Source organism: Manis pentadactyla, chromosome 15 (genome assembly GCF_030020395.1).
Source record: "Manis pentadactyla isolate mManPen7 chromosome 15, mManPen7.hap1, whole genome shotgun sequence".
In the NCBI taxonomy this organism is placed as follows: Eukaryota; Metazoa; Chordata; class Mammalia; order Pholidota; family Manidae; genus Manis; species Manis pentadactyla.
Window position 1 is genome coordinate 11,943,374 of NC_080033.1, and position 141,109 is coordinate 12,084,482.

The window sequence follows — 141,109 nt, forward strand, 5'->3', positions numbered from 1 at the left end:
CTCTTTTTAGTTTTTTGAGGAACCTCCATATTGCTTTCCACAATGGTTGAAATAACTTACATTCCCACCAGCAGTGTAGGAGGGTTCCCCTTTGTCCTCATCCTTGCCAGCATTTGTTGTTCCTTGTCTTTTGGATGTTGGCCATCCTAACTGGTATGAGGTGAGATCTTGTGGTTTTCATTTGTATTTCCCTGATGATCAGTGAGTGATGTGGAGCATCTTTTCATGTGCCTGTTGGCCATCTGAATTTCTTCTTTGGAGAAGTGTCTGTTCATATCCTCCACCCACCTTTTAATTGTTATTTGCTTTTTGGTTGTTGAGGCATGAGTTCTTTATGTATTTTGGATGTTAACCCTTTATCGGATCTGTCATTTATGAATATATTCTCCCATACTGTAGGATGCCTTTTTGTTCTGATGGTGTCCTTTGCTGTACAGAAGCTTTTTAGTTCGATGTAGTCCCATTTGCTCATTTTTGCTTTTGTTTCCCTTGCCTGAGGAAATATGTTCAGGAAAAAGTTGCTCGTGTTTGTGTTCAAGAGATTTTTGGCCATGTTTCCTTCTACAAATTTTATGGTTTCATGACTTACATAACTTTTGTGTATGGGGTTAGACAATAATCCAGTTTCATTCTCTTACATGTAGCTGTCTAGTTTTGCCAACACCAGCTGTTGAAGAGGCTGTCATTTCCCCACTGTATGTCCATGGTTCCTTTATCATATATTAATTGACCATATATGTTTGGGTTAATGTCTGGAGTCTCTATTCTGTTCCACTGGTCTGTGGGTCTCTTCTTGTGCCAGTACCAAATTGTCTTGATTACTGTGGCTTTGTAGTAGAGCTTGAAGTTGGGGAGTGAGATCCCCCCCCACTTTATTCTTCCTTCTCAGGATTGCTTTGGCTATTTGGGGTCTTTGGTGGTTCCATATGAATTTTTAAACTATTTGTTCCAGTTCATTGAAGAATGCTGTTGGGTAATTTGATAGGGATTGCATTGAATCTGTATATTGCTTTGGGCAGGATGGCCATTTTGACGATACTAATTCTTCCTAGCCAAGAGCATGGGATGAGTTTCCATTTGCTAGTGTCCTCTTTAATTTCTCTTAAGAGTGTCTTGTAGTTTTCAGGGTATAGGTCTTTCACTACCTTGGTTAAGTTTATTCCTAGGTATTTTATTCTTTTTGATGCAGTTGTGAATAGAATTGTTTTCCTGATTTCTCTTTCTGTTAGTTCATTGTTAGTGTATAGGAAAGCCACAGATTTCTGTGTATTAATTTTGTATCCTGCAACTTTGCTGAATTCCAATATTAGTTCTAGTAGTTTTGCATTGGAGTCTTTAGGGTTTTTTATGTACAATATCATGTCATCTGCAAATAGTGACAGTTTGACTTCTTCTTTACCAATCTGGATTCCTTGTATTTCTTTGTTTTGTCTAATTGCCATGGCTAGGACCTCCAGTACTATGTTGAATAACAGTGGGGAGAGTGGGCATTCCTGTCTTGTTCCTGATCTCAGAGGAAAAGCTTTCAGCTTCTCGCTGTTAAGTATGATGTTTGCTGTGGGTTTATCATATATGGCCTTTATTATGCTGAGGTTCTTACCCTCTGTACCCATTTTGTTGAGAGTTTTTATCATGAATGGATGTTGAATTTTGTCGAATGTTTTGGTGTCTATGGAGATGATATAATTTTTGTCCTTTTTGTTGATGTGGTGAATGATGTTGATGGATTTTCTAATGTTGTACCATCCTTTGCATTCCTGAGATGAATTCCACTTGGTCACGGTGTATGATCCTCTTGATGTATTTTTTAATTCGGTTTGTTAATATTTTGTTGACTATTTTTGCATCTATGTTCATCAGGGATATTGGTCTGTAATTTTATTTTTTGGTGGGGTCTTTGCCTGGTTTTGGTATTAGGTGTCTTAATTTTAAGATAAGATTAATCACATTGCTTGATGGAAAAGAAAAATGGGCACTTTCCCAAAGGTCAGGGCAAAGGGCACTGTTTGTGGAGAGTCCCAGGGAGGAGATTATGTCCAGAGAATTATCACACCCTCTCTACCTGCCCTCTGACTTTCTCGTATGTTTTCCTTTGGCAGTTTGCAGCCTCTCAGCTAAAGCAGGGAAGGCGGACTTGGAGTGGGAGACCTTCACAGTGAGGAGGAGCGAGGCTTGGGGTCTGGTCCTCTTTGCTCTGCACTTGAGACATCAGGAGGTGCTGGGGTAAATGAGCCACCCTGTGCTACCAGTTCCCAGCCCATCCAGTCCTCTCTCTGCTTCATCCGAGATGACATAGGCGTGGTGAAGGGTGAGGGCCATGGAGCCAGAGAGCCTGGATGTGAGTCCCACCTCTGAAACTTCTAGCAGGGCGACCTTGAGCAAGTGGTTCACCTCTCTGGGCCTCATTTTTCTCATCTGTGAAAGGGAAATAATAATAGTTAACATCTAGGATTAAATGAATTAAAATATATAAGTTCTTAGAAAAGGGCTGGGCACGTATCAGGCACTGTATAAATCTTTTTATAAATATTATTTCTAGAGTTACACAGTGTTCTGTGTGTTGATTTTTTCCTCAGAGAGGACAGACTGAGATTAAGTTTAAAAAAATGTTGTTTTTCAGTTTATTTCCTTTAGTACTTTAAAATGTTTTGTCATTTTAATGTTTTACTTTACTGAAAAAAATGTAAATCCTGGCTCTTTCTGTTTCTGCACAGTGGAAATACCTCGCCCTCTTGGAACAGACCCCCTGTCTTCTGGAAAAGTCACTAGAATGACTTGTTAGTCATGCAAATGTCGAGCAAGTATTTACCCCGATTGCTAAAGAAAGGAAAGGAAAATCTGTGTTAAGGGACAGAGGACTTCTGGGAGAAAAAGGATTAGCCCTCAGATTTTTAAATTACCCAAGGCAAAAGTTCCGAGACCGCTTTGCCAGGATAAAATGTGAATACTGAATTTTCTTCCCTTTTACTGGAATTGACACTCCTATATTTTGTACACAACTCACCCAAGGAGAAATGATTGCATTATTTACTCCAGTGAGTTCCCATCATTTTGGATTTTCCAAAATAGCACAAAGCATATAACCAGTGAATGTATGACAGTGATAATCAAAGTGAATACATGGGAGGCCTAACAAAAAAAGATTGCTCTGGTCATTCTGGGTCCCCTGCAGTTCCATGTGAATTTTAGATTCAGGTTGCCAATTTCTACAAGGAAGTCCACTAATACTCTTCCAGGGATTGCATTCAGGAAGTATAACAATTTTAATAATATTAAGTCTTCCAGTCTATATGTATAGATGTTTTTCCATTTATTTAGATAATCTTTAATTTCTTTCAACAATGTCTTGTAGTTTTCAGAGCTTAAGTTTTGTACTTCTTTTGATAAATTTATTCCTAAAGTTTTGGGTTTTGTGCTATTGTAAATAGAATTGTCTTTTTCACTGTCAATTACTCATTGCAAATGTAGAAAAATACAATTGATTTTTTTCTGTATATTGAGTGGTAGACTACAACCTTGCTGAACTCATTCATTAGTTCTCATAGTTATTTACTGGATTCCTTAGACGTTCTGTATATTGATGATGTCATCTGCAAATAGTTTACTTCCTTTTAGTCTTATTGCCATTTCCCACCCCCTACTAATTGTCCTGACTAGAACTTGCAGTGCAATATTGAATAGAAATGGTGAAAGCAGCCATCCTTGTCTTGTTCCTGATCTTTGGGGGGAAATATTCACTCTTTCCCCATTAAGTATGTTAGCTCTAAGTGTTTCATAAATGCTGTTTGCAGGTTAAGAAAACCTCTTTCTATTCCTAACTTGCTGAGAGGGTTTATCATGAATGGGATTTTGCCAGGTATTTCCTCTGTATCTGTTAAGGTGATCTTGTGGGTTTTGTTTCTTATTCTATTAGTATGGTATACTGCATTCATTGATTTGGGGATTCAAAACCATAGTTGTTTTCCTGGAATAAATCTTACTTATTCTTGGTATATATTTGCTTTTATATGTTGCTGAATTCAGTTTGTATTTATTTGAGGATTTTTGCATCTGTATCTGATTCATAAGAGATACTGGTCTGTAGTTTTCTTTTCCTGTGATATCTTTGTCTTATTTGGGTAGCAGCATAATTCTGGCCTCATAGAATGAGTTGGGAAATGTTCCCCCTATTCAATTTATTGGAAACATTTGTGAAGAATAGGTACTAATTCTTCTTTAAATGTTTGGTAGAATTCATTGGTGGTAGATCAGTCTCTTTACTTGCTTAACGTATGAGGTGTTCAGACATCCTATTCTTGACTGAGTTTTAGTAGTTTGTGTCTTCCTAGGAATTTGTTTTTCATCTACATTTTCTAATATATTGGAATTCACTTGTTCATAATATCCCTTTTAATTTCTGTAAATTTGGTAGTAATGGTCCCTCCTTCATTTCTGTTTCAACTTGCTTTTTTTCTTGGTATTTCTAACTGTGTTAGGTCAATCTTTTGATTTTTAAAAGAACCAACTTTGCTTTTGCTGTTTTTCGCCGTTGTTTTTCTATTCTCAGTTTCACTTATTTCTGCCTGATCTTTATTTTTTTTCTTCTCTCTGCTTGCTTTAAGTGCAGTTTGCCCTTCTTTTTCATTGTCATAAGGTGAAATCTTAGGTTATTTGTAATAATTCTTCTTTCTTAAAACAGGCATTTACAGCTATAAAGTTCCCATTAAGTACTGCTTTGGCCACATCCCCATAAGTTCTGGTATATTACATATTCATTTTCATTTATTTCACAGCATTTCCTAGTTTCTCTTTTAATTTTGTCTTTGATTCATTGGTTGTTGAAGTATTGTTTAATTTCCACATACTTGTGAGTTTTCCAAATTTCTTGCTGTTATTGATATATAATTTCATTCCATTGTCATCAGAGAACATACATTGTTCTTTATCCCTTTGAATTTACCAAGGTTATTTCGGGAATAGTTTTTTGCTCCTTTTCCTCCCTCCTCTCCTTCTGGTGCTCCCATTATGTGTATGTTGTTTTGCTTAATGGTGTCCTGCATTTCTCTGACTCTCTGTTCATTTTCTTCATTCTTATTTCTCTTTGCTCTTTGGATTGCATACAGTCTACTTTCGAATTTTCTAACTCTTTCTTCTGTTAGTTCAAATCTGTTAAGCCACTCTAGTGAATTTTTCATTTCATTTATTGTATTCTTCAGCTCCAGATTTCCATTTGGTTCTATTTTTAAATGTCTCTTTATCAATATTTTCAATTTGATTAAGTTGTTATAATCATACTTCCCTTTTACTTTTAAAATAATGACTCCTTTTACTTATTTGAGCATATTTATAATGGCTACTTTGAAGATTATGTCTGTTAAATCCAACATTTGGTCATTCTCACAGGCAGTTTCTGTTGCCTGCTGTTTTCTGATTGGGGGTCTCATACGTCCTGTCTTACGGGACCCACACCACTCCTCCTTCCTAAGCAGCCTGTCCAGCAGGACCTTCTGCAATGACAGACGAGTTCTGTATCTGCACTGCCCAATATGATAGACACTATCCAAATGCGGCTACTGAGCACTTAAAATGTAACTAGTGTTACTGAGGAACTGAATTTTAAATTTTATTTCATTTTTATTAATTTACATTTAAACAGCCATATATGACTAGTGGCTACCTTTTTGGACAATGTAGTTCTATACCACGCTCAGAGCGCCCAGTTCTGCAGAGTTCCCTACCCAAGTCTTCCTGAACCTGCTTACAGCATCCATGTGATCCCCTTCCAGGTCCACCTCACACCGTACATACATCCAGGGCAGGTCATGCAGGTGTGCACACCTCTAGATCCAAGGCGGTAGACAAGAGGTGATTTTGGGAGATGGACCAACTCCAACATGCAGATTAGGGTCCACATACATACATGGACAGCCCCTCAAGGGTTCAGGGTATAGATAGGAATGGGAAGAGAAGGGTGTGAACTATAGGTAGGGAGCCTCCATTTGTACCATTGCTCCAGGATCCACAAATGATAGGGATGGTTTTGACTGGCAGTGTCCCATTTCTTACCTATGTGGTGGCTACATGTGTGTTCATTGTATAATTTTTTCAACTATATGTATAAATGTGTGTGTTTACATACATAAAGATATACTTTATTTCACAAGTCAAAATTTTTGCCACCTTTAGGATAGAGTCCAAGCTCTTCTCATGACATATAAAGTCTTATACCATCTATCTTCTGCCTACCCCTTGACCTAATCTCCTGCCATCCTCACCCTCACTCTCAGCTCCAGCCACACTGACCTTCTTGCTCCAGCTAGCGGGTCAAGTCACAGAGGGGGCTTCACTGGCCCCGCGTGTCACAACATTTGCGTTAGTAAAGCAGAGACAGGACTGTGGCGGGTGGTATGAGTGAGTGCGATGGGAGTTGGCGTGGACAGCCAGTGTCAGGAGTAACGTGGCAATTGCAGCCTCTCAGAGGTTAGGGGAAAGGTGTCTGCTTATGTAAGAAAGCTGGAGGCAGTTCTGAAGGCTGCCCAAAAAGGAACAGTTGTGGCTGAAGGAACCATCAATCAGGTGCCCTGAACAGGTGGAAGCTGGGGCTACTCTCAGTGGAAAGCTGGGCTCGGAGCTCCAATTACCAGCCCAGAGAATCCAGCTATGGAAATGGATGCCAGAGCGGGGCAGAGGAGGAGACAGAGGCCTGAGTCAGCAGAAAAAGCAGTTGCAGAGCACCTAAGGTGACTGCGGAACCACCGGAAAGGGAGCTGGAGACCAGTAACAGTAACTCAGTGGTTCTCAAAGCAGGGTTCCCTGGACCAACAGCATCAGCTTGACCTGGGAACTTTTTAGAAATGCACATCTCCAGGCTCCTCTTAATGAGAATCAGAAACTCTGAGGGAAGGGGAAGGCCCAGAAACCTGTTTTCACATGCCCTCCAAGCTCTCCTATCACCGTGACCCCTAGGAGCTCTGGCCTTAGAGTCCACCAGAATCACATCACAGAAGGAATTCTCCTTTGCTACCTCCTCAGCAGAAGCCCACCCTGGCTCCCATTGTGCAGGCTTGGGTCACAGGCACATTTCTGAACAACTGTTGTGGTCAGGGAGATGGAAGATTCTCATTAACCAGGCCTGGGTTAAGGGCTCACCCCTAGAGAGCCAGCAGGGGAATTCAGCTTCACCCAAACATACAGACCAAGAGTGCGGGAGATTTGGGGTGCTGTAATCAGAAAAGGGAATGGATGTTGGACAGGCCAATAGAACCAATGTCCACTACACCACCCTCAAAGGACAGGGCACACCAGGAAACCAAAACATGTACCCACTCATTACACTCTGTAAGATGGGCCCAAGCACAGAGATCATGGTTAAGAGAGGAAACCCAGAGGTTGATGTATTTTATTATTTCATTTGAATAAAATAAAGAATCAGGCAAAAATCTATGCTGTTAGAAGTCAGCATGATGGCGCCCCTTGGGGAGAAGGGGTGTATCATTTATCTACTGCATAACAAAATCTCCCTAAACGTAGCAACATAGAACAAAGATAATTGATTACTATTATCACTCATGTTTCTGCAGGTTGGTTGAGCCCAGCCAGATGGTCTCTCGTGGTTATAGTCAAATGGTGGCTGGAGCTGGGGTCATCCTGAAGGCTTCCTCATTCACATGTCTGGTGACTGGGACTGGCCAGAATGCTCCACACATGCACTCTGCATGTGACTTGGGCTTCTGCACAGCATGCCAGCTGGGAGGCTGCACAGGTGGGCACACAAAGGGAGAACCAGGGAGGAGCTGCATTGTTTTTTTACAACTTAGCCTCAGATGTCACATAGTGTCACTTCCACCGCACCCCTAGTCATCTTGGTCATATCTGTTGCATCAAGAAGAGTGATGTGGGAGTAAGAGCATGTGGAATAGGAGACATCAGTACAGTCGTTTAGGGAAAATATAATGTGCCATAGGGAGGTAATGACTGGGAGGAGGTGTAAGGTGACTTTAGGGGGACTATTAATGCTTCTGGATGCTGCTTACAACCAGTTACATAATATTTTCACTACACCACAGTGTTATTTCTGGGGTCTCTCTGCACATGCAGTTCCAGACTTTTACTTACTTCCTCATACCTTAGCCCTGCTGTCCTCTCCTCAGAAAGCCAGTAATGACATCCCACACCCCCTCCCTGACCCTCATCCTCAGGGCCACAGGGCCTAGCAATGCCTCAGTTATAGTACAATCACCTTACTTTAAATTTCCCTACTTATGAGTCTTCCCCCAACTCAAAACCTTTTTGGCCACGTGTCCCATAAAACTTTTTAAGTACATCTTCAGTATATGTATGTGTGTGTTTATAATTTACATGTTGTCCTATATAAACAGTTACAATATAAAACACACACTAAAACAGAAATGCTTAAAGAATGAGATAAAAGTGGTTATAAACAGACTTTCTACTATTTTCCTACACCTTAAAGCTTTGTCCTGAAAGCCCGGGAACCAGAACCCTCTTCGGAGACCTTAACTGTTACTGCGAGTTCTGCATGAACAAGGGGCAATCTGTCTTCCTTCCCTCAGTGTTCCCAGCCACTGAATTGGATGTAGAAACTTATTCCCCTGCACTAAACCTAAGATATGTTCACTTTACAGTATGTATTGTTATACTCCCGTGAAAAAGATTAGTTAACAACTACAAAAAGGTAAAATTTTCAAAGCTGAAGGACATCAGAGAAAAGTTTGGATAGAGTGAAGGGGCATGAAACTTAAGCGACATCTGCGCCTCCCAACAGAAGGCCTGATGCCAGATGGAGGCTGCAGTGAAGAGCCCTGGAGGCATCATGGAGAGGAGGGAAGAAAAGGCAGGCTTGGTGCTAGGTAGTAAGTGCTGGTGCGTCATAACTAACTGAAAAAATGTGCATGAAATCAACGTAAGTAGGCCTGTGGAGCGTTACACATGTTGGTCGCCCCACCAAGAGATGAGGGGCCTGCCCTCCTTGAGCCAGGTTGCCCTTAGGGATTCACCCGACCAGGAGGATGAAGAGGAAGTAGAGTTCTGGATTTCTAAGACTGGATCCTAAGAAGGCTTACAGCTTCTGACTGGGTCTTTGGGAAAGCTCACCCTTGGAATGCCCCGTCTTAGAACCAGCTGTGCTGTGAGAAGCCCAGGGCACATGGAGAGGCGAGGAACGGGCACCCAGGCCCCAGCCCACAGCCCCAGCCTGCACCAATGGCCAGCCTGTGGGCACGCTGTTTCCACATCCAGCCAGTGGGGCCTCCGGACGACTGCAGACCCAGCTGACATCCAACTGCCATGGCCTGAGTGCCCCTAAGCAAAAACTCCCAGCTGAGCCCAGTCAACCCTCAAAACCATGAAGATGATGATTTGCTATTTTAAGCCACTAAGACTGGGGTGGTTTATCTGTCTGGCAGTAGGTAACTGGAACTGTGAGATGCCTCTAGGGGTTTTTATATGGTGAGGACCAATCGAAAACTTTCCCCTTGATTTTTAATATGTGACCTCAATTGCAGTGTTGCAATTCCTTGAAGGTGAAGGGTGGACAGAGCAGTGTCCAGACCAGGAAGCACCCAAGAGAAGGCAACACCGAGCACAACAATCTGTACTCCCTCTTGGGGCTCACTCAGTTAAGGGGAGGACCTGAAACTGACTTCACAGGGCTGTTGTGAAGACTTCAAGAAATCATGCAGGTAAAGCCCTTAATACAGCCTGACACATGGTAGGCGCCCCTAAAATGCTGACAGTAACTCACTTCCCATGCGGGTCACTACTTATGATGGGTTTGGCTGCAGATAAGAAAACCCAAATCAAAAGGGCTTGACCCAGAAGGAGATGCATTATTTCACAGAAGAAAAAAATCCAGAGGTAGGGTGTCCCAGGGTTGTTAAATTCAAACCCTTAAAATGTTTAGTTAAATTACACTTCAATAAAAAATATAAAATACATATATTTATGAGTGCCACCTAATTGCCAGGCCCAGTTCTAGCAGCTGTACCTAGGAGATAACAGCAAAGAAAGCAAAGTCCCTTATGCTCCTCAGTGACATTACCAAGAACTCGGGTCCTTTTTCTATTTGGCCCTGCCATCCTCAGCATGACAGCTGGCCACCAGAGGGCGGCACCTGCTCCTAGTTACAGAACAAGGAGCGTGTTCTGGCCCATGTCTCTTTGTTCAGCTTTGTTGAGGCATAATTTACATGCAAATACATTTACCCATTTTAAGTGTACAATGCAGTGAATCCCAAAAGTTTCCCTTGCCCCTTGCTATTATAAGGTATGGTTTTATCACATATTTTTGTATGCCTCAACAATGTTTCCTTGTGCTTGGTTTTGATCTTTATAAAAATAATACCATTCCTATATGGAGTCTTCTGAATTTTGCTCTGTTCACTCAGCACTATTTTTTTTCTTCATCTGTAGTTCTTTCCTTTCCGTGGCTGTATAATCTACCATGTGGCTATACCACAACTTTATGCGTCTGTTTTCCTTTTAATGGACGTCAGGTTTGTTTCCATTGTTCCACTGTCAAACAGTGTTACTGCAAACTTAGCTGGACATGTCACCTGGTGAACATGCTCAAGTTTCCTCTTGGGGAAGTACCTAGGAATGGAGATGCTGAGTATAAGGGCCTCAAATCTTCAATTTAGTTGAATTTTTCAAGATAATATCAAATTCTCCAGAAGGTTGGACTAATCTGCAGTCCCTCCAGCAGTGCATGAGATGACCTGCTAATCCCCATCCTTGTCTATAGTCATGTTCTGTTAATAAGGATGTAAAATAGGATGTCAGTATGGCCTTTTTTCACCCCTAGATGTTTATACAAGGGCTAAATTTTAGTCAGATGGGAGGGTCAAAAGATAAAAGGAGAAAGGGAACATAGAGAGTGGTTGTAATTATGAATCTATGATGGGTAAGGACAGTGGGCAGGGTGGTGATGAAGAAAGGCGGGATGTGATGGACAGGGAGCGAGCATGGCAGCATGGCCACGGTCATGCTGGGTTGCAGAGAGACTGCAGTGGGGGCACTTGCACAAGCAAGCTGGAGTGAGAGTTCTTAATTTGTCCCTGATTATGGAGGTTGTGCATCTGTTCATATCAAATTCATTACAAAACTATTGAAGCTACAGAAAAAACTCAAAGGAAAAGACTACTGGACTAATTCTTAATGATGTTTTTTAAAGCAATGTTTCTATGCAATTAAAAAGAAAGAAAAGAATAAGGGAAATCTCAGACTGGGAAAAATCTTTATCAAAATCTGTGTTGTGACAACAACAGCTGATAGAAACTAACAAAGAAGAGATAAGCTGCCGTTCAGAAATGTGCCATCAGCAAAGGACAAATCCCAAGAGAGGGGCTCCAGGGTAGCTCAGGGGCAGAGGCAGAAGAGCAGAAGGCAACGAGGCTGATGAGAACCACATCGACCATATACCCAGCAAACAGAGCAGTTCTAAATGCTGAGCTGGTGGCAAGGCACGTCCAAACAGGACCTCTAAAGCTGGCTTCACAGTCCAGTTCAAGAGTCGTAAAATGTGCACAACCCACACCTTACTTGTTCTTCTTAATTCAATTAATATTTATTGACTCTGTGTTAGGTTCTGGAGATAAGTGGTGACCAGAAGAGGCTTGTCCCCATCCGCATGAATTTATCCGTCTAAAAAGGGAGACAGACGTTAAAATATTAACAGCACAAATGGTCATGGGGTGGGGAAAACCCAAAGAGCTGTGGAAGCCCAGAACTGGCACCTGACCCACCCTTGAGGATCAAGGAGGGCTTCCTGGAGGAGAAGACATCTTAATTGAGACCTGAGAGATGTATGAAATTGGTTGTGAGGAAGAGCTCAGGAGAAAGAAGGGTGCTCCAAAAAGAGGAGAAGCGTGTACAAATGCTTAAAGGTGAGGAGTCTGAAGTGTTCTAGACCAGCATGATCCAATAGAAACACAATGAGAACCACAAATATAATTTAAAATTTCCCAGTAGCCACATGAATAAAAAAGAAACAGGTGAAATTAATTTTAATAATAAATTTTATTTAACCAGATATATTCAAAATATTACCATAATAACATGGGATCAATATAAAAATTACTAATGAGATATTTTACATTCTTTTTTACTGAGTCTTTGAAACCTGGTGGTTATTTTTTAATGTACATCTCAATTCACACCAGTCACATTTCAAGTGCTCAACAGCCACATGTGGCTGGTGGCCAATATGTGGGACAGCACAGCAAGACCCTTGCTACTCAGAAGCATTGGTATCACTTGGGAGCTTAGAAATGCAGAATCTCAGGCCCCTCCCCAGACCCACTGACTCAGAATCTGCATTTTAACAAGATCCCAGGGGATTATAAGCACATTCGTTTAATAAAAAAATGGGTTCTGACTAAAAGACTTCTGTGGCTTCCCACTGCCCTCATGCTATGGATCTTGGCAATCATTCATTCATTCATCACCGTTAACTGAGTGTCCAGCAGGTGCCAGGTCCTGTGCTGGAAGGCACTGGGGACATGGCAAGGATAAAGACAGACCTGATTCCTGCCCTCAGGGAGCCCCCCAGGCAGTTAAGAGGGAAGAACTCCAATCCTGCTGCATTCTGACTATGGTGAAGGAAATGTGCTGGAGGGAGCTGACAGTGTGCAAGGAGTGTTCTGGGAGGCCTGGCCTGGTTTGAGTGGAGGGGGCATCCAGAAAATAATCCGAATAAGGGAACAGATCACAATCATGGCAAATGGCCACAAGCAGATTAAATGTCCTGCTGCAGGGGATGGGCCTGCCAAGCAACACCAGCCCATCCATGGTCACTAAGAGGGATCATGTTCGGGCTTCGCAACAACGTGGAAAAATGCCTGGAGGACAGGGTTACAGAAGATGAGCTGGGGACAGAGCCCAGGTGACAGTCTCATACCAAGCACAGATCTGCCAGTGTTGAGAAAATAAGGGGAGAGAGCACAGCATCCTGAAGGTGGTCAGTTTGCCAGCAGGGGGAGGACTTGGGGCAAGGAATTGCAGGCTACTTTTCCTTTGAAAAAAAAAAAAAAAGCTTTAAAAAACATACCTGAATGTGCTGTCAAATAACTGAGCAGGGAAGAAAAATGTACAGGCTATGGAGGGAACAAGAATGGCCATGCTGGCAACTGTTCAAGCGGGAGATGGGGACACGGAGAAGAAAGTAATTTAAGCTCTTCCACGAATTAAATTCAAAATGCCTCCCTGAAAAGCTGGAACATTCACAGTAGTGCACCCAAAGGGCTAGGCCTGGTGCCTGGCATGAGGAAGGTGCCTTGGGAATACTGGCAGTTATTATTAAACTGCTTGCCAGCCATATTTAAAACCACAAAATGCCTCAAAGTGGATGCATTCCTAGTTCCTTCACACCGAATTTACTGTCCCAATAATCATTGATACCAGAGCAGAAGACAAGAATTCTCCCAATGCTGAGATATTTTAGTAACCTTCCTTCACACATACCAAATCCTTTTACAGAAGTCAGTTCCAAACGCTGCTAAGACACTTTAGATAAATCACATAAGTCATGTTCACAGTGATAACTGAAAGTTAATGATACAAAATTCCCTCAGTTGATGCGATTCAAAAGGGAGCTTACAAGCACTCCTTTAAAGTTAATTCTGGCATGACTGTTATGCATACAGAGAAATGTACCTCGGTTCTCTTCTTGCTGCTGCAGAATTTTTAAAGTCATAAAATGATTCCTGAAAATATTTTCCCCCTTAAACACAATGTGATTTATTTTTCTTGTTAACCTTTTTCTTTCACAACTGCTACTGGTGTTTAGTATTCAATGAAACCATGTTCACCACAACTATTCTTAGAAAGTAAAGTTCCCCCACCTACTTCCGATGCTTAGAAATAACCACTGGTTACATTGTATTGACCATCAGGACCACGATGATGTCTGGGATTGTTTTAAAATAACAGGAATGGTAAGAAAGTGGGTGGGGTGTGGCCTGGGGGCAGATGGGCTGGGCTGGAAGTTGCTGAGCCTGGGTGAGGGTCCACGCAGGGGCCCAGTTTAGAGCACTGGTCACGTTCAAGGAAACACGTTCAGTGTGTCGAGCTCAGGCGGCTGGGGAGACAGGCTGGGGTGACGGTCAGAGGTCAGATCACACCAAGCCTTCAGTGTCAGGCTAAAAAGTTAGGATCTTGTCCTAAGGACACTGGAGAAACATGGAAAAGGCTTCAAGCTAGAGAACACAATCTGATTTGTGTTTCAAAAAAATCCCTCTGACTCCCAAGTGGAGATGCATTAGAGGGAGAGAGGGGAGGCCAGTGGCCCAGGGAGGAGGCCAGGCAGACAAGGCAGGACAGGTCAGCGATGGAGCAAGGCAGGGCCGTGACAGGTGAGAGGGCGGTAGGTGGGAGAGACATCCAAGTCCTAGTGGACAAGCTATGCAGGGTGATGATTGGACTAGGGGTGCAAATGGGGAGGGAGGCACCAAAGATGCTCCCCAGGTGCTCTCTGGGAGCTTGGGATATGAAGAGGCCACCCTGAGACAGGGACAGAGAGAAGGAGCAGGTTTGCAGTTTGGGGCACAGTGTTTGGATCACTTGGGTCTGAGTGCAGGATTGTAGAGGGGGGTGGCGCTTCATAAGGCCTCTGGACCCCCAGGTCTGGGACGCAGAACAGAGAGTAGGTGTCATCAGCACAGAGACAGGAAACAGACCATAAAAGAGGGTAAGATGGCCCAGTGGGTTGGGGAGAGAACAGCCACCCACATTTAATGGATCACTGAAAACACACTTTTTGCAAAGACAACACAGGAGAAAAATTAGGGGACAGCATTGTCACAGAAACCAAGGGGAGTGTGGCCTTATAGAGAAAGGTCAACACTTCCAATTTTTGCCAAGATGGCCAATAAGATGCGCGCTAAAAAGAGCCCACCAAGCCAGGTTCCTCACTGTCCAAGAAAGACGTCACAGATAAAGTAGGGGAATGACAAGAGTGAAGCCTCTAGGGCTGGAGTAGAGTCAGAGATACCAGTATGGACTCATTTATTTTTATACACTTATCTATCTAGATACACACACAGAAACAGAGACGTGTGTCTGTGTACATGGGTTTGAATGCATACACAGATTTCCCAGCTCTGCCAGCTGAGGGACTAGCAGCAGTGACACCCAGTAGCAATGAGCACACTCAGTGCCCAGACTTTGGTGTCTGATACCACTCTCCAGTAAGAGGAACCAGGGCTCCTTGGAGAAGTGGCTGAGTCTAGGCCTGGGGCAGGGAAATGCAAGATAAGCCTGGAGCATCTTACAGTGCCAGTTAAGTAAGGAGGGGAAAATAAGGAGTGTAGGGCATGAGAGCCAACCTGAAAGAGCCCCAGTGGCCAAAACTGGACCAACTGGAGTGAAAAAACTGCAGCAGTAATGGGTTATACCCAACGAAGAGAATAAATAGCCATGAGTCCCTACTTGTATAAATTAACGATTGGACAAATAGGATAAATAGGGTGGAAGGGACAAATATTCCTACAGAAGAATCCAAAAGAATAAATGTGGGAGAAATGATGGAAATAGAAAATCAAGGTTAGACTACCACAGTAGTAACTGTCGCAGGCATGGTGGATGCACTGATGAGTGGCTTAAGTTAGCATGCAGAACTTTGAGAAGAAACAGGACATTTGCACAGCCTCAAAGTATTTTCCCACATTTGTTAATTACTGTGGTGGTTTTAACACAGGAAGACCAAAACTTACTAGTAACTTTCCTTTTAGGAATCAGAGCTCAGTTCCCCTCCCTTGGAGCGTGGGCTGGATGGTGTGACTTGCTCCTGACAGAGTAAGGTGAGAGCAAGACAGAAAGACACTGCGGCTGAGAACCCTGCGACACCACCTGAACAGAGTGACCCAGGAGAGCGTGCTGAGTGGCGCTCTTCCCGGACCTAGAGCCCCCGCCTGGCCAGGAGAAGACTGTGTGACAAACCCAGCCTCGGGACATTCTACAACATACCTGACTGGTCCCCCTCAGAACTGTCAAGGTCATGAAAAACAAGGGAAGACTAGGACACTGTCACAGATGGGAGGAGACCAGAGAGGTGCGGTGAAGGAATGCAACATGGTGTCCTGGACCTTGTAACAGAAAAAGAACATCAGCGGGAAAAATGGGTAGACTATGAATAAAAGTCTGGAGTTCCATTAATAGAACACTACTAATCAACAATTCTGGTTTTGACAAATGTGTTATAGTTACGTAAGATGTTAACATTTGGGGAAGCTGCATATAGGGCATATAAGTCTCTTCTATTATTGTAAAAGTTGCAACTTTTCTATAAATCTAAAATTAAGTAAAAATTTTTGAAAAATATATAAACTGACTTGGCTGCAAGGAGTCACCGGCTGAGTCCCTACCTCCCTTCATCTGACTCTTCAGAACTCATCTCATGTATTCTCCACCCAAGGGAGTCCCTCCTGACGCCTGAGACTATGTCAGGTGCTTCCTCTGAGCTCCCACAGCCCCCCGGCGCCTCGGGGTCCTGCCCGGAGCCCCGTCTGCTGAGGGGCTGTCTCAGCCGCCTCTGTGTCTCCCTCCAGTGAGTGAGTGAGTGCCTTCCTGACTCCTGGGAACCCGGAAGGCAGGCAGAAGCTGATCCTTAACCCTTCTGGGCCCAGACCCCGCCAGACACCACCTTCCTGGTCTCCCCTACCCACTTCACCCAATCCGGGATGTGTCGGCGGTCACACAAATGGTCTGTCTGTGCCACCACCTACCTAAATAGGGTCAAAGCACTCTCCCCTAACCCACCACACCAACTGTCAAACTGAATATTTGGGGTGCCACATCCACAGCCCTTCCAGCAGACACCTCACTGCAGGAACCCTCCAGCTACAGCAGGGCAACAGGGTTCAACACCGACCCCAGCAAACCAATTCTTGTCTGCGGGATTTGGAATGGGGGCAGAGGGGCTATGGAGCACTGCACTGGAAGGTCACACAGAGTCGGGCAAGACCCACCAGGGTGGCCCAACTTCCTGGGAGACAGAAAACAGGGCATCAGAGAGGAAGGGGTGGTAGGGCCCAGGGGAAGGAGGGAAGCAGAGTCACTGCCCTTGTGACACTCTCCTGTTCTGTAAGGCCCTTGTCTGTCTTTCTGTCACCACTCACAACCAATCCATCATAGGTTCTGCCTTCAAAATTCAGTCTCCAGATGACAGCTCCTGCCTGCCCCTGCTCGGCTCCGCCACCATCTTCTCTCACCTGGATTACTGCAGCAACGCCTCAGAGGCCTCCGTGCTCTCCCTGCCAGACCTTGTTTCCACCTACACTCCTGCCCTCGGCAATCCCATCCTCAGCCTTACTACCACGAAAATGCCAACGACTCCCAGATTTCTATCTGCAGCTCAGATCTCACCCCTAAAAGCCTGACTTCCATATTTTACTGCTTGCTCATCGTGTCCCCTGGGATGCTTAACACACCCACAGCCCCCAGTAGCTCAGGCTGAAAACCTTAGAATTGTTGACCACTCTTTCTCCCCCACTCCTATACCCAAATTCCCACTCTTCCTTCAAATGATATTCCAAATCCGACATCTCCCTGCCTCCACTGGTGCCACCCTGGCCCAGCCTTCACCCTCTCTCAGGTGCACTAGTGTGGGAGCTTCCAGACCAAGAGTCCTGCTTCCATCTTAGGGCCCACATGACAGCCAGAGGAATCCTAGCCCGGTGTTAGATCGCATCACTCTTGAGCTCAGAATGCTTTACTGCTTGCCATGTCACCGAGAATCAAATTCAAGTCCTTACCATGGCCCATGAAGCCCTGCATGCTCTAGGCCTGGTCTCCTGCCCACCCAACTGGTTGACTCTTGTCCCATTCAGTCCTCGGCTCCACCAACACACCAAGCATGCCTCAGGGCCTTTGAATGGGCTACTTTTTCTATTTGTCACGCCCTTCTTCCCAAAGTGTACCCGCAGCTGGTTTCCTCGCTTTTGGCTAGGTCCCTCCTCCATTAGCATTTCCTCAAAGATACCTTACTCAGCCCCTTCACCTCAAACAGCAGCTCCTGTCCCTATCTCTCCTACCCTCAACCTTCACAGTTCTTACTGCCAATATTTATTTTTGAGTCACCCGCCTTCCCCACTAGAAGGTAAGTTCCACAAGGTTGGGGCTTTCGACAGTCTTGTTTACCATCATTACACCAGTTCCTAAAACAATGTTTGGCGTATACTAAGTATTCAATATCTAATGAACCAACAAATAAGTGAATAGAACCCTAGGATGTTTGTTTCAAGTAACAGAATTCCCAATTCTACTTGGTGTATCTGATAAAGATTTAAAGGAGTCCTTCATGAGAAAGTACAGAAGTACTCTTCAGGTGCGGCTGTATCCAGCATTTCAGCAATACCATGAAGGACCTGTCTGTCCACTAGACCTCCCGAGAGAATGGCTAATGGCTTCATCCTCATGGTCTTAAGATTGCTGTCTACAACAATTTTGGCTACATACTTCACACAAGTGATGACCCAGGCCTGCCATGTATTAGGCATTTGCTCTGCCAGACCCTGGGCTCCTCACAATAATCCTGTGAGCCAAGTATTATTATAATCTCCACTTTACTGGTGAGAAATTGAGCCTCAGAGAGGTGGTTACTTACCTAAAATCACACCACTAGCAAATGGGTTAATAACAATGCTTTTATTCATCTTCCTACCACTTCTTCAAAAATCATGCTGAGTTTATTGCTGATGAACATGATGCTGACAGTAACAGCCATAACATACTCAGCACTTCCTATGTGCCAGGTATCTTGCTGTATTTCCTTAACTTCTCTGTATAAGTTATATTGCCCTTTCCACATCTGTATGATGGAAATAATTGTACTACCACATAGGGTGGCTGTGAGGATTAAATGAGCTTATCCATAAAATGGAAAGATCTCAGAAAGTTGTTTTCAGTTAGCTACTGCTGGGTAACAAATCATCCCCAAACACAGTGACTTAAAATAGTGATCATTTATTTGCTCATGATTTTGTGAGCTGACAAGGCTGAGAGAGTGAGGTGAGTCAGGATAGTTCAGTTCTACTCCACATGGTGTTGGCCGAGAGCCAGGCTAGAACATCCAGGGTGGCATCACTCATGTCTGGCACATCAGCTAAAATAGAGGAACAGCTAGGGGGTGGCTGGGCCTCTCTCTTTCCACATCTCTCTCCGGCAACGTAGCTAGACTTCTTTATGCAGCAGCCCAGGGTTCCAAGAAAATGAAAGCTACCAGGCTGCTGAGGACCCAGGCTCACAACTGGCACACTGTCACCCACTCTACTCTTATCTGTCAATACAAATCACAGGCCAGACCAGATTAAAGGAGATGAGAAGACTCCACCTTCTGATGGGAGAAACAGCAAAGACTGTATGGCCCTCTTCAGTAGCAGCTATTTAATCTCATGATAACAGCCTGTCACTGGTCTCTGTACTTCAGCCCCAAGTTCCCTGTAATCAGTTCCCCACACAAGAGCCAGAGCGATCTTCTAAGAGACATAACTGACTGTGCCTCCTTCGGCTGCTTAGAATTCTTCTACAACTTCCCACTACACATGGGGTAAGGACGCAAACTCCTTACTGGATTTCCATGGTCTGGCTTCTTGTTCCCCCTCAGCCTCTAGGTTCCAACCACTACACACACACATGCACACACACTCTTACCTCTTAATGATATGCCCTGACGCCTTCCTCTTTCATTACCTCAACTCCCCTTCCTAGGTCCAGATTCAATTTCCTGTCAGGTGCTCTTACAGCACTCTCTAGCTTCCTTTGCAATTTCATATTTGTGTGATTTGCTGATGACCTGAACCCCAGTGCCTGAGACTGTGAGCTCTTTGGAGGTAGGGGAACTGTTTTGTTCTCTGCTGTGTTCCCAATGTTAAGCACAAAGCAGAGGCAAGAATACTTGTTGAATGTCTGAGACATACCGCAGAAAACTTGCCAGTGTCCTCTTAAAGTTCTTAAAAGAAGATTGATAGAGTTCCCCAGATGCTAGGATCAGGACCCTTGCTAAGAAATCGTCTATCCATCTACTCAATAAATAGTTACTGAGCCCTACGATGTGCTAAGCCACTCTTCTAGGTGTTGGAGATAAAGCGTGAAGAAGACAAAGCCCCTGCTTTCATGAAGCTGATGGTCCACTGGGTGGGGGATGGAGAGACAGTAAGCAAGATAAGTAAACAAATTGTATAGTGTGTTAATTAGTGATAGGGTTAATGCTAAGAAAAGTTAAAACTGGTGGTGCAATTCTAGAAGGATGGTCGGGGGAGATTTCAAGAGGGTGACATCTGAGTAAAGACCCAAAGGAGGGGAAGGTGACTATCTAGAGAAGAGGGAACAGCAAGTGCAAAGGCCCTGAGGCCACTGTGGCTGGAGCAGAGTGAGCAAGGAGAGAGGAGAGGATGTCAGAGAGGTGACAAGGAAAGATCATGCAGGGCCTTCCAGGTCATAAAGAAGACTTTGGTATTTATTCTCTGGGAGGAGCTGCAGAAGGGTACTAAGCAGGAGAGGAATGTGACCTCTGCCAGTGTTCACAGCATCCTTCTGGCTGCATGAAAGGAACAGACTATAGGGAGCAGTGCCATTGGGGTCTGGAGGCAGGAGATGAGAGAGGACAGGACCAGGGTGCCAGGAGTCAGGGTGGGAAGAAATGGTCAGGTTCTGAATATACTCTGAAGGAATTTGCTGATGGACCAGACATGGGTATGAGACAAAAAAGGGAGTCAAGCACAAAATCCAAAGTGTTTGGTTTGAGAACTACAGGGATGGAGAAATAGAGAGTTGGGATATATGTTATATGTATGCAAGCCATGCTTATCCCAAAGTCCTTATAGGATTACACGATTTGGCTCCAATGTCTGGGAGACAATGTTTGGAGGTTCATCTTGCACCTTGCTAATAGTTCACACACACACACACATATCCTGGGGCCTCCACTTCCTAGCCACGTGATCTTGGACAAATTACTTAGCTTTCTCTGCTCTCAGTACCTTCATTTGCAGTACCTGCCTAGGACTGTTAATTTAAAAAAAATTTTTTTAATTAAGCATCTACAGTACGCCAGGTATTGTTTTATGTGCTTTCCTGCTTTTGTTGCCTCCTCCTCCCACACACCCTGTAAGCCATACAGTCAACCCGGCCACACCCTCCCTCCCCTCCCAACCAAGACCCCTACTCTTGTTCATCCTCAACATCTCTCACCTAGGATTGTGCCACAGCCACCAACCTGGTTCCCAGGCCTCGTCCCATCAATCTGTTCCCAGATAACAGCAAATCGGGCCACGCCCCTTTCCTTCTAGAAATCCTCCTGGGGCTCCTCATTGCTCTCAGGACAAAGTCCAAGCTCCCTAAACGGCCAACAAAATCTTCCACGATCCAATTCATAGAGAACTTCCAATTATATCTCCGCCAACATCAGATCACCTGCAGTTCACATTCACACGTCAGGCTGTTTCGCTTGTGCAGGCCAGTCCATGGCACCACTGCCACGCCCAAACATCCCTCTCTTCAGGACTCTGCTTAGCCAGCTCCTCGTCCTCAGGAGGTTTTACCCGTGCCTCGTCAGGGTTCCCTCCACGTTCCAAGCCGCCGCGGTTAGCGAACATACGCAGGTCCGTAGCAGGGTCATTGCCTGTCTCTCCTACCGACCGGGGCTTCCTGCGAGCAGGGCCAGACACAGCCGGAGCTAGCGTGAAGAGGCCTTTACCTCCTGCTCTGTAACCACGAACGCCGAACCTGCACGGCCTCTTGTCACAGTCAAGCCACCCACCTTCCAAAGGCCTCGGAGGACCTGGCTCCCGCGTACAGCCTGGCCAAAACTACCCAATCACGGCCGCCTCCTCCCCTACAACCCGCCTCAAGCTTCCGTTCCCCGGGCCACCCCTGACTGCCGATTGGCTATCTGAGAGCACGCCTCTAAACGCGTGAGCGAAGAGATTTCTGGTCTTTGTAGTGCCCCAACGAAAGACGGGTGAAGAGCCGGCTGAATAAAACCCGGTTTCCCAAGAAGCGCCGCGCCCCAGTGGTGACCAAACCCTTTTAATAAGGCGGCTCTTCATTGGCCGGTTTGGGAGACATAAATTTCCAAAAGCACTTGGAATCAGGTCTACTTACCTGGAACCCTGGGAGTATCTTTTTCATGTGAGTCAAAAGCTTTGCTCCACAGTGGCTCCAAGGAGTGAGTCCAGACGTAGTAGGGGTAAATGTACCCATTGCCTGTCACTCCCCAGATGACACCAGTAAGGACTGCTACATGCATTCAGCCGCTAAGGGATGCTTGTTTAGTAAAATGAGCCACTCCTGTACAGATGTGTGGATTCCATGGCTTATTAGGACAGAACCTGGCATTTCCCAGAGACGGACTATCTATAGCTAGGTCTTTATCCTTTCAAGGTCTCCATTCACCCTGGAAAGGCAAACGTGGTCTAGGATCCTATCAAGGATCTTGGTCTAAAATTTGACAGCCCCAGACCTCCTGCAGCCCCATGTCTACATCAATAGCTGTAACTTCTCCAGGGACGAATATCACACGACAAACCTCTTCCAGCACCACCTCCCCAAGCACCATTCCCCACCATGCCTCTGGGGCCAGGTAAGGGGGGCCGAGGCCCTGCAAACGCTCAGGCAGGCATGTGAGAAAGCTCTTTACTAGGGGGTACAGCAAGGAGGAGCAAGGCCATCTCCCCCTACCGGCCCCCACCCCCTCCTAGGCCCTAGGGTGAGAGGGGCTCCCCCTACCGGACCACGACTGTCTTTGGTACAATAAATAGAAAACAAGGGGGTAGAGGGGGCCAAGGGTCCAGTCCTCAGCAGGGAGGGTGCACCTAAACCCCTCTCCTTGACCCCCTGCCCCAGGCCCCAGTCAGTGCAGGCCTCACCCACCCCAGCTGGGTAGCAGCAATTCCCGTCAAGGGGAGAGATGAGAATGGGAGCCCAGAGCCCCGAGATGAGGGGGGTATGGCTTCAGGAGGGGCCCCAGGGAGGGGGCAGGGTCATGAGCTGGCTGCCGTGCTCTGGGGTACACCACGGAGGCCCAAGCGAGACCCCAGAGTGGCAGGGTCATCAGGGGGTGGAAGGGTTGGACGACCTCCTGTCATCCGAGTCCGGAGAGCTGAGGCAGCCGGGTGCTGGGGAGCAGGTGCTGGGTGAGGTGGGGAGCAGTCTGAAGGGCTGCCCACCAGGCTCACATCCATCAGCTCCGGGGGTGGTGGTGAGGTTGGTGATGGGGGGCGGCCAAGGCATCGGGGTTGCGGGGGTAACTGGGCCCCAGCCCCCGGCAGTGATGAGGCAGAGGCAGGGGCTTGATGTGTCTTGTGGGGTATGTCGCCCCCTGCCCAGGGGCGCAGTGGCTGGGAGGGTGGAACCTAAAGGAGAAAAAGAAGAGTGGGTGATGGACACCCAGGTCTGGAAGCCCCAGCTACCCGACCTCCCGCTCCAAAGTCCCCTAAGCCCCAGTACCTGGGGGCTGTTCATCTCACAGTCAGTGATAGGGGGCCCAGGGCCCCCACAGTATCGGTTGCTGTAGCGGTAGGTCCGGTTGTCACTGGAGGAACCACTGGAGCCTCCTGGAAGTGCCAGGGGAGGGGAGGGGAGGAGAGGAGAGGCGGCCATAGGTAAGAGGCAGTGGCTGGGTTTTGGGGAGGATGATTCTGGTTCACGGCCCAGGTCCCGGTCTGGGCTTTGGGACCAGTGTCCACTTGAAGGATAGAGCCCAGTTTTGAGATTAGGGATCAGACCTCAGGTTTGGCCGTCAAGAGGCAGAACCAGTTTTAGAGGCCTGAGCCCTAGCTCAATTTCAGAGGTCAGGGCCAGTCAGAGCTCTCTTGCCCCACCCACTCTGGAGTTCAGGCTCATGCTTTCAAAGTCTAGGTGGAGGCCCAGTGGCAAGGTCACCCAGGTCAGGCCAACCAGAGCTGCCCCCACTCTTGTTCTCCCCCACCTGGCACTAGGCACCCACCAGAGCTGGAGATGGAGCTGGCTGTGCTGGAGGAGGGACAGGTGTCGAGGGGCGCGGGCGAGGTGGAGGCACTGCTGCCTGCCGGGCCCGTGTTGGTGGCCTCATCAGCAGTGCGGCGGAAGAAGCCGTGCTGCAGAGCCCCCAGTGGGCTGATGCGGGCGGCGGGCTCATACTCCAGCATGCGCAGCACCAGGTCCTGGAAGCGGAGGTAGTCGGCGGGGCTGTGGCCCGGCTCCCCCGCCCGCCGGCCCCCGGGCCCGCCCGTCTGCACGCCCAGCACCTCCTGCAGCCGCCGTGTCCCGGGGCCCTGGTAATCCTGGCAGGGAGGGGGTGGGGGGGGGGCAAGAGAGTGGCCGTCAGTGGGCAGGAGGGGCAGGGAGACACACACGGGGAAACAGAGGCACAAGAGAGAAGGTAGAGAGAGAAGCTAAGAAGAGTTGTGGGGTGGGTAGGAGAGATGGGGTGGGGTGGGCTGGGGAGGAAGGAAAGGACAGACTACCGGGAGAGGAAGGAAGGAAAAGACACAAGGGAGAGGAAGCAGGGAGAGAAGGGAGCCCCAAGTGTGAGAGAGTGAGGGGCCACCAGGGTGGGGGGAGTGGTGTGGGGCAGGGGCCGCACCTTCCTGAGTTCCTTTGTCCTTCGTAGGGTCCAGCCACCCCCAGGCAGCCGTTCAAAGTACTTGCGAGCCTTGGGTGCCTGGTCCAGCATGGGGGCTGGTGGGATGCCAAGCACCTCCACAATCCGGTTCATCTGGTCCACCTGCGAGCAGGCGGGCAGTCAGGGTCATCAGGTCAGCCAGACCTCTACCCCTCTAGCACACTCCCTCCTTGGAAGCACACCTCATTGGAGCCACTGAAGAGGGGCTCCCCGGTGTGCATCTCCACCAGAATGCAGCCCAGGGACCACATGTCAATGGCCAAGTCGTAGGGCGTGCCCAGGAGCACCTCAGGTGATCTGTAGAAGCGGCTCTGGATGTACTGGTAGATCTGGGGGAGGAGAGAGGGCAAGAGTCAGAGGTCCCAGCCTCCTCAACTGGTGCTGCTGACACCCCCAAGGCTAGGACAAGCCTCCTGCCCTCAAAACTGGGGATGAGTGCTCCAAATCTTGATGTCATCAGGACCAACTTTGCAGGAGCCACTACCACCATCTTATTCATCAGCTTCAGGAGTCTTGCTGGCCTAATCTGACCCTGATCTCCATCCCAGGCCTGACCTTGAGGCCCTGGTCACCAGTCAAAGGTTGGCAGTCAGCAAGCGCAGGCCCTTCTCACCCTCCCAGTCCAGACCCTTTTCAAGTCCCCACCATTGTCATCTCAATGCCTGCTCACACGGAGCTGCAAGGCTGAAGCACCCTCCCATTCCCATCCCCCAATTCTATCCCCCGATTTAAGGATAAAAAAGACTTAGCAAAGTGCCACTTCAGGCTCAAGCCTGCCCACCTGCACCTGCCTACATCTGGCAGCCTGAAGTCTGCCCGGTCCCTTCACCCTTCCCTTTCCTACTCGGCAGCAGGCTTGAGGGCCCTCTCCTTTACGCCCTTCGCCCGCCGGCCCCATCCTCCGTACCCACCGACACCCCATCCCAAGCACTACCCCTCAGCCACCAGCCCTTCGGGATGCACCCGACAATCCCATCCCCGCCAAGCCCCGCCCCTCGGGCTAAAATCACTAGTTGGCCCCGCCCACCCTGGCCTCATCCCGCCCCCAGGGCCAGCTCGAGCCGCACCCTCTGGCCAAGCTGGCAGGAGCTGCCGAAGTCCACGATCTTGATGGCACTGCGCTTGGGGTTGCAGAGTAGGATGTTCTCGGGCTTGAGGTCGCAGTGGATGATGCTGAGCTCGGGCGTGGCCAGGAAAAGCAGCGCCGTGCAGAGCTGCTGCGCCAGCTTCCGCGTCAGGTTCAGAGAGACACCGCGGAAGTGCGTGTTGCGCAGGAGGTCGTACAGGTTGTAGGAAAGCAGCTCGAACACCAGGCACAGGTGGTTCCGGAACATGAAGTGCCGCTTCAGGTGCACTGTGGGAAGGGGACGGAAATGGGCCAACAGAGAAGAAACAAGCTCAGAGAGGCCCAGTGGCGCCTGGGGGTACAAGTAATAAGGTCAGCGGCTGGAAGCAGATCTGGTCTGCTTCTTGAGTATTGGCCAAACAGTGGTGTGCACACAGGAACCAGCTTCTAATCAGGATGTGTTTATATACCCGATTGACAACAAGAAAATGACTGATTTTGATTAATAAAAGTTAATTCTTTTCAAGCCTCTGTCAAACTTTCTGATTAAACCAGAGACAGTTTCCATTTGGTGCTGATAGATCTTTAACACTATTCTACACTTACCTTATTTAACATTGTAACATTGTTTCTCAGTTCTGTTTATTTTTGTGGCAAAGGACACTTGTCTTGCACTTATTGTAAGACTGTGTATTTAAAGAAACATACTCCTTAAACCCACTTGCCTTTTCTAAGAGCAATCAGTACAGGAAAGTGGAAAAAGACTAGTATGGATGTCATGAGTAAAGGCTCTAGAGTCCACTGCCTGGTCAGATTAGAGCTCTGCTGTGTGCAGACTCTGACCTTATGCAAGTAATAGCAACTGAATGCCTATTTCATCTTCAAGCTATGGTCAAGTGTCCCTTCCCCCATGGGACTGTGGGGAGGCTTACACAGAGTTAATCTGTGTTAAGTGCTTACCACAAAGAAAGCAAAGTCCCTTTGAAAGCACCCAAAAAACTCTGACCAAGATTATCATGTGAATAGGGCAAAAATTATGAAAATGGTAGGAAATGCACTCTTCTGGGAATTGCAGAGCCAACCCTGCCCTGGAGACACCAGCCCCTGGGCCAGGGGTGACCGACCCCCGCCCTCAAGGGGCTCCTGCCACCCTGCTGCTGCCCCAGGCCTCACCTATGTAGTACTTCATCTCCGTGTCGTGCTGGTTCATCAGCTCCAGCAGCCGCAACTCAATCTGAGCCTGGTTCAGGAAGGCCTTTTTGTTCTTGATGATTTTGATGGCCACTAGCTCCTGGGTCTGATGATCATAGGCTTTCACCACCTGCCAGGGCAGGGCATGTCATAAAGCTAGGGAACGGGGGAGGTGGGGATGGGATGGGGCCAGGCTCAGCAACAATCAGATACTGATGTAAACCCTGGGCATGAAATAACACAACTTTATAGAGAGAGCCCCACTATTTGCAGTATTTTTCAGAAAAGGAAGCTGAGGCACAGGAAAGCCACAGGACTGGGCCAGGGTGAGTAGCCCAGCATGCACCTTGAAGCCACTGAACTGGCTGTGTGGTATCAGTGGGTGCCCATGTCCCCTAATCCCTGGATTGGGGTGGGGGTAGGGCATCCCAAACCTGGCCAAAGGAGCCTTTGCCAATGAGCGAGTCAATCTCATAGCGCTCCAGCCAGCGCTCGCCACTGCGTACGATGTAGTCATGGTTGTCGTCATCATAACCATGGTTCAAGACCTTCTTCTCCTTCTTGGTGCTCGAGTCCTGAGGTGGCGCCTGCTGGGCTCGCCGCTTCTTCTTCGCATAGTATACCTGCCCAGCCAGCCAGCCAGGAGATGAGGGCTGGTGAGTTACCTGTGCCAGAAGCCAGGATCCCTCAGCACCCAGCCTGGGTCCCCACCTGCTGCCCACCTCATTGATGTATTTGTAGGTCTTGATGAGGTCCACAGAGAGCTTGCGCAGTGGGGCCGAGGTCGCATCCCGGAAGGCCAGGGGCAGCCTCCGTGGCAACAGCCGCACATCAGGCAATACCTGTGAGATAGGTTGAGGGGTGGGCACTGAGGACGGGCCTTCACCTCTGACCTCCAGGGGGAAAACTATATGTGGTGCTGGCACATCATTACCATACTCATACTTATTTGGTAATTGTCTGACAACCCCACTAGGACAGAAAGTCCTAATAGCAGAGACTTTGTCTTGTTACCATTTTATCTCCAGTGCCTGGCACACACTTCAGATTTGCTAAGTGAATGAATGGTGAACTGCTTACCCTTGACCTTTCAGCCCACCCCTTTACTCCTCTCTGAACCTCCATGGGAGAGCTCGGACAGAATACCTGGGTTGTGCCCCTCTGGATTCCTTGCCTGGGGCCACACATTCTGGGTGGTTTTGGGGCTGCCCCATCCCATCCTGCTTTACCCTGGCCCCCACTCTGTACCTCTTGCCAGTGTTGTTTAGATCTAGATCCAGCACCCTGGATCTCCCGCTCCACTCTGCTTAAAGCACTGCATTTCAGAGCCTTAACAATCTCCCCACTCGAAGATCTTTATCCCACACCCTGGGGCCCTGCTGGCTCCCTGACTCTTTAGGCTCCACCTTCCCCCCTCTTCCTGGCCCCAGATCTTCACTCTGGACTGTTTTTCCTAGTGAACACTTATTGTTTACTAAGTGCCAGGCAGTTTTCTCAGCACTTTACATGCATTTCATTAACTCATTTAACCCTCACAACAGCCCTGTGACATAGGCATCATTACTGGCCCTGTTTTACAGAAAAGAAAACAGAAACATGGAGAGCCAAAGTAATTTGAACACCAAGTCATGATTTGAACCAAGGTTCTCCAACCCTGGCTCTGCCAGCAACAACTGTCTTTCACTCCCATGGGCCCTGCATGCCCCCAGGAGACTATCCTGGGCACACTATTTTCTGACCACAAGACCCATTTATCCCCAGCCTCCCCTTACCCAAGGCAGGTGAGGAGCCAGCTGTACGCATACCTGCGTGTGCTCCTGGGGCCCTGGGAAGCCAGAGAAGGGACCATGGCCCGGTGGGACGGCCATGGTGGGCTCAGAGGGCCGCAGGGGAGTGAGGCCTGGAGCGGGAGCCCGGCCCGGGGGCGCCTTCTCGCATCCTGCACCTCGGCTGCCACCGCCGCTGAGACCTGAGAGCAGGCGGGAGGTGGGGAACAACATGGAACAAGGGGATGTGTGGGACAGTGCCAGGAGGGAAAGACAGGTGGACATCAGCAAGAGAGCAGGGCACAGAGGGAGGAGAAAAAGGGTGCAACAGAGCAACAGGTGGCAATGAAGAGAGGGAACAGAGAGAAGTGGTGGCAATGGGGAAGGGGTGAGGAGGGGCGGTGGAACAGCAGAGGCCCTCACAAATGATTATTAAATAAATGAAGTAGGCAGCACAAAAGGGGGAATGTGAAAAGGGATGATTGGGAGCCAGACAGCGATATGGACATGAGAGGAAAGGACAGACACACCAATAATTGGGGGGAAAAGAGAAGAAAAAGATAGAACCACAGACAGTAGAGGGAGTAGGGTTTAGTCCTTCCTTCCTGTGTCTATTCGTGGCCTTCCCCAGGGCCCCTCTTCCTGTAGTATCCCTGAACAGTGAGGATCTCATCTCTTATCCCAGCAAGGTCCCTCTGCTTCAAGATCTACCCTTCCCAGTAGATACCCCAATCCAAACAGCTCTAGGATCCCTCTAAACTACATGAGAGTCCCCTGCAGGCCACTAAAACCACATCAGGGTCCTCAGGGACCAGATAACCTGGTGTACAAAGAAACATCAAGGTTATCTGAGGACCTCTAAACAACAGAGTCCTACCCCATAGCACTCTCATCCATCAGGGCACACCACTCCCACGGGACCCTCCCCAAATCATGCCAAGATCTCTTCCCTGTATCATTTCCTCCGCATCAGGGACCACCCCTCCAGGTAGTTTCCCCATGCCACATCAAGGCTCTTCCTCGTATTAGTCCTAGGTTCATCCCCACCCCCCAATCAAGGCCCACTCTTCCTAAACGGGAGCAAAGAGACGTCTCTTCCATGATTGAGAGTGACACTGGGTGTCCTCTCCCCTACAGTGGGTCCTACCCAACTCCCCCAATCCAATATTCCTACCAGGGTCCTTTCTCCAATCCCCCCTCCCTACACCATGGTCAATCCACAACTGTGCCCATTCCTAGAAGGCCCCCCTAGCCAAACTCCCCAAGGACCACATACAGTTCTCCCCTCCCAGAGTATCAGCCACACCAAAATCCTCTCCCCGAGGGCCTTCCCCCAGGTAAAACCCTTGCTCCCATGCCAAACCTTGCCAGCTCCTTCTCTCTCTCTCGGAGCTCTCCCCACCCCAAAAAACCTCTCCCCCGGGGCCCTCCCACACCAGGACCGTCTCTCCCAGCCCCCACCCCCTACCCAGGTCAGGGCTGGCGCGGGGCCCACGGGGGGCTGGGGCGCGTTGGGGCCCCCAGTGGGGTGGGCGAACGGCCAGCATGGCGGTGGCGGTGAAGAGACGGCCGCCTGTCCCGGCCCGGCCGGCCCGGCAAGCCCCGCGGCTGGGAGGGCAAGCGGGACAGGCGGCCCGGTGGGTGACAACAGCAGCCGCCGCCGGGGGCGGGGAGAGGAGGGAACGAGGGTCAGCCCGGGGCACGCGGGGGAAGGGGAAAGCAGGTGGACGGGGGAGGGGCGGGTTAACCCGCGCCCCGCCGGCCCCGCCCCCCAACCCTGGAGGCCCGCCCAGGGCCGAGGAGCAACCCCCCCCGCGGGCGGGACCTGATTTGGCAGTCCGGGCCTACCATGGCAACAACCGTACCATTGGTCGTTGATGCCAAGAGCCCAACCAATCACAGAGCAGGGCAGCTGTTGCTAGGCGACGACGATGCGGCTGGCGGAGCTGAGCACAAACAAAGGGCGGGAGCGGGTCCCCGCTACCCCCTCCCCGCCTCGCTCATAAGACTGCTACCTCCGTCTCGACCCCTTCCAGGGATCCGCCTATGAATAGCCAGGCATGACCTGCACCTGCCCGCCACCCTCCTCCCCTCATCCCTCGGCCTCGTGCTAAGTCTCGCGGAGAAGCGGGCAGGGCGGGTCCCGCACTGCCCCCCCACCCCACGAGGGCGTACAGCCCCACCCGTAGTTGCGTTGTTACCTGAGGGCGCAGGCAAGGGGACTCAAATTGCTCGGGAAGCCCGAGCTCAGAGCTGCCCACTGGCTGAAAGTATACGGCGGATGCGGCAAGCCAGGGCCCCGATTACCCAGTAGTGAAACCAGCAAAATGGCGACCACAACAAACCGGCCCCCCCAACTCCGCCAGTCCGTGGCTCCGCCCCTACTCCCCCCATCGGTTCCCTCCCACGTGATTCACGGTAACTGCGCGCCTGCGCTCAGCGGAGTTTATCGGCAGACAAGCGCAAGGAACCAACAGTCCCGCCCAGGCACCGAAATCCAGGTTAGGGCTGTGCAGGAGGTAGATAAGGGGCATGCGCCGTGTGACCACAAAAAATATCCACTCCCCGAACAAGTACGCTGACCTAGGGCGCATGCGCCCTGTTGTCACTACAGGTCGCACAGCAGAATAGACGGGAGAGACTGAAGAGTCTTTTAATAGAAAAACACAAGTGTAATAGTAGCAACACAATCTCTCGCAATCTAGATGGCTCTGGGCTTCAGTTCTTCACCTTGGGGGGTGGCCTGTGAGAGGAAGGAGATGAGGGGATTCAGAGCTTGTTACCATGGCTTTAGGGCACTTCTAACCAGTACTGACCCACAGCTCTGCATGCAGAAGACAGACATAGGAGTCCTGGTGGCCTACTGGGCCCCTGCTCACCTGTACACACCCACGACCACAGCATGGTCTCTTTCATATGGCTCTAGGGTCAACTGCTCCTGGGGCTTCATGTTCTCCTGTTGCATCTTTTTCACTTCAGAGGCAAACACGGCCTCAGCAGAGGCTGTGGAGTCAATGCAGTTGGCCTGCAGAAGAAAGAGGACTGCAGGTTGACTTTGGGCTGTTTTCCCTTTTTTGTACTCTTTATTTTAAACCAGAAGAATTTGTTTTGGAAACTCAGGTTTTGGAAATGTACGGAGAGACTTCATTAGGTAAGTTTTCAATTCCAGAGGGTTTGGAACAGGAAGCCTTCAACAGAGCCCTCTTATCTAAAAGCTAGTGTTTAAATTTTACACCCAAGGTTTTTTTCCCCTATTTCCTCTTCTGTAAGGATAGTAATTATGCAGCTGGGAATATTATAAACCAATGTAGCAAAATGGTGAATCAAGGTGATGGGAACACAAGAGTTCTCTGTATTTTAAAATGCACCTAGCATTTGTCTAGTGTTATTTTACCCTGGGCTCTGTTCTAAACACTTCATATATATTGAAAAATTTAATCCTTACATCAACACCAAAAGAAACAGGAGTAATATTTCTACTTTATAACAGGCATGCAGCCAAACTCTCTTAGTTACACAGTAAGCTAGAATTCAAACTCAAGTGGTCAGACTCAGTGATCAGGCACTACATTCTATTGCCTCTTTAAATCCAAAGTGCTTAGTTTTGTGGACATTTTCATCATGTGCTATTATTTGATTGGGGGCAGGAGGTGGCTTGTAGGGAGCTGGGAAGGACAGAGGCTGAGAATAGACTGACTGGATTAGGAGGAATGGAGGTCCGCTTGGCAGTTACAAAGAGAAGATATTTCCACCCCATCTTAGACTTCTCCAAGCCTCTCACCTTAATGGAAATCACAAAATGTCCCCCATTACGTAGGAAGGTGTGAGCATTCAGGGCTACAATTCGGGTCTGGTCTGGCTGGGCCACATCAGCAAAGATCACATCCACCATTGCTAGGGAGAAAGAACTGAAGTTAAAAGCTGAATCCCCCAGATCTTCCCAGCTCCTCCCATGGGGCCTGCGCCCCATCACCAGCAGGTTCCTGGCAGTCTTCCCTAACTCCAGTCTCACTTCCCCACCCGGACTCCCTCCCTCCATGGTGTCCCCAAGATGGGTCCAAAACCCACAGTCACACCATTCAATGATTCCTCTTGTAAACCATGGTTGCCACCTACTCTGTGGCCAGCCCCGGGCCGGGCGTGAGGGACATAGAGATGAGTCAGACCCGGACCCTGCCCTCGAGACGCTCTCAGGTCTGGGGGGGAGATAGACACGTCATCAAAAAGGCAGGTAAAGGTGAGCACTTACAGGCAAGAGTGTCTGCAGGACTGTCATATGAAAAGTTGCAGGACAAAGGGTATGGTATGAAGGCACGGGGGGGAAAAATCATAGTAAAACAAGCAAAAGGCAAAGTAATATTTTTAAGGCAGTATAACAGGAGAAAAAAAAGATAAAAGATAGTGTAATGAAAACTGACTTTTTAAAACTGGGAAAAGCAGATATGAAATTGGGTTCATATGGGTTACCTCCTGGGGTGGGTGATTTACATAAAGTATTCCATGTTTACATTACATTTCTCAGTATTTAAAAAAATAAATCATTAATATTCACAAAGGGCCCCTCTGGCCCAGGCCATCCTTAGTCTGTGCTTTCTGGGTTATAATCTCACCAGACAATGATTAGCATCTTGGAAGGCAGCTCTTATATGTAAACCAGGGCCATAGAGAAAGTACCATGTTTTGGAGGCAGGAAATATGGGGGGTTGGGGGTAGGAGAGAGGCAAGAGATGGGAAGATAGGAGGTGGTCCTCAAGGGTGCCAGATGTCTGAGACCCTGACACAGGGTGGCGACCTCTAGAACCTCACCTGGCTCCTCACACCCTTTTGGTTCCTGCAGACCCAAGAGGCCTGTGCATCCAGTTATATTCAGTTCGAATCAGGGCTCTGACAGTCTTTTCCAGGAAATCTGAGGCAGCCTATCCCACCCACCATGACCACCCCTAGACCCCTCACCAATGAGCATGCGGTATTTGTGAGGGTGCCGAGCGTCTTCAATCACAGGAATGATGTTGGTCCTTTTCTTGGCCAAGTTAATGAGGTCACGGCCAGAGCGGTGGGAGAACTCAACTGCATAGACCAGACCATCCTAAAATAAATCACATAATAACAAAGACACCAATTCTCATGTGTGGAACACCGACTCTGCACCCAGACACTGCACGCATCATCTCTTCAAATACCTGAATCAACACTCTACCATTTAACAACTACTGTTAGCATGTCCATTTTACAGAGGAATAAACTGAGGTCCAGAGAACTGAAGTCACTGGTTAAGGGTTATTCAATCCCACTTTGCCTGACCTAAGAGTCTGGGCCCACAGTTCAGGTTCAAAACAAGGAAGCCAGGACACAGAGATGAAGTTATCACAGTGATGAATACTTGCAGTGAGCCAGGCACAGTTGTAAGCACTTTAAAGAAATTAAGTCACTGACCGTCACAACTCTGTTTCCCAGAGGGGTAAAGTGAGGCTCTGAGAGGTGAAGTAATTTGCCAAAAGCCACTTCACTCTTAAATGCCTGTACCTAGGCCTGGGGTTTTTAGCCACCACATTACACAGTCTACATAGTTACACAGATGAGCTAGGGGTCATGAAGCTGGAGGTACTCTACACAGGGCACCTCTATAGCCACCCAGAAACAGATCTTCTGTTTTCAAGAGAACCCAGAAGACCAGATTATGGGGCATACATTTTTAAAGAGGACAACCAAATCAGTGTGGTGTCTATGTTCTCTGGGTCTAACGCTAGTCACCCTGACACCCACCCCGCTTCCCTCCAGGTCAAGAACTCAGGAGTGTGGCTTCGGAGACTTTGTGGCTCAAGCTGTTCCTTTTACTCACAAGCCCTCTGAAAGGGAAGGGCTTGGTTCCCAGCCACACGGCACAGGGGAGCAGACAGGGCCTCTACTCCAGGTTGGCAGAGGAGGCAGAATTTCCCTCCCTCCCACCTTACACTGACCCTTACTCACCACCCCACCCACCGACCCCTCTGTCCACTCACCGGGCCTACGATATCAGAGACGTGGGAAACGGTGGTGCCTGAGGCAGCCCCGAGGTACAGCACCTTGGCCCCTGGCTTGATATGGATCTGATCCACACCGCCCAGGATTGCAGCTGCCAGCTTGGAGCGAAAGGGGTTCCAGGCCCGATACTCGATTTTGTCATCTCCTTCCTAGGCCAGGAGAGACGAGGATGGAAGTCAGTGCCAGGCTCTTTTGCAAGATGGCACTGCCCTTAACCCTAGGGCCCTCAAAAGGGACAAGATGCTCAATTATTGTACAAGAAATGAACGTGGGCAGACATCAGTGACCACACAGATGCAGTGCCGACCCTCTCGTGGTTACTGACTCAAGGAGAAGGGGCAGCAACAGACAAGCAGACAGGATCAGACCAGGTCAGAGCAAGACCTATGCACTCACTCAGCACTCACTCACTGCGCCAGCAGGCTGTGGGCTAGCCTCCATGCTCGACACTGGGGATACGCAGTGAACCAGATGAAGACCCCTGCCCTCAGGAAGTAAGCATACACTGGATGGACTAGCTAACTAACACATACGGCCCAGCAGCCAGTGACAGATGCAAAGGAGAAAAGCCCAAGCCAGGAGAGAATGTATGAAGTACAGGGAGCAGGGCAAGGGGCAGGTGGACATGAGAAAGGGTGACCAGAGAGGAGCCCAGGAAACAACTGAAGCAGACCTGAAAGAGGTGAGGAGCCATTCAAGTTACCTGGGAAGCACATTCCAGGCAGCACAGGGCCTGGCCACAAAGCAGACAACGTGGGCAGGTAAGTGGGCAGGGGGTGGGTGGGGAGGGCTACTTTCACAGACAGGCTGGTGCAAGGCGGCCTTGTTCCTCAGAAAGACAAGGTGACATCTCACTGGAGATGCTGGTGATGAAAGGGAACCAGCCACGCAGAGCTGAGAGGAGAGTATTCCAGGCAGTGCGAACAGCAAAGAGGGCGGTGTGGCCGGACGACATTTGGTCAGGGGGACTCGAAAAGGGGGAGCCGGAATGCGCAGGGCCTTCCAGGCCACACCGAGGCCTTGGGACTTTAACTTGAAGGTAACACGGAGTGATAGACAGCGCCTGGGGTGGGGAGTGCGTGACCTGACTCCTGTATTATGATGACCCCCGGTGGGCATGGGTCGGACACACGGCGGCAGGGGCACAGCGGACTGCCGTCACCCCACCGGCCGGGGCCCAGGTGGCTGGGACGGGGACAGGGCTCACCGAAATGGAGACTCTCTTCTCGCCATATACTGATTCTCCGGGGACCAGATTCTTGGTGACTAGGGCATCCTCCTTTCCGCGACAAATGAAAACACCTGAGAGGGGACCAGTGCAGGGGTGAAGCCACCTGGGGGCAGCCCAGCCCCACCCCTCACCCGGGGGCTCCCCGCCACCCTCACTCACCCTCATGCCGATGAGGCTCCACCAGCACATTCTTCCCTGACTGGTTTCCTCTCTTCCCGCCCCGACCACGACCCCGGCTGCCGCCAGACTGGAACCCTCCACCTGCAAGGCCAAGAGGCAGCCAGAGGGCGACCCCGCGCCCCTCGCGCCACGGCAGAGCCTCCTGGGTCACCCCCAGCCTCACTCACCACCTCTCCCTCCGCCTCCTCGTCCGCGGCCCCGAAAGCCCCCGCCGCGCCCTCGGCCCCCGCCGAAGCCTCCTCGGCCCCCGCCGCGCCCGCCGCGCCCGCCGCGGTCACCGAAGCCCCCTCGGCCGCCGAAGCCGCCCCCGCGGGGGCTGAAACCTGTGGTGGGAACAGAAACGGCAATCAGGGCAACGAAGCCTGCGACGCTACCCCTGCGCCCCGTTATCCCACTCAGGAGAGAAACGGGGGCTCGCGAGCACAGAAGGCGTCCACAGATGCCCATCAGCAGGACAGATAAAACCGGGAATATTCTAACCCACAATGAAAACGATCGAGGGTTACAAACAACAGATAATACATCTTAGGATCACAATGCTGAGTGAAAAGACAAGTCCAAGAGAACCACACCCAACAGTGTCCTTTTTATAAAGCTCAGCAACCAAAATTAAACAATGCCATGTTGTGTTGACGTGTGTGGTGACCCACAACTCACCCCACCTCCCAAAACAGACGCAAGGGGATAATAAATGCAAAACTCATGAGATGGGGTACGGGAGATTTTATGGGGTTGGGATACGGGAGAAGCACAGAGGTAGACAGATGTTACTGCCAACATTCTGCTTTTCTTGGTTGGATGGTGGATCTGCAGAATGTGTTCTGATTTCACTATTAATTGGTCTGATGACCAAACACTGCATGAATGCATGCGCAGCTGCAGTGGGGTCCCCGAGACCCTGGAAACATTTTCATGCCCTCTCACTCCTGACCTTGTCTCTGGAAAAAAAGTGCCAGCCCCCCGAACAGAGGGCAGTTGGGTATGACATCTTGCCTGCTGACTGATCTCCCTGCTTCCAAACTTGCAGAAGTCTCTCCCAGCTCAGGGAAAACCCAAGACAAAAGCTGATTGTCTTTTATGGAGAGGCAACAAACAGGTCATAAGCAGTTAGGGCTTATCAACAAGACTGAAAGGTTAGGGGGAAAAAAGATTCAGAAAGACTTTACTTTCCTCAAATCAGGACAGAGCCAACATGGATCCCTTCCGTGAGCACAAATCTATGTTTGAAGCATAATCTGCTACTAACAGATTTGATACCTGCCTTTTCTGTGACAGTTTCAAAGGCTCTTGCAGTACTTTGAGAAAAGTTGAGTTACGAAACCCTAGTTAGCACGAAAGTCAACTATGGCTAAATGATCTTACTTGAGGTAAATTTTCGCTAGTAAACTTGCCAAAGTTTTTGTAAAGGTGAATTACAGTCACACTCTATGAAAGCTTCATGCATCTTAACAGCATTCAAGATTAAAACATACAACTTTTCATCGTATCTCCTAATTTAGTTCTAATTCCCACACATAACCAAGAGTTGTTCACCTTTTCTCTTCTCTTTCTATGGTCGTCTGCCCATATGGCAGCCAGGGATGGACCTTTTTAAAACAGTGAATCAGATTCATCAGTCCCCTGTGTAAGTCTCTTCAATGGTTTTCCCACACTTTTGAAATGAAATTTCCTTTCTCTGGTTTCCAAAACCCCAACTCAGTGGGCCTCACCTTTGCCTAATCCCTGGAACCCAGAAATTCTGATTTAATTGGGGGGTGGGTGCTAGGCACGAGGCTTTATAAAGCTCCCCAGGTGATTCTGCTGTGCAGTTCCAATTGAGAACCACCATCACATTGGCTCTAGCTCCTGCTGGCTTTTCGGACCTCACTCTCTCTGTGCTGGACCCCATACTCTTCCTCCGCCCAGACAAGCTTGCTCTCCATCTGTCAAACCCTTAACGTCTGCTGTTCCCTTTGCTGGCCTCCTGCAGACACTTGCTTGACTCACCCACTCTTCCACTGCACTCATATCTCTAATGAAATGTCCCTGCCTCAGCAGGGCCTTCTTGGGCTACCCTCTTTTACCCTTTCTTTTCCTTCCTATCAATATCATACATGGCATTTTTAATATCAGTACTGCCTACTCACCCACCCACCCCCACGCCTCCCCACTAGAATCAAGCTCCAAATGGATGGGGCTGTTTAACTGTTTTGGTCACCGCTGTGTCGCCAGCATCCTGCACACCACCAGGCACAAAGTATGTGCTCTATAAATATTAAACAAGCCATGTCTGCTGATGACTCTTACACCCTCGAGTTCTGCCTCATGGAGAAAGCACCCTCTTTGTTCATTCGAGAAGCAGGTGATCAGATGGTGACCAGAGCACTGGTCCCTCCCCTTGAGCAGTTCGTGCATCCCCCACAGGGAGATGGCCGTGCCATTTATGATCCTAAGAGTAGGGAAGGGTCAACGGAAGCCTTGAAAACACCATCTGTAAGACAGAGATCTGAAGATAATACCTGCGCCCACCTCGCAGACTTGTAAGGACTGAGTGACTTAATATACACAAAGCACTTTACTTAAGCCAATGCCTGGCACAGTTTGAATTCAAACTCAGGGGAATGAGTTCTCCCTCTCTCCTTCTTGGAGAGAAACCACTAGGCCTAAGAGATTCTCACCCTAGGCCTGAAAGAACAGAGACCTGGCAAGTGTGGACCTGGGCAAGGCATGGGGTACAGTGGGCTTGGGTTAAAACTTATGGTCCCAGATCTTCAAAACACACCTTAATCTATTTCAGGTCCTGGGGCTCTTAGAAAAATGTACTGAAGTACCCACAACACTCCTCAGGAATAACACGTTTGCACATACTTTTCAAGAAGATCTGGGCAGAGGGTCCACAGACCCCCTGGTTTAAAACCTGCTCTCCTTCCCACAGCCTTCCCCAAAAAAATGGCAACACCATCCTCCCAGTTACACCAAATCCTAGTTATCCTGGACTCCTCTCTCACACCCACAGACAAGCTGTTGGCTCTATCTTCAGAATATAGTCCCAAATTATGACAATCTGTCGGCCTGGTCCACTGCTACCGCCTTGGTTCAAGCCACCACAACAACTCTCGCTGATGTGCCTGCTTCCACTTTCACTCCCCGAAAATCTGAAACAGATGCAAGAAGGAGCCTTTTAAAAGTAGGAGTGGCCCCTGATCAAAATTTCCCAAGGCTTCTTTTCTCAATCAGACTAAAATCCTTACTGAAGAGAGCTGACTCCTGACAACTTCTACAACTTCATACCCTAACACAATGAGGAAGAGCTGGAAGTGCATCCTGCATTCCTGGGGCAATCGGAGTACACGGTGCCTGCAGGCACACCAGGGTCTCAGTGGGAGATGCACAGCCTAGCACCTCCCACCCTCTTCATCAGTAGAATCCCAAACCCTGAAAAGAAAGGGAGCTTGGGAGGGGGCAGGACCCACAAATTCCCCCCACCCCACCAGATGACCCCATCTCTCCACACACAAGGGGAAAAAAAAGAAGAAAAAGAAAAACTAGGAAAAACAGAGCCTTTGGTCACAGTAGAAGATTCCCCCAACCCCCGGGGCGCAAGCTGGAGAGGGGCGCAGCTGGAATAGGAAGAGCTGAGACGCCAGGAAGAAGGACCCTAGTTTTATTCTCCTTGAGGGGAAAGATAAAGATAACAATTAGAGCCAATACTGTCATAGGTCAGGACTGTGCAATTACACCCCCCCCACTCCCCCCCACCCCCCGGCTTTAGTGAGGTATAGGGTTTAAGACCTGTTGATTTGATACTTATAATTACAAAATGATTACCACCATATGCTATTTTTTCTTAAACTGATACCACTAAATTAAAACTGAAGCCATTTTATTAATGAGAAAACTAAAGCTCAGAGAGGTAATGCCACTTGCCCAAGGTCACACAGTAGCTTAAGAAACAGAGCCAGGGTTGAAACTTTGAGCTGAGACTCTTGCTGTCAAAGCCAGGACTCATTATTCCACCAAGAGGGAGGTGGGGTGGGTTCATCAGAACCTCGGGAAATTCAAATGAGTAAAACCACTCATGCCCTGTGACTATCTTCCTCCCCTACCCCACGCTAATCCTATCCTGGACCTTCTGAAGTTTTCTCTCACCGAGGAGTTTATAATCACTGGGCCTAAGATCCCCACTCCATCCTCAGGGATCCGCCCCCTCCGGCGAGTAAAGAGCGGGAAAGTGGGCCAGAGCAAGCCAAACACTATCCTGCAGGGAGTTCTCATCCACTCCGGCTCTCTCTGAGAAGCTGGGTTGGGGGCTAAGGGAACGGTGGTAGCGGCGGCGATACGGGAAGCGAACCAGGGGCCTTCCAGACGCAGCTCCCGGACCTAAGATCAGGGACTCTCCACCTCCGAGCCAAGACATCTCTCCAAAATCCACGCCCAGAGATACAAGACCTCAGATGCCTCGATCCTGACTCTGGTTCAGCACCCCCGACTGCCGCCCCTGGCCCAATATCCAAGATCCCTAACGAACAGCCTCACTGAGGTGAATCCTGGTTCTGGACTCCCAATTCCAGGCCCAAGACCCTCAACTCACGACCGTGACCTCCGAAGCCAATCACACACCTCCAGATCAGGAACTCGAACCCCGGGCTCTGCATCGATCATAGGGCCGAACCAAGACCCCCTCTCCACACGAGACCGGAACCAGGTTCCCTTCCCCACACGAGCCTGGATCCGGGGCTCAGAACCCCCCAGGCCGAGACCCCGTCCCTCCGGTTCCGATCTGTCATCCTGGTTCCCGGCGGGCCTCAGCCCCTAACCCACGACCCCAACCCCAGCCGGCACCTGGCTTCATGGCGAGAGACGAGCTGCGTGGATCAGGAATCAGGCTTTCGCACGTGGAAAGCAGCGCACGCACGCGGGGACGCTCGGCGTGTGACGCAACCACGCAGCCCCGCCCGAGCCCGGCTTGAGTCTGTGGGCGGGGATTCCTCAGCGCATCGGTCACCGCCCCCCCGGACCGCCAGCGCCCGCCGCCTTCAGACGTGCAGCGATCGCTACCCTGAACGATTCGCTCCTCGGTTCACCCGTACAAGCCCAGTAATCAGGGCTCTTACCCAGGCCTTCCCAGGGCTGTGCTCTCTGCCCACTCTTCTCTACTCTTAGTTAACTCTCGAAGGTCCCATCTACAATCAAAGGCTTTCGCAGATCCATTTTCACCCCCAAGAACAGGGACCAACTCTGGCTCCCATCTTATTTACATTCAGAAAGTATTGCGCATTCCGTGTGTACCAGGCACTATTTTACGTGCTAGGGATACAGCAGTGAACAAGACATAAAAACTCCACCATCCTGGAGCTCATCTTCTGAGGGAGGAAACAGACCCTAAACCAGTTATTAGAAGGCTTTGGAGAAAATAACATCAGGAGGATAGGGACTGCTGGCGGGGTTCCTTATAGAGTGGTCAAGGAATGTATCAAGTGACTTTTGAGCAAAGAACTAAGGGAAGTGAGGCTGAGGGGTGCACCTATCTGGGGAAGAGTTCCAGGCAGAGGATTGCGGGTGCAAAGGCCCTGAAGCAGGAGCGGTGTGGAGGGTTGGAGAAGCAGCAAGGAGTGTGGTTGGGGCAAAGCGAGCGGGGGGAGCATGGGAGATGAGAGCAGAAAGGCAGGCAAGGAGGCAGATTGTGTGGGGCCTTGTGGGCTATGGTGAGGACTTTGGCTTTTATTCTGAGTGACGTGGAGCTTTGGAAGGCTTCGGAACCCTTCCACAGAGGAAGCTGTGATCTGGCCTGGGGCACTCTGGTTGCATACGGGAAACAGACTGTGGGAGTAGGGGGAGAGCAGGAAGACCAAGGAGGGGCCTGTGGCAATGGCTCAGGTAGGAGACAACGACAGACAAGGTCAAGGTACAGGCAGAGGATGGGGAGAAGAGTGAGCAGATTCTGCGTCAGTAGTGAGAATTTTGTGCTTTGCAATTTTTTAATATTAATATTCATGCTTATATTCATTCCACAAAGCAAAACAACGATATTATGGGAAATCACTACAAACCTTCAGGAGAATCCACTGGTGTGTTCCAGTCATTGCTCTGCCACCCAGTAACTAAAATAGGACCTGGCACAACGTGGGGGGCTCAGTAAATGTTTATTGGATGAATCAGTTAACACATGCTGTCTTGAGTTCTCTGTGCAGGGTGTTCCAGCTGCACAGAAATGTTCCTGAAATTTTATTTACATATTAAAATGGAAAATCTGCTGAGTCTATTCTAGATTTCCAGGAGCTGTGAGAAATTTATAGCCAATGGTCTTAATTTTATATTACAAAGAGTCACCTAGTGGCTGTGAGAATGGATTACAGAAGGGGAAGAGCAGGTAGTAGGTGCTGGGTATCACAGGTGAGAATGGTGGCTGCAGCAGGTGGTAACAGTGGGCATAAGGCAGGCAGGTAGTTTTCAGGTATGTTTTGATACAATCCAACAGGATTTGTTGTTGAACTGAGTAGAGGGCAAAGGCGAGAGGGCAGAATCAAAAATAATTCCCTATTTTTCAGCTGCTAGACTGAGTTGGGAGTGCTATTCACTGAAGTAGGGAAGACTGTCTTGAGAAGGGTGGAGTCAGGTTTGGAAGGGAAGAAGAGACTTCAATTTTTGAATTGTGGATTGCTTGAACACACTAAATCCTCACTCCAGCTCTGTGAGGTAGGTGCTACCATTAACTCTACTTTAAATATGAAGCTTTTGACTGAATGTGTCATCACAAAATTCGTACATTGGAAACTAATCCCCACTGTGATGGTATTAGGAGGTGGGGTCTTTGGGAGGTGATCAGTCCACGAGGGTGGAGTCTTCATGAATACAATCAGTGTCCTTCAGAAAGAGGCCCCTAAAGGACTCCCTGGCCCTTCTGTGATGCAAGGACCCACAGGAAAAGAGTCATATGGGAAGCAGGAAGACTGTCACCAGACATCAAGTCCACTGGTATCTTGATCTTGGACTTCCCAATCTCCAGAACTGAGAAATCAATCTCTGTTATTTATAAGCTGTCCTATTCTACAGTATTTAGTTATAGCAGCTATATGTACTAAGATAGATGAAGAAATTGAATGACAGAGAAATTAACTTGCTAGGGTTAGAATGATAAAGCTAGAATCTATTGATCTCTTTCCATTTTCAGCTCCTTCCCTCCATCTAGTCATTCATCTTCTCATCCACCCATTCTCCCATCTTCCCATTTCCCCAAACACCCCTCTCCCAGTCCACCCAGCTATGTGTCCATCCAGCCATCCACCCACCCACCCATCTATCCTCTCAGCCCCTGATAAATATTCATCATGTGCCAGATTCCCCAGGCATCTGGCCCCTACACTGTAGCAAGGAGTCAGGAAGAGAAGGCAGAAGACAGACACATTGGTGTGAAGCTTAGCTTAATATATTTATTCAGTGCTCTCACGGCTAGCCTCAGTGGCTCAGCAAAGGGGTAGAATAAGATTGGAGCACATAGTGTGTTCTTCAGTTACTGCAACCTCCAGAGGGATCAGGTCCTGAAGTCCTCATTCCCAGGGAATGGCTGATCAGCTGTGACTGCAAGAGACAGACACTTAGCTCTTCCCCTTGCAGACTGAGCACTGCCCCGACTGCCCTCTTCCCATGAGGACCCAGGTGCTCCTGCCCCAAGTAGCCTGACTTCCACGCTACATCCGTTACCATGGGGAGAAGTCCTGGGCTCTCCAGCTCTCCAATGTCTTCTCGTTGGAATCATGCACATCATTGGTCGGGTTCCCGTCAAAATTTCCACAGACCCCACAGAGCATCTCAGCGTGGGCATCACTGACTATCACAGCCAGCTGCCCAGTGGTGTCAAACTGCACCTGGACCCCGGCCTTCTGGCGGACTAGCACGGAGCCATCAGGATTCCGACTCACAGACACAGAGGTTAACACCTCAGCTGGGAGGTCCACTTTGAGACCATTCACCTGGTGGTGGTGGTGGTGGGGAAACAGAGGTGAGGCTAGAGCCACAAGAGAACTAGGGTGTCCCCAGGACAGAGACCCCAAAGAAGGTAAGTTCAAGGAGGAGAGGCAGAGAGGCAGGTGCTGAAGGAGAGGAAGACCTGATGCATACACCCTATGGAGAGATGGGACACAAGGTAGTTGGAGATTTGGATGGATGGATAGAAGGATGGACAGTGGATGGACGGAGAGGCATGCACACAACATTCCAAGTGCAGGTGGGGTTCGGGGTGAGCACTTTGTACCAGACAGACAGACAAAAAATGAACGATCAAACCCCAGGGTCATCCTGTCTGGTTCTAGTTTTCAAAATAAAAGAAACTTTGAGCATGTCCTGTTACTGATTCTCCGACAAAAGCAACTTCATTCCTTTCCTTTTCTTTTCGGGGTTGATGTCTGAAGACAAGTAACGGCCCAGCAAGTATGATACTCAAGTGAGAAAATTACCATTTCTCTATCATAGGCTGTGGACTCAGTCATCTTGCTAACCCTGTTGAGTTTTGCCCTTTAAATAACTGTTTTAGTAGATGAGTAAATCCCTCTAAAGTTAGACTCCCTAAAGAAAGTTCTTTGACAGAAAATTTATTTTCTTCTAAATGCTTTTGTATCTGAGTCTTCCTCTGCCAGATTATTGGAAAAACAGGTAAATAAGACAGATAAGTAGGTAGATCTGAAAAGATGGCTGGCTGGATGGTCAGATGGACAGAGGGAAAGAAGGAAGGAGGGGAGGGAGGGATGGTGGGAGAGAGGGGAAAAAAGGGAAGGAGGTAGAAGAATAGATGGCTGGGAGGAGGGAGAGAAGAAAGAGGGGTGGAGGCAGGGAGGGATAGTTGGACATGTAGATGGAAAGTTTCACTGGGCCGCCAGCTTTCAAAGCATAAGAACTGGGTCTGACTGCTCTGCGTCACCCAGCACATGGGCTGGTGCAGAGGGCACAGGCCTGAATGTATTCACAAAACCAAACTTTTCCTGGGTGCCCTCTAATTGCCAGGCCCTCATCTGGGTAAGGGACAAAGTGATGACCGAGATGGACAGGGTCCCTGCCCGCCTGAGGATTGCAGTCTAGTGATGGAGAAAGGCGACCAGCACAGGGAACAGGTGTGTGGCCAATGGTTCTGTACCATCTTCCTATGCTGACAGATAGTGACTGCACTAGCAGGGGTGAGGATTTACCGATGTGGGTAACGGTTGAGCCACTGTGTTGTATACTTGAAACCAATATAATGTTGTGTATCAACCAGACTTTAATAAGGAAAAAAAAACCTCATGGAAACACAAAGAGAAAAAAATAAAGAACTAGAGGATAACTTCAGATAGTGATGAGTACCCTGAAGGGAATAAAAGAGAGTAAGATGGAGAGGGAGAGCTTCTGTAGATAGTCAGGGAGGGCCTCTCTGTGGGAGTGAGGCTGGGCCCGAGACCTGAAGGATGAGCAGGAGCCGGCCCGGCAGGAGCGCACGGCAGCAGCGGGAAGGCCCCAAGGCGGAAACAAGCTTGGTCTGCTGTACGAATAGCATAAAGGCCAGCTTGGCGCACTGTCAGCATAGCTACTGTGGGCAGGAGTCGTAGGAAATGGGGTTAGAGAGGCCGGCAGGACTCAGCCCACACAAGGCCTTGCAGGCCCTGGGAGGGAGGTGGCCTGAGTCTGGAATGCTATTCTGGGAAGCGACTGTAGCATTTTAAGCAGCAGAATGACCTGATCTGATTCACATTTCTAGAGCATCTAATCTGCTGTGAAGAATTTTTCTTGAAAGAGGGACAAGGGGAGACCAAGAGTAAATGTCTCTTAACCTGAATTATGGATCAAGCAGGTGGCCAGAGAAAAAGAGTGGTTGGTTCAGCTTACACTAAGGAGCGAACTCAAGCCCCCTGCTTCCAGGGAGTTTGGAAGCATCTCCACGCATTGGTGGAAAGATGTAGGCCATCCAGCAGGAGAGGAGCGTGTGGGGTAGAAGTGTGTGGAGCATTGGCTGTTAATCTCCCCACTGGACCCAGAAGACACCAGTGGACGTCTCGGCAGTCAGGAAACAAGTCATGGAAATAGAGACATGCTCATCTGGGAACTTTTCTGCAGACAGATGTCTATGTTTGGGTCTTAAGCTCTACCACATGGGCCATGAATGATGAGACTATGAGTCAGCATTAAGCCCCTCAGGCCAGATGCCCTTTCTCAGAAATTTGGTATATATGTGGACCAATAAATTGCTTTTGCTCAAGGCAGCTTGAATTTGGTTTTCTGTCACTTGCAACCAATAGAGTCTCAATTAACACTAAATATCAAAACTAGTAAGTTACTTGAGTATGGTTTTGTTCCTCAATAATGCAGCCAGCACAGAGGGACTAAGTTTGAAATACTGAGACAAACACAAATGCAGAGAGCTGGATAAAGAAAACAAATGAGACAGATGGGCAGTGGGGATTGTAGGAACACCTCGACAGGAAGACCAGAAGCCCCAGGAGACATGCCCCTGTGCCCAGGCTTACCCATACGCCCTTGTTTGGGTTCACAGTCACCAGTCCATCCGGGAAGAAGATGTGAGCTTGGCCCACAGCTTCTCCTTCACCATGGCAGGGCTGGATGTCAGCGACCACTCGGTACCAGGGGAAGGGCTTCTGTAGTGCTGGACAGCGGGAAGAGAGCTCATAGATGCCAGAGGAGCGGATGGTACTGTGGGCCCCGTCGAAAGTGGTGAGGTTGGCACTCGCAGAGAGGTAACAGAGACCGTCGGGGACCCAGCAGCCTCTGGCCTCAGCCTGGACCTCACATACTTGGCCTAGTGGGCAGCCAACTGTCTGGCATGTCAGGCCGGTGCTCGAGGAACAGGAACAGCGTTCACTGCAGTCTGAGTTCAGCAGGGAGGAGCTGACCTGTGCACACAAAGGCACCGGGCTGCAGTGGTGTGGTGGGTTCTAACAAGGGCACAATCCTTCCACCCTCTGCATCCATGTGAAATGACTTTGCAGCAATGCCCACTAAGAAATGGAACTTATTTCCCTTCCCCATGAATTTGGGCTGGCCTTAAAGCTATGCTTTGGTCATTACAATGCAGAAGCAATGCAGGGTCAGGCTCAAGCCTAGAGCTCAAGAGACCTTTCGGGTTCTCTCTCTCTGTCTCTGAACCCTGCGCAGCCACTGTGAAAACAGGCAAGGCCCAGGCTGCTGGAGGGTGAGAGACCCCATGGAAGAGAGACAGTTATCCCAGCTGACGTTACTCTAGACCTGCCAGCCCTCAGCTGACCCACTGGGCGACTACAGACATACGCGAGAGCCCATGGGATGGCAGAACCATCCAGCTGAGCCCAGCCCAAAGTGCAGAGTCACAGAACTGTGAACTAAACAAATAGTTGCTGTGAGCACTATGTTTTGGGATAATTTGTAACCCAGCAAAAGCTAACTGATACACTTAGGAGCAGGCATTGGAGAGATCCTGGAGTCCGGGCACCCACAGCACAGAATGCAGGGCCCTGGAAACCCAATTTCAGGAAAGGACTTCCTCCTGGATTTCTCCTCCATGACTGGCAGTTCTTTCTTCACTGCATTTTCAAGTTCCTCCTTATCTCCCCAAGTCCTTAAAGCCACCCTGCCCAGGGCTCAGTCCTTGGAACTTTGTCTTTCCTATCTTTATCAAATCTATCTCTATCTCATCAAATGTCGTGAAAATTAAAGGCAATGTCCTCAACTGGACAGTGGCCCAGGCCGGTGGGTAATTGTTACAGAGGACATTATTGGGACAACCGGTGGAATCCAAATAAAACCCTTAGATAATAGTATTGAATCAGTGTTAATTTCCTGATTTTGAATTGTACTATGGTCAGATAAATAAATTTCCCTGTTCTTAGGCAATCCAAGCTAAAGTATTATGTGTAAAGAGGTACTATGTCTGCATCATACTCTCAAATAGTTTAGAAAAAATATGCCACGTATTTATGTAAAGAGGATGATAAAGCAAACATGTCAAAAGGTCAAGAGTTGAAGAGCCCACGTAAAGGGTATGCAGAAGTGTTTTGTACTATTCTTCCAACTTTTCTTAAGTTTGAATATTTTGAAAATAAAAGTTTGAACACCTTAAAAGACATGAATGTAATAAAACAAATAAATCCCATCTCTCTCCTGATGACTCCCACATTGTATCTCCAGCCCAGCTCTCCCTCCCTTGATTGCCTGTCTCACAAATCCAGGAAACCTTCCAGCACAGGCAGAGGGGTCAGGGCTGGGATGGGGAAAGCACAGGGGACTGTGGGAGTCCAGAGAGGTAGCTCACTCAGTCTAGGAGATCAGAGAGGGCTTCCTGTAGGTGGTTGAGACCTTCCTTTCCCAGAAGTCCTCCACCTACTTTTCTGCCATTAATAAAGCTGGGATGAATAGGAATGGGATGTGGTAATCCATATTTTCTTATTTGATAAATACGCTGTTGAAGAAGTAGGATGTCTAGTGACTCAGAGGGTGGGCCCCAGGCTGCTGGGGTGCGGATCCCAGCATCACTTGCTAATATGTAGTATTGGGTGGACTTCTCTTTAGTTGCAATTTCCTCACCCATTAAATGGGGAAAATCTCAATAGTACCTGTCTCATAGCATTGCATAGTAAATGAATTCAGTTTTGAAACAAACTTGGTGCCTAGTAAGGGCTCCAAATGTATCAATCACAAAAGTAAATCAATGATTAACTTGAATTCATGTTATGAAATGTTTGTTACCTGCACAACCTATTGAACTGTTGTAAGTTGCCATTATTTTTACCGAGTGTGATGAACATGGACGTAGGCACAGGGCTTAGTGGGTGTCTTACCTGCATAATGGCACCCAATACTCAGACATATACGGTGCAAGGATGCTTAACCCCATTTTACAGATTAAGAAAATAAGGCTCAGAGAACAGACTGTAGTAGGCTGAATAATGACTTCCCCAAGATACCAAGGTCTTCACGCCTAGAACCAGTAGTTGCTGCCTTATGTGGAAAAAGGGTGTTTGCAGATGTGATTGAATTAAGGATTTTGCAATGGAGAGATTATTCTGGATTTCGTGGGTGGGCCTTAACTGCCATCCTTTTACAAGACAGAAATTTTATGACACATACAGAAGAGGAGGGGGGAATGTGACATGGCAGCAGAAATTGGAGTGATGTGGCCATAAGCCGAGGAAGGCCTGCAGTCACCAAAAGCTGGGAAAAGTGGGGGACACATTCCCCACTTACAGCCTCAGGAGGGAGTGCTGCCCTGCCAACACCTGGACTTTGGCCCAATGATACTGATTTCTGACTTTTGGTCTCCAGAAGAGTGGGAGAGTACATTTCTGTTGTTTTAAGCCACTGTTTGTGGTCATTTGTTACAACAGCCACAGGAAACAAATACAGGGATGTTACCATCATTGAATCATGCATCTGGGAAATGGCGATGGCTTGTCTCTCTCCATCCTTGAGGGGATCAGCATAGAAATTCTGAGACTCCCTCAGACCGCCACCCACCCACCTGGCCCACCTCAAGCCCCTGCTCACCGGCAGGTACCGGCCATCATGTGTGCAGCCGCAATCTTTGATGGGGATGCATAAGCCCTGGGAGAGCAGGAAGCGGTCGTCGCACTCACAGCCCTCAAAGCAGCGCGAGGTACAGCCCGCCAGGCCAGAGAGAGCTGCACAGGAGCCCTGGCAGGAGTGCGTGCAGATGGAGTAGTGGCTGTGGGCTGGGCACTGGAGCGCTGCAGAGGAAGAAGGGGGGCTCATGCCTGCACATGGGCCCTGAACAGAGAATGGGCAGGCCCACATCCAGCTCTGGGTTGGCAGTGCTAGGACACAAGTGAGAAAGTCAGGCCCAGGCCCTGCCCTTTGGAGCTCTTATCAGTGGGACAGATAGTGACAGCCCAGCATGATCAGGCCTGCACTGGGAAAAAACAGGCAGAAGGGTCAGGACCAGGATGGGACAAAAACAGGGAGTGGTGAGGACCCAGGGAAGTAGCCAGGGTGAGGTCTGGGCTCTGGGGATGATGTGGCTGCCCCAAGATGAGGACCAGGATTGGGAATAGGAGCCCAGGTTTGGGGTGAAATGCTGACATCATATGAAAACACAGTGGGTATAAGGGACCCTAAGGATACCCAGGGGAACGTGTCCAGGAGGCCACTGGACCCCTGAGGCCGGCAGTCAGGAAAGAGGTCAGGGCTGGAGACAGACAGCATCCACTGTCAGCAGTGAGGGCAAACCCAAGGCTACCGAGGTGGATGACGGCTCTGGATGGAGGTCCTGCCCTGAGGAAAATGGAGACATGGCCCTGCCCTGGGGGCCTGGGGGGCCACTGCCTTGTCCTACAGAGTCTGAGGGTCACGGTGCTGCCCTGGGGGTTTGAAGGAAATAGACACCCTCTGATCAGGGTAGAATTCTGCGCTGGCGTTTTGAGGAGGCTGCAGCTTTGTCCTGCAGAGTCTGGGGGAGCCACAGACTCAGGCTTTATTGTGTGAGCTTCTGACCTGCCCGACCCGCCCTCCCAGGTCACCACGGAAAGGCTTTGGGATGAGCCCAGAGGAAGAGCTGTGTCTGAGGTTTCAGGAGAGTGGGCCCCTGGAAAGATCTGAGAAGGGCCAGTTGGCAGGGCAGGAGGTGGCCCAGGGATGCTGTGGGTGAAGCCGGGGAGCCCTTCATAGGGAGGGACTGCTTCTGGGAGGCAGACAGGACAGGGAGCTGGTCAGGGCATCCCCAAGCCTGGCCTGGAGGCCTCCAAGGGACCCACGGACACTCACGGCAGAAGCTGTCTGTCCTCCAGGGCTTCACGGCCATGCCGGCCGCTTGGCAGGCCGCTGTGTAGGCTGCCAGGCTGCTGCAGAGGACCGTGCCGCTGCCCTTGTGTGCACACAGGTCATACACACATTGGCGGAAGTACTCAGAGGGGCTCAGTGCTGCATGGCAGGCCGCGAAGGGGCCATGGGGGTCCCGCAGCTGCCCGCAAGCCTGCGTGCTCTCATATGGCGCTGTCTCCTCCGCTGAGCACACGGGGCAGCCGTGGGGCCCACAGCCCTCACCACAACCCTGGGAGGAGCCGGGTGCCCGCCACGCGGCTCCAAAGGCATTCACGTCGGGGGCCACAGCACCACTGGGCAGGGCAAAGTCATCACTCCAATTGCCGTTGAAGTTCCCACAGAGACCACAGATCCGGCCACGGAAGGGGCTGGGGATGGATATGAGGATGTGGGCATCGCCATCAAAAAGAAGCCGCAGCCCCTTGGTCGTTTGCAGAACCATGTTCCGGCCCTCAGAGGTCACCTGCACGTGGCCCACAGCCACAGGCAGGGCCACAGCCTCACCATCCACAGTGACCTGGATGAAAGGGTCAAGTGGGTCAGGGACTCCCAGAACTAAAGCTAAGGCCATCCCCTCAGACTCCCAAAGTGGAGCTGTGTCTTTTTCAGTACCTTTGGGGTGAGACCATACCACCCTCAGACTTCCCAAGGCGGGGTCACATGCCCCACAGAGCCCCCAAGGCAGCACTATATCCCCCTCAGACTCCAAAGGGGGGCTGTGTCTTTCTCAGTATCTTTGGGGTGAGACCATACCACTCTCAGACTTCCCAAAGCAGGGTCATATGCCCCACAGAGCCCCCAAGGCAGCACTATATCCCCCTCAGACTCCAAAGGGGGACTGTGTCTTTCTTAGTACCTTTGGGGTGAGACCATATCACCCTCAGATGAGCCCCCAGGGCAGCGCTATATTCCCCTCAGACCCCAAAGGGGTCAGGCCCCTTGAGGTGGGATCAGTCTCCCTCAAAACCCCCCAGGGTGGGGGGACCCTGTCCTCCTCAGAGCCCCCAGGACAGGGCCATGCCCATTCAGCCTCCATGCACATGGCCACGCTCACTTACTCTTGGCCCCCGAGCCAGGTCCACAACCTGGCCAGCCACAGTAACCAGCAGGCGCTGGGGATCTCCAGCCGCATTCTTCTCAAGCACAATGGCAAAGTTCTCGTCCTCAGGCTGTGGGCGACAGACTTGGGCCAAGACATAGGAGCAGGAGCCATGCAGGTCATAGACACGTCCATCAAGGGTCACATAGTGGACACCTCCGTTGGCCAGGCAGCGGCCACAGCCTGTAGGGTGACAGGCCTGGACACCGCCCTCAACCCGGCACTCCTCATGGGGCCTGCAGGCCCCACCCTCCTGGCAGCTGATGTGGCCGCCCGGCCCACACTCACAGTGCCGCTCACACTCAGGGCCTGGGTAGAAAGACTCGCCCAGCGGGTAGTAGCGGCCCTCGTGGAGGCAGCCACAGTGGCCCACAGGTACACAGGTGTCACCACTGAGCACGAAGCCGGCATCGCAGACACAGCCCTCACGGCAGGTGGGCTCACAGCCCTCTGGCGCTGAGAGGCTTGGGCAGCTCACAGGGCAGGAGTCACCACAGAGCTTGTAGTGGCTGTTGGCAGGGCACAGGAGGGCTGTGGGGACAAGGGGGAGTGAGCCAGGCAGGCACAGGGAGGGGTGCAGGGGAGGTGCACAGCAGGACAGCCTGTTCCGGTGAATCTGTGTGTTTTGTCTGAGCAGATTTCATGAGTGAATCTGTCCAGGGATCTGGACGGGGTGTCTGATCCAGTATCCCTAACTGGGGGACTCAGGATCTGGGGACCAGGTCTCTGATCAGTTGTGTGTCAACCTGACCAAGTATTTCTAAAGATCAAGTGTATCTGACCAGGGGGAATCTGACCACATATATCTGACCAAGACATGCAGGGTTATAATCAACTGTGGGTACCTCAGGGAGTGGATCTTACTGGGGTGTGGGGCCCAATGTATCTTGCAAAATAAAGCCATTGGAGTATATCTGGCTGTGGATGTCTAAGCTGGAGCCTCTGAGTTTCTCTGACAGGTCTGTGTCGGCGTGTGGCTCTGAATGAGTGTATCTGACTGGGTGGAGCTGACAGGATAAATTTGACGGAGGAGATCTGCCTCACCGGAAGTGCCCAGGACTATGTGACCTTGAGTCTGTATGCATCTGCCTGGGCCTATGTCGGGTCATGATTCTACCTGGGTATATCTGCCCAAGGGCGTGTCAGTGTAAATCTGACCAGGCATCTCTAACCAGAGGAGTTCCTGTCTGAGGTTAGCAGACTACTTCTATCTGACCCTGTGTATCTCAGCATGTGAAACAGTCTAGAGGCATCTTACCAGGTGTCACTCTCCAGGTCTCTCTGACCAAGGGTACCTGAGAGAATCTACTTGACCTGGTGGATCTCACTGTGTGGCTTTAACAGAGCCAGCCACCCCAGCCTATCTGACGGGGCAGCTGAGTGTGTGAATCCCCTAGAGTGTACTGGACCCAGGGTTCCTGCCAGGTGTCCTTGAGTCTGTCCCACTGCAGTATGTGACCTGGTGTATTTCAGTGCGTGACTGCAAAAGTGTTTCTCTGACGAGATACCTGACAGGGGCCGCAGGGTGGTGCCTACGCCACAGGGAGAAGGTGCTTCTCTGACAGTGCTGTGAAGCTGGGAGAGGGAGACCTCCACTGTGGGGGCCATGCATGGGTCAGTACTCACGACAGAAGTCGGGTCGCCTCCACTCGCCAAGCTGGGCCCCAGCGGCCTGGCAGAGTGCCACGTAGGCGGCCACGGCAGGGCAGAGGCCTCCCGGATGGCCCTGAGCCTGGCAGGCGTCCAGCAAGCAGGCTTTGAAGTACTGCGTGGGCGGCACGAGGCCATGGCAGGGTGCCAGTGGGCCGTCGGGGGCCGAGATCACGCCGCAGGCGTCGGGGCCACGGAAGGGCTCTTGCTGCCCCGGCGTGCACGGCTGCGGACATGGCCCAGGCACGCACTCCCCGCAGCCTGCGGTGCCGCCCACCTGCCAGCGGCCAGGGTTCGCGCCCACAGCCTTTGGGTCGTCGGCTGGGTCCTGGTTGTAGTTCCCGCACAGGCCACAAAGGGCGCCCGCGTACGTCGCCGGCACGCGCAGGCGCACGAAGCTCTGCCCGTCGAAAGCCAGTGAGAGCCCATTGGCGGCTGAAACCACCACGTCGGCGCCGCTCAGGTGCACGCGCAGGCTCGAGTCCAGCTGGAAGGGCAGCGCCACGAGCTTGCCGTCCACCTGCAGGCGCGGAGCAGGGGTCAGTGAAGGGCGCGGACGCAAGTTTGAATCTTGACTGCAACACTTATGAGGTGGGGTGGAACCCTGTGCACGTGACCTCCCCCTTGTGATAACAGTAGTAGTAGCAGTAATAATGATAGTAATAATAATGAGCATCTGTAGACTCCATGTCATTGGCTCTTCACACTATCCTCTGAGGAAGGTACTTTCCTTGGACCCATTTTACAGAGGAATAAACTAAGGCTCAGAGGTGGGGAAGCTACTGCTTCAAGCCATCAGGCTCCAAAGCCTATGCTCTGGAGCACCATAACCGCTAACCTGTGAAATGTGAAATGGAGTGGCAGGCCCCTAACTGTCCCAGGCCACCCCAGGGCTGGTGCATGCTCCTGTCTGCACCCCAGGCCCCTCACCTGCAGCTGCCGGGGCCACTGGGCACTGAGTGTCAGCGTGTGGCTGTAGATGTGTAGGGTGACACTGCGGGTGTAGCTGACGGCCTGGCTGCCCCGGTGCTCGTTGGCTACAGTGACAGTGAAGTTCTCTGCCCCTGTGGGCAGGTCTTGGCAGGGCGCACTCAGCAGGTACTCGCAGGCGCCTTGGAAGTCGAATCGGTGCCCATCCAGGGTGGTGTAATGGGGGTCACCCCAGGCCTGACACTCAGCCGTGCTGACAGGGTGACAGCCATGCTGGCCTGAGGGCAGCAAGGCACACTTTTCACCTTGTCCACAGCTGGAAGGCTTGCAGACCAGTGAGCCACCCCCGGGCCCACAGTGGCACCACTGGGAGCAGGTGGCATCGGCCCAAAACTCGCTGCCTGCCTCATGGTAGGTGCCATTGGCCCAGCAGCCACAGCCACCATCCAGGGGAACGCAGCGGTCGGCACTCAACACGAAGCCTGAGTTGCACTGGCAGCCCTCACTGCAGGGACCATCACATGAGGCTGGGGTCGTGGGGGGCGCAGGAGTAGGGCAGCTGGCTGGGCAGGGGGGGCCACAGAGCTCATAGTGGCTGTTTTCGGGGCAGGAGATCTCTGTGGGTAGATGAAGGAGTGGAAGGGAGAGAAAGAGAGAATGGTGTTAGTGCGTGGGGTCCGAGGATAGGGTGGGAGAAGGCAGAGACAGGGAGAGACCGAGGGACAGATGGAGAGACAGAGAGGGAGAGACAAAGAAAGACCCAGAGACAGGGAGAGAGAGAATGAGAAATAGACAAGAGACAATCAAAGGGAGACACAGAGATAAGCGCCAAGAGACTGAGAGATAAAAACAGAGAGACAGAGAGGGAAGGAAATGAACAGAGAGACCCAGGACTGGAGTGAAACCAAAACAGTCCCTTGGAGACAGCTCCCCAACCCCTGCCCCAGCAAGCTCTTGCTCTGCTGCCTCCACACTCACCACAGCCGGCCTGCTCTCTCCAGTCCTTAATGGTAATCCCAGCAGCCTGGCAGGCAGCTGCGTATGCAGCCAAAGCCTGGCACAGTGTGTCCTGGGACCCACCGCTCAGGCAGACATCCAGAACACAGCCCTTGAAGAAGCTATCAGGTGCTACGTGGGCATGGCAGGTGGTGAAGGGGCCTCCCATGCCAGGGGCTAGGGGTCCACAGAAGCCGGGGCCCCCATATTCCTCCATTTGGTCTGCAGCACATATTGGGCAGGACCCTTGACATTCGTCCCAGCACAGTGGGTCCCAGCCTGGGGCTCGCCAGCTGCCGCCCCAGATAGGTATGGAGGGAGCCAGGGTGCCATTCGGGAAGGCGTGGTCATTGCTAGGGTTGCGGTCCATGTTCCCACAGAGTCCACACACTGCGCCGTGATAGCTACTGGGCAGTGTCACCTCCACTCGCCAGTTCCAGTCATAGGTGACCTGAAGCCCAAAGTCGGCTGCCAACACTGCTTTAGATGCGCCCTGGGTCACTGAAAGCCTCCCACTGGCTGCAGAAACTGGCAGTGATGTCAGCACACCGTTCACCTGGGGGAAGTGGGGGAAGGGAGGCAAAGAGTGGTCACTCAGGTGGGGAGGCCCCGCGTCTGGGAGCTACCCAGGTTTCCTCTCAAATGACGGTTGTATAGTCACTTGACAAACATGGCTACTTGCTGTAGTCCAGGCCGTGGAGAATGAAACCTCACTCTGCTCCTTTTTCCCGGTCTCTCTCCATCACCATCTCCCTTGCTTCCTCTCTCTCTGTCTCTCACTGTTGTCTCTCCCGCTCTTTGCATCTAGATCTCTCTGTCTGCGTCCCCCTGCCCTGCGTCTCTCTCACCTGAGCACTCTCTTGTTCTGTGCACTGTGTGTGTGTGTGAGTTCTCCCTGGGTCTTCCCAGGTCTCTTTCTCGGTCCAGCCCTTGGGTTTTTCTCCGTCTGCATCCTTCCTCCCGTGCATCTCTGTGTGTCTAGACATCTCTTTCTCTCATTTATTGAATGCCTGCCCTGTTCCAACCCTCACTCTTTCTCCTTGGGCTCCAATTAGTCTGCATCTCCATTACCCTAGACAGAAAGGGTGGCCCATCGTTCTTTTCTCTTCATTTCCCTGAATTTCCCTGTGTTGGAGTCTCTGAGCCCCTCATCTGTTCCCTTACAAACATTCCTGGGTGCTCACCCAGGTCAGACTCTCAGCTGCGCACTTCATGTGCACCGCCTCACTGTGGGGCAGGGCCTGCTACACTCCTCACTGCACAGGTGAGGAAATGGACGCCCACCAAGTCAAGTCACTTGCCCAAAATCACACAGCTTGTAAGGAGAGCCTGGATTCAAACCCATGTCTCTAACAGGCAGATGCTGACGTCCTATGTTAAAGCTCCTAGCAAAGGGCTGGGCCTGCTTAAGTCCCAAGGGAAGGTGATGTTTTTGCTGTAATTAGGGCTGCTTTTGCTGCCATTTTTTTTCAGACTAGGTGGAGAGGTAGTGTCTTGCTCCTAACTGTGGCCGGCAGCACCCCTACTGCCCTACTGGGGGGCTCAGGGAACCACACTGTGAGACGTACCCGGACTTTGCCAATCTCGTTTTTGTGGATGGAGATGTTGATGTTGTAGACTGTCACAGTGACAAGCCTTACGTAGGACACAGCAGGGTTGCCCCGGTTCTCGTTCTTGGTGGTGACAGTGAAGGGTGTCAGGCCCTGGGCGCTGACCCCTGGGCAGCCGGCTGCCACCAGCACGTAGTTGCAGGTTCCCTGGAAGTCAAAGTCCCGGCCATCGAAGGAGTGGTAGTGTGGGTCACCCCATAGCCAGCACGTGGCCACATAGTTGGGCACGCACACGCCCTGGCCATCCTTCACTTGGCATGTCTCCTGTGGCCGACACGTCACACTGTGGCATGGGTCTGTAGCAGAGGAGCGAGGACCTTGAGGGGCTGCCCAGGATGAGGCCAGCTGCTCCCCAGCACCTGCCCCAGCCTGCGTCAGGGACACTGGCTCTGAGGGCTGCTGCAGAGCCGACCAGATCCCAGAGTCCTCACACCTGAGACCCAGGCCTTGCTGTTTGCTGATTCTGAGACCAGGCCCTGGGAGCCGTGTATATTTGAATTTGTTAGACTATGTCTATGGCTCCATCAAAGGTCCCTACATCTGAGACTCAAGCCTGCAGTTTGCTATCTGTGACCCAGATCCCAAGGTTGTTGCAGCAGGGACTGAGGCTCCAGGATCTCTCTGTGGGAACTGAGCCCTGCAGTCCCTTGCTGGAAATCTCAGCCCTAGGGGTCCCAGGTATGAGACCAGAGACTCAGGAATCTCTGTGTCTGCAGTGCCAACTCTGAGGGCATCCATGAGGGCATCCACACACCCCAAGCTCTCTGTGTTCAAGACCTGGGCCCCAGGCTGCCCCGTGCCTGAGCTCCCAGCTTCCTGGGGGCCACCACATCTGAGAACCAGGTGTTGGAGGTGTCTATGTCCAAGACCAAGGTACTGGAGAAACTTTCTGGTGAGAACCTAACCCCAGAGATCCTGACATTTGAGACCCTAGCTTTGAGGATCTCATTTCTGAGGCCCTACTTCCAAGGGTCCCTTTGTCCAATACTCTGTTCCTAGGGCCACTGTATCTGTGATCCCAGTTTTAGGAACCCCCATGCCCAAGAGCCTAGCCTTAAAACTTCCTCTTCTCTCCCTGTGCCAGTTTTCGATTTATTGCCTGTCAGCTCCAAGCTCACTGATAGTTAGGCTTCGTCAGCGGAGGGCAGGTAGGTAGGTCATGGCAGGAGGAAGGGGCTTCTCCTGCGCCCAGCGCGCTCAGCCTCTCTTGCTCCTGCCGGCCAGTGGGGCCAGTGGCCTATTGGGGGGGGGCACCCACTCAGCGAGGTCCACTGGCCCCAGCTGGCTTCCCAGTGAGCCACTGGGGTGCCCTGGCAGGCAGCTTCCCGGTGAGTTTCGCCAGCACCCCAGTGGGGCTTTTCCTGCCTGCCAGCTCCAGCCTGCACAACCTCTCTCCATCCCTCCATTGAGATCTGCCTCCCGGGCTTGGGGTGGGGTCCCCTTCCCAATTCCTCTCTTCCTTGGGTGCTCTGCTTTAGCCTTGGGGGCAGGGGTTGCTCCCTATTATCTGCTCTTCTTGTGTTCCTTCACATTCTTTTTAACCCCTTAGAAGTCAATCCCCGATCATAAGGATTCTTTATATTAAACTTTCCTTATTCCAGCTATGGTGTGGTTTCTGTCTCCTGATTGGACTCTGACTGATATGGCCCCATCCCTGCGGGTCCCTGTTATCCTGCTCATACCTTTGAGGGTCTCAGTTCTGGAGGTCCCATTCCCACATTCCTGGGATAAAGAAATTATTCTTTGCCTTTAATCTCAAGAAGCAAGTCCCTGGGGGGATGGCTCTGTGTCTTACATGTAACCTGAAGTGGTGCCGTGTCTGAAATTGTATCCCTATAAATCCTGATTTTCCATTTGAGGGGGTCCCTGAGTCCCAGACCCCTACCTGGATGGAGTATCTGCCTGGGACATGAGGACTGTTTTCTGTCCCTGTCGCTGGGGGGTCCCAGTCTCCTCTGCCCTTTGGGAATGGTGTCTGAAGCCCCAAGCCTAATTCTGAATATTGTGGTCAGCAAACTGCCAGGTGCCTGTTTTTGTAAGTACTGGGAGGTTTTTATGCCTCCCTTGCTCACTTTCTAGTCTACGGCTGACTTCATGCCACAGTGGCAGAGTCGAGTAGCAGTAACCAAGACTCTATGGCCCCCAAGTTTAAATATTTACCATGTGGCCCCTTGAGAAAAAGTTTGCCTGTTCCTGCCGTACACCACAGGTCTCTGCCATCTGCCCCAGAAAACCCAGCCCTGTGGTCCATGGAGACTGGATTCTGCCATAAGGGTTCCTGCTCCCAGCCTGGAGGCACCTGACCCTGACTGACCCTGGGAAGCACAGCCCAGGTCTGAGACCTCAATGCTTAGCCCTCTGTGCCTCCCACTGTGAAGATCTGGGTTACACCACCCTCAGCTCCAGAGTCCTTGTCCCCTGTTCCCAGTCACACTGGTCCCTGCCCCAGCCCCACACCTTTGGTGATGCAGCTCAGGACGCCTTCCGAGGGCTGGCACACCTGCTCTGGCTTGCAGCTGTGCTTCTGGCACACCATGCCTTCTCCAGGATGGCACCTGCACTGATGCTGGCAGTTGTCAATGAGCACTGTCTGCTCCGGCTGTGGGGACAGAGGGCGTGGCTGTCAGGGAGGGAGCTGAGTTGGGCATCTCTGCTGTCCAGGCATAGACAGAGGGGTCCGGAGGACATAAAAGGGACATCTTTTAGCAGGGTGGCCCCTTGTTAGTGCAACTGAGGCACAACATGGCCTTAGGGTCCAACTCATTCATCCATTCACTTTCATTCATTTACTCATTCCTTTATTCCAATATAGCCACTAAAGGTCTGCTGTATAGGAGAAATGTGTAACAGTAATTAAGAACAAAGGTCCTGGAGCAGATTGCCTGGGTGTGAAGCCTATTTCTGCTATTTCCAAGTTATGTTACTCTGTGCAAATACCTAAGCTGTTTATACCTCAACTCTTCATCTGTAAGTTGCAGGTAATAATAGCACTTACCTAAGAAAGTAGAACTTTCTTAGTTAATAGTACATATAAAGTGCAGATGAAATGGGAAGATTTCCTTTAAAGAATCCAGATTGTAGAGGAAATGGGGGTACAGATGAACCAAGACTGGGAAAATGTTGGTTATTTTTGAAGTTCAGTGGTGAGTCCAGGGAAATTTATTACATCATTCTCTTGACTTTTGCATGCTTGACAATTTTCATAACAAAATGTTTTTATATATATGTAATGCATTTATACCTATAGCACCTAAAGGAGTAGCCAGCACATAATAAGCACCATTTACCTATTTGCTATTATTACTATTATTCACATGAGAAGGACAATAGACAGGATCCCTGCCCTCACAGAGCTCGAAATCCTTTGAGGGAGACAGACTGTAGACAAACGTACACTCAAATCAAAGGAAAAGGAGAAACTGTTAGTGGAAGAGGGAAGCAAAGGAAGTTAGCTGCTGATATAACACAGAATCTAGACCTGGATACAAAGTCGAAACTTGACCTGGGGAGGTTAAAGTTTCAGGACTCATGGACATATTTGGAAAGGTCTTCCCTGCTGCCATGGGAAAGGTGGACCAGAGGGAGCGAGGGCTGGGAGGGAACCAGGTGGGAGAAGACAAACCGACCACAGCGGGGAAGCAGGGTGGGTGGGAGAGATTCAGGAGGCCAACTGGACAGGCTGTGGAGCTGCTGGGCAGTGGGAGGGGTACAGATGGGGCTCTGCCTGGATGAGCAGGTTCCTACCTCGTAGTAGACACCATTGTGGTAGCAGCCACATTTCTGGATGGGCACACAGGCCTGGCCATCATTGAGGAAGCCGGGGTCACACTGGCAGCCCTCAGCACAGCTCTCCGGGCACTGTGGGGGGGCACTGAGTGCAGAGCAGCCCAGGGAGCAGGTGTCTGCACAGAGCTCATAGTGGCTATTGGGGGGGCACTTCATTGCTGCAAAGAGGGGGTGCCCATTAGAGCCTCTTGGAGGGAGAGGCTGCAGGGCCCAGGGACTGCCCCTTCCGTGCCTCAGCTCCCACTCTCCCTGCCCCTTGGTCTTCTTCTTATCTGCCCCTTACTCACGACAGAAAGAGTCGGTCCTCCAGGGTCCAATGTGGCCTCCAGCTGCCTGGCAAGCACTCACATAGCCTTGAATATTGCTGCAGAGGATGCTCTCATTCCCGCCAGCCACGCAGAGATCAAAGACACAATCCTGCAAGGGCCCCTGGGGATCAATCAGCTTATGGCAGGGGGCCAGCGGCCCAGTGGGGCTGGTGAGGAACCCACAGAACTTCTGCTGCTTGTACTTGTCCTGCAGCTCAGGTTTACACTCGAGCTCCACGCTGCAGTCATCCCCTGGCCTGCAGGTGGGTGGCGGTGCGCAGGGAGAGCCCGGCACAGCCTCCTCCCAGGAGTTGCCGAACTCATTGGGGCTGCCTGCCTGTGAGCCGTCAGGCTTCTGGAAGTCGTCCTTGGGGTCGCCGTTGTAGTCCCCACACAGGCCACACAGCTGCTGGTAGTAGTTGCCGGGGACAGTGACCCGCACATTGTACAGGAGGTCATACGCCACACGCAGGCCAAAGTCAGTCTCAATCAGAACATCCGAGCCATGCTGGGAGGCACGGACCCGGCCCTGGGCCAGCACCACAGGCAGCCTCATGTCCACACCGTCCACCTGGCAGGCAGAGAGGCCATGCTTCAGAGGGTACACTCGGAGAGGGCAGACCTAGTTCAAGCCCCTGCTCAATACTGAAAATCTATGTGACCTCACCCCTCTGGGCCTTAGTTTCCATATTTGTAAAATGGGCCCAACAGTCTTGTAGTGGGTTGACTGGTGGTCCCCAAAAAACATATCCACCCAAACCTCAGAATATGACCGTATTTGGAACAAGGGTCTTTGCAGACGTAGCTGGGTAACGGCCCAGGATGAGATCACCCTGGACAAGCCAATGCCGAGTGCCCTGAGGAGAGCCAGGAGAGAAGACACAGGCACACAGAGACGGGCGCACGAAGACACAGACTGCCAAGCGGAGCGTCGCGGCCTCGAGCCAGGGAACCCCCAGAGCCACCAGGGAACCCCCACAGACCCAAGGAAGGGTTCTCCCTGTGAGCCTGGGGAGGGGCACGACTCTTGCTAACACCTTGGGTTGGGACTTCCAGCCTCTGCAACTGTGAGAAAATAAATTTCTGTTGTTTTAAGCCAGCCAGGTTGTGGTAACTTGTGAGGGCAGCTACAGGAAAAGAAGATAGGTTTCAAGGGATTCAAACCCTTCCCAGCCCTCCTCGATTTGCCACTTCCTGCAATGATCAATAAGGCAGTGCCTGACTCCATAGCCGCCTGCCTGGTTCCCAGGCAGCCCTGCCCCGGACTCTCTTCGGCTTTGGGCGGGTGAGTCACCTGCACTTCTCTTTGTTCACCTCCTGAGTGGGAATGAAGTACCTACCTCACTGGGTTAATGTCAGAATCAGATAAGTTACCATCTGCCAAGTGCTGAGAAATGTGTCTGCCACAGAATGGGTGTTCTGGGAACAGTCACTGTTTCTATTAGCTGTGATGGGATGCTTTTATTTTGAAGGATAATTGGGTGCTAAAGGTGTTTGCTTTAAGACTCAGTGGGTGGAAAGTCAGGCTAAATTCCTGGGGAAATGCACTTCTGGTCCATCAGCCAAGAACCAGTGGTCTTGGACACTAACAAAGCCTGTAAATCCGCTCCTTATTAACACATTTGCTCTTCCTTCATGCTGACACAATGCCTGTTAGGCTCCTTTGGAAGTGTGAGGGATCAGAGGAGGAGGCAGAAGAAAGACTCTCCTGGCTGAGTCTCCCCAAAAGAGTCAGCAGCCATACTTCCCAAGCAGGGATGGGTAGTGGTTAAGGACAAGTGACTTCACTTCTGTGCCTCAGTTTCCTCATCTGTAAAGTGGGGAATAATAATAGTTTCCACCTCAGAAAAGCTGGAGGATTCAGTGAGATGCAAATAAGAACACCAACAACTGCTATGTATTTAGAGCTGACTGTATGTCGGGCGCTATTCCAGGAGGCTGGGCTACCTCAGGGACTACATTAAAGCAGCGAATGCATGTCCAGTGCCCAGTGAGCACCCGAAAAAGTCAACTATTTATCAGCATCTCAGTCATCAGCACCACAGCTGGCACAGTGATTGTGTGCCTGCATTTTAGTGGGCTCTCCGGGAAATCCCTCTAGTGTAAGTGAAATGCCAGTTTCCATGTCAGACCAAATCCTTCTCAGTCAGAAAAGCACCATGGGGCACCCACGGCCCAGCGTTCTGCATCCTGGCTTGCTGTTCGGGGTTCAAGTCCTGCCTTTGCTGGGGGGCTTTGGGCCAGTGATGGGATCTCCCCCTCTAAAAAATAAAGCAAATCGTGGTACCTGTAGGTACTGTTGTGAGGATGAAATGACACTGTGGATGTGAAGTGCTTAGCAGCCAGCAAAGTCTCGGGCTGGCCTTGCGAAAACGCAGCTGCTGTTATTGTCGCTATGCAGTTGGTAAGAGGCCATGAAGCCACCCACAGACAGTCTCTGTCCTTGAACCTTTCCCATCCCTGGAATTTCCCGACCTCTGACTGCATCGTGGTCTGCCACTGGCTGGGAGGTGGGGGAGGTGGCCGGGGCAGGGGCCAGGGTGGAGAGAAAGGTGGGGAGGAAGGAGGAGGGTGTGGGAGAGGCGTTCAGAGGGGCTAGTCAGGGGCAGGAAGAGGGGACACTAAGCCACATGGGAGCTGGCCCCAGGTCCCCAACGCCTGCTCCCTCTCTGGCTCCCCACTCTGGGCTCTGGACAGCCCCTCCTCTGCCTGGGGCCTCTGTGCCTCCCACGTCCACTCCAAACTCTGTGCCCTTTCCCCCTGGGCTGAGTCTGCTCATCCTGCCTCCCTGCCCCTGCCCCACCCACAGGTCACCCTGGATCCTGGGCCCCCTTCCCTTCGTGCTCTGCCCCGGCACTCACCGTGACCTTCCTCTGATTCTGCTCCAGTCGCAGGGTGAAGTTTGCCACCTGGACAGTGATCACCCTGGTCACGCTGACTTTCCCAGTGTTCCAGGCAACGTTCTCCTGCAGGATAGCAAACTGGCCCAAGCCGGGCCGGGTCCCGCAGGTTCGAGCCAGGGAGTACACACAGGTGCCCATGAAGTCGAAGCGGCGGCCATCAAAGGTAGTGTAATGGGGGTCTCCTGACGCCTGGCAGGTGGCAGAGCCCACAGCCACGCAGCCCAGGACACCGCCGGATGGCTGGCAGGCCTCGTGTGGGCCACAGCTGGAGGGCTTGCAGGACACCAGGCCGCCCTCCTGGCAGTGGCAAAGGGAATCGCAGCCCGGCCCAGGGTGGAAGGTATGGCCTGGCGGGTGGTAGGTGCCCTGGTACACGCAGCCGCAGGAAGGTAGGGGCAGGCAGGACTCACCACTGAGTGCAAAGCCCTCATCACACACACAGCCCTCGTGGCAGGTGGAGCTGCAGCCCCCAGGCACGGGGAGATCTCCACAGGACAGCGGGCAGCCTTGGGAACACACCTCGTGGTGGCTGTGGGGAGGGCAGCTCAGTGCTGCAGGGAGAGTGGCTGTGAGAATGGGGAAGCCCTGCTCCCCGCTGACGCCCATGCAGGCAGCCATTCACGCATCAGGGGTCAGCTGCAGGGGGCCCCTCTGTTCAGCGGGACCTGGAGAGCAGATTATATCACAATCTGATCCCTATAATTAAGAGTCTATTCCAAGTTAACTGTGGTTAGGAGTTATTTGTAATGTTTTTAATGACCTTACTCATGTTACTAACAAGTTGGGAATATGTGCCACATATTTTAAACATACACACGTGTGTACAGTGTGTGTGTGTGTGTGTATGTGTGTATTCTATGCTGCGTATTTTTGAATGCAGTATTTTCACCTTCAGTCTTAGCAGTAATATAGTAGCAGTAATTCTGTAGTAAATTAAAATATTTGGCTATAAAGAGGAAAAAAAAGGAATTTCTGTTCTTTTCTCCCTCTCTCCAAATGCCAGTCATTGCAGATTTTAAGACAGGTGCTTTCCTCAAAACAACAGAAAAACTAAAACTAAAACAGAATCCAGTCAAGCCTCCATTTGTGTGGTCCAGTACAATAGCCAAGTGTGGCCATTTAAATGTCAGTTAATTTAAACTTGCTAAAAACTGAAGATTTAGTTCCTTGGTCATACTAACCCCATTTCAAGTGCTCAGTAGCCACACCTGACTAGTGGTGACCAGAAGGGACAGGTCAGATACAGGACATTTACATCATCCCCAAAGTTCTATTGGGCAGCACTGTCCTAATCTAATCTCCAGTTAGAAGAGAATCTGGTGGACAGAGGAACAAGTGAAACAATGCTACAAAAAGGCAACTGGCCAAATCCAAAACGTAGGAAATCCCACAGGACAAATGCTTTGCAATAAACAAATAGCGTGAACAAAAGGAGGGGTGGACAAAGGGATAAGTATATGATAACGCATGTCTAGTAAAATACAGATTGTAGAATCTAGGTGGCAAGTGTATGAGTATTTATGGTAAAATTCTTTCAACTTTTCCATATCTTTGAACATTTTTATTATGTGTTGGGGCAAAAAGGGAAGAGGGCTATTAGAGGATAAAAGTGATTAAGAAAAATCAACCCAGTGCAGCATGTGGATTTGGTCTGGGTCCAGATTCAAATAAATTGGGAGAAAAACCCACATTTTTCAGACAGTTGGGGAAATTTGAAACCAGTTTGGGTTTTAGATGATGTTAAGGCATCAATGTTATGTTTGTAACTGGTAATAACAACATTGTGGTAATGTTTCTTATAATTCCTGTCTGGGTAAGTAGTGACTCTACAGCATCTTACTACGCTGATGGACAGTGACTGTAATGGGGTGTGTGGGGGGGACTTGATAATAGGGGGAGTCTAGTAACCATAATGTTGGTCAAGTAATTGTACATTATGGTACCAAAAAAAAATTCTGTCTGTGGGTGATGTTTACTGAAGTATTTATGGGAAAACTCATGTCTAGAATTTACTTTAAAATATTTCAGCAAGATAAAAAAGGAAGGGCAGTGGAAGAGGAGGTAGAAGGACTAAGAAGGGCAAAATATCCATAATCACCAAAGCTGCTACTGGGCCCCACCCCAGGTCTCCGTCTGCCTTATGTCTGAGTCCTCCAACCCAGTTATCTAGAACTTCCAAGTAGTACAAGAGCAAGCATGGTTTTAAGGAAATAAGAGATTCTCAATTTCCACAGAGGCCACAGAATGCAGCAGTTTACCGTACAAACTCAGGAGCCATCCCACCTGGGCTCAGATCATGTTGCCCTGCTATGTGACCTCAGGCAAGTTACTTAATATTTCTGTGGTTCTATTTCCCCATTTTGTAAAACAGGAATAGGACCAATCCCACCTCACAAGGGTGGTTGTGAGGATGAAATGAGAACTGTAAAGCCCGTGGAAGAGGATCTGCCCAGAGGAAAGTATGCTACGCAAGTGCTAGCTGGGATAGCACATGTCCTTCCTAAGGCGCCTGGAATGAGCTGCGTCTCTTTCCCACTGTCCCTTGGCAAGCATGCTTCTCCCACTGTGCACGAGAGAACAGGGCAGTCCCCACCCATCCCGAATCAACAGAGTGTGCTGCCCTGGGGTGTGGAAACCTTCAGGGACACGAAGGGACATACGGCTACTTTCTGGCTACAAGTTGTGGAGACAATGAATTGATGAATCATTATGGAGTGACAAGTCAGTTCCAACTCTGCTCCCAGCAAAATGGAAGGCGGGCCTAATAGAATCGGCTGCTCTGAGGTCATAAACACTAAGTTCTATGGTGTGTAACGACTCCCCTACAACTCGAAGGAGTTCAGAGAACGGGGTGACCTTGCTGGACCAGAACTTCTTCCATTTCCACCCACTCATTAATATCATATCTACAGAAAGGAGAAATAGAAACGATTCTGAATGCTGCCTCATTCTAACAACAGAACTACCTGGGGGAAAGCCCCATCCATCTCACTAAGATGCCTTTCTAATACCTTCTCCTTTTGATGTCTAATATTTTTATCAGTTGCTTACTAGTGACCTTTGCAATGATAACTCACTCCATCTATTTTGTTTGGAATATTTAGAGTCTTGGTCTCAGGAATCTCTAAACATTTAAAAATGTTGCTCACATATGTGTATGCGGCAGAGAAGTATGATGGGGATTGTGACAGACCGACGATGGCCACCCCTGACTTGGGTTTGGCTGTGGTAATGGCTTTGGACAATGGGACAGTAGCAGATGTGACGCCAAGTAGAGGCCTGAAGTGTCCTTGCCCATTGGGGCTTGTCCACTCTCGCTGCTCTTTGGAGCTTTGACCGCTGTGTGAAGAAGCCTGTCCTAACTGGCTGGAAGGGGAGACCAAGCAGAGCAGAGACAAGCAGTCCTGGCTGAGCTGCCCCCAGCCAACCTCGCTGACAACTCTCAGACGTGCGAGTCAGGCCACTGTAGACCATCTAGTGCCCACGGGGCCATCGGCAGCCTGCAGAGATAGACCACGCCAGCCCAATGTGAAACAGCCCAGCAGCCCACAGAATCATGAGGAATAATGAATACCTGTTGTTTTAATCTGCCTTAAGCTTTGGCGATATCTGTTATCCAGCAAAAACGAACTGATGGAGTGAGCAAAAAAGAGACTTTCATGTATTTAAGTAGGTTGTATTTGGTTAAATTCTGTTGGAACTAAAACTAAGAACATTAGTTCAGGAGAGCAAGGATTTTTTTTTTCCTGTTTTTCTCCCCCATTGTGTTCCTAGTGCCTGGAATACAGTAGGTGTTCAACAAATATTTGTTGAATGAATGAATGTAAGTTGACAGAGAGCAAAGGGATGATGTGAAATTCATGTTTATCATGTATTTTTCAATGGACAGTGAGTGATATGTACTGCTGTGTGGCCTCTATCTGTTCAATATATTTAAGAGTCATGTAAGTCACAATTTTCATTTAAAATGTCACTATTATGTTGATAATTGTGGAATCTAGATGGTGGATGTATGGGAGTTCATTATTTTATTCTCTCTGCTTTGTGTATGTTAGAAATTTTCCCTAATAAAAAGGTTTTTAAAGTCAAGTTACTGTTTTCTGGAAATTACATCTTTTGCAATTATTTACACTAGAAAAGCTAGAGCTGTATGCCTCCCTTTATATAAGATTCAAAAACTTCAGAAGCTAGAATAGGGGTTGCCTCTCGGGGCATAGGACTGGGAAGAGGGCATGAATGGGCTTCTGAGCAGGCGGAAAGGCCTGGTATACTCTTTTTTTTTTTTATCCTTGGGACAAGTTACACAGATTTGTGTCTTGCTGAAAACTGATCAAGCTGTTCACTTATTATATGTACATATTTTTTAATATGTATTATTTTCAAGGGTAAATTTTACAATGTAAAACTCAGGTGAGGGGATGTGTGGCCTTGCAAACCTCTCACAGACAAGCAAACATTTGAAGGCCATTGCAGCACCCACATCTGAGGCAAGGGTCTCCAGCTGACTGCCCAAGGGGCCGGGCAGATGTAAATGAGTGAAATAGGCCAGAGGGGGACCAAGAAGAACTGGAGAGGGGACTAGTCTCCTCCTAATGGCAGCACCCCTGCTCATCTCCTAATGACCGCTGCCATATGGGGACCAGACCGCTTTTGGCCATGTATAAATATTTACTGCATCTGTGACTTCCTAGCTACCGTGATCCCGGGCATGCAGCTGAACCTTTCTGAGCCTTGGTTTCCTGATCTGTTAAATGAATATACCACAGTCCCTCTCTCGTAAGGCTGTTATAAGAATTAAATGAACTAATGGTATCTATACGTTAATGAACACACATAAAGCTGAGCCCCCAGGTGTCACTCCCAGTACTCACGGCAAAGTTCCTCACTCCTCCAGGGGTGCACAGTTGCCCCAGCAGCCTGGCATGCATCAGTGTAGGCGGCCAGTGCATCACACAGTGGCCCAGACTGGCCTGGCAGCAGGCAGTGGTCATAGACGCAGTCGCGCACAGCACCCTGTGGGTCCAGCGTGTTGTGGCATTCCCGGAAGGGTCCCTTGGAGTCAGCAAGGATCCCACATTCTTTCTTGCTCTGCAGCTGCTGGGCCACCAGGGAGTCCAGGTTGGGACAGTCACCTGGTGTGGCTGCTCCACAGCCGGGTCTTGTCTCCTCCTGCCAGCTATTCCCAAAGGCCAGCGCATTGGCAGCTTGGCCCCCACCCCGTAGAGCCAGGTCGTCCTCTTGTTTCCCGTTGAAGTTCCCGCAGAGCCCACACAGGGCCCCAGCATAGCTGCCAGGCACCTTGGCAGTCACATGGGCGTTCCAGTCATAGGTGACAGTCAGGCCAAAGTCTGTGCGCACGACAGCATTCTGGCCTTGGCGGAACACCTGGACCTGCCCATCTGCTGCCTGGAAGGGCAGGTAGCGAAGGATGCCGTCCACCTGGATAGAGATGCAGGAGGGCTGAGGGGTCAGTATTCATGGCTTTGTGGCTCACCCCTCAGTCACTTGGCTCCAGCTATTCTGGGCTCCTTGCTAGTCTCTTAAGCACTTTATACTTGGCCCCACCTCAGGGCCTTTGGACTTGCTGTTCCCTCTGCTTGGCACATCATCCACCTCTCTTCATCCCTCAGCTATCAACTTAAACCCAAATTCCTAACCCCTGGCCTTTAAAGCCCACAAGATCTGTCTCCATCTCCCCATTACCTCCCTGAACTTAATGCCCTCCTCTGTCCTCTCACTCATTCCACTCCAGCCACACTGGCTTTCTTGACATTCCTCTAACATTCCCTGTTTAGTCTAATTTAAGGCCTTTTCACTTGACCAAGAACACCAGCTACCACTTTCCTCCTGGCTGCTTCCCCTTCCTCCTTTAAGACTTGGCTTCAATCCAAGCCCCTTCCCTAGAAAGTCCTGCTTAATCTTGGCTCTCTCCACCTTTATGCCTACCTACCATATCACTCACTCAGCTGCCTTCTACCCACTTCTCTCCCTACCTGTTTAGAACAAGAAAGGCAGTACGATGTAGTGATTGAAAGTATGGGCTCTGGAGCTAAACAGTCTGGCTTCAAATACTGGTTCTGCCACTCATTACTGTGTGACCTTGAATAGGTTACTTAACCTCTCTGTGCCTCAGTTTCATTTTACAAGATTAGCTATTTCACAGGGTTGTTGTAGAGATTAAATGAGTTTCTGTATGACAAGCATTTAACACACAGAAGTAATTTAATATACGTTGGCTGTTACTATTCAAGCCTCAGCTTGAATGCCATCTCAGAGAGATGAGAACATAAATATTAATAATTATGTCCTCTGTTTATCTAGAAGTTTCTGTATGCCACAGTAAGCTTAATGGGCAGAACTTCCTTTACTTCAAGGTTGTTCTGAGGATTATGTGTTAAGGTCTGTAAAGGGTTTTAGTACAGTGCCTGGCACATGGAAAGTTCTCTGTTTTCCATCTCCAGTTCATCCTCCTCCCCAGGGCATGTGCCACTCCCTAAAACTGTTAAATAGTAATTAACAATTATCCTTGTGAATCTTCAACAGCCCACCTCTCAATTTTCACTTTTTTTGTTTTTAAAGAGAAAATCAGTGGCTCTTGACTTCCGCTGGGTAGTAGATCCTCTAAGAAGCCTCTGCCCAGAAACTTGCCTGCTGTGGGCCCACCTGCGAGCCCCACCTCCCCATGCCATGCCCCCTCCACACCCCTCCAGTTTCCTGACCTTTCACGTGTCACCTTACTCCCTGAATAATCAACTGTCCTCCAGAAAATGTACAAATCTATAACTTTGGAGGGTTGAAAACAATAAAATATGAAGTCAACATTTACCAAAACATTTGCTGGGCCTCTTTTAAACACCCTACAAATATTAACTCATCAGATCCCTACAACCATCTGTGAACCAGCTGCCACTCCAGGAGGCACCTGCTTATTATTGCATTTGACAAAAGAGGACAAAACTGAGGCCCCAAGAGACAAAGTCACACAGCCAGGGAGAACCAGCTTGAGGGGGTGCAACCACTGGTCACGAGGTCTTCGAACAGAGCCCCGCCCCGCCGCGGGTCCAGAGCCCCTACTCTACAGGGGGACTTCCCGCCCCTCCACCAGTTGTGGCGCCAGTCACTCACCAGCACTTGCCCAGGGTGCTCCCGGCGCACGGCCACCTTCACGCCGCGGGCCTCCACGCGCACAGCTCGTGTGTAGCTCACCGTCTGGCTGCCCCGATGCTCGTTTTCCACCAGCACCCGAAAGGCCGGCAGCCCCGCGGCCTGGCCACAAGAGCCGGTCAGCAGGTACGTGCAGGTGCCCATGAAGTCGAAGCGCTGGCCGTCGAAGCTCACGTAGTGCGGGTCGCCGGACCCCTGGCAGGTCCCGAAGCTGTTGGGGTAGCACCCCAGGAGGCCGTTCTGCACGCGGCAGCGCTCGCCCGCCGGGCAGCCCTGCGTGTCGCTGCAGCGCACCTGCTGGCTGGCTGCGTCGCAGGTGCAGCGCTGCCGGCACTGATCGTCGGCCCACACCGCCTGGCCCGGCGCGAGCGGGAGGCCCTGGAAGGTGCAGCCGCACGACGAGGCCGCCACGCAGGCGCCGCCGCTGAGCAGGAAGCCGGGGAGGCACACGCAACCCTCCACGCAGGGACGCCCGGAGCAGTTGGCCGGCGCCGCGGTGGGGTTGCAGGAGGCCGGGCAGGCGGGGCCGCAGAGCTCATAGCGGCTGTTCGCGGGACAGGACAGGGCTGCAGGGAGGCGCGGAGGGTGGGTCAGGCCGGATGAGCGGCCCTAGAGGGGCGCCCCGTCGGAAGGGCGCGCCGGGACTTCCCTCCCCAAACCCTGCTCCTCCCTCTGAGCTCCGCCTGGCAGTGAATGGCACCTCCATTCTGCTGGCGCTCAAACCTCAGAGGCACAGTGACTCCCTTCCCCCTTCACTCACTGGACAACGAGTCTGTCGGTAAATCCTGTCAACTCCGTAATCACAGTCGATCCAGAATCTGCCCCATCCTCCCGCCGCGGTCCTATCCACCGAGCAGCTTTCTGCCTGGTCTCCCAGCTGCTCCCCTCCTGCCCCACAGTCTGTTCCTCACATGCAGCCAAAGGGACCCTGGGCGCACTAGAGCCAGCTGAGGCCCCTCTCCTGCTCAGAGCCCTCACAGGGGGCCCTATTACTCAGGGGAAAAGCCACGGTCCTCTTGGTGGCCCACGAAGCCTACCATCTGCTCTGTTACCGCCCTGTCTTCTCTCCTCTCACTCTCCCTCTGGCTCAATCGGCCGCGGCCACAGTGGCCTCTCTGAGGGTCCTCTCACTCCCACCCCAGGGCCTTTGCAACAGCTCTTCCCCCTGCCTGTACGGGCCTTACCCCAGAAAGCAGTGCAGAATGTGGTTAAGAGAAGGCTACTGGAGCCCGGATGGCCTGGGTTCAGATCTCAGCTCTCCTCTTCTTAGCTGTGAGCTTGTGAGCAAATGACTCCATCTCCCTGTGCCTCAGTTTCCCCATCAGTAAAATGGGATAATAACAGTGTGGACCTCACAGGGTAGTGAGGTGAAAGTAAGTTCATTTATGTAAATACACCTCATGAGCATCATTATTAGTTAGCTGACTCCATTGCTGTGATCTGGCTTGGCAGAGAGGCCTCCCCTGAGCACCCTCTCCACAAGCCTCCCATGTGCTCTTATTACATGAACTTTGTTTCTTTTGTTCTTTGAAGATATTCGATAATTCACTGCTTGCTGTCTGCCTCCCCTGCTAGGATGTAAGTTCTGTGAGAGTGGGGACCTGGTCCCTCTCAGTCACGGCTGAATCCCCAGCACCAAGGACAGCTCCTGGTCCACGGGAGATGCTCAGTAAATACTGGGGAAGTGGATACATGAGCTCATGGGTTCCTCTTTTGCCCAGGCATTGGCAAACTATCCTGGGGGAGAGTTTACTGGGCAGTGAGGACACAGCAGTGCCCAAGACAAGCCCCAAGTGGCCACCGTGTCTGCCCCAGACTCACTCTCCCTCAGGGTCCTGTCTCAAGGCCTGGGGATGAGCCTGGGCGCCTCCTCCCCCCTCCCCTCCTGGCCTTTCTGCCTCCTGAGCATTTCTCTGGGAGTGTCACAAGAGCAGGGACAGCAGTGTGTTGGCCCCCACTGTGCCCACCAGAAGCACTGGGATGGGGCCAGATGGGGGCTCCGGCAAAGCTGGTTGAATGAATCAGAAATGAATTATTAAGTGGATGGACACCTGGCTAAGGGGCTTGGACTTTATCCTGATGACACTGGGGAGTCACTGCAGGACTATAAATAAAGGCATGTTCACTCTCCTGCTTGGGGACTCTGCAGACTATCTTTCACACTCTTCCCTCCACCTGGAACCCACTTCCTGCTCCTTTTTCCTGTCTATTCCAATCTTTCCTACGAGTTTCAGATTGGGCATCCCTTCCTTGGGGAAATCCTCCCTTCTGAGTCAGGGAGCTTCTCTGGTCCCCCATGGCCTTGCCCCCTTGAACTTAACCACCACCCCGGCCTCGACACTCTGCCTGTGCCTCCCCCACCCCAGCTGTGACCACTCTGGACTGTCACTGTCTAGTGATGCATCTGGTCCCACCTTAGGCTCCCAACGGGCAGAACCTGGCTGTCTTGGCCATCGCTGTCCCTGGCATGGTCCAGCTCCTGGCTGACCACGGTTAGGTGTTCAGATACTGAGCAGATGCAAGGGGTCCCCTACCTCCCACCACATGCCCCCAGCCCCAGCTGGGGCATCACTCACGGCAGTTGGCTGGTGACCTCCAGTCCCCAACAGAGATGCCATACCCCAAACAGGCCTGGGCGTAGGCACTGAGACTGCGGCACAGGCTGGAGCGGTCGCCGCTGAGCACACACAGGTCATACACGCACTCTTTCAGGAAGGCCTGGGGCTCCAGAGCATGATGGCAGGCTGCAAAGGGGCCATCGGGCTGAGTGAGCATGCCGCAGAGACGGCTGCCCTCATAGTGCTGGGCCTGGCCCGGGGTGCAGGAGGGGCAGTCGTTTTGGCAGCCATCTGTGCACAGGGAGTCCTCGTCATCCAGCTTCCAGCTCTTGGCAAACTCCACGGGGTCAGCAGCCTGCTCCCATTCGGGTGTGAGGAAGTCATCAGCGGGGTTGTTATTATAGTTTCCACACAGTCCACACACACCGTCTTGGAAAATCTGAGGCAGGCTCACTGACAGCTGGCAGTCCCAGTCATAGGTGACCACCAGCCCGAAGTCCAGCTCCACCACGGCCTGCATCCCACTCTGGTACACGCGCAGGCGACCGAGGGCCAGGGAGGCCGGCAGGCGAAAGCGCTGATCGTCGATCTGAAGAGGAGAGAGGGAGGGTGCTCAGCCTCCCCCCCGCTGCCTTCCGCTGCTCTGGCTGCTTTGGGACTCCTTCCTCCTGTTGCTGCCACCGACCAAGCCTCAGGATTGAGCCATGCCCGTGGCCTGAAATGTTCTTCCCTTAGATGCACACATGGCTCACTCCCTCACCTCCCTTAAAGCTTTACTCAAATGTTGCCATCTCCAGAAGGCCCTACCTGACCACCCTATTTTTTTTCTAAATTTATTTATTTATTCATTATTAAGGTATCATTGATATACAATCTTAGGAAGGTTTCACATGAGCAACACTGTGGTTATTACATTCACCCATATTATCAAGTCCTCCCCCCACACCCCATTACAGTCACTGTCCATCAGTGTAGTAAGATGCTGTAGAGTCACTACTTGTCTTCTCTGTGCTACACTGCCTTCCCCGTGACCCCCCTACATTATGTGTGCTAATCATAATACCTCTTAATCCCCTTCTCCCTCCCTTGCCACCCAGCCTATTTTCTATGGCAACTCCTCCTCACTGTCTATGCCCTCCTCTGCCCTATTTTTTCCTATACTTCCTAACCTCTAAAATGTAACTGGCAAATTTATCATGTTTATCATTTATCTAACTCTGCTAGACTGTCAGGTCCATGAAGACAGGGATTTTGTGTCTGCTTTGATCACTGCTTCATCTCCCGTGCCTGGAGCAGTGTCTGGTTAGAACAGCAGGTGCTTATAAGTGTGTGAAGGCACTGCTGTGTTAAACAAACACTGGCACTCACTCTGTGCTTGGCCCTGGGCTGGGAGATCCTGGAGATGCAGTGCTGATGGAGACAACCTCAGATCCTGCTCTCATGAGGCTCCCAGCCAAGGGGTGGGGACAGACTTGTCACTAGACAGTGACGGATCAGAGTGGCCAGGGCTGGGATGGTACAGGCACTGAAGGCTGCTGTGGGAGCCTAGAAAAAGGGCCAGACCTAACCTTGTAGTCAGGGGAGGCTTCCTGGAGGAAGGGACAACTGAGCCAAGCATAAGGGGTCGGTGGGAGGCAGCCATGAAGACAGAGGAGGAAGTGTATTCCTTTGCTAATGTTCTGAGTATATCTCTCTGTCCCCTAGGCCCAGTTTTCTCTTCCTGAGCATCTCTTTTTCATTCTTTCTTCATAAATTCTCTTAGCCAAGAAGATGGGATATGAAAAAAGGAGTAATAGGCAGAGGGGACAGCATGAACAAGAGTCTGAAGGTAAGACCATCCAGTCAGGCAGGCAGTCAGCAACACCTCCATGAGCCCTGCTGTGTGTCCAGGTCTGCGCTGGGCAGTGCTGCGGACACAGCAGGGACCGGAGCAGCTAGAGCCCCACACTCACAGGCTCTCAGCCCAGGGACCACTGCTCAGATCTGTCTTTCCCCTAAGACCAGTGATCTCCATTTTCAAATGACACAAGTAATATTTGTTCATTAAAGAAAGTCTAGCAAATGCACATGAGCACAATGAGAAAAGAGAAGTCACCCATATTGCTGCACACACACACACACACACACACACACACACAAATCCAGCCAGGTTGTTTCATTCCTACCTTTAAATACATTTATATTTCCTTTTTCTTTTTATATAATGAGACCTTGTTGAAGTCACCATTCCGTGATCTCCTCTTTTCTCCTAACAACATCTTGGGGACATTCCATCATGATTCTATCAGGAGCTCTAAACCTTTGTCAAGTCATCTTTCTAAGGATCTGAAAAAAGCATTGGACCCTGTCCCTGAAAAACTGCACAGCAGGGACAAAATTCTGCACATAACTTCAAGGGATTTAAAGTTCCCCCAGAGCTTGTGCTCAATCCCTCTAGATCTTAAGAATACCTACTTTAATCCACTTGCTTATTAATCTCAGAGATCTACCATAAACTCAGAAACAGGGGAGGTACAAGAATATTCACTGAAGTCTGTTGGTGATCATGAACAAAGTGTCCATCCACAGGGGACTGAGTGAAATGAACTATGGTGTGTCCATCCAAAGGAGAATGGTGCAGCTGTGAAAAAGAAAGAAGAGGATCCCCACACACTGACATGCAAACAGCTCTAAAGCCTACTGTGCAGCGTAAAATCAAAGTGCAGAACAGGGCATATGGAACAGCACTCTGGGCTAAGAAAGGGGAGAAGTAAGAAGGCATGCTTATATCTGCTTGTATTGGTATAAAGAAACCTAGATAAATACTCAAGGAATCAGGACAAGGAGTCACCTGTGAGAAGTGGGGGGAAAGCCAATGAAGATAAGTGAGAGCAAGGCCTTTCACAGCCTGCTCTTGTTGTTTTGAGCTAAGGGATGCTATAGCAACTAAGAAAATTAATTGCAGCAACATGGAAGAATCTCAAAAGTATTACACTGGGCAAAAGAAGCCTTTCACAACAGGTTCCTCCCCTGTATGATTCCATTAATGTGAGGTTTGTCAACAGGCAAAACTACTCTATGGTGGAAAAAAATCAGGACTGTGATTGCCTCTAGGGATGGGCTGGGGATTATTTGGGAAGGGACATGAGAGAATTTTCCAGAGGGATGAAAATAGTCTCTATCTTAATGGCAGTTTGGGTTACACATTTATCAAAATTCAGTGAGCTTTATACATAAGATTTGTGGATTTTATGTATGTGTAAGTATTATATCAATAATAAGCAAAAGGAAGTGTCAAAATAATGTCTTTTAGTTAGTGATATGCATGTTGAAGTCGTTAGGGGTGACATGAAGACAGGGATGCCTGGAACTTACTTTGAAGTGCATAAAAAGTAAGAGGGATTGTTGAGTGGACAGAGGATTGGCGGATGGCAGATGTGTGATAAGTCAAGAAGAGTGAAATGTTCAGAGGCAATCACGGCTCTGATTTTTTTCTGCTATGGATTACTTTTGCCTGCTCACGAACTTCATATTAATACTTGGCATGAGTGTTCACTGTACGACTTCAACTTTCCTGGATATTTTAAGATTTTCATAATAACATGGTGGGTAAAAAAGGGAAATTATTGCTCTTGGCTGTTATTTGGATTGGCTGAGTAGTCACCCATTTCCCAGAGACAGAGTGGCCTTGAGGCGAAGAATGGGGGCGCAGGAGCCTGCCTGTGTTCCTTGCTCCATTTCTTACTAACTCTAAGCTGGTGAGAAGTTGCTCATCTGTCTGGACCTGTTTCCCATCTAAAAGCATTGATAATAAAATGCCTACTGTCACAGATGGCTGTGAGCATTAAATGCATTCACACATGTAAAGTGCTAAGAAACAAATCTGGCGCATAGTAGGTACTCACTAAATTGAGTGTTTGGTCACTTGAGAAATTCCCTACTGTCAGACATTTTGTTTTCTTCCTTTCCCTCTCTTTCCCTCCCTCCCTCCCTCCTTCCCTTTCTTCTTTCCTCTCTTTCTTTCTTCTTTTTCCCTTTGCTATTATAAACCACCACACTGCCATAAACTTTTTTTCCTAACCGTATCTCTGAGCATCTGTAAAAGTGTTAGAAGTGGAACTGCTGGACAAAGGGGTGTGAGGGTTCCACCACTGACTGTCAAATCCCTCCCACCAGGCCCCACCCTTGGCCCACTCCTCTGTACCCTCTACCCCTAGGCAAAGGGCTCGGATTTGGGGCCTGACACCCACACTTTGTCTCCTCCTGACTGGTGGCTCATGGGCATTAAACCCTAAACCCCTGGATATTTACCCGAGCAAAGCCAGCTTCTCCACGGGCCAGTGACACTGAGTGGCTGTAGGCGCGCACGGTGACCAAGCCGACGTAAGAGACGAGGCGGCTGCCCCGGTGCTCATTCTTGGCCTCCACGCTGAAGGCAGGCAGGGACTCGTCGTCGCTGCACAGCTCCACCATGGTGTATGAGCACGTGCCCATCATGTCGTAGCGACGGCCGTCAAAGGTGGTGTAATGGGGGTCTCCCTGGGCATGGCAGGTGGCCACGGGGAACTTCACACACTTGGCTGCCCCATCCACCACTTGGCAATGGTGCCAGAGGGCACACTGCACATCTTTGCAAGGGTTCTCTGGGGTCAGCAGGGCTGAGGAAGGAAGGGGGCAACAGAGAGAGTCAGAATGTCCACGTGGGTGGGCATCCTGGGTAGCATTCACAACTACCCATTTTAGAAGTGGGGACACTGAGGTCTGGAGTCCCCCAGGGAGACAGTTGCTCAGGCCTGACTTGGCCCCAGGTTTTCTGATTCCCCCGTTTAGCACAGATCAGCCCAGAGGAACTGGAAGACAGCAGGAACAATCGTAAATGTTCATTTGTGGTTTTTCTCTCCATTTGCCCCTCTCCCCTCCCTTCCCACTCAGGTTAAAGGCTAAGGGATCTTTTTCAAGGACAGAAAATAGAAGACAGAGACTATTCAACAGAATGGAAATGAGGGTGGAGTCAGGCTACCTAGGTTAGAATCCTGGCTCACCAATGAGCTGTGTGACCCTGGGCAAGTCATGTATTTTCCTCCTCTGTAACGTGGGGATGATGATGCTATCTTCTTCCTAGGGTGATTTGGGGAGGAGGGTGTTGCCGGGTTTAAATAAGCTAAAACATAAGCAGGGCTTGGTGTTGAGTGTTAGCTGTTCTAATTAATCACCTACCTCGTCCCGGTTCTACTATTCAAGCCCAAACTAGCCCTTCGAGGCAGGGTGGCTTCTGTTCCCTGAAGGGCGGGGGAGGAGCATTTTTGCTAGTGCTGGGAACCCCAGTGTCCTAGCTTGGGTGTGGGGCTCCACGTAAGAAGAAACAGCTCTTCCTCCCCTCTCCCTTGCCTCCCAGTCCCCAAAAGTTCTTGCCTTCCCTCTGCTCAAAGTAACAGCCCACTCCTACATAGCCTGCCTCACCTGCCAGATCCCCTGTAGTGCTTTACAAATGTTTACTCATGACACCCTCGCTGCAATCCTGTGAAGGGGGTGGTCATTGCCACACTATTTTATTATTACCCCATTTCACAGATGTGGGCACAGAGGTGAGGTCACATGCCAAAACAAAGGTCACATAAGCAGAGGTGGGATTTGAGCCTGGGAAGTCTGGCTTTAGCATCTGGCCCTCAAACACCATGCTGTCCTGCCTGGGGGCCTGAGCTTACAGTAGGGCTCAGTCCTAGAGATTTACTATGTTAACACCAGTGAAGCACGTAGAATGCCCCTGGCATATTGAGGGACACCTACCCCCAGTATAGTAGCCTTCATTATTATTATATCTTTAGACCTCCTGATTTTGGCATAAACATTCCTATATGAGGCCCAGGAGGGCGGGGGAGTGGCAATCAGCAACTGGTATAATTGCATAACAGTAGCTAAGATATCAAAATAGTTTCTAAACTGGTTAGTAAGAAGCTGCTGACCACACCCCAGCCCCCACCGCAACATGCCACCCCCACTGGCAAGATTCTCCCTTCTCTGGCACCTTGACCCCCCACTAGGGCTCCTTCTCCTATCCTCCAACAAAGCGCTGTTGCCAGGCACTGTGGGGGCTTCTGGGGCCCTGCTGCTGGGATCTGGCTGGCATCTCTTCTTCCTGGTTGGGACCCTGGATCGCACTAGTTGCCAAATATTTAGCATATAGTTCCTGGTGGGCAGGGGTGTAGAGAGGGGCTGGAAAGCCTTGAGGAAAGGAAGGGGTGGTGGTGGTGAGGGTGGGGATAGCCTAGCTGAACCAGGAAGCCACAGAGGAGCAGGTGGATGGGAAAGGGGAAAGGGGAGAGAGCTGGCAAAGGGGCCCCCAGGAGGCAGGGGACATTTCCCGTCACTCACTCCGGCCGCAGGCAGCTGCTGTCCCGTAGCTCACTTCCTGCATCAGCCCGAAGGTGAGCAGCCCAAAGCTGGCAGAGGCCTCGGCCATGTGGATCTTGTCAGCAGAGCCGAGGTCCACCTCAGCATATGAGAACTCACTGCCTGGCACAGCGGCCCAGCTGAGTTTGACCCCCAGCCTCTGCCCGTCCAGGGTCCACTCGTCTGCAGCCTTTGTTGGAGCCACCACCAGGGCCATACCTGCCAGGCCTGGAATGCTCTTCACTACAGAGGCAGGGCAGTAGGCTGCCACATCCGGGATCAGAACCAGGTAGGGGTCATAGCTGATTCCGTCCTTTGTGGCACCGGTGCCAAACAGCAAGACTTGGATGCCCACATCTGCGTTCAGGTAGAGTGGCCGGGACGGCCGAATCTCAAACTGTTCCACACTACCAGCCTCAAGACTGCGGGAGCCAGTGGTTCCCCCGTGGTTGTAGGTCAGCTTTGTGGCCTTGCTGGCCACCACAAAGGCCAGGTCATAGCGAGTCTGGAAGGACAGAGTGGGCACCACATACTGGGTGCCCCAGGCAGATGTGGGTAGCAGCTGCTCCATCACAAAATTGCAGTTTGTGTGCTTCTGGGCACAGCTGTGGCCGGAGAAGACAGCCACGGGGCTACTGGCTGTAACCTTTGACCCTGAGAGATCAGCTGTGCTCTGTATCTGGGCCACCTGGTAAGGCTGCAGAGTCACACTCAGGACATTGCCTGCTGCATACATCTTGCCCTGGAAGGTCACCATCCCCTTGAGCTGCACGCTGACCGAGGCGCCCCCTGCACCAGCCACCACAGCAAACTCTTTGACATTCTTGGATGAGATGCTGGGGGGTGTGAACACGAAGTACTCAGTGCCCAGGACACGGACAGGCCGCAGCAGTGCCAGCTCCCCGGTGGCAGGCTTAGAGTTTGCAGCCTGCACAGAGATGGTGCGGTCAGAGCGGATCACCACCGCACGCTGGAAGGTACTGCTGCCAGTCAGCTCAGTCTTGGCGCTGATATTGACCATGACTGACTGCCCAGGCTTCACTGTGACGGTCTGCAAGGTGCCGTCTGCTTGGTTAAGGATGGAGACTGAAGTGGGGCTGTCGGACAGACTGGAGAGGAGGAGTTGGAGATGGGCCTGGCTGTACCCAAGCTGGTAGTTCTGCAGGAAGGCCATGAGGAATACCTCCCCACCAGTGTTCCCGGGGTCCACGGAGGCCTCCTGTGTCAACCCTGGGGGGAGAAGACAGTTTGGGAGGTCTGCTTATCTAATCCTCCCCATCAGAGAAGTGACCCCTTGCCCTGTGCCCTGGCACCATGCTGAAATACTAACTTGGGTTTTTTTTCTCTCTTTTCTTTCTTTTCTCTTTATTCATGTGGCATTTACCAACCAGCTTTTCTGGATCCTTTTTTCCAAAAGCGTGAACACCTGGGACAGGGATCTCAAACTCTAATGCTGACCAGGCCAGGCAAGTCATGGACATATGGGAAACAGTCCGGGTGGTGACCGCAAACCGGAGGGTTCAGGTCTCACTGAAAGTGGGGTGTTGCTTCTAGCCTCAGCCTGTCATTATTAGGATGGCTTATGGGTTATTTTTCTTTTTATGCCAGATATTACCTTTTTCATAAGAGAAACTGGGCCTGAGTTTCTATGTGAAATCTTCAACTCAAAATTGTTTAAAGTCCTATGGGGCCCAAACTATCTGGATTCAGGTGCCAGTTTGTGATTTCCGTCTTAATAGGACTTGGCGGGGCATGTGTGCGTGTGTGTGTGTGTGTGTGTGTGTGTGTGTGTGTGTGTGAAGGGGGTAAAAGGGAGAAAGGGATATGGGAGTAGGGACAGAATGTCTTCTAGAAACAGAGAGGTGTGGGCGCTTTTCAACACCCCCCAGCTAGGAAGAGATTCTTCAGGGCTAAAAAGAGAGGGAGGGAGAGAAAGAGAGAGGGCTGCAGGGTCTGGGAGAAGGTGTGGCAGTTATAGAATGAAGGTTAATATGTCTGAGCAAAGGGAGACCTAAGAGATATCCCAGCGTCCCACAGTCCAGGGGATCAAAGCCGACGAACGTTCAGAGATGACTTAAGCAGATGTTGACTCATAACTGAAGGCCCCCGACGTCCCATCCTCTCCCCAGTACCTTGGCTTTACCTAAGACTCTAGCCCTGGACATAACCCTGGAAAATTGGGCACCAACCCCTCCAAGAATTACTTCAGTGGAATTTTACATCACTTCAGCAGAATGAGGCTCAGAATCAAAGTTTGAGTTGAGTCGCAGAAAATCAAGAGTAGTAGTTCTCACATACTTGAATTTGGGGACTAAAGTTTTTACCTGCTTCCCTCCAGAACAGAGAGAAAAGGCCACGACATTGCTCGCAGAACCTAAGGGGCATCTCTCCTGTCTCAGCTAGCATGGGGTTTGGGGGGGACACTGGGAGGTGGGCTGGCAGAAGGGGCACACATGGAGGGAGCTGTCCCAGGTAGGCAGAATCCCCAGACTAGAACAAGGACACAGATGGGATTTCGGTCTGACTCACCCCACAGGAGGGCTGCTCCGGCCCACAATGTCCACCAGCTCCACAGGGAACCCATATCTGCAGTGGGGAAAGAGAGAGAGTCATAGAAGGTTTGTCTCCTGCCAGAGATGGTGCCGGAGAGAACAGAAAGGCCCAGTCTCAGGACAGAGGCCACCCGGGTCCCAGGAAGCCTGAGGTGGTCTGGATACAAGGGCCAGTGGAGAAGGAGAGAGAGGGAGAGGGAAAGACACAGTGCATGTAGAGGGGAGTTGGGTGTCCAATGGGTAGGGAGTGGGGTAGGGAGGGCAGGACGGGGCAAGGATGAGGAGTTGATGTCCAGTGGGTCTGGGGTAGGCAGGGAGGCTTGGAGCCAGGGACAGGAGTAGGGGACCTCAGCCTGTCTCACCTGCAGGTCCCCAGAGCTGCAGGGCTATCCCCTGGGCTGGGCTATATAGTGGGGTTCTTGGCTCCTTGGGCCACACCCTGGGCCACCTGCCAGTGCCAATTTCCTGGAGGAGGTTTCTGATCCCATGGCCAGGTGGAATGGGGACCCTGATTGCCAGGGAATGGGGAGGAGGAGCCTGGACACCTGGGTCCTGAGAGGGGTGTGAAAACAGCTGGTGGCTGTGTCCTGGGAAACTGCTGGGCACTTCAGCCCTGGAAGGGTGGTGTCCCTGAGGGAAACAGCTGGGGAGCAGGATGCTGAGGGGCTGGGTCCCTGGGGGAACTGGGAGCCAGGAGGAAAGTGGTATTTGGTCTCGTTTGCTGCTGAATCGATGGCTACATTTCCTCCTTTGGCTTCTGCCAAGAGCAACAGCAAACGACCCGCAGCTGGGTGCTGCCTGCTTCCTAGTCCTCCCGTGCTGCTCCCTGACCCCCGCTGTCCACATCCTGTTTCGGGCACCACTGCAGAGGGCAGGTGTCTGGGCACCTGACCCAGGCCCGTGAGTAGGACAGAGTATCCCCACCCAAGTCCCACAGGGCCTCCTGGGTACCTCATCTGCAAAATGGGGACATCAAAACTCTCCTCACTGGGTGCATGGATGTCCCGGAGGGTGCTTTGTGAACTCTCAAGGACTGGCGGTGGGGAGCAGGCCCTTCTGGTGTGGTCACAGGTGGGGAGCGGGGGCCTGGGGGTTGGGGCTGTGTGTGAAGAACACCCGAGGCCTGTTTCCTGGTTTTAAGCTGACACCGGGTTCCACTTCCTGGAGAATTATTTGTTTTCTGGGAGGTTTTCTTGAGAAGGGACTGGCTGCTGAACAGGTCTTGGGAGACTCTGTGCCCGCTGTCACCCCAGATTCTGCCTGGGGTGGGAGATGGAGGTCTAGGTCAAACACGAAGAAGGGGCAGGAGAGACACACCGCTGAGAGGTGCTGTGGGCTTTCCAAGACGGCCTCTGTTCCTCCCAAGGGACTGGCCTGACACGGGACCCGCTCTCCTCCCCAGGACTCACTGATGGCTGAGGAGTCTTCTCTGGAAACAGCAGCTGTGAAGCCTGGGTGCCCTCCCAGTCAACACCCCAGCAGCTGCTGCCCCAGCACCTCTCCTCACTTATCACCAAGGCCTGGGCCTCTGGGTGGCCAGGCTGGGTGGGGGCTCTGACACCCCCACCCCAGGCCCGTTCCCAGAGGGAGAGATAAAGGCTCCAAGTTGACTGGGACCCAAAGTCAACTAAGACAATGAAGTGAGTAAACAGGAGACTGGATAAAAGCCAGAGATAACAAGAAACAAGCAGGGGTGGGTGGTGAGCAGGAGCTTGGGGTAGAGGGGGGCATCTGGGTCCCTGAGGGGAAGAGGGACTGGGAAGAGGGGCCTCTGGAATTCCTGAGGAGCAAAACAGATATTCCAACTGAGATGCTAAAATCTCCTATGTTCCCCTGTAGTCTGAGACACTAGGAGAAATGAGGGGTGAGGGGCAGAGAACTGCAGTAAGCCTGAGTGCTGATTCTGCCCCCAAATCTCTTCAAACCCTTGAGGTTTCCCCTGGTTGATCCCAGAGAGGAGCCTTCCCTCCTCAAAACCCGTCACTGTTCTCTATAGCTGGAGTCCCCAGAGGTGGGACCGTGGTGGGAAATCTCGCAATTTAATGTCTTGGATTGACACCCCTGGGACCTTCTCACTTCTTTCAGGGTCTGGGTGTGTGTGTGTGTGTGTGTGTGTGTGTGTGTGTGTGTGTGTGTGTGGTGTGACACACCCCTGTGCCCTACCCCATATCATATCTATTCTCAGAAAACCCACTGGCGATCCTAGAGATCGTAAGATAAATTCCAATAATTTCCGACCGAAGTAAGCAGGCGAAGAGAGGCAACAAAGGGCCAGGTAGTTTATTTGTTTTTGTTTTTTTTTTTAATAATTATTTTTTATTGAAGGGTAGTTGATGCACAGTATTACATTACATTAGTTTCAAGTGTACAACACAGTGGTAGAACATTTATATACATAATTCTAGGTTCCAGCTATCACCCTACCAAGCTGTTACAATATCTTGACTATATTCCTTATGCTATACATTACATCCCGGTTACTTATTTATTTTACCATTGGAAGTCTGTCCTTTTTTTTTTCTTTTTTTTTTTTTGTGAGGCATCTCTCATATTTATTGATCAAATGGTTGTTAACGACAATAAAATTCTGTATAGGGGAGTCAATGCTCAATGCACAATCATTAATCCACCCCAAGCCTAATTTTCATCAGTCTCCAATCTTCTGAGGCATAACAAACAAGTTCTTACATGGAGAACAAATTCTTACATAATGAATAAGTTACATGGTGAACAGTACAAGGGCAGTGATCACAGAAACTTTCGGTTTTGCTCATGCATTATGAACTCTAAACAGTCAGTTCAAATATGAATACTCATTTGGTTTTTATACTTGATTTATATGTGGATACCACATTTCTCTCTTTATTATTATTATTTTTAATAAAATGCTGAAGTGGTAGGTAGATACAAGATAAAGGTAGAAAACATACTTTAGTGTTGTAAGAGAGCAAATGTAGATGATCAGGTGTGTGTCTGTAGACTGTGTGTTAATCCAAGCTAGACCAGGGCAATAAAACATCCACGTATGCAGAAGATTTCTCTCAGAACAGGGGGGGTGAGGTTCTAAGCCTCACCTCTGTTGATCCCCAATTTCTCACCTGATGGCCCCCCTGCGACTGTGCCTGTCTTAGGTTGTTCCTCCCTTGAGGAATCTTACCCGTCTCTGGTTAACCAGTCATCTTCCGGGGCCATACAGGGAAATGTAAAGTTGGTAAGTGAGAGAGAAGCAATATTCTTTGAAAAGGTTAGCTTTTTACTTCTTTGCATATTTATGCCCTGTGGCTTCTATGCCCAGCATTTGTCTTGAGGTATCTTTACCACTTGGAGGAGTTACGATACTCGGTAAATTTGATATGAGGCACGAATTCTATTTAAGGGTTGTAATTAGGAAGGAAGAAGAAAAGCTATAGAAGTAGCAGATGGAAGAAAACATGGGAAGATTGATTATTTCTTTGACCTATCTTCTTGTAGAGTTACTTCAGCATATATAGGTTTTAAGCTACTACTTAAATTGCGCACACACATTAACATAATAGGAGTATAGTTACATAACCAAAGCATATCTGTAATTACCAGCCATCTCCAGTGAAACCAAGAAAACCATTAAGGCACCTTAGGCATTTGTGAAAACTTATCTGTGATATGGTGGATATTGTCCAACTGAACTTGAACAGTCTGAGAGAAATCAGACAAATTAAAACAACCCATTCCTGGGGACTGTTCACATGCCATATGTTCTTTTAACAGTAAATAGTCTGTAGTTGTAAGAGTTTGGAGCGCTACAATTTGCACTTCTCCTAATTCTTGGTTGAGTTCCAACAGTATAGATCCAGTCAAATTTGTTGTTTTACTGTATGCACAGGCCAGCTTAGATATCTCCTTCCTCATTCCCATGGCAAGTCCAGGAACTGGTGGGATGAGTGCATCTACAGCTGTAGCAGTGCGTGGATCTTTGTTGGGGTTTTTTGATGATCATCTTCTGGCATGAGTCTTCCAGAGAGTGCAGATGTTGGAAGTTCTTTTTCATATCATATCTTAGTTCATTTTCGGGGTAGCCCAATTAGGCTTTGATCTTCTGTATAAACGCAAACAGACCCTTTGCCTACACTTTTATATGCCCTTTATACCCTTGTGTAGAACTCATTGGAGGTTACCACACAGGAACTGCCCTTTTTTTTTTTTTTGCTTTGTTTTTGGTATCACTAATCTACACTTACATGACGAATATTATGTTTACTAGGCTCTCCCCTATACCAGGTCTCCCCTATAAACCCCTTTACAGTCACTGTCCATCAGCATAGCAAAATGTTGTAGAATCACTACTTGCCTTCTCTGTGTTGTACAGCCCTCCCTTTTCTCCTACCCCCCCATGTATGTTAATCTTAATACCCCCTTACTTCTCCCCCCCTTATCCCTCCCTACCCACCCATCCTCCCCAGTCCCTTTCCCTTTGGTACCTGTTAGTCCATTCTTGAGTTCTGTGATTCTGCTGCTGTTTTGTTCCTTCAGTTTTTCCTTTGTTCTTATATTCCACAGATAAATGAAATCATTTGGTATTTCTCTTTCTCCGCTTGGCTTGTTTCACTGAGCATAATACCCTCCAGCTCCATCCATGTTGCTGCAAATGATTGGATTTGCCCTTTTCTTATGGCTGAGTAGTATTCCATTGTGTATATGTACCACATCTTCTTTATCCATTCATCTATTGATGGACATTTAGGTTGCTTCCAATTCTTGGCTATTGTAAATAGTGCTGCAATAAACATAGGGGTGCATCTGTCTTTCTCAAACTTGATTGCTGCGTTCTTAGGGTAAATTCCTAGGAGTGCAATTCCTGGGTCAAATGGTAAGTCTGTTTTGAGCATTTTGATGTACCTCCATACTGCTTTCCACAATGGTTGAACTAGTTTACATTCCCACCAGCAGTGTAGGAGGGTTCCCCTTTCTCCACAGCCTCGCCAACATTTGTTGTTGTTTGTCTTTTGGATGGCAGCCATCCTCACTGGTGTGAGGTGATACCTCATTGTAGTTTTAATTTGCATTTCTCTGATAATTAGCGATGTGGAGCATCTTTTCATGTGTCTGTTGGCCATCTGTATTTCTTTTTTGGAGAACTGTCTGTTCAGTTCCTCTGCCCATTTTTTAATTGGGTTATTTGTTTTTTGTTTGTTGAGGCATGTGAGCTCCTTATATATTCTGGACGTCAAGCCTTTATCGGATGTGTCATTTTCAAATATATTCTCCCATACTGTAGGGATCCTTCTTGTTCTATTGATGGTGTCTTTTGCTATACAGAAGCTTTTCAGCTTAATATAGTCCCACTTACTCATTTTTGCTGTTGTTTTCCTTGCCCGGGGAGATATGTTCAAGAAGAGGTCACTCATGTTTATGTCTAAGAGGTTTTCGCCTATGTTTTCTTCCAAGAGTTTAATGGTTTCATGGCTTACATTCAGGTCTTTGATCCATTTTGAGTTTACTTTTGTATATGGGGTTAGACAATGGTCCAGTTTCATTCTCCTACATGTAGCTGTCCAGTTTTGCCAGCACCACCTGTTGAAGAGACTGTCATTTCGCCATTGTATGTCCATGGCTCCTTTATCAAATATTAATTGACCATATATGTCTGGGTTAATGTCTGGATTCTCTAGTCTGTTCCATTGGTCTGTGGCTCTGCTCTTGTGCCAGTACCAAATTGTCTTGATTACTATGGCTTTATAGTAGAGCTTGAAGTTGGGGAGTGAGATCCCCCCTACTTTATTCTTCTTTCTCAGGATTGCTTTGGCTATTCGGGGTCTTTGGTGTTTCCATATGAATTTTTGAATTATTTGTTCCAGTTCATTGAAGAATGTTGCTGGTAGTTTCATAGGGATTGCATCAAATCTGTATATTGCTTTGGGCAGGATGGCCATTTTGACGATATTAATTCTTCCTAGCCACAAGCATGGGATGAGTTTCCATCTGTTAGTGTCCCCTTTAATTTCTCTTAAGAGTGACTTGTAGTTTTCAGAGTATAAGTCTTTCACTTCTTTGGTTAGGTTTATTCCTAGGTATTTTATTTTTTTGGATGCAATTGTGAATGGAGTTGTTTTCCTGATTTCTCTTTCTGTTGGTTCATTGTTAGTATATAGGAAAGCCACAGATTTCTGTGTGTTGATTTTGTATCCTGCAACTTTGCTGTATTCCGATATCAGTTCTAGTAGTTTTGGGGTGGAGTCTTTAGGGTTTTTTATGTACAGTATCATGTCATCTGCAAATAGTGACAGTTTAACTTCTTCTTTACCAATCTGGATTCCTTGTATTTCTTTATTTTGTCTGATTGCCGTGGCTAGGACCTACAGTACTATGTTAAATAACAGTGGAGAGAGTGGGCATCCCTGTCTAGTTCCCGATCTCAGAGGAAATGCTTTCAGCTTCTCGCTGTTCAATATAATGTTGGCTGTGGGTTTATCATAGATGGCCTTTATTATGTTGAGGTACTTGCCCTCTATTCCCATTTTCCTGAGAGTTTTTAACATGAATGGATGTTGAACTTTGTCAAATGCTTTTTCAGCATCTATGGAGATGATCATGTGGTTTTTGTCTTTCTTTTTGTTGATGTGGTGGATGATGTTGATGGACTTTCGAATGTTGTACCATCCTTGCATCCCTGGGATGAATCCCACTTGGTCATGGTGTATGATCCTTTTGATGTATTTTTGAATTCGGTTTGCTAATATTTTGTTGAGTATTTTTGCATCTACGTTCATCAGGGATATTGGTCTGTAGTTTTCTTTTTTGGTGGGGTCTTTGCCTGGTTTTGGTATTAGGGTGATGTTAGCTTCATAGAATGAGCTTGGGAGTATCCCCTCCTCCTCTATTTTTTGGAAAACTTTAAGGAGAATGGGTATTATGTCTTCCCTGTATGTCTGATAAAATTCCGAGGTAAATCCATCTGGCCCGGGGGTTTTGTTCTTTGGTAGTTTTTTGATTACCGCTTCAATTTCGTTGCTGGTAATTGGTCTGTTTAGATTTTCTGTTTCTTCCTGGGTCAATCTTGGAAGGTTATATTTTTCTAGGAAGTTGTCCATTTCTCCTAGGTTTCCCAGCTTGTTAGCATATAGGTTTTCATAGTATTCTCCAATAATTATTTGCATTTCCATGGGGTCCCTCGTGATTTTTCCTTTCTCGTTTCTGATACTGTTGATTTGTGTTGACTTTCTTTTCCTCTTAATAAGTCTGGCTAGAGGCTTATCTATTTTGTTTATTTTCTCGAAGAACCAGCTCTTGGTTTCATTGATTTTTACTATTGTTTTATTCTTCTCAATTTTATTTATTTCTTCTCTGATCTTTATTATGTCCCTCCTTCTGCTGACCTTAGGCCTCATCTGTTCTTCTTTTTCCAATTTCGATAATTGTGACATTAGACCATTCATTTGGGATTGCTCTTCCTTTTTTAAATATGCTTGGATTGCTATATACTTTCCTCTTAAGACTGCTTTTGCTGTGTCCCACAGAAGTTGGGGCTTAGTGTTGTTGTTGTCATTTGTTTCCGTATATTGCTGGATCTCCATTTTGATTTGGTCATTGATCCATTGATTATTTAGGAGCATGTTGTTAAGCCTCCATGTGTATGTGAGCCTCTTTGCTTTCTTTGTACAGTTTATTTCTAGTTTTATGCCTTTGTGGTCTGAAAAGTTGGTTGGTAGGATTTCAATCTTTTGGAATTTTCTGAGGCTCTTTTTGTGGCCTAGTATGTGGTCTATTCTGGAGAATGTTCCATGTGCACTTGAGAAGAATGTATATCCCGCTGCTTTTGGATGTAGAGTTCTATAGATGTCTATTAGGTCCATCTGCTCTACTGTGTTGTTCAGTGCTTCCGTGTCTTTACTTATTTTCTGCCCAGTGGATCTATCCTTTGGGGTGAGTGGTGTGTTGAAGTCTCCTAGAATGAATGCATTGCAGTCTATATCCCCCTTTAGTTCTGTTAGTATTTGTTTCACATATGCTGGTGCTCCTGTGTTGGGTGCATATATATTTAGAATGGTTATATCCTCTTGTTTGACTGAGCCCTTTATCATTATGTAGTGTCCTTCTTTATCTCTTGTTACTTTCTTTGTTTTGAAGTCTATTTTGTCTGATATTAGTACTGCAACCCCTGCTTTCTTCTCACTGTTGTTTGCTTGAAATATGTTTTTCCATCCCTTGACTTTTAGTCTGTACATGTCTTTGGGTTTGAGGTGAGTTTCTTGTAAGCAGCATATAGATGGGTCTTGCTTTTTCATCCATTCTGTTACTCTGTGTCTTTTGATTGGTGCATTCAACCCATTAACATTTAGGGTGACTATTGAAAGATATGTACTTATTGCCATTGCAGGCTTTAAATTCGTGGTTACCAAAGGTTCAAGGTTAGCCTCTTTAGTATCTTACTGCCTAACTTAGCTCGCTTATTGAGCTGTTATATACACTGTCTGGAGATTCTTTTCTTCTCTCCCTTCTTGTTCCTCCTCCTCGATTCTTCATATGTTGGGTGTTTTGTGCTGTGCTCTTTCTAGGAGTGCTCCCATCTAGAGCAGTGCCTGTAAGATGTTCTGTAGAGGTGGTTTGTGGAAAGCAAATTCCCTCAGCTTTTGTTTGTTTGGGAATTGTTTAATCCCACCGTCATATTTGAATGATAGTCGTGCTGGATACAGTATCCTTGGTTCAAGGCCCTTCTGTTTCATTGTATTAAATATATCATGCCATTCTCTTCTGGCCTGTAGGGTTTCTGTTGAGAAATCTGATGTTAGCCTGTTGGGTTTCCCTTTATAGGTGACCTTTTTCTCTCTAGCTGCCTTTAACACTCTTTCCTTGTCCTTGATCTTTGCCATTTTAATTATTATGTGTCTTGGTGTTGCCCTTCTTGGATCCTTTCTGTTGGGGGTTCTGTGTATTTCCGTGGTCTGTTCGATTACTTCCTCCCCCAGTGTGGGGAAGTTTTCAGCAATTATTTCTTCTAAGATACTTTCCATCTCTTTTCCTCTCTCTTCTTCTTCTGGGACCCCTATAATACGGATATTGTTCCTTTTGGATTGGTCACACAGTTCTCTTAATATTGTTTCATTCCTGGAGATCCTTTTGTCTCTCTCTATGTCAGCTTCTATGCGTTCCTGTTCTCTGATTTCAATTCCATCAATGGCCTCTTGCATTCTATCCATTCTGCTTATAAACCTTTCCAGAGTTTGTTTCATTTCTGCGATCTCCTTTCTGGCATCTGTGATCTCCTTCCAGACTTCATCCCATTTCTCTTGCGTATTTCTCTGCATCTCTGTCAGCATGTTTATGATTCTTATTTTGAATTCTTTTTCAGGGAGACTGGTTAGGTCTGTCTCCTTCTCTGGTGTTGTCTCTGTGATCTTTGTCTGCCTGTAGCTTTGCCTTTTCATGGTGATAGGAATAGTCTGCAGAACTGGGACCAGTGACGGCTGGAAGGACTTCCTTTCTTGTTGGTTTGTGGCCCTCCTCTCCTGGGAGAACAGCGACCTCTAGTGGCTTGTGCTGCGCAGCTGCGCACAGATAGGGTTTCTGCTTCCTGCCCGGCTGCTATGGAGTTAATCTCCGCTGTTGCTGTGGGCGTGGCCTGGCTCGGGCAGCTACTCCAACATGGTGGAGTCGCGTTGGAGCAGGAGCGGCTGGGAGGCTATTTATCTCCGTAAGGGGCCTCCCTGCTCCCTGCAGCCCAGGGGTTAGGGTGCCCAGAGATCCCGGATTCCCTACCTCTGGATTAAGTGACCCGCCCTGCCCCTTTAAGACTTCCAAAAAGCACCCGCCAAAACAAAACAACGCCCACCAAAAAAAAAAGAAAAAAAAATTTTTTTAATTAAAAAAAAAAAAAAGTTTTTAATTAAAAAAAAAAAAAAGGTGGTCGTTCGTTTTTCTTTATTCTGCGGTGCCAGCCTCAGGCCTCTGCTCACCGGTCTTTCTGCCCTGTTTCCCTAGTATTGGGGTCCCTATCCCTTTAAGACTTCCAAAAAGCGCTAGCCAAAACAAAACAGCAAAAAAGCAAAAAAAAAATGGTCGCGCGCTTTTCTTATGTCCTCTGTCGCCCAGCCTCCAGTGCCCGCTCACTGTTCTTGCTGCCCTGTTTTCCCAGTATCGAGGGCCCTGCACTCTGGCCCGGATGGCGGGGGCTGGGTTCTCGGCAGTCCTGGGGTCCGTCTCCCTCCCGCTCTGCCTGCTGTTCTCCCTCCGGGAGCTGGGTGGAGGGGCGCTCGGCTCCCGCCGGGCCAGGGCTTGTATCTTACCCCCTTCGCGAGGCGCTGGGTTCTCTCAGGTGCGGATGTGGTCTGGATATTGTCCTGTGTCCTCTGGTCTTTATTCTAGGAAGGGTTGTCTTTGTTATATTTTCATAGATATATGTTGTTTTGGGAGGAGATTTCCGCTGCTCTACTCACGCCGCCATCTTCTGCCCCCAGGTAGTTTATTTGAATGCCACCCCTGGGTGATGTTCCACGGTCTGAAACACAGGCCAGGGAAGTCACACCCAGCAGGGCAGGCAGCAAGTTTTTAAAGAAGGCAGGGGGAGGGAGAGAAAATGTGTACATTGGCATGAGGATTGGCTCGTCTAGGGTACGCGGGGGTCTTTCACTGGTACCTTTAGACAGGTACTGGAAAGTTACCACTAATCCTTTAGCTTGGGGGAAGGGCTCTAGTTGGGAGGCTATCCGATCAGGTTCTGCAATGTTGTCAGACCGGAACCTGTTGGTCTCTTTGCCTTGTTTGGTGAGGCCTGAGCTTGTCCATCAGGCTCACCCCTTCCCCTGATGCCTGCAGCCTAACAGAGATAACCCGTGGCGGTACTTCCTTATGGTCAGAGAAATCACATCCATCCCCTGGAAGCCTCCCTCTGAGCCCACCCAGGGGTGTTTGTGTACCTGAGCTTTCTGACCTCTCCCTGCAGGCAGATCTGCCCTGGTCACACCACTTGTGACCCCTGGGAACCTCTGGCTTGCATGGGCTTTACAGACCCAGAGCACAACTGAGGAGAGTTGACTCCCTGAAGCTAAATCTAGATTTGCCAGCAATTTCTAACTTCATTCCTGCATCCTCTGGATCCCATGAGAGGTCTCCACACCCCTTGGGAAACTCTTCCATCTGGCATAAGTGGCCACTACCACCCTGAGGTTCAACCTTGATCTTGTTCCTCCCTGACTCGAGAACCTTCCACGTTTCCCTGCCCCTGGGCATGCCGGTCCACACTCCTGGCAGGGTTACCTCAAGCCTGATGCTCCACGTCCTGCACCTTCCGCCGGGCCACTGCTGGCTCATTTTCTTCCCCTTTTTCGTATTCTACCTGCTGAGTCCACGTCTTGAATCCAGACATCACTTTCTGGATGATTCATTTCCCAAGAAAGAAAGCTGCAGTCCGTCTCTTTTCCTCCTCTTATTGACACTGGCTGACTGCTCTCTTGCTTAATGGAATTCCCCCATTTTGTTTTAGCCCTTGGAACTGAGAGTCCGGCTACATCTGTGTTCCTGTTCCTTCCCTCCCCATCAATCTCTCTGCCACCCACCACAACTGTTGCTAAACGCTTCAATGCCCTCCCATTTGCCACGTGGTTCTGGCTTTCTCTGTAGCATTTGACATGCAGACTTCCTCCTTGAAAATTTCTAATGCCTTGGCTTCTATGATCACTTTCTTCTGGATCTTGTTACTTTGGTCTGTTTCCTACATAACGCCTTTAAGTTTGGTGGCTCTCAGATTCTCTTTCTCTACTTCTTCCTCCATTCCTCTTTCTCCAGGAGATCTTACCCATGTCCACCTGTGCTGTCTAATACAACTTTGTGATGATGGAATGTTCTCTATTTTGCACTGTCCAGTGTGGTAGGCAATAGCTACATGGGGCTACTGAGCTCCTGAAATGTGACTGATGGAATGGAGGAACTGAATTTTTAATTTTAATTTCAATCAACTTAGAATTACATTTAAATAAGCACTTGTAACTTGTGTCCATATTAGGACAAAACTCTAGACTAGAGCTGCTGCTAGCACATGCCCCATTTCATCCACCTATCTATCTGTTATCCACCTTCCTACCTATTTATTCCCTTTTATTCTCATTTTTTATTTCTATTACCCCATATAGGCAACCATCCTAATGTGATGTTTATGGGAATATTTTTAATGTCTTATTGAAATAAAATATAATGCTAGTAAGTGTATAAATAATAAATGTACACAGCTCACTGAATTATCTCAAAATGAACACATCCTTATCACCCAGGTCAAGAAAGAGAACATTTCCAGTATCCCAGAAACCCCCTTCATGCTCCCTCCTAATTACCTTACGTCCCACATCTTATGTCCCAGAGGGAGCCATTATTTTTGCTTCTGACACTACAAATTACTTAGCTTGTTTTTGAACTTTACATAAATGGAATCATAGGTCTGCATTGTTTTGTAACTGGCTCCTTTCACTCTAACTGTGTGCATATAACTAGTTTTTTGTTTGTTTGTTTGTTTGAAATGGTTAGCTTTTTATTTCTTTGCATATTTATGCCCTGTAGCTTCTATGCCCAGCATTTGTCTTGAGGTATCTTTACCACTTGGAAGAATTATGATACTCGGTAAATTTGATATGAGGCACGAATTCTATTTAAGGGTTGTAATTAGGAAGGAAGAAGAAAAGCTATAGAAGTAGCAGGTAGAAGAAAACATGGGAAGATTGATTATTTCTTTGACATATCTTCTTGTAGAGTACTTCAGCATCTATAGGTTTTAAGCTACTACTTAAATTGCGCACACACATTAACATAATAGGAGTATAGTTACATAACCAAAGCATATCTGTAATTACCAGCCATCTCCAGTGAAACCAAGAAAACCAGTTAGGCACCTTAGGCATTTGTGAAAACTTATCTGTGATATGGTGGATATTGTCCAACTGAACTTGAACAGTCTGAGAGAAATCAGACAAATTAAAACAACCCATTCCTGGGGACTGTTCACATGACATATGTTCTTTTAACAGTAAATAGTCTGTAGTTGTAAGAGTTTGGAGCGCTACAATTTGCACTTCTCCTAATTCTTGGTTGAGTTCCAACAGTATAGATCCAGTCAAATTTGTTGTTTTACTGTATGCACAGGCCAGCTTAGATATCTCCTTCCTCATTCCCATGGCAAGTCCAGGAACTGGTGGGATGAGTGCATCTACAGCTGTAGCAGTGTGTGGATCTTTGTTGGGGTTTTTTGATGATCATCTTCTGGCATGAGTCTTCCAGAGAGTGCTGATGTTGGAAGTTCTCTTTCATATCGTATCTTAGTTCATTTTCGGGGTAGCCCAATTAGGCTTTGATCTTCTGTATAAACACAAACAGACCCTTTGCCTACACTTTTATATACCCTTTATACCCTTGTGTAGAACTCATTGGAGGTTACCACACAGGAACTGCCTTTTTTTTTTTTTGGTTTCACTAATCTACACTTACCTGACGAATATTATGTTTACTAGGCTCTCCCCTATACCAGGTCCCTCCTATAAACCCCTTTACAGTCACTGTCCATCAGCATAGCAAAATGTTGTAGAATCACTACTTGCCTTCTCTGTGTTGTACAGCCCTCCCCTTTCTCCCACCCCCCATGCATGCTAATCTTAATACCCCCCTACTTCTCCCCCCCCTTATCCCTCCCTACCCACCCATCCTCCCCAGTCCCTTTCCCTTTTGTACCTGTTAGTCCATAACTAGTTTTTTTTATTGCCATATGGTACTCATATAAAAATCGTCACATATCTACCCATTCTACTGTTGGTTCTAATTCAGACTGTTTCCAGTTTGGCATGATGAGTACTATTTTCGGGTGCGCACCTGCACAGCTTCTGTTGGGATGTGCTGTGGAGTTGCTAATGGCAGAACTGCCAGGTCCCTGGGCTCAGCTTTAGCAGATGCTCTCAAACATGCTTCAGTTTCAACTTGCATGATCATCGTGTGCCCATCCTGGTCGCTCCACAGCTTCATCAGTATTCGGTCTTGTTAGACTTTGTAATTTGAGCCATTCTAGAGGTGTAGTGGTATATTGAGTTGTGGTTTTGACTTGTATTGCTTTGGTTATCTGTGAGGTAGAGCGCTTTTTCATATATTTATCGGCCATTTGGATCTCTTTTGGGAGATTTGGGATTTTAGTAATGTGCTTATTCAAGTCTCTTGTCCATTTTCCTTTTGGGTTGTCTTTTTCTTACTGATCTGTATTGTTCCACTTGGGGAGGTATAAGCCAGCCAACCCCTGAAAGCTGCAGGGGCTGCGAGACCAAAGAAAGAGGCCAACAAGTCCAGCTTGAATTCGGTAGAGGTTTATTGAGGGGATCTCACCTACAGAAGCTTGCCCTGGGCGGCTGCAGGATGCATAGATCTTCAAACCACTTTGTGTTTAGGGAGGCTAATTTATAGAGGCAAGAAGGAAGGGTCTGTGCAAGGTGGCTGCTTGTGAGCTCAGTGGAGCAGGAGCTGACATTTGAGTGTTATCAGTGGAATAGAGCAGAGTCCTGCCCCAGGGAACAATGTCAATTGTTTCAAGCTGAATATTATCTAAGGAGTACATGCATATCAAATAATGCAGTGTAAAGGTGATCCAACGGTCAACAGAGTAGATTTGACAAGATGGAGTTACTGTTGCTCACAGACATGTGTAAGTTCTTTATATAGTCTGGATACAAGTGGTTTGTTGGTTACAAGTCTTGCAAATATTTCCCCTCTCTCCGTGGGTTATCTTCTCACTTTCTGAATGATGAAAAAATTCTTAATTTTAATGTAGTCCATTTAATCAATCTGTATTGTTTTTGTGACTATCTTTTCCCCCATCGTGTTGAAACTTTAAATCTATGACTGCTGTCTTTTTTCCCCATTTATTTAGATCTTCTTGGATTTATTTCAGTATTTAAAAAATTTTCAGAAACATTATGGGGAGAGGAAACAAGAATTCTAAGAGGACTTAGAGAAAACAGAAAAGGGATGTGAGCCTGTCACTTTGGCGCATGCTGTGTTGTGCCCCATTTCCTTTAGTCCCCGTGCGGAGTCGCAGTCACCAAGCTCAGTCGCGAGATGCAAAAACAGAACAGGTCTTTATTGCTAGTTCGAACCAGGGTCTCAGCAGCCCAAACACTGGACACAATCTGAGACCCTGAACAAAGTTCCCTTTTTGCTTTTATACTTGGGAAGGTAGCAGATACAGCAAAAACAGTTAGCAGATATTGCTAAAATGGTTAGGGGCTTTCCAAGGGGCAGATTCAGCAAAAATGGATAACCACAGTTTCATAATCACAGTTTCAGCAAAATGGACATTTACTCATTGTGGTTTTCTAGCTTGTGGCTTCTCCAGGGATGGGGTACTTCCTTTCTCCTATTTTGCTTAGGACTGTGATTTTACTGATTTTGCTTATGACTAAGGTTTTACCCAAGATGGGGTTTGTTAGGCTAAGCTTACAAAATGGAGTAAGTTATGTCAAGTTAACTTTCTAGTGGTCCCACAGCTGGACCTGCAGAAACTAAGAACTGTACACTCTGAATTTAAAAGGGAAACTGTGTTTGATGCAATGGTTAGTGAAAGTGGCGAGTGGGCTGTGGTAGATGTTGATGCTGATGAGGAATGAATACATATTCCTCATTATTCACAGGACTTGTGATTAAATATTGAAACCCTTTTACACCTGAACTCCACAGAGTGGATTCTCCTACCTGGAGTGAAATCATGGCACCATCCAGGAAGTTAAAAGAATGCCTCCCAGTCATTGTTTCTCTTCTTTGAGTAGCTGAATCACAGCGGCCCGGTTACACCCTGCCCAAGCCACGCCTCTCCCTGGCGGCCATAGACACAACTGAGAGATAGACTTCTTGGGAAGCCAATGGGCAGGGGTCAAAATTATCCAAAACATAATATCAAAGTCAAGTTGATGCAATTCTGTGAAGAGAAGTCTTTGGAAAATTCCTAACTCAGAGAACTGTGCCCCCCAGCACCCTTTAAGCCCTTTACCAAACACATTGCACATTGTCTTCAATTGTTTGCTTTCTTGACCTTTTTGAACTGAATAGGCCCTTGTTTACTTTTGCACCTTTTTGAACTGAATAGGCCCTTGTTTACTTTTGCAGGGCCTGGTATAGTCCTGGTTCACAGAGGGTGCTTGGTGAATTCTTTCCTGTTTGAATGGAGGGATGAAGAGAAGCTCTGGAGGAGTGACACAGGTGTGTGGGGTTCAGCCCTGCCTGTGGTACGGGCCTGCTGTGGAAGCTGTCCTTACAGCAATGGTGGAGGGTTGGCATAGACACTTTGCAGAGGCACAGGGGAAGAACCAGGCTGCCTGATCCTATAACATTGATATGCTGTTCTTGAAAAACACAGCTCGGATCAATGGTCTCTGTGTTCAGGTCTTTGTTTAGAAGTGATTTTCAGCTGTTTTTAGGCTCAGTCAAATTTTGGTGTGATGCACAAGATACGTGTATGAGCCAGATGTAAACAAACATAGATCAAGGGACTGCATATCTGAAATATATAGAAATGTTTAAAGATAAAATTCAAATGCCACAGTGGTTAAGAGTCTATGGTCCACATAGCCAGCCAGTACTGCAAATGGAACTCCATCTGGCTCTCTGGACTCCAGGTGCAGTGTTGCTTCCACTCTGCCACTTGAAAGGGACAGAGGGAATAGATGAAAGAAAAAGAGGGAATGTAAACTCAACAGTCCAAGCAGCTTTATTGATAAACCTGAGAGGGTCCCCTCTGTTCTTGCCAGCACTACAAAGGAAAAAAGAGTCTCTAACAGGTCAAGCGGATTTTTATGGCCAGGTTTTTTGGCGGGCTCTTTGAGGGGAGGGGTCAGGGGAAAGGTGAGCTTGTGGCTTGCTGATGTGTCTTCTGGAGGATGCTTGTAGCCTAGGTAAGATGACACCTAGGTCTCTCTGTGATGGTGGGTGGGCTTATTCGAAAGGTGGTATTCAGGTCTGGGTTCTCTCACCACTGACTCACAAGCCCTTTTCTTTGCAGTGGGAGAGGGCGGGGAATAGAAAATACTACTGTCTTGTACACGGATACTTGAAAAGTATCCCACCAGTTTTGGATCAGTTCATTGTAGTTCCCATTTCGTTCTGAGGCAGCCGAATATCTTACCTTTATGGACATCTATAAGGTACCTTAAAAGCTTTTAAGTTGCTTGCTTAAATTTGCAAAGGTTATACAGGCTTGTTGAACGTTTTTCAATTAATTCAAAAGTGTGGAGATAAAAAGTGTAAGTATTGCCCATCCACCCTCCTCACCCCACCATTTCCCAGAGGGTAACCCCAGTTAGCATTTTGAAATGCACCATTCAGTCCTTTATATATTCTTATATGCACACACTCACTTAAATATGCATACACATATGTACATGCATGTAGCCTTTCTTTTTTTTATTAAGGTATTATTGATATACACTCTTATGAAGGTTTCACATGAAAAAACAATGTGGTTACTACATTCATCCCTGTTATCGTGTCCCCACCACACCCCATTGCAGGCACTGTCCATCAGTGTAGTAAGATGCCACAGAGTCACTAGTTGCCTTCTCTGTGCTACACTTTCTTCCCCCTGATCCCCCCCCATGTGTGCCAATCATAATGCCCCTCAATCCCCTTCTCCCTTCCTCCCCACCTGCCATCCCCCACCCTCCCCTTTGGTAACTGCTAGTCCCTTCTTGGAGTCTGTGAGTCTGCTGCTGTTTTGTTCCTTCAGTTTTGCTTCATTGTTATACTCCACAAAAGAGGGAAATCATTTGGTACTTGTCTTTCTCCACATGACTTATTTCACTGAGCATAATATCCTCCAGCTCCATTCATCTTGCAAATTGCAGAATTTGTTTCTTTCTTATGGCTGAGTAGTATTCCATTGTGTATATGTACCATCTCTTCTTAATCCATTCATCTACTGATGGACACTTAGGTTGCTTCCATATCTTAGCTAATGTAAATAGTGCTGCAATAAACATAGGGGTGCATATGTCTTTTTGAATCTGAGAAGTTATATTCTTTGGGTAAATTCCTAGGAGTGGAATTCCTGGGTCAAATGGTATTTCTATTTTTAGGTTTTGAGGAACCTCCATATTGCTTTCTACAGTGTTGACTTAGCTTACATTCCCACCAGCAGTGTAGGAGGGTTCCCCTATCTCCACATCCTCACCAGCATTTGTTGTTCTTAGTCTTTTCAATACTGGCCATCCTAGCTGGTGTGAGGTGATATCTCATTGTGGTTTTTATTTGCATTTCCCTGATAATTAGTGATGTGGAGCATCTTTTCATGTGTCTGTTGGCCATCTGAATTTCTTCTTTGGAGAATTGTCTGTTCACATCCTCCACCATTTTTTAATCGTGTTATTTGCTTTTTGGGTGTTTAGGTGTGTGAATTCTTTATATATTTTGAATGTTAACCCCTTGTTGGATATGTCATTTACAAATACATTCTCCCATGCTGTAGGATGCCTTTTTGTTCTGTTGGTGGTGTCCTTTGCCATACAGAAATGTTTTAGTTTGATGTAGTCCCATGAGTTCCTTTTTGCTTTTGTTTCCCTTGCTTGAGGAGATATATTCAGAAAAAAGTTGCTCATGTTTATATTCACGAGATTTTTGCCTATGTTGTCTTCTAAGAATTTTATGGTTTTATGACTTACATTTGGGTCTTTGATCCATTTCGAGATTACTTTTGTGTATGAGGATAGACAATAACCCAGTTTCATTGTCTTGCATGTAGCTGTCCAGTTCTGCCAACACCAGTTGTTGAAGAGGCTGTCATTTCCCCATTGTATGTCCATGGCTCCTTTATCGTATGTTAATTGACCATATATGCTTGGGTTTATATCTGGGCTCTCTAGTCTGTTCCATTGGTCTATGGACCTGTTCTTGTGCCAGTACCAAATTGTCTTGATTACTGTGGCTTTGTAGTAGAGTTCGAAGTCTGGGAGCATAATCCCCTCAGCTTTATTCTTCCTTCTCAGGATTGCTTTGGCTTTTCGGGGTCTTTTGTGGTTCCATATGAATTTTAGAACTATTTGCTCTAGTTCGCTGAAGAATGCTGTTGGTATTTTGATAGGGATTGCATTTAATCTGTAGATTGCTTTAGGCAGGATGGCCATTTTGATGATATTAATTCTTCCTATCCATGAGCACGGGATGTGTTTCCATTTATTGGTATCTTCTTTAATTTCTCTCATGAGTGTCTTGTAGTTTTCAGTGTATAGGTCTTTCAGTTCCTTCATTAGGTTTATTCCTAGGTATTTTATTCTTTTTGATGCAATTGTGAATGGAATTTTTTTCCTGATTTCTCTTTCTGTTAGTTCATCATTATTGTATAGGAATGCCACAGATTTCTGTGTATTAATTTTGTAACCTGCAACGTTGCTGAATTCAGATATTAGCTCGAGTAGTTTTGGAGTGGACTCTTTAGGGTTTTTTATGTACAATATCATGTCATCTGCAAACAGCGACAGTTTAACTTCTTCCTTGCCAATCTGGATGCCTTTTATTTCTTTGTGTTGTCTTATTGCCATGGCTAGGACCTCCAGAACTATGTTGAATAAAAGTGGGGAGAGTGGGCATCCTTTTCTTGTTCCTGATCTTAAGTGAACAGCTTTCATCTTCTCACTGTTAAGTATGATGTTGGCTGTGGGTTTGTCATATATGGCCTTTATTGTGTTGAGGTATTTGCCCTCTATATACATTTTGTTGAGAGTTTTTATCATGAGTGGATGTTGAATTTTGTTGAATGCTTTTTCGGCATCTATGGAAATGATCATGTGGTTTTTCTCCTTTTTGTTGATGTAGTGGATGATGTTGATGGATTTTTCTAATATTGTACCATCCTTGCATCCCTGGAATAAATCCTACTGATCATGATGAATGATCTTTTTGATGTATTTTTGAATTCAGTTTGCTAATATTTGTTGAATATTTTTGCATCTATGTTCATCAAGGATATTGTTCTGTAATTTTCTTTTTCTCTGGTGTCTTGGCCTGGTTTGGTGTTAGGGTGATGCTGGCCTCATAGAATGAGTTTGGAAGTATTCCTTCCTCTTCTACTTTTTGGAAAACTTTAAGGAGGATGGGTATTTGATCTTCACTAAATGTTTGAAAAAATGCAGCGGTGAAGCCATCTGGTTCAGGAGTTTTGTTCTTAGTTAATTTTTGATTACCAATTCAATTTCATTGCTAGTAATTGGTCTGTTCAGATTATCTGTTTCTTCCTGGGTCAGCCTTGGAAGGTTGTATTTTTCTGGAAAGTTGTCCATTTCTTCTAGGTTATCCAGTTTGTTAGCACATAATTTTTCATAGTATTCTATAATAATTCTTTGTATTTCTGTGGTGTCCGTAGTGATTGTTCCTTTCTCATTTCTGATTCTGTTTATGTGTGTAGACTCTCTTCTTTTCTTGATGAGACTGGCTAGGGGTTTATCTATTTTGTTTAATTTTTCAAAAAACCAGCTCCTGCTGTCATTGATTCTTTCTATTGTTTTATTCTTCTCAATTTTATTTATTTCTGCTCTAATCTTTATTATGTCCCTCCTTCTACTGACTTTGGGCCTCATTTGTTCTTCTTTTTCTAGTCTCATTAATTGTGAGTTTAGAGTGTTCATATGGGATTGTTCTTCTTTCCTGAGGTAGGCCTGTACTGCAATATACTTCCCTCTTAGCACCACCTTCACTGCATCCCACAGATTTTGTGTTGTTGAATTATTGTCATTTGTCTCCATATATTGCTTGATCTCTGGTGTTATTTGGTCATTGATCCATTGGTTATTTAGGAGCATGTTGTTAAGCCTCCATGTGTTTGTAGGTTTTTTTGTTTTCTTTGCATAATTTATTTCTAGTTTCATACCCTTGTGATCTGAGACAGTGGTTGGTACAATTTCAATCTTTTTGAATTTACCAAGGCTCTTTTTGTGGCCTAGTATATGATCTATTCTTGAAAATATTCCATGTGCAGTTGAGAAGAATATTTATCTTGCTGCATTTGGGTGTAGAGTTATGTAGATATCTGTTAGGTCCATCTGTTCTAATGTGTTGTTCAGTGCCTCTGTCTCCTTACTTATTTTCTGTCTGGTTGATCTGTCCTTTGTAGTGAGTGGAGTGTTGAAGTCTCCTAGAATTAATGCATTGCATTCTATTTCCCCTTTTAATTCTGTTAGTATTTGTTTCACATACGTAGGTGCTCCTGTGTTGGTTGCATAGATATTTTAATGGTTATTTCCTCTTGTTGGACTGACTCCTTTAACATTATGTAATGTCCATCTGTGTCTCTTGTGACTTTCTTTGTTTTAAAGTCTATTTTGTCTGGTACAAGTACTGCAACTCCTGCTTTTTTCTCCCTATTAGTTGCATGAAATATCTTTCTGTCCCTCCACTTTTAGTCTGTGTATGTCTTTGGGTTTGAAGTGAGTCTCTTATAGGCAGCATACAGACAGGTCTTGTTTTATTTTATCCTTTCAGTTATTGTATGTTTTTTGATTGGTGCATTCAGACCATTTACATTTAGGGTGATTACTGATAGATATGTAGTTATTGCCATTGCAGGTTTTCAATCCATGGTTACCAAAATTTCAAGGGTAGCTTCTTTACTATCTAACAGTCTGGCTTAACTCACTTAGTACATTATCAGAAACACAATCTAAAGGTTCTTTTTTCCCTCCTTTTTCTTCCTTCTCCATTCTTTATGTATTAGGTTTCATATTTTGTACTTTTTCTGTATCCCTTGACTGACTTTGGGTGTAGTTGATTTAATTTTGCATTTTGTTAGTAATTAACTGGTCTACTCCCTTTACTGTGGTTTTATTTTCTCTGGTGACAGCTATTTAGCCTTAGCTATTAACTATTTAGCCTTCCATCTGTATCAGTCCTTCCAGAATACACTGTAGAGATGGTTTTGGGGAGGTAATTCTCTCAACTTTTGCTTATCTGGAAATTGTTTATTCCCTCCTTCAAATTTAAATGATAATCTTACCAGATAGAGTATTCTTAGTTTGAGGCCCTTCTGTTTCATTGAAATATATCATGCCACTCCCTTCTCGTCTGTAAGGCTTCTGTTGAGGAGTATGATGATAGCCTCATGAGTTTTCTTTGTATATGATATTTTTTTCTCTCTCTGGCTGCTTTTAATACTCTGTCCTTGTCCTTGATATTTGCCATTTTAATTATTATATGTCTTGGTGTTGTCTTCCTTGGGTCCCTTGTGTTGGGAGATTTGTGGACCTCCGTGGCATGAGAGACTATCTCCTTCCCCAGATTGGGGGAGTTCTCCATTGCAAATATTGTTCTGTTTGGATTGGTCACACAGTTCTCTCAATATTCTTTCATTCCTAGAGATCCTTTTTTGTGTCTGTGCCTCAGCTTCTTTGTATTCCTGTTCTCTAATTTCTATTTCATTTACCATCTCTTCTACTTCATCTAATTTGCTTTTAAATCTCTCCATTGTATATTTCATTTCAGATACTGTTTTTCAAAATTTCTAGCTCTTTCTTGAATTCCTCTCTGAGGTCTTGAATATTTTTCTGTAGCTTTATGAGCATGTTTATGATTTTTATTTTGAAATCTTTTTCAGGAAGATTGGTGAGTTCAGTTTCACTTAGTCCCCTTTCTGGTGTTTTTGGATTTTGGTTTGTACCAGGTTCTTTTGATGTTTCATGTTTATGATAATAACTTGGTGCCAGAGATGCCCTTTAGTGCCGAGAATCTCTACTCTCTGGAGCTGCTCAGCCCCTGGAAGAACGGTGGGAATCACAGGTGAGTGGTGCTGGTGCCTGCCAAAAGAAAGAGCACTTTCCTGCTTCCTGGCTGCAGTGCCTGCCTCAACTGCCAAGGCCAGTGGGCCAAGCATGCAGGGAGGAGCCTCTATGCTAAACCCCTGTAGCTGCCATAGGCAGGGGCTGCCCTCTGGCTGGCCTGTAGTGATGGTGGGGACAGCAGTTTTGTGAGCCAGTGCCAGCCAGGAGGAAGGTGCAGCAGGCTGTGTATCATGGTGGGAGGCCTCGGAGCTCTATAGCCAGCCAGGGGGATGGAACACCTGAAGCTCCTGAAAGTTTCCAACCTGCTGGGCTGTGTGCACCAGGACAATTTTGTCCACCTGCCCTTTCTCCTGAGCAGTAAACTCTGTGCAATCCCTGCCCCTTCAGCAGCCCTCTTGCTGTTAGGAAGTCTCTCAGAGTGCCCACCTTTCTTTTGTCCCAGATCAACCGGTTGTGGTACCTGTTCTCCACAAGTAGCTGGAATCTCACTCTCTCCAAGTATTCCACCTGTCTTAGCTTTCCAACCCCATTAATCTACAGAGAGCCATGTAATGTAGGTTTGTGCTCCCAGAGCAGATCCCAGAGCTGGGTGTTCAGCAGTCCTAGGCCTCCATCCCCTTCCCACTCCATTTCTTTTCCTCCCACCGGTGAGCTGGGGTGGTGGTGGCAGGAAAGGGCTTGGGTGCCGCCAGATCACGGCTTTTGTACTTTACCCTTTGCTGTAAGGTCTGCTCTTTTCCCCAGGTGTAGGCAGTCTGTTGCTGCCTTCTTTCCTGTTGCTCTTTCAGGATTAGTTGTATTTGCTATATTTTCATATTAGATGTGGTTTTGGGAGAAGGTTACTGTCTCACCTCTCACGCCACCATCTTTAAGCCTAACATGGTTATTTTTAATAGAACCAATTAGGCCTTTAAATATGGAAGCATAACTCCTTTTATCAGCTGTGCATCAAGGGAGGCAGGGACCAAGTACATGGGACTATCACATAGGATAAGAGTCTACTAGTTCCAAAGGGGTGGATCTGAGATTTAGAAGGACTAATAACCAAGGCTTTAGCCAAGGTATCTGAAAGGTCTCCACAAAGTTTGTCAGTTGAGTATTAATAATTTGTAATAATATTCGGATGTTGTAATAATATATGACTGCTACTGTATATGAGTAACCCTGAGGACTGAGGGTGGTATGCACAATGAAAGTGTAAAACCAGCCCGCCAGCACAGCCTAGTCAGAGTACAGTAAATGGGTTCCCTGATCACTATGCAGTTTGAGAGGGGTTACCCAGCTAGGGATATTCTTTTATAACAGAAAATGTAGCCATAGAAGAAGCACTGCCCTGTCTACAAGTTCAGTCCAGTAAGAAAACATATAACCCATAACTAAGACATTTTTATCCATGAGATATGGAAAAGCTGTATGAGACTCATTGTCAAATCTTAAATGACCCATTAGATAATTTTAAGTGTCTGGGGACCACATGGACAGGTGGGACAAGCAAGCCAGGCAGTTTCTGCAGCATCATTTCCATTTCCCCACCAATATTGGTTCATGAATGCTATCATTTTGTCAGTAGACCAAGGGTTTGATGTATGTAAAGTGGTAGTAGTGGGAATTTTAGAATTTCTTGTAGGGCCACATTGTTATTTGGTCTTAAAGAGAGGTCTCTCTTCTTATTCAGCCAATAATAATTAGGTTTCCAATATTGTCTTTCCCTCTCTGGGGCCATTTATTGGATATTTCTTGTCAATTTTCCAAATTATCATTTGGGAGATAGCCCTATGGAATACGACAGAGGTTTGACTCTTTGTCTCCTTGAAAGCAGTGTTTCTGGTGGAAATATCAGCAAGGTGGTTTTCTCTGGCCTCCAAGGAGTCAAATCTACAATGCTCAGGAACCTTAAAAGTTCAGAGCAACTGGCAAAAGCATGTAATAAATTTTGGATATAGAAGTCAATTCCAATTTTATCCCCATTGGAGGTTAGGAAACCTCATTGCTTCCAGAACATGTCAATGTCATGAGCTACCCAAAAGGCATACCGACTACTAGTATGAATATTTGCAGTTCCCCCTTGGCTAACATAAAACTGGAATAGGGGCAGACAGCTCAGCTTGTTGGGCCAAAATACCCAGAGGTAGGGGCGCTGCCTCAGTGACTTCAAAAGTAATTGCAGTCACATACCCAGCATGACCATTTTCATCCTTTGAATAAGAACTGTGATTAAACCATGAGAAGTCTGCATTGGTTGGAGGAGTTTCCTGTACAGGGTCACAGGGAGTCAAAAGGTGATCTCTCAGCATTAATCACTTGTGATGCATTTCATATGGATCCAATGTGGTCCTATCGCAAGATCAGGTGCCCTAAAGATCGAACCTGAGTTTGAGAAGCTGCAGTTTTCTTTGGAGACTTTATGTCCCTTTAAGGCCAAAAGTTCTCACAGGTGAATGCTCTCTTTCTATGAAGAGGTTTGAGAAGGAGAGACAGAAGCAAATCATCCGGGTAGTACAACAAAGAGCCTGCAGGGCACTTTACAGCATCCTAATCAGCCTTCGAGGATTGTGAAAGTAAGGACTGTCGGTGAAACCGGGGGCCTCACTGTGCAGGTGTGTTTCCTCTTCCCAAGTGGAAGCAGAAAGGTATGGGCCACCCTTATGGACTGGAATACTATGAATGCACTGCGTAGGTCAGTCACAGTGAAACATTTGCTGTCAGTGGGGATGGATGTCAGCAGCTCATGGAGTTGGGAAGAACAGGGTGCCTGGGGGTAACAATGCTATTCTTGCTCAGAGGCCCTGGACAAACCTCCATCCTCAGCTACTGATTTTCTCACAGGTAAAATAGGGGGAGTAGAAGGGCTACTGCAGGGAGTGAGGCCCAGAGCCTATAATCTTCCATTATGGGCTTGATGCCTTGAAGGGCTTCTTTTTTATAGGGTGTTGATTAACTCTGGGGAGAGGTTTCAAGGGATCTATTGGAATCCTGATGGAAGGTGCACTGTGGATTCTGCCAATATCAGTTGAAGATCTTGCCCATAAAGAGGTTGGCAGCTGATCCAGTAGGAGTGAATGATCAGTGTCCCCAGACTTCCTATAGTGCCATCAAAGACTAGGCAAATAAGATGTTTAGGGGTCATTTAATCTCCCTGGTTGGCTATTTTGATTACTACTATGAAATTCTAGAATTACTTCCCCCCTTTTAGAAGAAAGAAATTCAGGCATGATATATATATTTTCAAGAAGTCTCAACCCAATAAATACAAATAGGGAAGAGGAACTATGGAGAAAAAGATGTGTATATCTAAGCAAAAGGGAATAGGTTCAGAAACAGGAACCCATGGAGGTTTATAAGAAATCCCACTATTTGAACCATTTTAGTGCTCCCAGGCAGGGGCTGCTTTGGAGCAGTGGGGCTGAGCACAGAAAATGTTGCTCCAGTGTCAGTAAGGACAGAGAGAGATTCATTCCCCATCTGGAGTGGCTCCCCCAAGCCAGTTAAGAAGGGGGACTGGGAAGAGCCCCTGAAGTTCCTTGGAGCCGATCTTTGGGAACTAGGACATTGGAATGGGTGACTAGAGGGCTGAAGGCATCTGAAGCGCTTAAACTTGTACCAATCTTTCTGTTTTCTTTGTCTTTTTTCTTTCCTTCCTTCTTATTTTTTTTTAAACCAATGTCCAGGCTCTTTGCAAGAATAGCAAAGCTAGGAAGTTTTGGTTCCGTTTAGGGCCATTGATTTGCCAGAGTTGTAAGTTGATAATTTTAGTGGTCTTTCTTTTTGGTGACTCATCTAGAGTGTGAGCAAGCTCGTTTGCCAAATTAACTAAATCTGAAGTGGACATCAGTTTCTCATTGCATCCTCATCCTTGCACCCGAGTCAGAAAACTAACAAGATCCCAGTGCAGCCTGTTCACAGAGCTAAATGCTACGTGGGTGGATTCAACATCTAAAGGAAGACTACAATTGTATTTGAAAACAATCTGAAGTCGACTGTAAGAGTTATGAACAGGTTTGTCAGGCTTTGTTTATGAGCCTGATTATTATTCCAATCAATAGACTCAGGAAAAGCTACTGTAATTGTTAGTTGGAGATTTTCAGTGAGCGTTCTGGCATTTTGCCAAAAGTAAGGGATCTGTTTATCTAAATCTCTTTCTTGATGTTCCCACTGAGCCAGTTTCATCCAATGCTTGGCCTGGCTCCCACCAACAAGCATGTGGAGTAACTGATGTAAATCAGAGAAACCAGGTTGGTAAGTTTAAATCACTATGTTGAATTCCTCAGGGCATCCTCAATCACTTTAGGAAACTCCTTAGCTGTGGCTTGCAATTAGGCCTTAGTCCAGGGAATATAAGACACTGACTGGGGTTTATTTAGATACCCAGAAGCCTTAACTTTAAAGGGACAGGTTTTCACCGGTTCAGGAGAGGTTTGGAGGAAAGGGGAAGTTTGGCAAGAGGATTAGAATGAGGGAATGGAGGGTGTAGAGGAAGTGGGAACAGTGCAGAGGGAATAGAGGAAAATGGTGCCCCAGGCAGGGCCTGAGCAGAAGTGGCTGCCACCTGTCTGGAGACAAAGAAGATGGGGGAGGGGAAAAGAGACTTCATAATTGTTTGTTTGCCTCAGTTAAGCTGGAAATAGTATTTTGCAAAGGGGCAAACTTAGAATCCTGAAAATGTTTGAAGTCTCAAGGTATCAATTAAAATAAGCATCCCATTCGGTTTTTTTTTCTTTCTATTTGAGCTGCAGCTTTCTAATTTAATTTTGAAAAAAAATTTTGGAGAGATGGCATGCTCCCCTTAATGACCATTGGTGTACTGAATTACTTTTGGTTAAATTGGTCCATTTAGTTAGAAATGCACATGAGGAGGGAACATAGCTTTTAGACATAAAAACAGCCAGGGTCCCAGAAGCGAGAGGGGCACCCTCAAACCATTTGGATGACTGAGATCTCATTTCTTGGAGGTTCTCTTCTAGAGCAAAAAGAAGAATTCCTGAATGGCAGAGTTCCAACAGGAGCAGTCTGGTTCCAAAAGGAATTGAACCGAAGTCCACCACAGTCCTGTAAGAAGATTCTGGTTCCAAATGGGAGTGGAGCCAAACTAGCACAGTTCCAATAGGAGCAGTCAGATGTAACAGGAGTGGAACTGAAGGCCGGCAGTTTCAGCAGGAAGTCTGGTTTCAAAAAGGAATCAGACTGAAGGCTAGCATGATTCCATCAAGAACAGCCCGATCCCCAAAAGGATATGGAACAAAGGCCGGCACAGTTCCAGTGGGAATAGTCCAATTCCAAACAGGTGTCGGACCAAAGGCGAAACCAGTACTCTCACCAAGGACAAGGCCTTAAAGCAGATCCTGGATAAAGCCTGAAGAGCTCAGAGTCACAAAGATAGCAGAACTCAAAATCCAGGAGACAACTTACCTTCAAACTCCAGGGTCAGCAAGAAAGCCTTGAGCTCCATGGGCCCTCTGGGTACTGGCACCTATTTGCTCACCAGCCTCAGAGCTCTTGGCAGTCTTCTCTGGATCCCACTGTTGAGCACCAGGTAATGTTAACCTCAAAATAAAACTGTCAAAAAATGGGCGGAGGATATGAACAGACACTTCTCCAAAGAAGAAATTCAGATGGCAAACAGTCACATGAAAAGATGCTCCACATCGCTAATTATCAGGGAAATGCAAATTAAAACCACAATGAGATACCACCTCACACCAGTTAGGATGGCCAACATCGAAAAGACTAGGAACAACAAATGCCAGCGAGGATGCGGAGAAAGGGGAACCATCCTACACTGCTGGTGGGAATGTAAACTAGTTCAACCATTGTGGAAAGCAGTAGGGAGGTTCCTCATAAAACTCAAAATAGAAATACCATTTGATCCAGGAATTCCACTCCTAGGAATTTACCCTAAGAATGCAGGATCCCAGTTTCAAAAAGACATATGCACCCATATGTTTACCACAGCACTACTTACAATAGCCAAGATATGGAAGCAACCTAAGGGTCCATCAGTAGATGAATGGATAAAGAAGATGTGGTACATATATACAATGGAATATTATTCAGCCATAAGAAGAAAACAAATCCTACCATTTGCAACAACATGGATGGAGCTAGAGGGTATTATGCTCAGTGAAATAAGCCAGGCAGAGAAAGACAAGTACCAAATGATTTCACTCATCTGTGGAGCTTAAGAACGAAGCAAAAATTGAAGGAACAAAACAGCAGCAGACTCACAGAACCCAAGAATGGATTAACAGTTACCAAAGGGAAAGGGACTGGGGAGGTTGGATGGGAAGGGAGGGATAATAGGAATAAGAGGCATTACGATTAGCACACATAATGTAGGGGGTGGGGCACAGGGAAGGCAGTATAGCACTGAGAAGACAAGTAGTGACTACAGCATCTTACTACACTGATGGACAGTGACTGTAATGGGGTATGTGGTGGGGACTTGATAATGGGGGGAATCTAGTAACCACAATGTTGCCCATGTGATTTTATATTAATGATACCAAAATAAAAAAAATGTGGCTTGTGAAAAAAAATATGTAGCATATTTGTTAAAAAATAAATAAATAAATAAAACTGTCAGTCATTTTACCAGTAAAAACGGGTTTATTCTGGAATAGCAGAGACAACTTGGGACAAGCAATCTATGACAAAGCCACAGGTATGTCTGGAGAACAAAGGGGAGGAACATTTTTTTATAGAGGAAAGGGTTGAGTTGGGAGGGCTGTTCTAAGAAAAGGTCTTTTTGAGAAAACTGTGAATCTCATGTATTGTGGTTTCTCATTGGCTGAGCTGTGACAGTCTCTCATTGGCTGGGCTGTTGCTGGAGGAGACAGAAACCTTCCTTCTTCCTCCTGCATGGTAAGGTAGCTAAAACACTATGACTTGCAAGCTGTCAGTCTGTCTTCCTTCTGGTGAGGTCTTCAACTGAGGAGGAGTGGTGGATGTAGGAGGTTGCCCTGCAGGCCTCATGATGCCATGTCAGTGAGGTTTCCAGTTATAAATTTTCACACTTGTAATAGCCAAGCTGTCAATCAATATAATGGAATACTCAGTAATAAAAAGAAATGAACTGTTGATACACATGATACCATGGCCAAGTCTGAGTACAATTATGCTGAGTGAAAGAGTACATACTGTATTATTCCATTTGTATGAAGTTCTTAAAAATGCAAATGAGAGTTTTCTGGAATGGAGTCAAGGAGTGTCTGGAGGGAAAAAGTACTAGGTACATGAAGAAACCTAAATATAAGGTAATAGATATGTTCGTTATCTTGATTCTGGTGATGGTTTCATGGGCCAAATCTTATCAAATTGTATACATTAAATATGTTCAGTTTATTACACATGATTTACATCTTTTTAAATAAAGGCACCATTTAAAATATGTTGAAAAATGAAATTAGGTATAAATATATCAATATATGTGCAGAACCTGTATCCTGAAAGGTACAAAACACTCAAGAAGGAAATCAAAGAACTAAATAAATGTAGAGACATATCACATTCCTGGATGGGAAGACTCAATATTGTAAGTTGCCAGTTCTTCCTGAAATAAATATATATGTATGTATGAGAGAGGGTACTAGATATATGTACAATATGTATATGTATACAAACACACATATATAAGAATGCATATATATAAAAAAACAATAATAAAGCAAATGTGTTAAAATGTTAACATCTGAAGAATCTGGGCAGATTCTTCCTCCTCCTAGAAGTTTCCTGTAACTGAAATTTCAAAATAAAAAATTTTTTAAAGGGGTTTATACTTGGTTGCTTTGTCATCTAGTTTTCCTTTCATGTATTACATATTTTATGAACACAAGGCATATCATTAAATATCATACACCACTTTGAAAGACTATATCATAGTCCATAGTAGATGGACAATTCATAGTTTATTTAACCAATCAGCTATTGTTAGAAATTCACATTTGCTTTTCCCTGAGTTTAATCCTTACTTTTCCTTTACTGAATATTCTTGCTGCTTTCTGAATGGTTCAGACCCCTCCCTCCCTCATTTTCCATACTGGGACTGAGTAAAGCTCTTAATTTCTGGACCTTTGATAGCAATACTTGGGACAGAGTGAGTTTAGACCAGGGGTTATTTATCCTATATATGAAGCCCACAGATTGGTTTAGTTTGGCCTGCATGGTGTTTTTAAGTATTTGAATTTATTGTCAACATTTAAAAATTATAAGATTTCACTTGAAAGTCTGGATTCTTGACTTCTCTTGAAACATAAAATCTGGCAACAATGGCCCACATTCTGGCATAGCTATCATGGCTGGAGTTAAGTATCAGCCACTCTCTGTAGATGTGGAATAGGTTCTCTGCCAATCCAGCTGTGTTTACTTACTAGTCTGCTGGCTCATGTATGCACTCAGTCTAACCCAGGTCTCTAAAGACTTTTTCTAGATCTGGGAACATCCTCACTCAAAACAAGAGCTGCTCAGGAGTTCTGTTAGAAGGCAGTGTAGTGAAGGCAGTGGGATAAAGAAAACTCCAGGCTTGAATCACGACAGGTGGATTTTAGTCAACTGGACTGGACTGGGCCCTAGTTTGCCCATCTGTTAAATGACCTAGATGGGTGGTTTTTAACTGGGAAATGGGTGGGAAGATCATAATGATAGGGTGCAGATAAAGGTGAATCTGGCTTGAAAAAACCATCCTAAGTGATTCAATGTCCTCCTTGAAAATGACTGGCTTACCTGGTTCAACAAATCTGAAAATCCAAATGATAACTGTCACAGGATGTTAATAGCTCAGGTACTGGATTTTAATGCCAGCTCTATCATTTATTTTCTGTGTGATCTTGGGCAAGTGACTTCACCTCGAGCCTGGTTTCTCATGTAGGACCTGGTAAAGTAGGAAGTAAGCCATTTCCACTTCAAATCCCACTTTAGTATGAGATTAAATTAGATGATATGTATAAAGCATTTAAGATTCCTTGGTACTAGGTAAGAACTCTGTATAAATGTTGGTTGCTTTTACTACCTACTTCTTAAGGTTGTTGTGAGGATTAAATGAGATAATATGGTAAAGTTCTTAGTAAATAACCAGGTGCATTGTCAGTGTTTTTGAAATGGTTAATGATTATTATCCATAATAATTCTAAAGGGATACATTGATTTATCATTGTCAAAGGTGGTGATTTGACTGGACTTGGAGGAACAAAGGCAAAATTCTCACATAGGCTTGAGTCTTAAGTCTGGAAACTGGGAGGATAAGGACAAGAGGCAAGGAAGTAGAAGATGGATTCCATTTTAAGTGAGATATTCAAAGACCCAAGTAGAAATATGGGATATCTTTTGGGTGTTAGGGCAAGATTTGGAAGACAGAACCAAGAGTTATCAATGCAGAGAAAAAAGGAAGGATTTGTTGTTATTGTTTTCCTTCTTTTTTTGTGGAAATAAAACTGGGACCTTCAACAAGGAAGGGAGGTTAACCAGATCTCATTAATCTTTGGGTTCCCCTAGCATAGGGCTGGCACTGAGCAGGAGCCACTAACACTCTTTGTGACTTAGTAGAAGCGACTTTCCCTTGTCTGAGCCTCAGTTTCCTCATCTGTAAAATAAGGAACAGTAAATCTATCTCTGATGGTGTTGTAAGGATTCAGAGATCATGGTTTGGAAATGGCCTGGTTAAAAGTAAACGCACAAATGGTGTCTGATGTGACAACCCACAACACATCCACTAGAACAGAAAAAAAAATGTTTCAGACAGGCAATGTCAAGTGTAGGTACAACTTGAGGGACTGTCAGTTAGTATAGTATGTAAGGTAGTGACAGTGTCTATTAAAGCTAAACACCTACCTGCCCTTGATCAGCAATTCCATTCTTGAGACTATTCCTGTGTTTATCAAAGAAATGTACCAGAATATTTATAGCACCAGTATAGTCCCAAATTGGAAAATATCCATTTCTAGGCATATTCACACAATAGAAACCATACAGAAATAACAATTAAAGAACTATTCCTACGTGCAATATGCATCTCACAAACATAAATGTAAAGTAAAACAAGCCAAATATACAGCACACACTATGAGTCCATAGAGTTCAAAACGGACAAAAATAATCCAAGCTGTTAGAAAGCAGGTAGTTGACAACTTTCAGGGGATGGGGGTGGCAGAGAGCATGTTCAGGGCTTCTGGTGGCTGCTAATGTTTAGTTTCTTGATCTAAGTACTGGTTATATGGGCGTATTCCCTTTGTGCAAATTCATTTAACTGTATGGTAATGATCCGTACTCTTCTCTGTTATTTATACTTCATTAAAAAGTTTCAAGAACTAGCAGTGTTTCCCTGGGACCAGAAGTATAGGCTTTGGCAGCAGACAGATCTGAGGCCCCATGCCCTGGCCCCTCTGACTGGCAAGTGGTTTCATGGCTCTTAGCCTGTTTCTTTCTCTGTAAAAGGGGGAACATAATGTCTGTTGATTCAATGAGTCAATACACGTACGACTTAAGCACAGGGCCTGGCATAGGTCTGCAGGGGCCCTGCATGACCCAACTCCTGGCACCGCTGCCTCGTTTTCTCCAGCCCTGATGGTTGAGTTCTACTTGATTAGCTTTAACCATAATGCGGGATTGGTACTCCTCATCCCGGGGTGCAGCCCGGTACGCGTGTCACTCTTAGGGGCAGCCTGGGCCTTCCTGCTTCCGTGCGGTGACAATCCTCGGTCGCAGGCCACGTGGAGACCTCCTAAAAAACCCCTTCTGCGAAACCCAGCCTAAGGCATCTCCAGCCCAGCCACTAAAAGAGAGAAGAGCACTTGGCCACCACTCTCCCTGACAGATTTGCGACACATTGCTCAAATGAAAACGAAGTGGGCAGCGACGCCTACAGACGAGAAACTCCGCGCTCGAAATGCCGCACGGAATCTTGCCACCCCGCGCTACTGCGCAAGCGCTCCTTCCCGGGCCAGCCCGCGCGCCCGCGCGTTACCGAGAGCGCATGCGCAAATCTTGGGGGCGGAGCCCAGGACGAGGGCCTCCTTCCTCTCAGTCCTGCTGGGCCCATCCAGCCCGCTCTCGGCAATGTCTTCAACTACGTTTCCCAGAAACCACTCAGGCCCTGGCCTTCCGGTAGCGTCAGCGGAAGCGGTGACCGCATATGGCTGAGCCACACACAGGTTGTCTTGGTCACTATGGAGGAGATAGGCATCCTGGTGGAGAAAGCTCAGGTCTGGTGGGGCCGGGCTCGCGGGGAGGGTTGGGGGTGGGCGGCGACCTGCGTGGGGAGCTTAGTGACAGCGGGGGGTCTCTGCCTGGGTCTGGGTGATTTGAGAGGCCTCGGTGTGGAGCTTTGTGCCATCCCGAGGCCTGGCTGTGTGGCTGTGATGTTAAGACGGCAGTAAGCCTGGGAAAGCGAGGCTGCGGGAGTGAGTGACGTTAGAGGTTCTTTGGCACTGAATGATTTCGAGGTCTAGCTGGAAGTGCTCAGTGACATTGGTGGCCTGGAGGGGCTGGGGATGAGTCGGGTTGTGAGCGATGTATGGGATTTGGCTGTGGGGCCTAATGTCTGAGGCTGGGCTGGGGAGCTGACTGATGTTCGGGGCTTGGTTGGTGTTGGGGGCGCTAAGTGGTATGTGTGCTCTGGTCAAGTTATGTTTGGGGCCTACTGGGTAGCTGGATGACATTAGGGCCTAATGTGAGTTGGGGTTCTGTGACATGAGGGATATTTTTGGGGAAAGTTAGGTAATGTTAGGACTGTTTGAAGGCATGGTGACCTTAACAGCTGGTATGAGAGAGCCCTGTGACATCAGGAACCTGTTGAGGGCGTTTGAAGGGCGTTGGGGTCTGGTAAGATGATGTGACTTTTAGGCCTTAGTTGGGAGTTGGGCGACATTGGGAACATGTTACAAGTGGCGTATGATAACAAAAGATCTTTTAGGGGGCTAGTTGATATAAGGGGCCTGTTAGGGGCTGGGTGACATCATGAGCCTCTTAAGAGGGCTGAGTGGTTTCTGGGGTCTGTTTAGAGGGACTGAATGATGTCAGAAATCTCTTGGCTGAGTGATTCATGGTGAAGTGTAGAAGGGGCTCTAGATTCTTTCATGAGGGGACCCTTTTCTTCTAACTTGAATTTCTTCCCTTGGTGTAGGATGAGATCCCAGCATTGTCTGTGTCACGGCCCCAGACTGGCCTGTCCTTCCTGGGACCTGAACCTGAGGACCTGGAGGACCTGTACAGCCGCTACAAGGTACATTCAACCCCAGTTTGGACCCTGCACTGACCCAGCATCCCATACTCCCCCTACCTTCCACCACTCCCTGGCTCAGCAAAGGCTGGAGCCATCTCCTACCTGTCATCTTTCTGGTCACAGAAGTTACAGCAAGAGCTAGAGTTCCTGGAGGTGCAGGAGGAGTACATCAAGGATGAGCAAAAGAACCTGAAGAAGGAATTCCTCCATGCCCAGGAGGAGGTGAAGCGAATCCAGAGCATCCCACTAGTCATTGGGCAGTTTCTGGAGGCTGTGGATCAGAATACAGCCATCGTGGGCTCCACCACAGGTGTGTGGTGGGTGGGTGGGTAGCAGGCACCTCATCTGTTCATTCAACAACTGTTAACTGTTTCCTGCCATGTGCCAGGAGTTGTGCTAGGGTCTCATAACTGCAAACAAGACAAGACAATATGTGTTTTTCAAAGTAGTTTGACTCTGATGCAAAAGTAGACATATATTTTACATTTTCTCTATACAGTCACATATATTTTTTCTCTTCCCTTTTGTATGTATATATATACATATATATATATGTATATACATACATGTAGACACACGCAGTAAATACATACTAAAAGTCTCACCAAATGATACTTAGCCTTACTGTGTGTGACATACTCTGATGTTTTCCATTCTGTTATAGTCTATTTTGTTTTGACCAGTGTTTAGGCTCTGAGCCTCTAAATTGATTTCATCACTACTCCTGAGTGGGGACCTGCAATTTGAAACCATCAGTGAAGTGTTAAGAGATGGGGCTCCAGTAGCACTTAGTTATGGTAGCTGCTGTCATTAACATGGGCCCAGGCCCTGCCCTCATGATGGTCATTGTCTCTGCATTTATCTGTCTTTTCCTTCTTCTGGTCTCTACTCCTTTAGACCAAGCCGTGTTCTTATAAAGGTGGAGAAATGCATAACTGGACCTGGAATTGGACTGATGGGCTGGTAGTGAAGTAGAGAAGGGAGGGAGATACCCAGAATGAAGCCTGTATCTTTGACCTGTAGAACTTAGTGGGACAGTGAGGCTATCCCTGAGATGGCAACATGGACAGAAGAGTAGGTTTAGAGGGGAACAGTGAGGGTAGTCTGAGGACATCACAGGAAGGGGTCTAGGAAGCTGCTAGACTGCCAGGTCTGAAGGTCAGAAGAAAGGCTGAGACTGGAAAGAGATGTGCATCACCACTAGAGGTGGAGGTGGACCGGAGAGGTGAGACTGGAGACTGGATGAACAGGGAAGAGTCTGGTAGGAGACCTAGTGGGAGAGGACTGGGCTGAATCTGGGCAGGGTCCATGGGGAGGAGAAGAGAGATTGGCTGGAGAGACATTCAGGAGGCTGGATGGAAGGAAGGTCACAGTGACAGAGGGCTGTGGAGAGAAGGGGAGAAAGGTCCAGGATGAGGCTTGGGGCTCTGGCTGGTGACTAGGGACCATGGCCCTCCCTGAGATGGAGACCCAGGAGCAGCATCACAATTTGGGGGAAGATATGAGAACACTTTGGGTCACAGTGAGTGAGAGATGCTCACTGTGTTAGGGAACCCACACTGTTAAAACCCATGGTGCTCAAGGGTCAGCTGTAGTTGTAGGGGAGCCAGGCAACAAACCCAGGCAGTCTAGCCCAGAAAACACACCACTAAACCGGTATCTTTTACTGTTCCCTAGCCTACATGTATTAAGATTTTAAGATGTGCCAAGCCCTGTCCTTGGGCTTTACAAACAGTAAAACTGTTTGTATGTGAGAGATGTTCCCCTGGGAACACCCAGGGGAAGGCATTCTAGGAGGCTGCTGGTCACCTAGGCCTGGAGCTCAGGAGAGTCAGGGCTATAGGTAGACAAGTTGTTATTTTGTGTATATCTGGGGCATGGACTGGAGGAGGCAAGACTAGAGGCTGAGAGAGCCAATCAGGGTGTGAGTGAGGGATACTGGTGACCTGGAGGGTGCAACTGTGAGGTCAGAGGGAGGGGGTACAGTTTGGAAGTTCTGGCACTTCTCATTTTCTCTGCCTCTCTTTCATCCCCTTCCCAAAGGCTCCAACTACTACGTGCGCATCCTGAGCACCATTGATCGGGAGCTGCTCAAGCCCAATGCCTCGGTGGCTCTGCACAAGCACAGCAATGCCCTGGTGGATGTGCTGCCTCCTGAGGCCGACAGCAGCATCATGATGCTCACCTCAGGTGAGGGGGTGGTGCCCAGAGCTGGGGAAACCTGATTGGACCCTGCGGGCCAGGCTGGGAGCCCCAGCTCTGCTCTCTCACCAGATCAGAAGCCAGACGTGATGTACGCAGACATTGGGGGCATGGACATCCAGAAGCAGGAGGTGCGGGAAGCTGTGGAGCTCCCACTTACACACTTTGAGCTCTACAAGCAGGTGAGAAGCTGGAGGCAGCAGGGAAGGGAGAAACCCCACTGGGTCTCGAGTTGGTGACAGGTACCTCTGCCTTATTCTTCTTTATCCACCCCTTTGTTTCAGATCGGCATCGACCCTCCCCGAGGCGTCCTCATGTATGGCCCACCTGGCTGTGGGAAGACCATGTTGGCAAAAGCTGTGGCTCATCACACGACAGGTAAGCCACTTGGCCCCTCCCTCCAGCTCTGACCCTCTGGGCTCTTCTTACCTTGTTCCCTGCTCTCTTATCCTCCCTAGGAAGTGACACGGCTTAGTGGTTAAGAACATGGGCTCTGATTGGGGAGCCCCTGTGTGCCTCTTACTGGCTATACAGTCCTGGGGAGGCAACTTCATCTCCTCCTGCCTCAATTTCCTGATCTCATAGAAGGCTTACTTCACAGTGTGATTGTGAGAGATGAATGAAATAATGTAGCATTTTTCCTATGGTGGGTTATGACCCATTAGTAATTGTAAATTCATGAGTTGCAACCAGCTTTCAAACAATGAAACGGAACAGAAAATGTCAGAGTCCCACTTAGTAAGAGCTCATATGGTTTTGTGAAACTTGCTGCATACACATGAATGCTTGTGGTTGTTTATAAATGTATTTCTTATTGTAGGTTTCAGGCAAAAATGTCTGAAAGTCACTGTTTTACTGTTTGTAAAGCCCAAGGACAGGGCTTGGCACATCTTAAAATCTTAATACATGTAGGCTAGGGAACAGTAAAAGATACTGGTTTAGTGGTGTGTTTTCTGGGCTAGACTGCCTGGGTTTGTTGCCTGGCTCCCCTACAACTACAGCTGACCCTTGAGCACCATGGGTTTTAACAGTGTGGGTTCCCTAATGTGCAGATTTTTTTCAATAAACATATTGGAAAAATTATTGGAGATTTGTAACAATTTGAGAAAACTCAACCTAGAAATATTGGGGGGATAAAGGTATGTCATGAATGCATAAAATAGATACTAGTTTATCATTCACTATCATAAAGTCAATAATAGGCTCTTAGTAGTTTTGGGGAAATCAAAAGTTTTATGTGGATTTTGACTGCTCATGGGTGTTGGTGCCCCCAGCCCCTGCATTGTTCAAGGGTCAACTGTACTTACTTAAGTTAGTACTACATAAGTAAGTTAGTTTATGTAACTACTCAGCAAGTTATACTCTCTGTGAGTCTGTTTCCTATTTTTCTGGGTTACTCAGAGGATTGAATTGATAAAAGCTTCTAGAACCATACCTGGCATGTAATAAGTAGACAATAAATGTTAGCCATTGTCATGATCATTCATTTGTTTAACAGTTCATTGGACTTTTCTCCAAGTCCTTGTGCTGGGATACAGTGATGAATCAGATATGTCCCCTGCTTTGGAGAATCTCCCAGTGTGCCTGGGGAAAAAGAAAAATAAACACTTAGAACTCAATCAGTTAATATTTATTGAGCACCTAATAATATGTGCCAAGCTGTGTTCTAGGTGCGGCAGATAAGGTAGTGAACAGAACATCTCCATTCCTCATGGAGGTGATGTCAGTTGGAGGAGCACTTGAACACATGAGTGAATAGATTATGTGTCACTGGTGCTAAGTGCATGACAGAGAACTAAGCAGGGCAAAGGGATAAAGAATAATAAGAGCTGCAGTTTATACGCCAGGACTGGGGGATGGGCAGGGAAGATTTTTCTGAAGTGATATTTACATGAAGACCTAAAAGACTTGAGGGAGTAAGTCACATGAATGTCTAGGGTAGGGAGTTTGAAAGGGTATCTCGCTGCAACCCTCCTTACTCAGAATGACTCAGGGCCCACGCAAGAGATTTTATTATCTGAAAGAGAGAGTGGCTGCCCCAGAGGGAGGGGGTGGAGAGAGAGGGGGAGAGAGAGAGAGAGAGAGCAGAAAGAGCAAGAAGACAGAAACAGAGACAAAGAGACAGAGAGAGAAAGCAGTAGCGTAGTGCAAGCATTGTCCCTTTTATTGTAGCAGATCCGCTCATCCTGTTGCCTTGGGAGAGAGTCCAGATGTTTAGAGATAGAGTAAACCCAAGCAAGCCCCAGCATAATTCTCACTGGCTTATGTGTTTAAGACCATAGAGTAAATAGAAGATAAATTACTATATTCTTACAGAGTTTATCAGGCTGAGGGATTATTTTGTGCAGAGGCCTTGAGGCAGGGGTGTACTCAGTGCTCCAGGAATGGGAGGAAGACCCCTGCAGCTGAAGCCAAGTGAGCAAGAGGGCTCATGGTTGGAGTGAAGGTGGGGACAGTCTGCAGAGTAGCAAATGCTCCAGGGAAGGAAGGAGGGTAGTGGGATTGCTCTAAAGGGAGGGCGTATCAGTCCATTCTGTCAGTGCCTCTCAGGTGGGGGTTCCTAGAGGAAGGTCTGGGGTGGGAAGGCCCTCTTTTAGTGAGTTATGGGTAGTTCATGATTCAACTCCATGAAGGCAGAGGCCTCATGCATGTATTCTTTTATGTTTCCGGCACCTACCCAGTAACTAGACTGTGGTAGGTGCCCAGAAAATGTTTGTTGAATGGCTGGCTAAAGGAGAGGCTGTGCTTGGCTGGTCCAACATGTGAAGCTGAAGAGATCAGAAAGGGCACAAATGTAAATAGTTTTAGTGCTAATCTCAGAGATTTTGCATGTTGTCTAAAAACAGGGTAATTTTAGACAGGGTTCAACAGAGATATAATGCAAGCCACATATATAATTAACATTTTTAAGTACCCATATTTTAAAAAATAAGTTAAAACAAATAGTGAATTTAATATATTTTATTTAACCAATATACTCAAAACACTGACTTTATCATGTAGCAGATACAAAATTGGGAGATTTTTTTCCTATTATTTTTTTGTTTTAGTAAAATATGTGTAACATGAAATTCACCATTACTAACCAATTGTAAGTCTGGGGAAAGGAAATCCCGGGGCAAAATACTTCTAAAAACCGAAATCAGTCAAAGGGAGAAATAAAGTTTAAAATCCGTTCATTGCTCACAAACTGCAGTCCCGGGCCATCTCTCTTTCCTGCTGCAGCAGAAGCAAACCGGCCCTCCCCTCACCTCTCAGGTACAGATAAGCCCTCCGTTGCCCAGGTAATTACCCATTGATATGGAGATGAACTTCTCTCCGCCCCTGAGGAATGATGCAAATTCACTAAAGCCGTACTTCTTTACAGCTCTGAATGCCTACTGATATGCAGATATACTAAAGCCAGGCAAGATATTCTGGAAATAATACAATTTTACCCACACCAATTTTTAAGGGTATAACTCAGTGGCAGTAAGTACATTCACAATGTTGTGCAGCCACCACCACTGTCCACCCCCGGAACTTGTTCATTATCCTGAACTGAAACTCCGTACCCTGTTCCCCTTCCCTCCACCGTCCTGGTAACCTCTATTCTACTTTTAATTTCGATGAATTTGCCTATTCTCAGTACCTCATATAAGCAGATGAGTAATACAGTGTTTGTCTTTTTGTGTCTGGCTTATTTCACTGAGGATAATATCTTCAGGGCACATCCATGTTGTCGCAGGTGTCAGGATTTAGTTCCTTTCTATGGTTCCACTGTATGTAAATACTACATTTTATTTTCTGATGAACACTTGACTGAGATATTTTATACTGTCTTGAACTGAGTCCTTTGGTAGCTGGTGTGTATTTCACATTGACAGCACATCTCATTTTGGGCCAGCCACATTTCAGTTGCTCCAAATCAGAGCCAGTGGCCAGCGGATCAGAGACGTGTTCTGAGCAGATTGGCTTTTTGAAAGATTCTTCTTGCAGCTGGAGGTGAATAGCGCGGAGGACAAACCTGAAAGCCAATTAAAGATCTTTGTAGTGATCTTACAGAGACAGATAATGGTAGCCTGGGGTGGAGGCCTTGGGAATGGATTGGAGAGAGAAGGTAGAATCAAGGGGTAGAAGTGACAGGATTTACTTACTGACTAGATGTGGTTGACAAGAGGGAGGAGTCAGGAGCAACTCCCAGTTTCTGACTTGGGCAACCAGGTTATTGGACCTTCATAGGATTGGGGAACAATGGATTGGTGTAAGGGGAAGGTGGATTCAGTGTGGGACATGCTGTGTCTCAGTGACCAGGGAACCTTCACTGAAACATAGTATGAGAGATTGGGAGGACAGGGAAGGCGATGTGGGACAGGGGACTGCAGTGACTGAGTGAGAGAGGCAGAGAGGCCAGGGTCAGATAAGGGAATTTCGGAGATTGGGGTTTCACATGTAACAGTTGGCACATGCAGAGCAGACAAGGAAAGGTGTGGCCAAAGCAAAATAGTCAGGATGTGGTTAGAGCAGGGCAAGTCAGAAACCCTGAGGTGTGGATGTTGAGCGAGCCCCAGGTGATGCCGGTACCGGGGAGGAGGGACACTTTGAGGCGGGTGTGAAGTCCATATCTTAGGGTGTTAGGGCAGGACTGCACCTTGCACAACTGCTAGCTTATGATAAACCACAGGGTCTGCATGGTGAACTGAGTCTCTGCTATTGGAGGTGGCTGGAAGGAGGGCCCTGGAGGTCACTGTGTAACACAAAGCCACATCCAGCCATTAACAATCAAGTTAAATTATAAAACAAGTTTAAAAGGAGAGGGCCAGAACAAACTGTCTTCGATACCATTACCACTTGTTGATTATGTCAGAATTTGTGCCTATGGTCCCTGACTCTTGCATGATATTCAAAAGTGGGTCCTTACATCAAATGGAACTTGGAGCTCTTGGTGAAGCAATACAGTGCCTTAATGCATGACTTGTTACTGATTTTTTTCCAGCACTCAAGAAATCCAGATTTTTTTTTTTGGATCGTAAATTCCATGACCATCTCTAGCTCTCCAAACAGGCATGTTGGAGCACAGACACCTTTGGTTTTTTTAATATCCTGATTTTTAAATGTTGGGCCAAAAAAAACGACATAGTGTACAGGCAGGATTCATGATTTGGGATGCTAGTTAGCTGTGGGGTGCAAGCAGATGGTTGACTGTCCCAGCTGGATTGGGTCCAGCCTGGACATGAGAGAATGACCTGGCTACTTGGAGTGGGCGTCCAAGAAAGGCATGTCCTCAGGGAATTCAGTTTCAGTTGAAGCAGGCTGAACCGTAACCCTGTGGGAGGCCCATCCTTATCTAACCCTTGTCGTCCTGCCATCAGCTGCGTTTATCCGGGTCGTGGGGTCGGAGTTTGTACAGAAGTACCTGGGTGAGGGCCCTCGAATGGTCCGAGATGTGTTCCGCCTGGCCAAGGAGAACGCACCTGCCATCATCTTCATAGATGAGATCGATGCCATTGCCACCAAGAGATTTGATGCCCAGACAGGGGGTGAGTGATGCCCAAACAGGGCCTGGGGCCTTGGGCAGGCTTGCCATACTGGATGTCTTGTACTGACTGTGTTGTACACATGTCAGCTGACAGAGAAGTTCAAAGAATCCTGCTAGAGCTGCTCAATCAAATGGATGGATTTGACCAGAATGTCAATGTCAAGGTTCGGGGTTTGTGATGGGGAGGTGTACTGTGGGAATCAGGGAAAGGAGGCTGGCATGTGAGGGAGGCAGGTATGATGGGAAGGAGGGTGTAGTGGGGATAGGGGTCTGAGCTAGCCTTCCGAATGCCAGGTGATTATGGCCACGAACCGAGCAGACACCCTGGATCCTGCCCTGCTGCGGCCAGGACGTCTTGACCGTAAAATTGAATTTCCACTCCCTGACCGCCGCCAGAAGAGATTGATTTTTTCCACTATTACCAGCAAGATGAATCTCTCAGAGGAGGTTGACTTGGAAGATTGTATCCTGCTTTAGAAGTGAGGGAAGGTTCTTGGTTGGGAATGAGGATTGGATCTTCATCTCCACCTCTACTGTGACCACAACCTCCACTATGCAGGTAGGAGACCAAGGCCCCAGAGAGGGTGGTGAAAAAGACAGCCCCAGGCTGACTTCCAGCTCCAGGCACTCACCCCATCATGCAGGGAGTGGTTTCCTTAACTCACCCACTGCAGATGTCGCCAGACCAGACAAGATTTCAGGAGCTGATATCAACTCCATCTGTCAGGAGGTAGGTGCCGGTCTCTCTCTGCATCTGGCCTGGGGTGTATATATAAAGACTTCTCCTCTCTGAGACCACAGCTACGATCCTTCTTTGCCTGCCTGGGGTGTGGGCCCAGCTTTCTGTTCCTTTGCCATCAGTGGGGAGCACAGGGAATAGATTTTAACTCATGTCCTTCCTTCAGAGTGGAATGTTGGCTGTCCGTGAGAACCGCTATATTGTTCTGGCCAAGGACTTCGAGAAAGCATACAAGACGGTCATCAAGAAGGATGAGCAGGAGCATGAATTTTACAAGTGACCTCTCTCTCCACACCACAGGGTCCAGGGACTTCTTTCACTTCCCTGACCTCTGTCCCAAAACCTAATTCTCTTACCTTTACCCAGGATTGGTGTATTCAATAAATACACAAGATTGAATCTGTTTAATTTATTCTTAGAAGTTCAACTCCTTTGGAGTATCTGGGCCTTAAATAGGATCCCCTGTGTCCCTCCTGCCCTCCTGACAGATGAGTGGGTAGGGTATATGGCCCAGGTTACAGCTTGAGAGGGAAGCAAAGAATCTGTTCCAAATGTCTTCATAAATTTGGGGAAATGAATGGAAAATGAGCCTCAGACTGCAGCCCTTTATGGCGAATTAAAGCCCCTGTTCCTCTCCCAACCCCCATTTCCGGTAGAAGGCCAATTGAGTGTGGTGATTCCTGTGTTCCTCACACTCAGAGGATCAGGGATAGATGGCCGTGCAGAGTCCTCCAGAGCAGGGATAAGTAGGCTGGGAGGAAGGTTTGAATGCCTTGGTTGTGGGAATGTCTTTGGCTCTTTTTGTCTCGTTGGGCCACAGACACATTTGGCTGGACCAATTCCCACCCTCTTTTGAGGTCTTTGTTCACTTGTCTTTCCTGGGCAGCCTTTCCTGATAACCCACGTTGGGAAGGAACCCTTCCCCTGTACTCCCCTGGCACATGCACATGATTTGCTTGGCATTTTTTACAGCCCCTTAGACTTTCTCATGTGCTTGTCTGTTCCCTCCTCCAAACTGGAACCTCTGTAGTCAGGGATTGTAGCTTGACCACAGTTCAAATCCCAGTGCCTACACATGGTACATACTCAGTTAGTACTTGAACAAATATATGAATGTCACTGTATATTTGGGAGTGGGATGGGAAGGAGGTACAAGGAAAAATAGTTGGCAATCACATTTTTGAAGGGATGGGTGATTCCTCCATAGATAAGCATGGCAGGTTGAACAGAGAAGTTAACTTTTCTTCCCTCCTGGGACCTCAAAATGAGAGTAAAATGTAAATTCATAAGGACATAGAGGAAGACAGAGGAGATGGCAGCAACACAGTTTTGGAAAGACAGATAACCTGTTCACTGATGCAGCACACCTGAGGAAGCATGGACTTGAACTAAAGGGAGGCCCCAGAGACAAAATCAGGTCACTTAATGAAGGTGAGGGCAGGAAACAGGAAGACTACCGGAAAGGCCATATAAAAATTAGAATTAATACCTCGAGTATGAGTAGAACCTGGCGAGCAGTAAACAAGCTATTGCAACTCCAGGCCCCTGACCCTTCTCCAGCGTGGCACAGACCACAGGTTTACTTTTGAAAGTTGGGCCAGCTGTCTGGGCGGGCAGGCCTAGAGCATGGACAAGAGGGGTGCCATGCTGAAGACGGGGATGAAATGAGCACCCTGGGCAGGCAACTGAAGGATTCCTTCTGAGGAAACTGGCAGCATAAGAGGTGAGAGGAAAATGGGTTGTTAAGCTACCTAAAGCCCTAAACTGATGAGTTTATATAATTTGGAAACATGGAAGTAAATTTCAAAAGAAACAAAAGAGTGGAAAGTAGAGCCTCTTGGGAGTAGGGAAATATGAGGCAGGGGACTATGGGAATGCTTTTTGTTTTATACACTTCATATAATACTTGACCCTAAGACTAGGTACTTCAAAAATGACAGTAACAAAATCACAGGGAAAAGAAAAAAGATCTTCCAGGCCAGTAGATATTTGCAAGTGTGGGGATAAAGGAGGAAAACTGCTGAAGTGACAAGACACCCTAAACCTCAGTGATAAAGGAAGAGATTAGAAACAGAACAAGGCCATGTATCCCAGGACTGACAGCAAAGAAAATGAGAGGATATTGCCACAACCTGAATGGAACATCCCTTGTGGAGTGAGGATTTGCAGTTGTTTCCATCCCATCTGATGGTGGAGAACTTGGAGCATCAGCCTTAAACTCTGTCACTCAAGAGTCCTCATCAGTCCCAGAGACAGTGAGAAGAGGGTGTATGTGAAATAACGTACACAAGATAAACTGCATAAAACTAGTTAAGTGAGAGAGAAAACCCAAGTCCTCCCCAACAACTGTAGGCTCTCCTTTTGCAAGATACTGTCCTTGAGTCCGTGTGACAGACTGTTACCTCAGCAGAATTGTAATCTGGTGCTTTGGCTTATTCTGCTGCTGAGAATTGTTAGCTCACCACCCCATTTTCCCTAGCACTCTGGAGGGAGTGACTGCTGTTTGGGAGATGACTCAGACTTGGTCCCTGTTGTCATTAAGTAAATCCCAATGTTGTATTTTAATAATAAGGTCTACTTTTTCTGCTTGAGAGACTCGGCATTGAATTTTGGTCTCTGACAAATAAGAAGGAATCTGATAGATGATTGGCATAGAATGTTCTCTAGTGTTCTCAAGTCATCTTTACATTTGCCCCAACCACTTACCCAACTTAAAGTTCTTGAAGAATCTTTCAGAAAACATGGAAATCCCAGAGGAGGCAGCCATTCTTTCTCTCTATCCATCCACATGATGCTTTATAGGGCCTTTATCCATTTCATTTAGGTCAAGTGACCCCAAACTACTAGTCAAGAGTGACGTTGGTTAATACAATTCCTCTAGGGGTCCAAGGCCTCCAGAGCAGTGCTTCGTATTTCAAAATTACTTTCTGCATTTTGAGAGTAAGCACGGGTGAAGACCACTGAGAGCAAAGCTGCCACAATAATAATGCTACAATTAACTAGACATTTATTATGTCAATGCCCTTCAGCCAAGAACCCAGGAACACACCTGTAGTCAATCAGTTGGGCTTAGTTCTCATTATGAAGGAGAATGCACACCACAAGGAACTGCAGCATCTCAGGAAGAGGTTATTAGAAAAGGCTTATTAAAGGACTTGAGCTTGTGGTAGGTGATTTGGGTGAGGGTTTCAGGAAGCAGGACTTTGCTCCGGATTGCATGCTGTCAGGAAGCAAAAAAAATTTTAATATGATTGGACACTGTAATAAATAGTACCTATATGAAGGCAGACAGAGTGAGGCTAGAGCCATAATCAGTAAGAAGTAGCAGACACTCACTAGCTGGAGGTGGGGATATGTGGTATATTGTGTGGGTTCCCCAGTGATCTTGAATTGTCTGTGCTTAAACAAAATTATGAAGTGGCCTTGTTTCATCTCCCATCATCACAGTCTCAGAGTGACCTTGATTATGGTGTTCTATGAGATTATGTCCATGGAGAATAACATGGCCTAGCTGTGAGCACCAGGCAAGCTTTCAATACCAGAGGCCTACTAAGTGTCAGACCAGTTCTTGAACGTCAGGGGCTGCTTTTTCCTGTCCTCAGTTACATTTACTCTGTTAAGAAGAAAAAGTAAGACTGAACAGTTGCTAAACAGCCTGGGAACTCTTACATCTTAGAACTGGAGTCCTTAAAGCAAGTGTTTTCCTGCCAAGGGAAACATGTATCTTTTCTCTGTTCCACTTTGCGAAAACATGGGGAAGAAAAAATTTAAATACACATAAACCTTTGTATTTGTTTTTTTTTTTTGAGAGGGCATCTCTCATATTTATTGATCAAGTGGTTGTTAACAACAATAAAAGTCTGTATAGGGGACTCAATGCACAGTCATTAATCAACCCCAAGCCTATATCTCAACAGCCTCCAATCTTCTGAAGCATAACAAATAAGTTCTTACGTGGTGAACAAGGTCTTACATAGTGAATAAGTTCTTACATGGTGAACAGTACAAGGGCAGTCATCACAGAAACTTTCGGTTTTGATCACATCATGAACTATAAACAATCAAGTCAGATATGATTATTCGTTCGATTTTTATACTTGATTTATATGTGAATCCCACATTTCTCCCTTATTATTATTATTATTTTTTTTTAATAAAATGCTGAAGTGGTAGGTAGATGCAAGACAAAGGTAGAAAACATAATTTAGTGCTGTAAGAGGACAAATGTAGATGATCAGGTCTGTGCCTATAGACTAAGTATTAATCCAAGCTAGACAAGGCCAACAAAACATCTGCGGATGCAGAAGATTTCTCTCAAAACAGGGGGAGTGAGGTTCTAAGCCTCACCTCTGTTGGTCCCCAGTTTCTCTCCTGATGGCCGCCCTGCGACTGTGCCTGTCTTAGGTTGTTCCTCCCTTGAGGAATCTTACCCGTCTCTGGCTAACCAGTCATCTTCCGGGGCCATACAGGGAAATGTAAAGTTGGTAAGTGAGAGAGAAGCAATATTCTTTGAAAAGGCTAGCTTTTTTCTTCTTTGCAGATTTATGCCCTGTGGCTTCTATGCCCAGCATTTGTCTTGAGGTATCTTTACCACTTGGAAGAATTATGATACTCGGTAATTTTCGATATGAGGCACGAATTCTACTAAAGGGTTGTAATTAGGAAGGAAGAAGAAAAGCTATAGAAGTAGCAGACGGAAGAAAACATGGGAAGACTGATTATTTCTGACATATCTTCTTGTAGAGTAACATAAGCATGTATAGGTTTTAAATTACTAATTAAATTGCGCACATACATTAACATAATAGGAATACAGCTACATAACAAAAGCAGACCTACAATTACCAGCCATATCCAGTGAAACCAAGAAAACCAGTTAGGTACTCTAGGCATTTGTGAAAACTTACCAATGATATGATGGATATTGTCTAACCCCTTCGCGAGGCGCTGGGTTCTCACAGGTGTGGATGTGGTCTGGCTGTTGTCCTGTGTCTTCTGGTCTCTCTTTTAGGAAGAGTTTTCTTTGTTGTATTTTCAAAAATATATGTGGTTTTGGGAGGAGATTTCCGCTGCTCTATTCACGCCGCCATCTTGGCTCCGCCCCTCTTTGTATTTGTTTTTAATTGTAAAAAGTAATACACATAAAGGTACTCAAAATATAAATGTATAATGTAACAACTTACAAATATAACACTTGTATAAACATCATCCAAGGACCAGGGAGTAAGTTTTGGCTGAAAAAGAAATCCCTACACAATTGTTTGCCCTTAGGCAGTGACGATCCGTCTTGTAGATATACCTTTTGCGACTGCTGCCACCAAGAGTGCACCCTGACTTGATAGAGCAACACTCTGGACATATGTCAGTCATTGATCATTTCCACAGATTTTGCACGTTTAGTAACATTTCCTTCGGGTACTACTCAGAGTCTGTATGCATATCTCAGATGAGATGACAGTGCCCATACTGCCAAGCAGTTTAAAAAGCCTCTGTTGAACACAGAGCAAATGTCACCACACTCTGCACAGACCAGACGTCCTGATGGCATGGATCACACCACAGCCTGTTCCAGGATGTTCACCAGATGATTCAAACACTGTCTTGCATGTCAGCCTCCAAGGAAGGAGGAGGATGAAGAAGCATGGTAACTTTCAGTCAGAAGATGATGGTGCACAATGTCCTAATGACTCAGCATTCCTTTGACTTGCCCTCACGAATTTCCCTTAAACATTACTTGGACGTTCCACCTTGTCTTCAGGATCGTAAGGTGCAGACACTACCTTATGTGACAGGACAGAAGTGGACACATTCAGCACGGACTCCTGCTGAAGCAGGGACACATCAGGCCAAGCAGAACCTGAAACCCAGAGCCCTGCAAGGAACAGCAGGGTGACACAACTCTCAGAAGTGAGCTGGCTGTGACCGGAGTGGCCCAGCAACTGCTTATATTTATTTTTATATCTATCTCTATAGATTATTGTGAATGCATTCCATTACATTCACTAATGTACCATGACACCTAGCATCACAAGGTTCATCCTAGTTTTCTCCTTTTTTGGTAGCTTTACTTCCTTGCTCTGACAGGGAGAAGCCTGGCTCCTACCAGTCCCTGTGTGTAAAAAACTGCCTTCACTACTGCCATCCCCTCCCTGGTGCAGATGCTTCCTCACCCTTCCTGGGTTCTGACACACACCACCTCCTACCTGATTCACATATATGTCCTCAAAACTGCTAGTTGGGCTCTAACATCCAATGCTAGGCAGTACTCATATACCCACACACTTTCTTCAGCCTGCTTGGGCTCTGAAATCCCATGCTGGGCAGTCTTGTGTGGATACCTTCCTCACCCTGCCCAGACTGACATCCCCATGCTAGTCCATTCCAACACTTGGACCGTCCTCTAGTATGCTCTGTCACCCCGCATCAAGCCACTCCCCGCATGAACAACTACCTCATCCGGCTCAGGCTCTAACGCCCTGCTATGGGCCCATCTTATGGCTTCTGGACTGAACTGTTCAGAAAGCAAAGGAAAAAGGAAGAGCAAAATGTATTATAATTTGAAATAAAGCAAGCCTCTCTCTACACTCTGATGGACTAACGGCATGGTCTGAAACGTGTTTCTGGCCTTTGTGAGCTCAGGTTTTTCCCTTCAGAAAGTAGGACTAATGAGGGCTGACCTAGAATTCAGGACATTTGAATCTAATTTGCCGGTTCCCTATTCTACCGCACACTGCCTTTCCAAGCACAAAGCCGTTTCCTCAGCCCAAGATTCTCCAATTTATCTGCCAAAGACGCCTAACAGTACAGAAGAGTGGAAAGAATTCTTTCATATGTTAAAAAAATAGCTACTATGATTTGTATTGTTCTCAATGAAAAAAATTCATTTGATTCTATGTAAAAAGACAAAATTATTGGCAGATAAACCGCAAATCTTTATAAAACTGATGCTGTAGGATGCCGCATATTCTCTTTATTCCACAGAATAGGCTTGTGGTTGCACACGATCATACACCCAGTCACGATTCCGCTGCATTCTTGATGTTCCATTCGATATTCATTATCACACAGACCCATCTTCACGACGCCTGGGCTACGCCCGACCGCTCAACCCCAGTCACAAAGCGGCCCGCACACCCGCACCCTCACACACCAGCACAGCCACAGTCTCCGACAGAACCTGTCACCTCGCAGCTCAGTCACAAATCACACCCCCAGGCTACTTTCTGTGGCCTCCCTGCAGTCAGCTGCCGCCTCAGTCCCACACCGACTCACACCCAAAGAACCACACAGTCAGAGGCGCGGCGGGTCCCGCGACCCTCACAGCGACACACGCTCACAAGGCCAGCGAGGACCACGCACCCATTCTTTAAAATACACTTACAAAGTCTCGCCGGGGCTTCCTGAGGGGAAGAAACAAATTTCCGCCTGTGGAGCTCGCGTCGAGCCCCGCACGCGCTCGGCCTCGGGGTCGCACCTACGGCTGCGCTCGGCGGCCCAGCACTCTGGCGGTCCGGCGAAACCCAGCCTGCAAGGACCGTGAGCTCCAGTCGTCTCAAGGTGCAGCTGCCCGGAACCCGGGCTGCGGCCGCCAGTCTCACTCTCGCGCCTGCGCATTCAGAGCGCAAACCCACCCGCTTCCGGCTATAGACTACATTTCCCAGAATCCCCCCGGGGGGGCGGTGTTAGTCCACCCGGAGGGCCGTAGGCCGTGCGCTTTGGGTGGTTCAGCCCGCTGGTGAGTTAATCGCGGCTGGGGATGGAGCTGGTCTTCAAAGTGAGGATTCTAGGGCGCAACGTGCCCGTAGCCTCAGGCCTGTGTGTGCGTGAGGAGCAGAGGGGGATTGTGTGTGTGAATGTGACCGGCGAGATGTGTGCTTGTGTGCGCGCGCTTGTCACTGCACGGTCAGGCCTGCTGACGGTGGGTGCGGTTGTGAGGCTGGCTGGTGCTTGGCTCTGTGGTGTGTGTCACGAACCCACGTTGCTGCTGCTGCCCCCCGCCCTGCCCTCACAGCCCCAAGTGTCAGCAAAAGGCGATGTCCCTAAGACGATAAGTCACATTTTGAGCTATAGGATGAAGGTTTCCAGCAAGAATGCAGACTGGGCTTGGGACGGGACTTTTAGAGCTAGAAATGTCCCTGGGACAGACTCATGGGAGACTGTCCTCGAACCATAGCATTCCCATACCACTGACCTAGGAATCTGTCCCCGTCTCCGTCTCCCATGGGCAGATGTGGTCCTGGAGGGCTTGTCTCGGTCTGTCTGGGCTCCAAGAAAGGCCTGGTGTCTCATGAGTTCCTTCTTTCCCAGTCCTGCGGTTCTCCAAAAGAAGGTTCTTGAGGAGGAAAAAATGTTTTGCACATTTTAAAGCCCAGATTAGGTGAGTTCATATTTCCTCTTCGTTGGTTAAATGAATTTTTGGTGTTGGTACATGGAAACATTTGTTTTTCTCTTCCTGAAGAGGTCTAGCCTACCCTAGGTTTTCCTTCCCAGCGAATGATGGGGGATGCAGGAGGATCCCTCTCCTCACTGGCCCCCAAATGCCCCTCTCCTTGTTTTTCAAATGATTCCTCCACACTCACTTTTTTGATAGTAAGAAATGCATAATTTGCAGTCTAAAGTTAGAGCTTTGTTTTATTGCGATTAATGTTAGGTGTAATCACATCATTGATCTCCAAAACCTCAGTTTATTTATTTTTCTTTTTTAATTGAAGTATATTTGAGATACAATATTATATTGGTTTCATTTGTACAACATAGCGATTCAGCAGTTATATACTTTACTAGATGTTCACCGCAAGTGTTATTACCATCTGTCATTATAAAAAGATACCACAATATTATTGACTATATTCCCTATGGTGTACTTTTCATCCCCAGGACTAATTTATTTTATAATTGCAAGTTTTTATCTCTCTATCCCCTTCACCTTCATTGCCCACCCTCCCACTCCCCTCTCCTATGGCAACCAATAGTTTGTTCTGTGTGTTTATGAGTCTATTTCTGGTTGGTTTGTTTATTCACAAAAACTCATTTTAAAAGTAAGGCAGTATCAGAGGTGATTTGACTAGTGTCAGTAAGTGACAAATGACACAGTCATCTGCTTTTTAAAGCTTTTAGGAGTTGGAATGTAATTGGAAGTCTGAACACAGAAATCTGTCATCTCTGGCAGGAATTTTTCCAGGGAATCAATGGGTTGAGATTTACGTTTATAACAAGTTTGTCATAAGGAAAAAAAGTACATGAGTAATATTCATATTGATGAACAATAATACTCCTATTTTAAATATTATATGAATTTCTTTTACTAATATTGGGATTCAAAGACACTTTACAAAGATTTATCCAAAGTGATATTTCAATTGATTATGCAGTGGAGAAATAGAGGTAGAGCCCAACATTGTTCTGTCTACTTCACTCAAATTTTCTTATTCAGTCTGCAGATGCCCTTCACCCAACTTCTGTTCTTTCAGAGAAGAATCTTGGCAGTAAAAAGGTCACAGTGTATTGAAGAAGAATGTTAAAGAATTGGTAGGCTTTATTTATAATGGTCACACTGATTTCCTTACTGTTCCCACACGTCAAACCAGTTTACTTCCAATATTTTAGAATATTTTAAAACTGGATATAGATTTATTAAATACCTAAGATTATGGAACGAATGCTCACTTTTGCAAAACATTGAGTTATTCAGTTATGTTACATGAAGGACTTACAAAGAAGAAAATTAAAACAGCCCCTGAATCACTATTAATATTTTTGGGAGGTATATTACAGCAGAATTTTTCTGTGTACTTTGTGTGTATGTGTGTGTGTGTGTGTGTTGGTTTCTGCAGAATAGAAATTATACTAATTGAACATTCAAAGGACACAGACTCTCCAGCTCTTATTTAGAAAAAGTAATTCTATCTAACCATAGGTTTCTTACATTTCCATGAATATACGGAGAAGAGCAAAGTGTCAGTGAACTCCTCTGGTTTGATACATTACCTTTTAGGATTATAGAAACAATTAAGAGTAATTATCATGGCACAAGATATCAAATATGATAGGACTACAGGATTCAGGATTGTACTTTTTTAAAGTTTTTTTAAGAAGGCTGTTTTCACAGGACATAGGGATACCCTCTCCTGTCCAAGTATCTTTTAAGGCTCCATTACACAAATAACATTTTGCAGGACAGATCTGTAATAATAGAAAACAGTGAGATGGTAATAGCTATATAAATACTCATATAAATCTTTTATAGGACAGGGGAATAAGACTGAATCTCTTATTAAAGCTCTGTTTAATGCCTTATTAGATTCTTTTTGTTTGCATTATGCTGAAGAACGGTGTCTCCTCTTTGGCAGATTTCGTGGTTAGCTTTCTGAGAATCTCTTTTGCTAATGTTGTTAGTTAAAACTAATTTCATTTCCAAGGCTTGGCTCTAAAATATTTTAAATGTCGTTTTAAAAAAGTTGGGCATGAGACTCAAATTTTACTATAAAAAAGGAAAGAGCGGAAGATAATTTTACTTAATAACAAGAGAATACAATTAGAATAGAATAATACTATTTAATTTTTATTAAGTAGTTATGTATTATCAAATGTCATATATGTATTTTTACAACAACTTTAAGAGATTGTTCTTATCCCTAGCTTATCAAAAAAACTAACTGAAAAGTTAGAGCTGTCAGACTGAAGGTCTAAAATCAGTCTGTGATTAATGACATTATAAGCCCTCCCATAATTTTACATACTTTCTTAATTTGCCTGTATCAATCAGTAATTCAACATGTCTTTCTCCCACAATAAATGTGGACCAATATAATCACTATTAATAAGGCCCTGTGTGCCATCATAACTGACCATGATTTATTTAACCTGTTGCCTCCTATAGCTATTTATATCTATAATATTTGGTTATTCTAAGTTGGTATATGATATATATCTTATGAATATACCTGAATGTGCTTTCATAGACATTTCCTAAGAAGGACTGCCTAAAAATTGAGTTTTGGTAAAATATCAGACAAGGGCTCATAGTATACTGTATCTTATGATAGTAATTAGAACAATACAGCTCTGAAAACATAGTTGCTACTCGTTTCTTCTAATATAGCAAATAATATAAAAACGAGAGAATAGACTGAGTATGATAGAAGGTAATAAAAGTCACTAGAGAAATTCAGGTCACATGCCTTGGTGGTTCATAGGAAGGAGATATTATTTCTCTAGCCACCTCTGTCAGGTTTTAACTAAATTATTCTGAATTCAGGGGAGCTCTATGGCAATAAATGGATTTTATGCCGTATGCTTCATACAAGCATTTTCCACTAGAACTTTCTGTGATAACGGATATGTTCTATATCTACATTTTCCAGTATGGTGGCTACTAGTCACATGTGCTTGTTGAGCACCTGAAATATGGCTAGTACAACTGAGGAACCGAACTTTTAATCTTATTTAATTTTGCTTAATTTAAAATTTGATTTAAATAGCCATATGTCACTGTTGGTTATCAAATTGGATAGCACAACTTCCTGTCTCACAGGTTTCATTCTAATGGTGTTAGATTCCAAGTAAGACTAATGGGACAAGATTATTATTCAGAAGCAGTTTGGAGGATATTGTGGCTGAAAGGACAGTTTCAGAGCAAAATAAACTATCAGGAATACATCTGTCAGGAGTACGGGAAAGGAAACCTATTGAGACCAGCCTGGATATGTAGAAGACACTGCAGTACATTCAGAACATGGGCATGTGTAAAAAAATCAGGTATGAGCAGCTAAAGGAAGTAAAGGCACTCAAAAAAGTATGTAACAGCTGTTTTTAGATTACCTTGAGCTGTTTATACGAAGACAATTGTTTTAAAAAGGAAGAGCTTTCTCTTATAAAAATGAAATACATATATGCCTTTGTGCATATTTAAAATTGTTTTTAAATATGGATTATACTCAAATACAGTTATCAAAAATATGTAATGCAAGTCAGCAGTTTTAACATACAGATATATAACTTTGTGGATTTTTCTCTATTTTGACTTCTGCCTGTCTGCTTCTCATTCATTCTTTCTCATATATGTATGTGTTTGTGTGTGTGTGTGCACAGGTGTGTATTTTATTACATATATAATCATATTGTACGTTCTGGTTTTAAAGCTGATTTTTCTATTTATAATATATCCTGAATATTTTCCATATCCTTTAAATATTTTCTCCAATTTAGTACATAACTTAGTATCTACTTAATATTCCACTACATAGACAAACTGTAATTTACTTAACCAGATAACTACTGCTGGCCTCAGAGTACTGAATACTGCCATCCCTGCATGCATCTTAATACACATTTACAATAGTTTCCACTGGACAAAGTCCCAGAACTTTGTATGGTTAAATTCTTTTACATACTTTCAAATGTTCTATTTAAAGGTTGCACAAGTCTATAGCATCTACGAAAATACCTCTTTCCCCTGACCTCACTCATATGGCATATCATCAGTCTTTTAAACCTGCTGATCTAATAATTGTAAACTGCGACTTCCTTATTTCTTTAACAAAGATCTTGTTAATTGTATTGAAATTTAGTAACCTGGATGGATGATATGTTATTTTTTAGTGAATTACCTATGCTCAAGTTTCAGTCAAAGGGAGAAATCCTGAGATACAGAGTTTAGGGAATTGGCTTTATATTTAGAGAAATGTGGATTCAAAACACTCTGCCTCTAACTGAATTTGATTAAGGAACTTTACTTTGGGCCTCCATTATCTGTTGAATGGAGATTAACTATATCGCATGATTCAATGTTTAATAGTTAATAAAGGGCCCATCATGTAGAAGATACTAAAAATATCTGTTTTTGTTATCACCTTGCAACCCTGGGCATGAATTCACAAGTTTAGAACCTTGATATTGAAAGATTGGGCTGGTCAGTGACTTCCTGCAGGAAAGCAGCATAGATGATTCTGACTAGGAAATAGAGGTTGGTTGGAAACAGCCCAGAGGATTCTGGGAGCTGTCATTCTAGCTGGGGAAGGACTCCGTATTGGCAGATATATTTTTCAGTAGGAAAGGCTGCCTGCCGTTTTCTGCCTGTGTGGCTGCAGAGTCCAGATACATACCTGAGCCATGAAAGATATTTGGGTTTAGATGGAACTGCCCCTTCTCAGCTCTAGAAGGTAGATATGGACAGTAGAGGATCTGCTCAGGGTAAGACTTAACAATTTGGTCTTGAGCATCATCAGAAATTGGGGTGGGCCAGAGACCCTTCTGCTGGGGTCCCTTGTCTGGCTTCAGGCAGGAGTCCTCTGCCCTGTGTCCACACTTGTGCAGGTGATTCCCAATGATATAGTGGGGTGGGGAGGCTTTATCCAAACTCCCCCTTGTCTCTCTTGTATGTGGGGCATTGCAGGGATGGAAGCAGAAAGAAGGCAAAACAGGATCATATTAGTTTAAGTCATTTTTGGATTTCTGAGACACGCCTGGTCTCAAAGCCTCTTGTTCCTTCTCCAGTCTTGGCTTCTCTGGATTCTGTGCTTCTCCAGTGGAGGAAGCCCAAAGAGGACTGACAAGTTCTTGCAGTTCTAAAACCATGGCCCATGTAAGTTCTCATTTCTCCTCCTTGAAATATCATGGTTTAAATTCATGTGATCATTTTTATTATCCTGAGAGTTCCTTCCTAAGAAACCCTCTTGTAGAACCCACTCCCCAGTTACTATATCACAATGAAGGATGGCGCCACCAACCTAGCATCCTCCTCAACTGCCAGTCTTGTCTCTTACGTATTTACCATCTTGTGTTCCCAGTCTCTCTCAGGAGTGTTGGTGGAGCAGTGAAAGGCCCCTTTCCGATATTTCCCTTGAGGGGAATATTGGAACTTCCCTCATTAGAGTCATGATTCCATGACACAGAGATGATGGTCCCATTAGATTCCACAGACCTGAGTTTTGCCAGTTAATGATAGCATTTAGCACTGCATGTTCAGTGTGAGCAAGAGCTCCTACCTGGAGAGGCCTATAGGACTAGATTGGAGTGTGATTAGGCCTGCATGTGGGGATTTCAGGGATCTAGCCAGGGGGTCCCTAGAGGGACAGACAGCAGGACAAAGGTCAATTTTGAGGTTGCAGAGGTTGTGCTGGCCTCCAGTGGTATCAGTGTCATTGTAGATCAGCCTGCATTGGCATCCTCTAGTTCCAGGTCAAGGTGAGCATTCCCGAGGAATGGTGGTAGTGGGTAGGAGGATCCTCCAGATACCTAATGGGGAATGGAAAATAGGCTCACAGGACTGGGAAGACCATAGACATTTTGTCCAACCTAACTGCCTAAATATGAAAGGATTAGTCTGAAACAGCCAGAGAATGGATGATTAGCCAGCCAATAAGTTAATTAACTAAAGACTTGGTCATTTATTACAAGGAAAAATGAAAGATAATGCATGTGACATTATCTTGCATAATGATGAAGCTGAGTTTTAGTGAAATTAAGTATCAGTCAAGTCCTATTTTCTACGATAGAGATTTTAAAGTACTTTTGGGGAAAAATAATTCATGCTTTTTTTTAAATTCCTTGAAGGGAAAAGAAACTGGAACTCACATTTATTTGGAACTAACATGCAGTCCCATGATAGGCAGTGGCTTATTTATATGATTTCATTGGAAACTTTGATTATTTTATTCATTTCCAGACCCTTGGATAATTATGTTATCCCGTGGTACACAGGGCATTTTGTTTGTACACAGTATATTTTGAAAGCATATAGGCACTCCACTGTAGAAATACTAATTTCCTTACTATTCTCTACATGTCACAGGCTTGAAATCTAGTTTACTGGCTTGCTGTGTTGCCTCTTTCCTGCAAAGCAGTTTTCCATCTTGAAAACACTGTTTAAAACAATGTTTATGAGGCATGGGTCTGTCATTTCAGATGTCCTTAGCATTCAGAGATGTGGCCATAGACCTCTCCCAGGAGGAGTG

The 141,109-nt window shown here is 47.5% G+C and overlaps 5 protein-coding genes across 11 annotated transcripts in view; 2 read left to right on the forward strand and 3 right to left on the reverse strand.

Annotated features, from left to right (window-relative positions):
* Positions 1 to 22,611: 22,611 nt before the first annotated feature.
* On the reverse strand, positions 22,612 to 30,976 carry DYRK1B (dual specificity tyrosine phosphorylation regulated kinase 1B). 4 transcript variants are annotated; one of them, XM_036894685.2, is made up of 12 exons: positions 30,086 to 30,318; positions 28,657 to 28,820; positions 27,574 to 27,693; positions 27,286 to 27,474; positions 26,834 to 26,981; positions 25,662 to 25,948; positions 24,777 to 24,923; positions 24,556 to 24,696; positions 24,218 to 24,253; positions 23,938 to 24,133; positions 23,439 to 23,545; positions 22,612 to 23,344 (listed from the first exon to the last, which is right to left on the reverse strand). In XM_036894685.2, the coding sequence occupies exons 1-12, from the start codon at positions 30,162 to 30,164 to the stop codon at positions 22,973 to 22,975; spliced, it is 1,986 nt and encodes a 661-aa protein (XP_036750580.2). In that variant the 5' UTR covers positions 30,165 to 30,318; the 3' UTR covers positions 22,612 to 22,972. The 4 variants fall into 4 exon arrangements, with proteins under 4 accessions (XP_036750580.2, XP_036750583.1, XP_036750579.2 ...); XM_036894688.2 differs by lacking the exon at positions 30,086 to 30,318 and adding an exon at positions 30,819 to 30,976 and having other exon boundaries at positions 23,938 to 24,253; XM_036894684.2 differs by having other exon boundaries at positions 23,938 to 24,253.
* A 278-nt stretch (positions 30,977 to 31,254) lies between these two features.
* FBL (fibrillarin) lies at positions 31,255 to 40,978 on the reverse strand. Of its 2 annotated transcripts, XM_036894701.2 has the most exons (9): positions 40,871 to 40,978; positions 36,217 to 36,372; positions 36,029 to 36,130; positions 35,846 to 35,940; positions 34,617 to 34,787; positions 33,571 to 33,703; positions 32,399 to 32,511; positions 31,497 to 31,642; positions 31,255 to 31,360 (listed from the first exon to the last, which is right to left on the reverse strand). In XM_036894701.2, the coding sequence occupies exons 1-9, from the start codon at positions 40,878 to 40,880 to the stop codon at positions 31,336 to 31,338; spliced, it is 951 nt and encodes a 316-aa protein (XP_036750596.1). In that variant the 5' UTR covers positions 40,881 to 40,978; the 3' UTR covers positions 31,255 to 31,335. The 2 variants fall into 2 exon arrangements, with proteins under 2 accessions (XP_036750596.1, XP_057349357.1); XM_057493374.1 differs by lacking the exons at positions 31,255 to 31,360; positions 31,497 to 31,642 and adding an exon at positions 32,734 to 32,813 and having other exon boundaries at positions 32,407 to 32,511; positions 40,871 to 40,895.
* A 2,463-nt stretch (positions 40,979 to 43,441) lies between these two features.
* FCGBP (Fc gamma binding protein) lies at positions 43,442 to 84,993 on the reverse strand. Of its 2 annotated transcripts, XM_057493369.1 has the most exons (21): positions 83,727 to 84,993; positions 82,721 to 82,777; positions 80,174 to 81,421; positions 78,113 to 78,459; positions 73,841 to 74,411; positions 71,226 to 71,830; positions 68,972 to 69,539; positions 64,059 to 64,651; positions 61,177 to 61,768; positions 60,848 to 61,047; positions 59,561 to 59,702; positions 57,062 to 57,399; positions 55,476 to 56,049; positions 54,498 to 55,114; positions 53,544 to 54,087; positions 51,877 to 52,448; positions 50,762 to 51,335; positions 49,529 to 49,728; positions 46,519 to 46,902; positions 43,730 to 43,998; positions 43,442 to 43,606 (listed from the first exon to the last, which is right to left on the reverse strand). In XM_057493369.1, exons 2-21 carry the CDS (start codon positions 82,773 to 82,775, stop codon positions 43,597 to 43,599), a joined length of 9,003 nt encoding a protein of 3,000 aa, XP_057349352.1. In that variant the 5' UTR covers positions 82,776 to 82,777; positions 83,727 to 84,993; the 3' UTR covers positions 43,442 to 43,596. The 2 variants fall into 2 exon arrangements, with proteins under 2 accessions (XP_057349352.1, XP_036750578.2); XM_036894683.2 differs by lacking the exon at positions 83,727 to 84,993 and having other exon boundaries at positions 82,721 to 82,895.
* A 31,535-nt stretch (positions 84,994 to 116,528) lies between these two features.
* Positions 116,529 to 126,554, forward strand: PSMC4 (proteasome 26S subunit, ATPase 4). 2 transcript variants are annotated; one of them, XM_036894676.2, is made up of 11 exons: positions 116,529 to 116,677; positions 117,598 to 117,696; positions 117,820 to 118,006; positions 119,740 to 119,886; positions 119,971 to 120,080; positions 120,183 to 120,276; positions 125,250 to 125,417; positions 125,504 to 125,580; positions 125,711 to 125,879; positions 126,091 to 126,146; positions 126,322 to 126,554. In XM_036894676.2, exons 1-11 carry the CDS (start codon positions 116,642 to 116,644, stop codon positions 126,433 to 126,435), a joined length of 1,257 nt encoding a protein of 418 aa, XP_036750571.1. In that variant the 5' UTR covers positions 116,529 to 116,641; the 3' UTR covers positions 126,436 to 126,554. The 2 variants fall into 2 exon arrangements, with proteins under 2 accessions (XP_036750571.1, XP_036750570.1); XM_036894675.1 differs by lacking the exon at positions 116,529 to 116,677 and adding an exon at positions 117,201 to 117,296.
* Positions 126,555 to 134,538: 7,984 nt separating this feature from the next.
* The window catches only part of ZNF546 (zinc finger protein 546), a 16,882-nt gene continuing 10,311 nt past the window's right edge, over positions 134,539 to 141,109 (forward strand). The window contains 4 exon segments of the mRNA XM_057493365.1: positions 134,539 to 134,733; positions 139,650 to 139,679; positions 139,681 to 139,737; positions 141,060 to 141,109. The exon segment at positions 141,060 to 141,109 is cut by the window's right edge and continues 77 nt beyond it. Of these exon segments, the coding sequence (XP_057349348.1) occupies positions 134,659 to 134,733; positions 139,650 to 139,679; positions 139,681 to 139,737; positions 141,060 to 141,109 (212 nt within the window). The 5' untranslated portion in view covers positions 134,539 to 134,658.

What these genes read in the sequence shown, in the direction of transcription:
- DYRK1B (XM_036894684.2), bottom strand. Translation starts at nt 30,164, where the DNA reads ATGCTGGCCGTTCGCCCACCCCACTGGGGGCCCCAACGCGCCCCAGCC. An exon ending in GGCCCCAGGAGCACACGCAG is followed by an intron (nt 27,694 to 28,656) that starts GTATGCGTACAG and finishes CCTATCTCACAG; the next exon opens with GTATTGCCTGATGTGCGGCT. An exon ending in GCAAAGGCTCCTTTGGCCAG is followed by an intron (nt 26,982 to 27,285) that starts GTTTGGGATGCC and finishes CTGCCCTGGCAG; the next exon opens with GTGGTGAAAGCCTATGATCA.
- FBL (XM_036894701.2), bottom strand. An exon ending in GGAGCCTCATCGGCATGAGG is followed by an intron (nt 35,941 to 36,028) that starts GTGAGTGAGGGT and finishes GTCCCCTCTCAG; the next exon opens with GTGTTTTCATTTGTCGCGGA. An exon ending in AGAAGAGAGTCTCCATTTCG is followed by an intron (nt 34,788 to 35,845) that starts GTGAGCCCTGTC and finishes CTCCTGGCCTAG; the next exon opens with GAAGGAGATGACAAAATCGA.
- FCGBP (XM_057493369.1), bottom strand. Translation starts at nt 82,775, where the DNA reads ATGGGTTCCCTGTGGAGCTGGTGGACATTGTGGGCCGGAGCAGCCCTC. An exon ending in CGGAGCAGCCCTCCTGTGGG is followed by an intron (nt 81,422 to 82,720) that starts GTGAGTCAGACC and finishes TTCTCCCCCCAG; the next exon opens with GGTTGACACAGGAGGCCTCC. An exon ending in ACCCAAACAAGGGCGTATGG is followed by an intron (nt 43,999 to 46,518) that starts GTAAGCCTGGGC and finishes CACCACCACCAG; the next exon opens with GTGAATGGTCTCAAAGTGGA.
- PSMC4 (XM_036894675.1), top strand. Translation starts at nt 117,216, where the DNA reads ATGGTGACCTTAACAGCTGGTATGAGAGAGCCCTGTGACATCAGGAAC. An exon ending in ATTTGATGCCCAGACAGGGG is followed by an intron (nt 125,418 to 125,503) that starts GTGAGTGATGCC and finishes TACACATGTCAG; the next exon opens with CTGACAGAGAAGTTCAAAGA. An exon ending in ACCAGAATGTCAATGTCAAG is followed by an intron (nt 125,581 to 125,710) that starts GTTCGGGGTTTG and finishes TCCGAATGCCAG; the next exon opens with GTGATTATGGCCACGAACCG.